Genomic DNA, 144179 nt, shown 5'->3' on the forward strand with positions numbered 1-144179 from the left:
TAACCTGATGGCTGAGGGGAAGTAGCTATTCCTGAACCTGGTTGTTGCAGTCTTCAGGCTCCTGTACCTTCTACCTGAAGGTAACAGGGAGATCAGTGTGTGGCCAGGATGGTGTGGGTCTTTGATGATACTGCCAGCCTTTTTGAGGCAGCGACTGCGATAAATCCCCTCGATGGAAGGAAGGTCAGAGCCGATGATGGACTGGGCAGTGTTTACTACTTTTTGTAATCTTTTCCTCTCCAGGGCGCTCAAATTTCCGAACCAAGCCACGATGCAACCGGTCAGTATGCTCTCGACTGTGCACCTGTAGAAGTTAAAGAGAGTCTTCCTTGACAATCCGACAATCCGAAAGAGAAATAATGTGAGAGTGAGAATGAGGGAAAGAAAGAATGAGAGGTAGAGAGAAAATGAGAGGGAGATGGAATGAGAGAGCGAGAGAAAGAGAGAATGGGAAAGGGAAAGAATGAGAGGGAGAATGAGAGAAAGAAAGAATGAGGGATAGAGAGAGAATGAGAGGGAGATAGAAGGAGATAGAGAACAAGAGAGAAAGAATGAGATATCAACGGATATTTTTAAGGCACAGATGGATAGATTCTTGATTAGTACGGTTGTCAGAGGTTATGGGGAGAAGGCAGGAGAATGGGGTTAGGAGGGGGAGATAGATCAGATTTGAATGGTGGTGTAGACGATGGGCCGAATGGCTAAATTCTGCTCTTATTCCTTATGAGAGCGAAAGAGTGAGATAAATAAATTCCTCCTCTTCTCTATTCTATAGGTATGGTATGTCCTTTTATTCTGAGACTGTGCCCTCTGGTCCTAGACTCTCCCATTACAGGAAATATCCTCTTTACATCCACTCTATTGAGGCATTTTATTATTCATAATAATCTACCCCCTCTCCAAAGTCTCCATATCCTTCCTGCAATGGGGTGGCCAGAATCGCACACAATACTCCAGATACGGCCGAACCAAAGTCTAACTAAGTCTCATAACTAAATCCAATAACAAAGTGTAATAACTAAAGTTTCACTCTGGAACAACCAAAGATATGAGTGATGTCTTTGTGGATTAATATTGTTCCACAACGCTGCAATTTAACATTTTATTGGTCTCCAAAAGTAAAACTGGGAAGAATTGGGAGAATTCAATGTTCATGCCACCAGGATGCAGACTCCTCAAGTGGAATATGAGGTGCTGTTCCACCAATTTCCGGTGGTGCTCGCTCTGGCCATGGAGGAGACCCAGGACAGGGAGGTCGGATACAGAATGGGAGGGGGAGTTGTGTTGGACCTGTTTTTAATTTAAAGAAGGGTCTCGACTCGAAACGTCACCCATTCCTTCTCACCAGAGATGCTGCCTGTCCCGCTGAGTTACTCCAGCTTTTTGTGTCTATCTGTTTTTAAATTAGATTGAACTCCTGTCTTAGTACGATTAAGAAAAGGCAAGTTTATTGACATCAGGAACTTGGTAGTTGTAAAATACATTTGAGTGAATAAAAGAAGGAAGTCAGCCTTACAAAATGTTTCCTCTAATTCTTCTTGAGACTTATCAAAGTTGTGTCGATCAGTGAATAGAATATTCTCATTTCGTATTCAGTCATGTTAGCTTCTGGCTGTGTCCACCAATCTACCGAGTCTTGAATCCCCAGTTAATTGGTTTACTGCTTTGTATTCATTCTAAAGGATGTGCTGGCTCTGGAGAGGGTCCAGAGGAGGTTTACAAGAATGATTCCAGGATTGAGTGGGTTAGCATATGATGAGCACTTGACATCACTGGGCCTCTACTCGCTGGAGTTTAGAAGGTTGAGGTGGGACCTCATTGAAACTTACAGAATAATGAAAGGCACAGATAGAGTGGATGTGGAAAGAATTATTTGTTTAAGAAAGAACTGCAGATGCTAGAAAATTCAAAGGTGGACAAAAATGCTGGAGAAACTCAGCGGGTGAGGCAGCATCTATGGAGCGAAGGAATGGGATGTGGACAGGATGTTTCCACTGGTGGGAAAGTCTAGGACCAAACGTTTCAAAGGTCTTTTATTGTCACATGTTCCAATTAAGTTACAGTGATATGCGAATTGCCATACAGCCGTACAAAATAAAATGCAACTAGACACACAAATACATAAAAGTTAACATAAACATCCACCACAGCGGATTCCCCATATTCCTCCCTGTGATGGAGGACAATAAAGTCCAAATTTTCTCCTCTTTATTTCTCCGGCGGTCGAACAATCCGTTGGGGCGATCAACGCTCCCGTAGTGGTAAATCAAAAACCCACGTTGGGGCAGTTGAAACTCCCATGTCGGGGCGGTCGAAACTCCCTTGGCTTGAAGTTCCCGATGTCAGTCTCTGATCAGAGACCGCGGGCTCCGTAATGTTAAGTCCGCAAGTTCCCGCGGTTGGAGCTCCGAGGTCAATCGCTGGCAAGGGATCGCGGGCTCCGCGATGCTGAAGTCCCGTAGACGCCCGCAATGGAGCTCTCAAAAGTCAGTCTCCAGCAAAGGCCGCCAACTCCTCGATGTTAGGCCGCAGTGCGGACGGAGATATGATACGGAAAAAAATTTGAGGTAAGAGATTAGTAAAAGTTTCTCCCAGTCCACCCCCCACATAAAACAAGCTAAATAACACTAAAAACATACGTTTAACGCATACTATTTCAACACAAAGAAGGAAAGGACAGACAGACTGTTGGCGAGGCAGCCATTGCTGGCGCCACCCAGAGGTCATAGCCTCAGAATTAAAGGGTGCTCTTTTAAAAAGGAGGTGAGGAGGAATTTCTTCTGTCACAGGGTAGTTAATCTGTGGAACTCATCGCCACATAAGGATGTAGAGGCCAAGTCAGAAGATATTTTAAAGACAGAGATAGCCAAATTCTTGAGAGTTATGTCAAGGGTTATGGGGAGAAGGCAGCAAAATGGGATTAGGAGGCAGAGATCAGCCATGACTGAATGGCGGAGTAGACTCGATGGGCCGAATGGCCTAATTCTACTCCTATAAATTGTGAACTTGTGAATCCTGTCCCCACAATCAACGACTGCTTTAAAAACTATCCCTGCTCAGACCCAACAATTAAATCATGTTAAGTAAAGAGGTGCATACAGTTTATGTCTGAAGTCTGAAGAAGGGTCTCGACCTGAAACGTCACCCACTCCTTCTCTCCAGAGGTGCTGCCTGTCCCGCTGAGTTACTCCAGCATTTTGTGTCTATTTTGAGATTAGTTTATATTGGCATCATCGTCGGCAGAGGCATCGTAGGGCCGAAGGGCCTTTTCCTGTGCTGTGTTCCTATCCTATGTTCCATCTCCCTTTCTTTCTTCCCTTTCCCTAACTCTCCCCTGCCTCCCTCCCCCTTTCTCGCCGGCCTAGTGGCGAGGGGTGTGTGAGGGGGGTTCACTATCCAGCCACAGTGTAGGGGATTCGACAGCAGGGAGACTCGCAGGCTTATTACCAAAAGCGCGACTTATCGACGGGAATGTACGGCGTCGTGAGTCGAGCATCACCACAGTTGTGTGGGAATCCGCCAGACTTTGGGGCTGAGATCAGAATCCCACATCCTGTGATTTAGAGTTGAAATTTGCTGCTGCTGCTGCTGCTGCTAGAATGGGGAGCTAATACTTTCTTCCTCCAAAGCAGACGGCAAGAGGCTGCAAGTTCTGCATTCAGTCAAAGCGATCAAGACCTTGACATTACTGAACACTTCAACTCCTGAGCTTCAGAACTGAACTCACGGTACGCAAACCGGCAAGAAAGTTTATTTAATTTATGTTCTACGTGCTTTGTTGTCCCTTTAAAGTGTTCCTATGCTGCTAAAGGTTTGCTGTGTCTGTAACCCGCGTTGTAACCCGCTCACTTGCTTATCTACAGCAAATTTTGTTAAGGAGGATGCATTCTTTGTGCCTGAGCTCAATGGTAACCTTGAATTAATCAATGCCAGGCAAATTTCAGTTGGTAGCATTTATCACCTCGATACACAAAGTTCAGGAGCCACCCACTCCAGAGAATTCAGCTGGAAACTGAGGTGGACACGGTGACATATAACTGTCCTACTTGGACGTGCTCTCTCGGTTGAAAGTAAAAGGTTCAATGGGACTGTTTTAAGCAAAGATTATAGAGCAGAATCTTTGATTTTAATTATTATCCCTCAATCAATATCAAAATGGCTGTATCACTGGACTGCATTTTTGTTACTAGCTCCTGTATTTGGGCAGGCTGGCTGGCAGGCATTTCTCGCGTTGCAAGGAGCTATGAGTTTTGTTAATTAAAAAAATACAAGAACATCTTGAGATGGTGAAAACTAGTATATAAATAAGAGACATTTTTTTAACAGTTGAGGCACAAGCAACTGCAGATGCTGGTTTACAAAAAAATGATCCAAAGTACTGGAGTAACTCAGTTAGTTAGGCAGCAGCTCTGGAGAACATGGATGGGTGACATTTCGAGTTGGGACCTTTCTTCAGACTGATTTTGGTGGAGGGGGAAGGGATGGGGATGGGGGGAGGAAGGGATGGGGATGGGGGGAGGAAGGGATGGGGGGGGGGGGAGGAAGGGATGGGGGGGGAGGAAGGGATGGGGGAGGGGAGGGGGAGGGGGCAGGACAAAGCCTGGCTCTCATAGTTTTTTTCCAATGGTTTCAGAACTGTTTTTAACTCTTTGTGATCCTTATCCTAACCGCCCCATTAAATTGGTTCATTTCCCAGCGTGTAATTTAAAAAAAATTGTAAACATGACGGGAGACCCCATAATGTCTAGCTGCTTCTTGTTATTTATTATATGTTGTCAGCTGAGGATTCTGTTCAGCTTCTATTAATTTGTTGCTGCCAACCTCTTATTCCTTGTCTTGATTTGATATACAACCATCCAGTGTCCTGGACCCATCAGACACAGGAACAGATTTAGGCCATTCTGCCCATCGTCTACTCCACCATTCAATCATGGCTGATCTATTTTTCCCTCTCAACCCTATTCTCCTGCCTTCTCCCTGTAACCTTTAATGCCATTTCTTAATCAAGAACCTATCAACCTGCCTTAAAAATACCTCTAACCTTGGCCTCCACAATTGTTTGTGGCAACGAATTCCACAGACTTCCCACCCTCTGCTAAATAAATTGCACCTCATCTCAATTTTGAAGGTACGTCAATAGACAATAGGTGCAGGAGTAGGCCATTTGGCCCTTCGAGCCAGCACTGTCATTCACTGTGATCATGGTTGATCATCCACAATCAGTACCCCGTTCCTGCCTTCTCCCCATATCCCTTGACTCTGCTATCTCTAAGAGCTCTATCTAACTCTCTCTTGAAAGCGTCCAGAGAATTGGCCTCCACTGCCTTCTGAGACACAATTCCACAGATTCACAACTCTCGGGGTGAAAAAGTTTTTCCTCATCACCGTTCTAAATGGCCTATCCCTTATTCTTAAACTGTGGCCCCTGGTTCTGGACTCCCCCATCATCGGGAACATGTGTCCTGCCTCTAGCATGTCCAATCCCTTAATAATCTTATGTGTTTCAATAAAATTCCCTCTCATCCTTCTAAATTCCAGTGTATACAAGCTCAAGTCGCTCCATTCTTTCAACATATGACAGTCCCGCCATCCCGGGAATTAACCTCGTGAACCTACGCTGCACTCCCTCAAAGCAAGAATGTCCTTCCTCAAATTTGGAGACCAAAACTGCACACAATACTCCATGTGTGGTCTCACTAGGGCCCTGTACAACTGCAGAAGGACCTCTTTGCTCCTATACTGAACTCCTCTTTTATGAAGGCCAACAAGCCATTCGCTTTATTCACTGCCTGCTCTACCTGCATGCTTACTTTCAGAGACTGATGAACAAGGACCCCCAGATCTCGTTATACTTTCCATTTTCCCAACTTGACACCATTCAGATAATAACCTGCCTTCCTGTTCTTGCCACCAAAGTGGATAACCTCACATTTATCCACATTAAACTTCATCTGCCATGCATCTGCCCACTCACCCAACCTGTCCAAGTCACCCTGCATTCTCATAGCATCCTCCTCACAGTTCACACTGCCACCCAGCGTTGTGTCATTGGAAATTTGCTAATGTTACTTTTAATCCCTTCAGCTAAATCATTAAAGATTTTAATTCTGAGATTGTGCCCTCTGGTTCTCGACTCTCCCATTACTGGAAACATAATTTCCATGTCCACACTATCTAGGCCTTTCATGATCCAGTAGCTTTCAATGAGATCACCGCTTATCCTTCTAAATTTTTAGCGAGTACAGGCCCAGATCTTTCAAACGCTCCTCATACATGAATCCAATCATCCCCGGGATCATTTTCGTTAACCTCCTCTGGATCCTCTCCAAAGCCAGCACATGCTTCCTCAGCTAATGGGTCCAAAACTGCTCACAATATTTCAAATATGGCTTCACCAATGCCTAATAAAGCCTCAGTATTACATCCTTACAGCAATTAGCCAAAAGAAGATACGAAAGAATGTTTTGTTGGTTTGCAGCCAGACGCGCTTGGTGCCATGGGGGTTTATGCCATTCTGCATTCAATGTGGTGCTGCTGCAGACGCTTTAGAAATCCCTGTTGAAGCAATAGCCCATTGGCAGCTCCACAATGGCTGACATAGAGCCGAGGGAGGTTACAGGGGAAAGAGAGGTGCTTCTACAGTTTGCGCAAGGTCATACCGTAGTCCAGGAGATGGTGTCTTGTGTTACAAAAGGGTGGGGAGTGGCTGGTTTGGTGTTGGCCCCACACTGGTCACGGGAAGAACGTAAAACTCCGAACAGGCAGCACCCATAGTCAGGATTGAACCCAGGTCCCTGACGCTGAAAGGCAACAACTCTACCGCTGCACCACAGTGCCGCCCTTGTGTGAATCCTCAAAATAGGAAGAGATGCTGCAAGGAATTTCACAACCGAACAGAATGACCGAAGCTAGTCCCTTTTCCCTGCGTTTCGCCCATATCCCTCAAAACCATTCCTATCCATGTATTTATCCAAATGTCTTTCAAACATTATAATCTCAGGACCATTTGAAAGGAAACTAGGATTGTCTAGATTAAGCTCTTTACAAACTTTGCAAAACTTCTCAGCGGTGATGGTAGCATTTGATTTCCTCCCAAATTAGAACATTTTTCCAACACGAACAATATATGCTACAATCACTTTGGAAAATAATTCTATTGGGATCGTAATTCATTCAGAAGAGCTTTCAAAATACATGATTTTCAAAAGTATTTGGAATTTTATTGGTAATATTTTGCCTTTCCTGTGATCTCATGTGTCATATAACTTTAATTTGCTTTTTGTTTTTTATCGAAAAATGTAAAATGTTAAACATGTTCTTTTTACTTTTACTTGTTATTGTTTTTATTGCGTATATATATCTATATTACTAAAAGTCTGATCTTGACCGCTTTTGGCTCGCTGTGCTGCGATTTCCGAGAGAACGCCGCCACCTACGGCCGTCATTTTTGGCCACCTCGTTCAGAGCCCCCCCCCCCCCTCCCCGTTCCGGGACCGGAGGATTTTCCCCATCGATGAAAAATCAGAGAGATATTAAAGTTTAAAAATAATTTGCCATTCTCTCTGCTGCCCCTGGAGGGGGAGGGACTATAAAACCAGGAAGTGGTGTGCCTCACTCAGTCTCTCTCTCTCTCTATATATATATATATATATATATGAACTTTTCTCGTTTGTTATATTATTTACAGTGTACTTTGTTTACATATTCTGTTTGCTGCTGCAAGTTAGAATTTAATTGTTCTATCTGGGACATATGACAATAAAACATTCTTGACGCCAGAGTATTTTAAACCTATCTCTGAAGTGTTTTGGGGAATAAAATGGCAGGAAGTCAAAGATTTTGACTTGAATCTGTTTCTGCTTTCAATTTTTCCTTTTCACAAATTCACAAATAATTAAGTACAATTAAATTAAAAAGACACGGGTGTCTATTGGGTTATTTTGCAAGTCCTTAAGTTCAGACGAGGTCTGTGCTTGGTTTGGCATTGCAACGTTCCAAATGCATTAAACGATGAATGAGATGTTGTTCAAGAAGTGGAAAGGAATCGTAGTAATTGGAAATGTATCTGTTAGGAAGTGAAAAGGTCATTAATGTGGGGAAAGTGTTACTGCCTTCATGTATGTCATTGAGAATTGGAGGCAGTGTGCAGAGGAGAGCATGCGGCAGTGACTGGGCTAAAATTAGAAAACAATGCTGTTTTGTATGTCGAGAGTGCTCACTCATGTAGAGAAATTCAACCTCCGCACAGTAAATATTGGCCGTTGAATAATCGCCCGTTTTTGTTAAGACTGCAGGTCGGGAATTAAATAAATGATAAAGCAAATAATTATTTAAAATAAAAACAAACATTGCTGGGCAGGCGTGGATAGAGTTAGATGCAGTTAAGGTTTCTGCAAATGATAGATCATTGACCAGAAATGAAACTCTTTATTCCCTCCACAGCTGCAGCCTGACCTCTGGAGAATTTCCAGCATTTTCTATTTTTAATTCAGAATCCAGATATTTGTAGGGTTTTTTCTGCTTTGTTAATAATTTGTGTTTGAGATTTGTGTGTGCAAAATCTACTTTGATATTTGTGTGAATTTCCACTTCCAACAACAGTGAAGGGTGTTGGTAAATTCAGCTCAGTTGCTTTGTAATGCCTGTAAATTGATGTTGCTCGGAGGATTTTTACTCTGTTTAGTTTAGACATATAGCATGGAAACAGGCCCTTCAGCCCATTGAGTCTGTGTCGACCATCGCTCACCTGTACTCAGTAGTTCCATGTTTTCCTACTTTTGCATCCACTCGCTACACATTTAGGGGCAATTTTGAGAAGGCCACTTGACCCAGAGCATCACACATCTTTGGGATTTGGGAGAAAACCAGAGCACCTGGAGACAACCCACATGGTCCCTGAGAGAACGTGCAAACTCCACACAGAGTTCAGGATCCAGCTGAGCACCTGGTTCAATGTTCATCTGAATTGTTACTTGGGGGAGGGAGGGTGGTGAGAAAAGAAACAGCGGATGGAAGTTAATACTCTTCTATGTTAATACATCATTAGTATGTTAGTACATTTCCTTTATCACCCCATATCCTCACCATGGTAACAGTTCCAAATAAAAATATGAGACAGGCAATCTTATTTGTGGCATGTTTGCAAACAAAGTCAAAGTCAAAGTAGCCTTTATTGTCATCTATCTATCTATCATCAATCTAGTATACAGTAAATTCTCTGTCGGATTTTTGAGTTTAATGTCTTGTCTATCCAAACTATTTTGTATATAAGTAAATATTTTCTATGATTTTCAACTATTTAGAGGACTATTACATAAACTGGTAGCATTAATGCAGAAATTACAGATATATTGTTATTATTAGTTACCTTGGATGCGATTTTTAAGTAATGGAAGAAGTGTATTAGTTTTGTTATTGTCACGTACTGTGATATAATGAAATCTTGCATGTTGTCCAGGCAGATCGTTCCATATATGGATGCAAAGGGTAGCACAAAAAGAGAAAAGAAACAGCATAAAATATAACATTACAGCTATAGAGAGTGTGCAGGGAAAAAGTTGCTAGGATTGCAACAAGATAGATTGGGAAGGCATCCTTAGCAAGGAAAAGGACCATTTGAGAGTCCGATAACAGTGGGAATGAAGTTGTCATTGAATCTGTACGTGCTTTCAAGCTTTTATATCTTTGGAGAGGGGAGAAGAATGCATGACGGGGATGTGAATGGACTTTGATTATGTTGGCTGCTTTACCTCAGGTAGCTTGAAGCATAGAAGGCTCTGAGTGAGTGGGGATCGGTGAGGCAGCTTTGTGTGATGGACTAAGCTGCATCCACAACCCTCTGCAATTTCTTGCAGTCTTGGGCAGAGCAGTTGCCATAGCAATCTGCGATGCATCGTGAGAGGATGCTATCTACCATGTTTCTGTAGAAACTGGGAAGAGTCATTGGAGACATGCCGGATATCCTTAGTTGTCTGAGGAAATAGAGGCGTTGGTGTACTTTCTGGGCTGTATTGTCGATTATGGTCCAATTGTTGGTATTCTTTACACCTAGAAACTTGAATGTCTTGACTATCTCCATTTCAGCATCATTGATGCAAACCAGTGCGTGTAATCCACCCTGAATTGCAAAGTCAGTGAGCACCTCCATTGGTTTGTTGACATTCAGAGAGAGACTATTATCACCTTCCTGTACTCCGTGTCCACGTTGCTTGCGGTCTGGCCCACTCCGGTGGTGTCATCAGCAAACTTGTAAATGGAGTTTAACTGCAGGGTCATGAAGTGTTTAGTTTAGAGGAGTGTGGGGAGTATAATAAGGGCAGAGGATGCAGCCTTGTGGGGCACCCATGTTGAGAATTATCATTGAGGATGTTACGTTACCTATCCTTACTGATTGTTGTCTATGGGTCAAGAAATCACGGATCCAGTTGCCAAGGGGGCGCTGAGTCCTAGGTTTGGAAATTTGGAGAAGCGTTTGGTTGGAATTATGCCGTTGAAAGCAGATCTGCTCTAATGATCAGCTGTACCCTAGTTCTATGTTACTCCTGTTTTGCATCCTACACACTAGAGGCAATTTACAGAAGCCAATTACCCTACTAACCTGTGCGTCTTTAGAATGTGAGAGGAAACCGGAGCTCCCAGAGAAATCCCTCGCGCTCACAGGAGAATGTATAAATGGTGTACAGACGGCAGCCATAGTCAGTATCGAAGTTAGGTGTCTGGCGCTGTAATCTTGATTTAGTTGAACCCTGCAGTGCTTTCTATGCAACTTTCATATGCCAGCACATTACATGTATGAATGGACTTGCAACAGTTCTTTAAAACCTGACAACAATAGCATTGGTTTTATGGTTAGTGTTTGTGGCATCACTTTTCCAACTCTACTGTACTAACCGTTCTCCTACCAAAGTCCACAATCAGTTCCTTTGTTTTACTGATGTTGAGAGCCAGGTTGTTGTGCTGGCACCATTTGGTCAATCGGTCGATCTCACTTCTATACTCTGACTCATCACCACCTGTGATTCGTCCGGCAACAGTGGTGTCGTCGGCAAACTTGATGATGGAGTTCGCACCATGTCCGGCTACGCAGTCATGGGTATAGAGTGAGTACAGCAGGGGGCTGAGCATACAGTCTTGGGGTACTCTTGTACTGATTGTTACTGGGACCTGTACAGGGACATAGACAAAATAACTAAAACTAAAGTATTAAGAGTTGTGAAATGCAGACTAGAAAGACATGTTGGGCAGGTTGGGAATGCCCAACATGTTCTCCACACCCAGAGGAAATAAAACATACAAGCTGAGTCACTGTCTTAGATGGGTGGCCCATACAGACCGAGGCGTCGAGTTAACCTTAGGTGTACAATTCATTGCTAAGTCATAATGCATGTGACAAGTGGTGTGCCACATGAATCAGTGCTGGTCTCATTGCTGTCTGTGGTTTATATCAATGATTTGGATGAGAACATGCAAGGATTAGTAAGTGTACAGATGACACTAAAAAGCAGGTGGTATCGTGCACAGGGTTGAGGGTTATCAAGAATTAGAGTAGGGTCTTGATCAGCTGGGCAAGTGGGCTGAAGAATGGCTAATTGAGTTCAATGCAGATAAGTGTGAGGTGTTGTACTTTGAGATGTCAAACCAGGGCTGGATTTTCATGGTGAATGGCAGAGTCCAGGGCAGTGTAATAGAGCAGAATAATCTAGGCGTACTTGTGCACAGTTCCCTGAAAGTTGTGTCACAGTTGGATAGGATGGCAAAGAAGGCTTTTGGTTCATTAGCCTTCACCAGTCAGAGTATTGAGTATAGAAGTTGAGACCGAAGATAGACACTAAAAGCTGGAGTAACTCAGCGGGACAGGCAGCATCTCTGGAGAGAAGGAATGGGTGACGTTTCGGGTCTCCCGAAACGTCACCCACTCCTTCGCTCCAGAGATGCTGCCTGTCCCGCTAAGATGCTCCAGCGTTTTAAGTCTATCTTTGGTTTAAACCAGCATCTGCAGTTCCTTCTTACACACAGAAGTTGCAACGTTCTGTTCCAGTTGTACAAGACGTTGGCGAGGCTTTTTGCAGTATTGTGTGCAGTTTTGGTTGCCCTGCTATTGGAAGGAAAGAGTACAGAGAAGATTTGCAAGGATATTGCCACGATTCGAAGGCCTGAGCTATAGCGAGAGATTGGGCAAGCTGGGACTTTATTCCTTGGGGTGCAGGAAGCCATGCGGTGATCTTAGAACTGTTTAAAGTCACACTGGGAAATGGCGAAAGACTGCTATTGATTAGTTTTACATTTGATTAGGAGATTCTCTGTTCCCCTGTGCCCATTTACCTGAATGTTTAAAGAGTCAAGAATGTTTTATTTGTCCTAGGTCCCGAAACAGAACAATGAAATTCTTGCTTGCAGCAGCACAAGATATGTAAACATAATACAGATTTTCTGTTAAAATAGTAATTGAAGATGTTGGAAACACTCAGCAGGTCAAGCAGCATCTGGAGAAGGAGAATTGGTTAACTTTTCGAGCTGAAGATCCTTTGGCAAAATAGGTTTTTTGCTTCTGGTGAATTTGATTGACTGGAAACAGTTTAGTTTAGAGATACAGTGTGAATACAGGCCCTTCGGCCCACCGAGTCCGTGCTGACCAACGATCACCCCATACATTAGTTCTATCCTACACACTGGGGACATTGTTTTTGGTTTGCAGAAGCTAATTAACCTACAAAGTTTGCATTGTGGGAAGAAACCGGAGCAACCGGGGGAAAACCCACTCAGTCACGGGAGAACATGCAAACTCTGTGCAGACAGTACCTGTAGTCAGGATTGAAAATGGGTCTCTGGTGCTGTTAGACAGCAAATCTATCACTGTGTCACTGTGCCACCATAAGTACATTTAGGATTATTCCTGTGGTCTGAGGGAAGTGGCCTAAACCTAGGCATCTAATTATCTCTTATTACAATAGACAATAGGTGCAGGAGTAGGCCATTCGGCCCTTTGAGCCAGCACTGCCGTTCACTGTGATCGTGGCTGATCATCCACGTTCAGTACCCCATTCCTGCCTTCTCCCCATATCCCCTGACTCCGCTAACTTTAAGAGCTCTATCTAATTCTCTCGTGAAAGCATCCAGAGAATTGGCCTCCACTGCCTTCTGAGGCAGAGAATTCCACAGATTCACATCTCTCTGGGTAAAAAGTTTTTCCTCATCTCCGTTCTAAAAAACCCTTATTTTAAACTGTGGCCCCTGCTTCTGGACTCCCCCAACATCGGGAACATGTTTCCTGCCTTTGGCGTGTCCAATCCCTTAATACTTTTACATGTTTGATGATAACCCAAGGTCTAAAAGTTGTTGCCATTGTAATAACTCACTCTTCTGTCTGCGTTGAGACTTCTAATGCCATGGGAACTGTAGACGCATTGTTTCTTATCTCACTAACACCAGATGGCCACGGTTCTGTTTTCAATTTGGGTCTTGTAGACCTTGGGTGTCATCAAAGCCAGGCAACTCCCTACCAAAGATAAGTGCCTTGGGAAAAGCTACTATGATTCTTTGTGTCATGAAGGTCTAGTTTCTGTCTGAATTTCACAGGTGCCTTTTTAAAAACAATTCCTCCTTTTGTGATTCTGTGATCAAATACTGGAGATCAGTTGTTATCAATGTCTAGAACATTTGTCAGGGAACCATTAATACCCCTTTGTGTGTAGCTTGTTCAGACGGAAATCGCAGGATGGTTTTCTGTTCTATGTTTGCTTTTAACCCTTGATAAGATTTTCCTTGTACTATTTTCTTCCTCTTTTCCCAGGCCACCAACCTGCCTCGACTACACCAGTCCCACCTGCCTGCATTTGGCCCATGACAATTTTATCTTGCATTCTTTTTAGATAACACGTGTAATGGGCAGGTTTTCACCAGAGCTTTATAGCCCCTAGATCTGCCTGCTCTTCTGAGTGTAAGTCTTGGTGTCCAGTGTTAGTGTGGGGTTAAAAGCCATGAACACATCTCTCACCCTGCCAAATGCGCTGTGGACTGTCTGTGTACCGCACCATTGAACCCTTAATGTTAAGAAATGAAGGAACTGCAAATGCAGACAAAGAAGTGCAGATGTTGGTTAATACATAAAAGGACACAAAGTGCTGGAGTAACTCAGCTTCTTCTTCTTTCGTGTGGCGTGCACAGCCTAAAGTTGTTGGACAACTTGTTCTATTTGATCTTCTGTTTGTGCACGTCGAGTTGATTGCATTAGTCGAAACAGGGCAGACCACGTGAAGGTTGCAATCTTCCACCCCGAGTAACTCAGCTGATCAGGCAGCATTTCTAGAGAACATTGGGAGGTGATGTTTCGGGTCAAGACCCTTCATCTGAGCGAGAACTTTGAGTACAGAGCTGGGCTGTTATGTTGCAGTTGTACAAGACTTTGTCATTTGGAGTATTGTGCTCAGTTTTGGTCGCACTGCTTTAGAAAAGATGACATAAAACTGGAAAGGTTTACAAGGATGTTGCTTGGACCTGGCCTGAGCTATGAGAGAGAGTGGGGAGGCTGAGGGGTGACATTATAGACGAGATAAATTGATGGTACTCCAGCGCTCTCTATTTATAGTTTCCTGGGTTCATTTGCAGTGATGAAGAAATTGCAATGTATCTCCAAGTTAGTATTTAAGAAGGAACTGCAGATGCTGGAAAATCGAAGGTACACATAAATGCTGGAGAAACTCAGCGGGTGCAGCAACATCTATGCAGCGAAGGAAATAGGCAACGTTTCGGCCCGAAACGTTGCCTATTTCCTTCGCTCCATAGATGCTGCTGCACCCGCTGAGTTTCTCCAGCATTTTTGTGTACCTATCTCCAAGTTAGCATGGCTTGAAGCTTGGAAGGGAACCAGCAGATGGCGCTATCTCCATGCAACTATAGCTCTTGCTTGTTTGTGTCTCCTTGACAATTCCCTTGCTGAAGTGTTGGAAATGGAATGATGTGGTCATTAAAAACCTGATATTGTGCATTAGGGCTATTGATGGAGCAGGTTGGGATGATATACCCCAAACAACAATGCAATAAGACAAATGAGATGATGTCTAAGTCTTAGTTGACCAACTGAACAAATATGAAACAAATATTAATGACCCAGAAATATGAATTCAAGATAAAACACAAAGTGTTGGAGTAATTCATTGGCCAGGCAGCATCTCCGGAGAACTTGAATAGGTGACGTTTCAGGTTGGAACCTTTCTCAAAGTTGGCAACGTCTTCTCAAATCTCGCCATGGCAACTGGGAATTTAAAAAATCCCCTCGTAAAAACTGGAAATCAGTTACCTCAGCTGAAAGGCATTTTTGGGAAAATGTGCCAAGCTCAAAAATCTTTACTGCTTCTTGATAAGGTTAAAAGTGAGGATATTGACGTTTTGGGCTGAGGCCCGACATCAGGGCAGAGGGGAGATGGCTGGTATCAAGTGGAGAGGGGCGAAGAGGTGAGCTGAGTCAGCAGGTTTTGGGTAGATGGAGGAGGGGTGAAGATTGATGGGCAGTTACAGCAAGGAGGGGAAGGGTGGAGATGAGAGAAGGTGGGTGGGTGATGGGTGGAAGCAGACAAGAAATAAAAGACAGATGGAGTCAAGTGGATGGAAGGAAGACCGGAGATGGGAAACAGCTGCCTTTCTCAATAGACAATAGGTGCAGGAGTAGGCCAATCAGCCCTTCAAGCCAGCACCGCCATTCACTGTGATCATGACTGATCATCCCCAATCAGTACCCCGTTCCTGCCTTCTCCCCATATCCCCTGATTCCGCTATCTTTAAGGGCTCTATCTAACTCTCTCTTGAAAACATCCAGAGAATTGGCCTCCTGAGGCAGAGAATTCCACAGATTCACATTTCTCTGGGTGAAATAGCTTTTCCTCATCCCCTAGTTCTGAATTCCCCCAACATCGGGAACATGTTTCCTTCCTCTAGCAAGTCCAATCCCTTAATAATCATATGTTTCAATAAGATCCTCTCTCATCTTTCTAAATTCCAATATATGCAAGCCCAGTTGCTCCATTCTTTCAACATATGACAGTCCCGCCATCCTGGGAATTAACCTGGTGAACCTATGCTGCACTCCCTCTATAACACTTGTCCTCACTCTCATATTTCCCTCTTCAGAGAGAGAAGGAAAGGAAGGAGAAAGAGAGAACGATGGTGCATCTTTGTCAACATGAAGGAGATGGACTGAAGGACGTTTTTCTTTTTTTTTTAAATAAATTTTTATTAGACGCATCTGCATATCATAATCCAAACCAGTACAGACTTTTTTTAATGGTTACATATTAAATATCCAGGATTCCAGGGACCCAGTTACTAAAGTAGCTGAGATCCTCATTTATCGGATACCTATTAACATTGCCTCTAATTATTTATTTATATTTATAGATAGGAAAAATAAATAAAGAAAGAAAGAAAGAGATTAGAAAAATAGGATAAACTGTCACTGATACAACTTGGGAGATGGGTCCGTAGGTCAGAGAACATAACTATGCATCTAGTCCTGGGTTCAGGCTTCAGTCCGGCCTCCATGCCGGTCCAATCTACCCTTTTCTGTGTAGGAATGAACTCCAGAAGCTGATTTACACCAAAAATAGACATACAAAGCTGGAGTAACTCAGCGGATCATGCAGCATCTCTGGAGAAAAGGAATGTATGTGATGTTTTGGGTCGAGTCCCTTCTTCAGACTGGGTAGACACAAAAAGCTGGAGTAATTCAGTGGGTCTATGCAGAAAAAGAATAGGTGATGTTTCAGGTCAAGACCCTTCTTCAGGCTGGAAGCCTTTTTTGTGTGATGTATTACTCTACAGCTTCTTGATTTCAACAGTAGCATAATGTTTAATGGCTGGGTGAACATCCAGTGCTGTAGTTTAGTTGAGAGATACAGCACGGAAACAGGCCCTTTGGCCCACCAAGTACGCACTGACTAGCCATCACAGCACACCAACACTATCCTACGCACACTCGGGACAATTTACACTTGTACCAAGCCAATTAACCTACAAGCCTGTGCGTCTTTGGAGTGTAGGAGGAAACCGAAGATCTCGGAGAAAACCCACACAGGTCAAGGGGTGAACGTACAAACTCCGTACAGACGGTACCCGTAGTCAGGATCGAACCCGGTTCTCCGGTGCTGCAAGTACCGTAAAGGGCCTGTCCCACTGTACGAGCTAATTCTCCCGAGTTTCCCCTGATTCGAACTTTGGAGAATTACGGTAATGGCCGCTTGTAGGTACTCGAGGCTCTCGTGGACATTTTTCAACATGTTGAAAAATTTTCACGAGTCTTCACAAGCTTACCGCGTTTCCCGAGTACCTGCCGTTAGCGTTACGAGCCGCTAAGGGACATCCCGCGCTCCGACGTACCCGTTACATACGTTCTACGTGCTTACCATGAGTTAGATTATTTTTTTAAACTCGGGATAGCTCTTGAATTACCTCGTACAGTGGGACAGGCCCTTAAGGCAGCAAATCTACCGCTTGGCCACCATGCCACCCTTGTGCTGTGTTAATGAGCAGAATGGTTGGTTCGGCTAGCTTAAGGTATCTGTGCTGTGGCCTGCCACGCTGCTTCCCAAACCATTCTGAGTAATGTTGTACAAACTCAGCTGCATCCGGCTCTTCAAACCCGTTATTTCTGGAACCGCTACTTCTGTTGCAAAAGCAAAAAAAATCCCTTTTGTTCAGGAACCTGACAATCTGCTTTATTTCCTGACTGAGCAGCCAACAATAACTGAAAGACCTTCCAACATAATGGGTGTCAAGAGTTCAGAAATGCAGAAACCGATGATATATGACTAGCAGCCAGCCATTTATAGTCACTGAAAACAGTGAAAAGAGTCCTGCAATTCATAAATGTCATAATAATCTCAGACGTTCACTTCTGCTTTAATGCTCAAAACTTGTAACATTCAAAATAAGGTCTTTGACGTTAGACATTTTACCACTAAAATCACTGTGTTTCTCTTTGTCAGTACATTTCGTTAGAGGAGCACCCTAGCATAACAGGGTGGCACAGTGGCATAGCTGGTAGAGCTGCTGCCTCAGAGCCAGGCACCCCTGTTCCATCCTGACCTTGGGTGCTGTCTGTGTCTTCACATATTTCTTCTGGGAGCTCCGGTTTTCTCCCACAGCCCAGAGACGTGTGGGTTTGTAGGTTAATAGGCCTCTGTAAATTGTCCCTATTGTGTGGGAAGTGGATGCCAAAATGGGACGACATAGAACTAGAGTGAATTGATGATCGATGGCCAATTATGGGTGTATGCTGTAACGTTAAAATAATCTTAAACTAAATTTCAAGTCCATGGTTGAAGATCAATGAATAGGCTCCCGGGGAACATGCAAAACAAAAATGAGAACAGTTGGCCAGACACTAAATATTTATGTAAATGATCTTAATGTATCAGAAAGCCTTTCAATAAAAGGAAGACAGCAACAAATTGTTTCCTTCCAAACGCCCTTTCAATTGTTTTTCAGATTACCTCTTTTGGCAGTCATGAGGGCATATCAAATTTTACGAGCAATTTTGGGCAATGGATAACAATACAAGTAACTACAAAATGTTGGCTTTGTCACTTGATTGAATAGCCGTTCTCTCTTTTTGAAAGACGTATCCAATTTTATTTTCATTTTGGGAAAATCTCAACTGTTTCTAAGTCTCGTAATCCATTGATCTTTTACTGTAAAGTTTTCACTTGAAAACCTTGATCTAAATTTCAAGCCATTTATTTTTGCTCTTTTAAAAAATATATAGTTTTATTAGAAGCGTAAACACATAATAGCAACACGGTTTGTTTATCAATTACATTCATACAAAGCTTCTGTTCTTTTTATAGAGTTTTTTAAAAGATAGAACTGAAAAGAAAGATCTATAAACTAATAGAAAGGAAGGGATAAAGAGGAAAGAAAAAGGAGAGAAAGAAAAAACAAAAAAAAACAAAGAAAATTACCAATAACGGTTTTGGAGATAGGTTCGTAGATTATAAGGCGCAGTTATTCATCCAATCCTGAGCTCGGGTTTCAGTCCAACTTTTTTAGATTAGATTAGATTCGTTTATTGTCATTCAGACCTTTCGGTCTGAACGAAATTTTGTTTCCCTGCAGTCATACATATAATAAAAAATGACAAAAACACACAATCAACACATTTAACATCCACCACGGTGAGTTCACCAAACACCTCCTCACTGTGGTGGAAGGCAAAATCTGTGTTGAACCAGTTTACCTCTTTAAAAAATCAATAAATGGAGACCTGCTCTTGTTTCTTCCTGAATATTTGAAGGCAGTTGCTACCACAAGTCATGAGCATGTGCATTTTCCAAAAAATCTCATGCAGACAAATGATTATTTTACTTTTTCCATGACTATTTCCCTAGCTGGTACAATGTCTAGTTCAGCCAGTTTAGAGATACAGTTACATGAACAGATGATGTTTTGGGTCTGGTCAGATCTGAAGAAAGGTCCTGACCCAAATCGTCACCTATCCATGCTTCCCTGCGATACTGTTTGTGCAGATTTTGTGGGGCAAGTAATGAAAAAGCAGCTTAGTTCACACACAAGCAGTTAGAATGGTTCACAAAATTGCTGGGGAAACTCAGCGGGTGCAGCAGAATCTATGGAGCGAAGGAAATAGGCGACGTTTCGGGCCGAAACGTCGCCTATTTCCTTCGCTCCATAGATGCTGCTGCACCCGCTGAGTTTCCCCAGCAATTTTGTGTACCTTCGATATTCCAGCATCTGCAGTTCCTTTTTGAACAGTTAGAATGGTTATTGTGCAATCTGCAGAGTAGTTTCACCCCCTGTGAAAGTTAGTGACAATTACAAATCACAGAACAGGAACATTCTACTTTTGGCTTTCATCATTAGATTAGATTCGTTTATTTTCCATAACATCATTATCATTTTCCATAACAGCCTTACATTCATTCATTTATATTTCAAGCTGACCTATACTTAATACGATTTCCCCACTAATATTGTGCAAAGCCTTAACATCTATTTTCCAAAGCATAGTTGCATCCATTGTTCTTTCAAATCCACACACAGTTTCAACTCCCTTGTCCTCCTCACATTTGTATGAGCACTCGTTCTTTCCAGAAAGTGCTAACATTACAGTCTTATTTGCATTGTTACATTAGCAGCTGGATGCAAAAAATGTGAGCAAAAGCAGGGATGAACTTGGCTCCAGATAAGATAGTGGCTATTAAGAGGCTTTTAGATAGGCACGTGCATGTGCAGTTGTAGGAGGGATATGGGCCATATGAGGGCAGAGGAGAATACCGGTGTACAGAGGAGAACATCGCAATGAAGACAAGCTTTGATAAATTTATGCAAAAATGTTCCTTATGTTGGAGGAGTCCAGAACCAGGGGTCACAGTTTAAGAATAAGGGGTAGGCCATTTAGGACTGAGATGAGGAAAGACATTTTCACCCAGAAAGTTGAAAATCTGTGGAATTCTCTGCCAAAGAAGACAGTGGAGGCCATTTCACTGGATGTTTTCAAGAGAGAGTTAGATTTAGCTCTTAGAGCTAAGGGAATCAAGCGATATTGGGAGCAAGCATGAAAGGGGAACTGGTTTAGGATGATCAGCCATGATCACATTGAATGGCGGTGCTGGCTCGAAGGGCTGAATGGCCTACCTCTGTACCTACTTTCTGTGTTTCTATCTGTGGTTCCTTGTTTCTCCACGAAATTTGTTCTCCTGTTCTCCACAGCCAGCTCCCGTACCCTGTCACTGCCGTTAGTAACGAAGGTTTGTGGTTTGCCTTGTTGTGGGAGTACTAACTGATCTAATTAGGTTATGATGCTTGGGGTTATTATATCCTTCATGGGTACAGCTGGTACAGCTGCTGACTCACAGTTCCAATGGCCCAGGTTCGATCCTGACCCCATTATTTCCTGTGTGCCGTTTGCAAATTGTCTCTGTGACATTGGTTTTCGTTCAGGTGCTCCAGTTTCCTCCTAAGCCCCAAGAATGTACAGGTTGACAGATGAACGGACCATTGCAAATGCTCTCAGTGTGAGTGAGTGACAGTATCTGGGGGAAGTCGATGGGAATGTGGGGAGAATAAATAGGGGACGAGGATAATAATGTTTAGTGTAGAGATACAGCACGGAAACGGGCCCTTCGCCCCACCGAATCCATGCCGACCAGCGATCCCGCACATTAACACTATCCTACACGCACTAGGGACAATAGACAATATACAATAGGTGCAGGAGTAGGCCATTCGGCCCTTCGAGCCAGCACCGCCATTCAATGTGATCATGGCTGATCAGCCCCAATCAGTACCCTGTTCCTGCCTTCTCCCCATATCCCCTGACTCCGTTATCTTTAAGAGCCCTATCTAGCTCTCTCTTGAAAGTTTCCAGAGAACCGGCCTCCATCGCCCTCTGAGGCAGAGAATTCCACAAACTCACAACTCTCTGGTGGAAAGGTATTTCCTCGTCTCCGTTCTAAATGGCTTACCCCTTATTCTTTAACTGTGGCCCCTGGTTCTGGACTCCCCCAACATCGGGGACATGTTTCCTGCCTCTAGCATGTCCAAACCCTTAATAATCTTATATGCTTCAATAAGATGCCCTCTCATCCTTCTAAACTCCAGAGTGTACAAGCCCAGCCGCTCCATTCTCTCAGAATATGTCAGTCCCGCCATCCCGGGAATTAACCTCGTAAACCTACGCTGCGCTCCCTCAATAGCATTTACAATTTTACCAATTGCAATTAGCCTGCAAACCTGTACGTCTTTGTAGTGTGGGATGAAACTGGAGCACCCGGAGAAAACCCAAGCAGGTCACGGAAAGATCATACAAACTCCGTGCCCATGTCGACAAAGATGCCCCATCCACACTATTCTCATCAGCCCAGGATTGGCCAATATCCCTCTAAACCTTTCCTATCCATGTACCTGTCCAAATGTATTTTAATGTTGTTATAGTACCTGCCTCAACTACCTCTTCTGGCAGCTGGTTCCATACACACTACCCTCGAAAGTGGCCCTTTGAGTTCATTTTAAATCTTTTCCCTCTCACATTAAACCTATCTGGGGGCTTTTTTAGGGAACAGACATCAAGATCTTTTCACACTGGAATCTGCAGGACCTGAGATTACGTGTACATTTACTTTCAATACTTGACTGAATGGTTGAAGTTTGTATCCACAAACCCAGATGTCCGAGAATTCACTAGGAAAAACTTAGACTTGTTAATGTTCATAGAGGGTAAAATCTGTGGATTTCCCATGTATGCAATTTTTTATAAGAGGGATGAGGCACACAGTGTGGGGAAATATTTGGTGGAAAGAATCTGTGTGTATTTTGGTGAAACAAGGTCAGGAGTCGGTAGAACCACCCAAATTAGAGCAAGTTGCTATTTGTGTTTGCTGTGAAGGGAACAAGGATGAAGTGATGAATCGGAATGTGTTGCAATCTAGTAATAAATTTAGTTTAGATTTGAGATACAGTGCAGAAACGGGCCCTTCGGCCCACTGGGCCCGTGCTGACCAGCGATCCCCGTATATTAACACCATCCTACACCCAACTAGGGCCAATTTTTACATTTACAGTGGCTTGCAAAAGTTTTCATACCCCTTGAACTTTTCCACATTTTGTCACGTTACAACCACAAATGTAAATGTATTTTATTGGGATTTTATGTGATAGACCAACACAAAGTGGTGCATAATTGTGAAGTGGAAGGAAAATGATACATGGTTTTCAAATTTTTTTACAAATAAAAAACTGAAAAGTGTGGCGTGCAAAAGTATTCAGCCCCCCTGAGTCAATACTTTGTAGAACCACCTTTCGCTGCAATTACAGCTGCAAGTCTTTTGGGGTATGTCTCTAGCAGCTTTGCACATCTAGAGACTGAAATTTTTGCCCATTCTTCTTTGCAAAATAGCTCAAGCTCAGTCAGATTGGATGGAGAGCGTCTGTGAACAGCAATTTTCAAGTCTTGCCAGAGATTCTCAATTGGATTTAGGTCTGGACTTTGACTGGGCCATTCTAACACATGTATATGCTTTGATCTAAACCATTCCATTGTAGCTCTGGCTGTATATTTAGGGTCGTTGTCCTGCTGGAAGGTGAACCTCCGCCCCAGTCTCAAGTCTTTTGCAGACTCTAACAGGTTTTCTTCCAAGATTGCCCTGTATTTGGCTCCATCCATCTTCCCATCAACTCTGACCAGCTTCCCTGTCCCTGCTGAAGAAAAGCATCCCCACAGCATGATGCTGCCACCACCATGTTTCACAGTGGGGATGGTGTGTTCAGGGTGAAGTGCAGTGTTAGTTTTCCGCCACACATAGCGTTTTGCATTTAGGCCAAAAACTTCAATTTTGATCTCATCTGACCAGAGCACCTTCCTCCACATGTTTGCTGTGTCCCCCACATGGTTTGTGGCAAACTGCAAACGGGAATTCTTATGGCTTTTTTTCAACAATGGCTTTCTTCTTGCCACTCTTCCATAAAGGCCCGATTTGTGGAGTGCACGACTAATAGTTGTCCTGTGGACAGATTCTCCCACCTGAGATGTGGATCTCTGCAGCTCCTCCAGAGTTACCATGGGCCTCTTGGCTGCTTCTCTGATCAATGCTCTCCTTGCCCGGCCTGTCAGTTTAGGTGGACGGCCATGTCTTAGTAGGTTTGCAGTTGTGCCATACTCTTTCCATTTTCGGATGATGGATTGAACAGTGCTCCGTGAGATGTTCAAAGCTTGGGATATTTTTTTATAACCTAACCCTGCTTTAAACTTCTCCACAACTTTATCCCTGACCTGTCTGGTGTGTCCCTTGGGCTTCATGATGCTGTTTGTTCACTAATGTTCTCTAACAAACCTCTGAGGCCTTCACAGAACAGCTGTATTTATACTGAGATTAGATTACACACAAGTGGACTCTATTTACTAATTAGGTGACTTCTGAAGGCAATTGGTTGCACTGGATTTTATTTAGGGGTATCAGAGTAAAGGGGGCTGAATACTTTTCCACGCCACACTTTTCAGTATATTATTTGTAAAAAAATATGAAAACCATGTATCATTTTCCTTCCACTTCACAATTATGCGCCACTTTGTGTTGGTCTATCACATAAAATCCCAATAAAATACATTTATGTTTGTGGTTGTAACGTGACGAAATGTGGAAAAGTTCAAGGGGTATGAAAACTTTTGCAAGCCACTGTACCAAGCCAATTAACCTACAAACCTGTACGTCTTTGGAAAAATGTGAATAAGGTTAACTGATAACTAAACAAACAGGGTCGCTTCTTAATAACCAGACAACTCACAATAAGGTTGGTCGACCAGTTCAAAACCTTACTAATTATCGGCCGATGGAAGTGGCAAGGAAAACCCCAGCTAAGTGAGCAACACGGACACTTGGCTGTCCTCGGTCAACTTCCCTGGATACAGAATGACATGGTATTATATACTGTTCTTTTGTCACCTTAGCACATTCCAAAAACATTAGTCATGGTCAGAGGTAAAGAGAATATCAAAGGGTCTCGACCCAAAACGTCACCTATTCCTTCGCTCCATAGATGCTGCCTCACCCACTGAGTTTCTCCAGCATTTTTGTCTATGTACGTCTTTAGAGTGTGGGAGGAAACCGAAGATCTCGGAGAAAACCCACGCAGGTCATGGCGAGAACGTACAAACTCCGTACAGACAGCACCCGTAGTCGGGATCGAACCCGGGTCTCCGGCGCTGCATTCGCTGTAAGGCAGCAACTCTACCGCTGCGCCACCGTGACCATGTTGCAATGGGAAGGATTTGGAATCATTAAAACCTGGAAGGGGGCATTCAGCACTCTGCAAAAGCACTTTTCCCACTGCAGAATCATAGAATTAGATCACCCCGTACACTAACCTACACACACTAAGGACATTGTTTTTACAACTTGCCGAAGCCAGTTAACCTAGATACCTGTACGTCTTTGGAATGTGGGAGGAAATCGGAGAAAACCCAAGCGATCACAGGAAGAACGTACAAGCTTCGTTCAGACATTAGTCAGGTTCGAACCTGGGTCTCTGGTCCTGTAAGGCAGCAACTCTAAAGCTGTCCCTATTCTAAAGCAAAATCGTGCCAAAAGAAGAAGGGACCGCCTTTCAACAAACCCCTTGCCTGACTTAGTGGGAATTGTATAAACGCTGAATCCTCTACTCCTCCCGTGTTACATAGGTCACCCAGGGGCAGGTGCAGGGCCTCCTAGATCCGTGGAGAGGACCTCATCAACCTGGAGGAACCAAGGATCCAGCTAATCCCATCGTACACCTTTTGGTTAATGAGGGCGGAGGCACAGTGCCAATGTCTACATGTTGGCCTTTGATGAATAGAAAAATGGAGATGTCTTGTTCCAGTTATACGGGCCCCAGTGAGACCAACGCTGGAATCTTATGGTAGACACAAAATGCTGGAGTAACTCAGTGGGGCTGGCAACATCTCTGGAGAGAAGGAACGGGTGATGTTTCAGGTCGAGACCCTTCTTCAGACTGGAATCCTATGCACAGTTCCAGTCTTCCTACCAAAGGAAGTTTGTAGATTTAACAGTGGAATGCTATGAAGGTTCAACACATTTCCTGCTGTTTGTTTACTGAGGAGAGGTTAAACGGATTGGGGCCTTGCTGCCTTAAATTTAGGGATCGGGCGTGACTTCCACTCAATTTGGTGGGCTCTGACCTGACTGATGAGGGCTTTGAGGGAACCACACATTTCTCCACAGGTTGATTGTAATTCATTAAATTACCCAGGTAAGTCAGTAGCTGACTCTGGGGTGGGGGAGTAATTTAATAGGTGGCGTGTTCCTTCCAGCATTTAGAATCATAGAGTCTTGCAGTGTGGAAACAGTCCCTTCAGCCCAACTTGCCCACACCGACCAACTTGCCCAAGAACACGAGTACCATCTGCCTACGTTTGGCCCATACCCCACTAAACGTGTCCTATCCAAGTACCTGTCTAAATGCTTCTTCAACTTTGCAATAGTCTCTGCCTCAACTACCTCCTCCGCCATCATTTACACATCATTATCATTACATTACGTTGTCATCAACGCGTGGCCTTGAGGTGCTCGATGATTCCCGGAATGCTCCTCCTGCCCTTCGTGTAGTCGTGGGCCAGGGGTTTATCGCCATCAGTGTGGATGTGGCATTTTTCAAGGCGGCTCAGAACACATCCATGAATCGATATCTTCCCTTTGCCTTAAGTCCTTCCAATTGCAGAGCTGTTGATTGAAGTTCCTGGTAGCAGCCACATGAACAATGTGGCTGCCCTGTGCAGCTGACTAAGTGTAACAAAGGCTTCAGCGCTGGGCATGTTTGCCTTGGAGATGACCCCATTGATTTGCTTGTCCTCCTCCCAGTGAATTTGGATGCTTTTGTGGAGATAACGGCGGTATTTTTCATGTCGTCCCTCTTTGTATTCTAGGTCTCAGAAGCATTTGGAAGTGCAAAGAACACTGGCAATTGTAATATTATAGCAAGTGATTGTACCTCACTGTGAGGTAGAACAAGCAAAATGATTTCTGTAAGATCTATCTTTCCAAGTGTCTTCTGATAGGTTAAAATGCCTATGTGGAAGACCTGTATATCTAGTTTGTGTCACATAGGGCAATTATTACATCACAGTTACACCATCATTCAAGAATATATAGGCAGTATGAATTAACTCCCTTAAAAGAGAGACTTTCAGGCCTTTTATGGAATCAAGTGATGGCTCAAAACGTGCGACGGTATGTACAGAAGATCTGCATTTGTAAATGGCTCAAGTCTGGTATTTAGAGGTAGGTTGACCTGGTTTATGTCATCGGGATTGGGGAATTTCTTGAATACGTCCATAGACATTACTGACAAACAGTTAAAGGGCATGTGTATAACAGGGCATATAGTGCATTTGTGTTTGGGAGTAAATACAAACACATGAGTGCTCTGGGTATCTTTAGTGGGATTTGAATGTTTTCTTACTAAATTAGCAAGGTGACTTAATGAACACGCAAAATGTATTAGAAATATTATTGTTGGAAATACTGTTTGCTTTGCAGATCAGGCTTGTATTCTGTCGACAGTTAGTTTTAGTATTCATTCTCCAAATGTGGATCTCATTGCTCAATAGTTAATGCAATTTCCTCATTGACTTTAAGAACCAGCGGTGTGTGCTGGTTTCTGAGGTTGTGTAGTGAAGATATGTGTACGGTTCATACAAGTGGTGGAATCCAAGACTTGGATCAGGCAACAAAGGAACAGGAAGTACTGACATTATTTGGACTGCGTGGAGCGGGCTGGGAGATATTGATATTCCCACTTGCCTGCTGCCCTTATCCTTCATGGAGGGAGAACTGGCTGGTTCGGAAGGTGCTTTTGAAGAATTCCTGGTGAGGTGCTGCAGCACTTATTGTAGACGGCACAGAAGCAGGACGTTGAATCCAGCAACAGGCTCTAGCAACATACATGGACCTATCAAGCCTGTTCCTATCTTGTCTAAATCTCTGAAGCCAACTTTCTACATGACAAGCTTGTCCAATCTCCATTTACATGTTGTCATATTATTTGCTTCAAATACTCTATACTACTGTAAGTTCCATATTCTCGTCACTCACTGGGAGAAGAAGTTTCTTCTGAGTTCTCTTACAGATCTTCAGGTGACCATCCTATTAGGATAATAATCTCTAATTATGCTCATCCCCACACATGGAAATATTCTCTCCATCAAAACCCTTAATTATTTTAAAGTTGTCCATTAGGTCAACACTAGGCCATCTACAGTCTGCTCACCTTATGCTGAGCGTATGCCGTTTTGCATTTCTGGTGCTGTTCATGTAAGTCTTAGTTTGGAGATACAGCATGGAACCAGGCCCTTCTGCCCACCAAGTCCATGCTGACCATCGGTTACCCATTCACACAGGCTCTATGTTACCCCACATTCTCATCCACTCCTGACACATTCGGAGCAATTTTACAGAGGCCAATGAACGGACGAGCCTGCACGTCTTTGGGATGTGGGAGGAGAACTCCCACATCCCAAAGGCAACTCAGGGGGTTACATGCATCTCCACACGGACAGGATCAAGCCCGATCTCTAGCGCTATGAGGCAGCAGCTCTACCAACTGCACCACCAGCTCCAGTGTCTTTTTTTTATCCTTTCTATCTTGCCTAGAAACAAAATCCCAAGGTGTACCTACTTTGAAGAAGTTCTCCTCCTCTCTCCGACGAGGACATTCTACAACATCTTCACTCGCTGCTCCCCCCTCTGTGATTCCTCCTGCTGGCCGGCTCTAAGGCCACGTTTTAATCTAGACTCTCATATCTTTCATTCATTTGTTCTGTATCTCTCTATATCATTGTCTATTTCTCTCACTTCCCTTTCCCCTGACTCTGCGTCTGAAGAAGGGTCTCGACCTGAAACGTCACCTTCTCCAGAGATGCTGCCTGATGCGCTGTTACTCCACCTTTTCGTGTCTATCTTCGGTTTAAACCATCATCTACATTCTACAGTTCCTTCTGACAGCCCCTGAAACAAGATTGAGCCCCTGTAGATATAAAGTGTTGTTTACAAAGTGATTGAGAACAGCTTAACAATGTTTTAATATCAGTCTGTTTGCTTCATGCACCAAGTAGCTATTATCTTGTCTGAGCAAATATATTGGGCCAGATTTTGCAGACAGCCCACAAAAAGTCCCCACTCTTATTTTGCAATTCCCACTGAGATTTGTGGCTGCCCAGGCTGGGCTTTGTGGTGAAGCCCCATGTGCAGTGACTGATGTTACAACGGGGGGGGGGGGGGGGGGGGAGAAAAAGCACTGGCCACAAACGCTGGAAGAAAATGGTAACAGCTTGCTAAGCCCTGCCTATGACTTGGCCTGCTGTCAAAATGTTAAAACACAGAAGATAGACACAAAATGCTGGAGTAACAGCAGGCCAGGCAACATCTCTGGAGAAAAGGAATGGATGACATTTCGGGCCGAGCCTTTCTTCAGACTGAGAGTCGGGGGAGAGGGAAACAAGTTATGGAAGGGGTACACAGAACATGTAAGGTGTGAAAAGAAAAGATCAAAGCGGACAATGATCAAGGAAATATATCATGGCTCTTTGCTGGATGAGGGGAAGTTGACATCGAGGCAAACAGTAACATTAACCAGGAGGGGCAGTGAAACTAGTGGGAGAACTAGGGTGGGGGAGGGAAAGCAAGGGTTAGTCAAAGTTAGAGAAATCAATATTCATACCGCTGGGTTGGAAGCTGCCCAAGCAAAATATGAAGTGCTGTTCCTCCAATTTGCGTTTGGCCTCACTCTGACAGTGGAGGAGTGGTTAAAACACAGACTATTTCTGACATTTCAGAAACATTTATTTACATTTTGAAACTTCAATGAAACACTTTTATACTTAATTCATTTATAACTGCCCTCCCTTGCATTTCTTTGTAAAAGAAATCACTCTTTATTGCATTTTAATCCATAAATGCTGCCTCACCCGCTGAGTTTCTCCAGCATTTTTGTCTGCCTTCGATTGTTCCAGCATCTGCAGTTCCTTCTTAAACAACTCTTTATTGCATAATTATAATTAGTTTGCTGCATTTTTGATGGAGCCTAACATTTGTAGTCTTTGTTTCAGGTTTTGATATTCTCTTATGCTTGCTGCCTTCTGAACAGATTCTGTTATTATTATTGACACATTCCTTCTCTCCAGAGATGCTGCCTGTCCCGCTGAGTTACTCCAGCGTTTCGTATCTAGCCTTTTTTTATTGAATCTCTGCAGTTTGCAGTTGCGTGCTGTTTGTGCAGATAGAGCAATGGTCCATTTGATGCTTTTGTTGGTAAATACAATGTTTGCTGCTTGTCCTTTTGCTCTGACTCTGCACTCGGCACGTGTGATTAAACGGTGTTCTATTGCCAAGGATTAAACAGTAACCTGTGAGTTTGTGGCAGTTTTGATTTGGTTTTATTTCTCCTTCTCCTTCTTTTGAAGCCTCTTTTTTTTTGTTCAATTCCCTTTAGTTTAATTTAGAGATACAGCGCGGAAACAGGCTCTTCGGCCCACCGGGTCCGCGCCGACCAGCGACCCCCGCATATTAACACTATCCTACACACACAATTTTTTTTACATTTACCAAGCCAATTTACCTACATACCTGTACGTCTTTGGAGTGCGGGAGGAAACCGGAGATCTCGGAGAAAACCCACGCAGTCACGGGAAGAACGTACAAACTCCGTACAGACAGCACCCGTAGTCGGGATTGAAACCGGGTCTCTGGCGTTGTAAGCGCTGTAAGGCAGCAACTCTACCACTGTGCCACAGTGCCGCAACTTAGCAAAAACAAAGAGACCAGTCTGGCATAGATGACTTACTGAAGCACCGAGAGATGCAGATGCTGGAATCTTGGGCAAAACACACAGTGCTGGGGAAACTCACCTGGGGGGAAAAAAGGACAGGCGATGTTCACTGGTTGGCGTGAACCCGGTGGGCCGAAGGGCCTGTTTCCGTGCTGTATCTATAAAGTCTAATACTCTGCAATATAAAAATATTGCAATGTACCTTTAAGTATTGGTGATGAGGGTTCTGTGTGAATGGTTGGGCATTGTCAGTGGGTGAGAATGTCTTTGGTCTGTAGATGCTGGTTTAAACCGAAGAGAGACACAAAAAGCTGGAGTAACTCAGCGGGTCAGACAGCATCTCTTGTGAAAAGGAGTAGGCAACGTTTTGGGTCGGGACCGAAGTATGCAGTTGGGTCACCTATTCCTTCTCTCCCGAGATGCTGCCTGACCCGCTGAGTTACACCAGCATTTTTTGTCTATTTTAGGATGTCTTTAGTGTTTATTTCCATAGAGAAGACCAACACAGACAAAATTAACCTAGCAAATCACGTTTAATGCATCGCATTTCCACCGGGTGACGCCACCGTGGTCTTCGCCCCCCCTCGCGGCCTACCAACTGGATTGGCGCGGCCTTTCTGGTCGTGGACTGGCCCAGACATTCAGCGACAGGCGCAGCGTGGAATTACCATCGCGGAGCCTGGGATCCTTGTTGAGGATCACCAGTGTCGGAGCTCCGTCCCCTGGGGCTCCGTCCCCTTTAACATCAGAAGCCGCGATCTTCGGTAAGAAGCGGCCGATTCGGGAACTCCAAGCCGCAGAGTGTGTTCCGATCCGTCCCGACGTCGGAGTTTCGATCATCCCGGCGAGAGGGTCTGTACATCGGGCCGTCCACAGCGGCGACTGCGGAGGGTTCAAGGCCCCGACCACGGTTGAAGAAAGAGGAAGATTGACTGAACTTTATTGCCTTCCATCACAGTGAGGATTGTTGATTCCACTGTGGTGGATGTTTACGATAAACTCTATTGTGTATCGTGTTTTTATTCGTATGGCTGTATGGTAACTCAAATATCACTGTACCAATTGGTGCATGTGACAATAAATGTGAACGAACTTGATTTCTGGATTTGTTATACCGCACTTTCAGAGAGGTTGCTGAGTGGATGGTTTCAGTTCCTCTCCAGAGTGTGAAGAAATCTGAGTAACAAATGACCCTGTGTATTTGGTTCCTGTCGATGCATGCAGACCAGGGTTACCAAAGATGGATGTTTCAAACAGGCCTTGGGTAAAGAGCCCAACAGATATATTCATAATTTGTTTTCAGAATCTGCGTATTGGCGGTAAGGCCAGCAATAATTGTGCGTCTCTAACTGCCTTCTCGTCACCACCTTGAACTCTTCTCAATATACATTGGAAAGGATCCTGGTGCTTCCATGATTTGGATCCAGTAACAATAAGGATCAGCCATTAATATCCACGCCAATCCAGTTGGTAGGCCGCGAGGGGGGGCGAAGACCACGGTGGCGTCACCCGGTGGAAATGCGATGCATTAAACGTGATTTGCTAGGTTAATTTTGTCTGTGTTGGTCTTCTCTATGGAAATAAACACTAAAGACATCCTAAAATAGACACAAAATGCAGGTTACGTCTATTACCATCAGTTTTGTGAGACAAGACACAAAATTTACCGGAGTAACTCAGCAGGTCAGGCAGCATCTCTAGAGACCGCGGATAGGTGACGTTTCAGGTGCCAATCTAAAATGTCACCTTCCCATGTTCTCCAGAGAGGCCAATTTACTGGATGTTTTCACGAGAGAGTTAGATGTAGCTCTTTGGCCCAATGGAATCAAGGGAATATGGGGGAGAAAGCAGGAACAGGGGACTGATTTTGGATGATCACCCATGATCATATTGAATGGCGGTGCTGGCTCGAAGGGCCAAATGGCCTACCCTATATTTCTATGTTTCTACGCTGCCTAACCAGCCGAGCTCCTCCAGCACTTGTGTTTTTACTCAGGATTTCAGCATCTGTAATCTTGTATCTCTGAGTTATCTTCACTGTTAACTCTGGAAGGGGAATTCAGCGATGGCTTGGTTATCGATGATGTCCATGTTGTAGGGAGAAGTCAATAAAAGTGAAGAAATTAAGCCTCCAAGAATCACATCATGGCTTACCATGACTCGGTCATTAACTGTAATTCCTAATTCGTTGCTCCTTCAAAAGCTGGAACTGTGAAGCTGAGACGTGTTTGGCCAGTTGCCGCATCTCAGTCAAAGGCAGTTCATGTGGCCACAGTGTTATTAGCAGCATCTGTAGATTTGAGTGCACCCATTTTCTTTGCATTAACCGGCTTACAATTGACAACACTGTTTACCTTGGACCATTCACCAGACTTTCTCTTGCCTGACCTGATTAGCAATGCAGAAAATCTGCTTTTTTTTCAATAAAACACAACTATATTTCAAAAATCTTCAGTAGTCCAGTATTGCTGGAATTAGCACTGATTGATCCATTTGCAGTATCTAAAGCTGATCTTTTCTTTTATAATATTATCTATGCGTCGAGTGTTTACTGGGCTGTTATGCTGCTGCTAGTAAGAATTTGATAGTTCCACTGTCGGTACATATTGCAATTAAACACTCTTGGCTGTATCATTGTCGGATTAAACACTATTGCATGTACGAGAATTGGATTTAGGGGTTACAACCTATTCGATATGCTGTAGAAATGGAAGCATTGTTTTGGACGAAAATTACCCAAGGAAATTGCTTAGCCAAAGGCTTAACTGTGTCTGATAACATGACCTCTGATCACTTTCTAGCTAGGGGCAGGCCCCCCGAGCTCCCAGATGGCAGAAATGATGTTGCAGTTAAAACATTCAGCTAAGCCTTCCTGTTTTGAATGAATCTGAACTCGATGAAAGGTCTTAAGTTGGCTGTGACCGATTTGTGAAACTGATTGGTCACCATCAGTGGTCAGACTTGCCATAAACAATAACTTACTTAAAAAATGTTGCAATGGCAATCTGCAGGCATACTATTTGTTTGGCATATGGTTTAGTCTGTCTAGTTTCCTGTGGAATTAAAGCACTATCGTGGCGTGTTGATGAATCGGGGTTAGATCCCAATGTTTTATTAAGCCAGAACTTTCAGAGTAATTTGATCTGTTTCAAACCCGTACATTCCATACATTTCTACTCATGGTTCACTTCTTCCTGTTTCCTTCAGTTAAAGTAGAATTTGTATGAGGCATTGTATTGTATGAGGAATTGTATTGGCTGCCAAATAAGGAAATGGGTCTATTTGTAAATCTCCTTAATAAGGGTTGAAAGATGAAACAGAAACTGAGGAACAATGGAAAATGAAGGTAAATTCTATTGAATGAACAGAATCCAAATTGATGGAAAAAAAAAGTATAAAGAGGAAAGCATTGGATTGCAAGAGGAAAAAAAGCTGGAAAAGTAATGGGCCTGTCCCACTTAGGCGACTTTTTAGGAGACTATGCAGTCGCCACATGTTCGCGGGTGGTTGTCGGGGAGTCGCCTTCATGGTCGTGAGGAGTTCCCGCATTCTGGGAACTAGTCGCGGCCTCATTATGGTCGCCGCATATTTTTTAACACGTTGAGAGTAGCGAGAATTCTCGTGCCGTAGGTGGGACGCCAGGAGGTCGAAGGTTCTCATAGGTTCTTGTAGATTGTAGCCGGTGCTGACCAGTGAATTTCGTAACCAAGGATAACCAATGTTCAATGTCCGCCGAACTTCACAGCCGTGTACCTCTGGCTTCTTAAAAGTTGTCTGGCTTCTTAAAAGTGGTCTCCACTGCTTCTCCCCCTTCACTCCCCCCCCCCCCCCTCCTCCGCCCCTCTTTTAAAGGACTTACCGTACACTGTGCTTTAGCCGTTTTAATTACAGCGCCAATCTTCCTGTTCATCGCGGTGTGTGTCTGTATCACCTTGGCTTGGCACCTTCTGAATTTCAGACAGCGCTCACCCTGCTTGCCCTGTTCCCGCCTGCGATGTGTTTTTGTGTGTGTGTGCGCATGTTCCAACTTGCCAGTCGCCGTGAATCGAGGTACCGTGAAAAGCTTTTAGTTTAGTTCAGAGATACAGCGTGGAAACAGGCCCTTCGGCCCACCGAGTCTGCACCGACCTGCGATAGCAGCACATTAACACAATCCTACAAACACGAGGGACAATTTACATTTATACCAAGCCAATTGACCTACAAACCTGCACGTCTTTGGAGTGTGGGAAGAAACAGAAGATCTCGGAGAAAACTCACGTGGTCACGGGGGGAGAACGTACAAACTCCGTACAGATAGCACCCGTAGTCGGGATCGAAACCAGGTCTCCGGCGCTGCAAATGCTGAAAGGCATCAACTCTACCGCTGCGCCACCGTGACGCCCTTTTGTTAGTAATGACTAGAGAATGGAACCATACACTCTCAGAAAAGCTGAAATGTGGGACTGGCCCCATGGGGATGGCTGTGTGAAAGAATGAGAACAAATCACCCTCTACGATAATCCTCCACGCTGGTGCACCGCAAGGATGTGTTCTCAGCCCCCTTCTTAGCTCCTAGTACACCCACGACTGTGTACCCGTGTACAAATCTAATTCAATTTTCAAATTCGCAGGCGACACCGCCATTGTGGGCCGGATGTCAAATAATGATGAGACAGAGTATAGGAAGGAGATTGAGAATCTTGTGTCCGGATGTCGTAGCAACAACCTTTCTCTCAGCGTCAGCAAGACAAAGGAGATAATGATCGACACATACCCCAGTTTGCCGAAGTGGAGATGGTTGAAAACTTCAAATTCCAAGGAGTCAATATCACCAACAACTTCTCCTGGACCACCCATATTGACGCAACGACCATGTGAACACACCAATGCCTCTACTTACTTAGAAGGCTTAGGAAGTTTGACATGTCCCCATACAGCTCTCACTAACTTCTACAGTTGCACCATAGAAAGCATTTTATCATATATGTTATATGTTATATGATGCATCACAGCTTGGTTTGGGAACAGCTCCACCCAAGACCGCAAGAAATTGCAGAGAATCGTGGACGCAGCCCAGACCATCACACACCATACCTCTTGCTGCCTCGGCAAGGCCAGCAGCATAAACAAGGACCAGTCGCACCCTGGCCACTCCCCCCTCCCCCCTCCCATCAGGCAAGAGGTATAGAAGTGTGAAAATGCACACCTCCAGATCGAGGGACAGTTTCTTCCCAGCTGTTATCAGGCAACTGAATTATCCTACCACAACCAGAGAGCAGTGCTGAACTACTATCTACCTCTTTGGTGACCCTCAGACCATCTTTGATTGGACTTTGCTGGCTTAACCTTGCACTAAACGTTATTCCCCTGTGTGTCTATACACTGTAAACAGCTCGATTGCAACCATGTATTGTCTTTCTGCCGACTGGATAGCATGCAACAAAGACATTACACTGTACCTCGGTACACGTGACAATAAACGTAACTGGAACTGTCGTCAGGATTGAACCCGAGTCTCGGGCGCTGTAAGACAGCAACTCTTCCAGCTGCACCACTCTGTGCTATATAAGGATAAGGTCTTGATGTTAATTTGAGATGCTCAGTTTAAGTATTTTAGCACATGGACCTTGCATTGCCTTGGGAATTGAATTTTTATTGTTGGACTGCAAATAGTTGGACACAGTTCCAAGGCTGATCTGTGATGGGAAATGTTTTCCTGGATACACACGCACGCACACAGTGCTCTTCGTGAGGATTTTGTACCCAGATCCAGTTTCGTACATTTTATTTTGTTTTTTTTAACAACGTTTTGCTTACTGTAAAATAAACTACATGTACACAGCAGACGAAATGTGTAGGATGGAACTGCAGATGCTGGTTTACACCGAAGATAGACACAAAATGCTGGAATAACTCAGCGGGACAGGCAGCACCTCTGGAGCAAAGGAATGGGTGACGTTTAGTGTCGAGACAGTCTCCTTCAGACTGAGAGACAGCGGGGAGTCCCGCACGATATGGAAGGCTGTAAGGTGAGAAAAGGGAAGATCAAAACGGAAGATGATCACGGAAATGTACAATGGTTCTTTGTTGGCTGAGGGGAAGGTGACAACGAGGCATACAAACAGTAAAATTAATCAGGAGGACGGTGAAACTAGTTGGAGAACCAGGGTGGGGGAGTGATGGAGAGAGAGGGAAAGCCCCCGACCCGCATCTCTATCAGTCTGAAGAAGGGTTCCGACTCGTAACCACCTATTCCTTTTCTTCAGAGATGCTGCCCGCTGAGTTACTCTATTTTGTGTCTACCTTCTTGCATGTACATTGCATTCCACTGGCCGAGCTTGGAAACAGCAGTATGATTTATTATTTCAATCTGTCGTTAGAAAGTCTGACCTGTAAGCTTACGATCCCGTCAGCAAACAATTGAGAAGCAGCCAGGAGCATTAGACGGTTTTTTTTGAACACCATCACAACTGGCTTTTCCAACGGGAAAAGATATCCTGCCTTTTCTCAGTACGAGTTTTGTCTGCATTTCAGATCAATGCGATATTGGAATGAATCTTATTAAATGTACTCCAAACTAGAAAGGTTGCCAAGAAAGTATGTAGTTGCTGCTCAGCTTGTCTCGGCTGGAAGTCGATATATATATATATTTGAGTCTCAGACCATTTGTTCTTCGGCCTTTTGTATTGCTGACAAGCTGCCACAAGTAATGAAAGTTTCATTTAACTTGTGTCTTACACCAGCTGACCTTGGCATAACATTGGCAGCAGCTGTGGGTAATGCGTTGTCTCGATGTGATAAAACGGAACTACAGATGCTGGTTTATACCAAAGATAGACACACAACGCTGAAGTAACTCAGCGGGCCAGGCAGCATCTCGCCGCCAAAAGCCTCTTGGGATACACTCTGTCCGTAGTCAACAATTGGCCTATCAGGGAACCTCCCTGCCTTGGGTCATCTGTTGTTGGGCCTAATTTGTCCTGGTCTTCTGAACCTTCTGAATTTTGTAGTCGGCAGGGCAATACTCCGCATATCGCCAACATGGACAATTTAACATTTATACCAAGCCAATTAACCTACAAACCTGTACGTCTTTGGAGTGTGGGAGGAAACCGAAGATCTCGGAGAAAGCTCACGCAGATCACGGGGAGAACGTACAAACTCCGTACAGACAGCACCCATAGCCGGGATCGAACCCGGGTCTCTGGCGCTGCATTTTTGCTGTAAGGCAGCAACTCTACCGCTGTGCCACCGTGACTGCCCAGTAGCCCCTCCACTCCTCCTTACAATCAGTTTGAAGAAGGGTCCCGACCCGAAATGTCACCTATCCATGTTCTCCAGAGATGCTGCCTGACCCAAGTAGTCTCAATGACTCTGTCTCTGCGTTTTCATTCAACTATAGAGCTGGAAAATATGGATCTTTCCCAGGTTAGGAATGCACAAATTATGTAATTAAATAGTGTAGGTAAGACTAGTGTAGATGGGCCATGTTGGTCGCTGTGGGCAAGTTCGGCCTGTTTCCACGCTGTATGACTCTGTGACTTCACAATAAGGGTCCCAACTCGAAACGTCACCTATCCATGTTCTCCAATGATTCTGCCTGGCCCGCTGAGATACTCAGCACTTTGTGTCATTCAGGGTAGATGTTTTCAATGATGGGAGAGACACAAACGGGGAATGTAGCTACAAAATATGCAGCCGGTCATTTAATAGTGAGGTGTGTAGAATTATTTTTCTAAGAGTAATGAATCTCTGGAATTATCTGCCACTGAGGAGATGGACTGTTAATCTGTGATATATTTATAGTGGAGAAAAATATTTTGAAAGAATGGGAAATTGAGGGATAAGGGAAATTGTCACGGAGGAGGAGTTGTAGTGCTCTTATGATAAAATATATGAAACCATACATTAAATCATGAGGGTGGATGCAAGGTCTTTTACCCAGATTAGGGGCATCGTGAGCCAGAGGGCATAGATTTAAGATGAAAAGCGATAGATTTAATCGGAAAAACAACATTTAAAAGACATTTGGACAAGTACACGGGGAGGAAAGGTTTCGAGGGATATGACGCAACCCCGGCCAGATGGGACTAAAGGGCCTGTCCCACTTACGCAACCTTTTCGGCAACATGTTGAAAATTCAGCGGCGACCAGAAAGACGCTACGACTCTTTGGGTGACTAGGGGACCTCTCATGACCATACAGGCGACCTCTCACGACCATACAGGCGACCCCTGGTGACATGCCCCCTGGTGATGCCCGCGACATGTTGCCAGGGTGTCGCCTGTATGGTCGTGAGAGGTCTCCTAGTCGCCCAAAGTGTCGTAGCGTCTTTCTGGTCGCCGCTGAATTTTCAACATTTTCGGCGACCTATGACGGATGCTGGCAGTCGCCGTAAAGGTGGCGTAAGTGGGTCAGGCCCTTAATGTTTAGTTTGGTTTAGAGATACAGTGTAGAAAGGGGCCCTTCTATTTGCTTGGGAAAAAAACGTAACCGTTAAAACCAAGACTTCATTCCTTTCACTTCGGCCCACCGAGTCCGCGTCAACCAGCAGTCCTCAGAGTCCTGCATACACTAGGGACAATTAATAATTATACCAAGCCAATTAACTTACAAACCCGTACGTCTTTGGAGTGTGGGAGGAAACCAAAGATCCTGGAGAAAACTCATGCAGATCACTGGGAGAACAGACAAACTATATAGTCTGTATTGACTATATAGAGACATGTTCTATATAGTCAAGATCGAACCCTTGTCTCGGGCGCTGTAAGGCAGCAACTCTACCGCTGCGCTACCGTGCTGCCCCTAGATGGTTGGCATCTCAATCAGTATGGGCAAGTTGGGCCGAAGGGCCTGTTTCTGTGCTGTGTGACTCTACGATTCTCTGACTCTAGTCAGCATGGATCAGCCAAGATCATAGTGAATGTTGGGGCCGGCTTGAGAGACCTACTCCTGCCCCGGGGGGGGGGGGGGGGGGGGGGGGGGGGATGAAGAGGAAGAAGCTGTCCTTCCTGCAAATAAAACTGTCAAGAAGGTGCACATTCTCTAAAAAAGGAGTTTTGTGTAATGCATTGCCAGATTTCTGTTCATGTATGTTGACTATAATTCTGATTCCATCTGATTTTAATCGTTTGTTGTGGGTTGTGTTATCCTTGTTTTAATATTAGGTACCGATGCCTACAAATGGGCCTCAAATGACGAACGTTGATGAATCATTAACAGAATTCAATTCTTCTACACGGACTGGTCGAAGGGATGCACTACCTGACATAACCGATTCAGGGGAAGCTTCAAGAACAGACGTGGCCAAAAGCAATGTAGACGTGTCGAATATTTCAATCAAACCCGAAGGTTTGCATTTATGCCCAGATTTTAACACGTATTAACAAACTAACCACTAGGATTGAGCACTGATGGAGATAATTTCTGCAGCTTGGGTTATTACAAATTTCTAACCTTTATGAATGATATATGCAAAGCTATTTCTTGTAAACATGCCAACCAAATCCAATAAATGCGTCTGATGTGAATACACACAGTTTGCTCAAAAACTAAGAGGTTAGTGAAAGATTAGATTTGTTTCAGGATTTCAACTCTGAAAGGAATGGCTGAGAGGAGGGAAGGAATCTTTCTCTTATTCTTGCCCACATTTCACGTACACACATACAAACCACCCATCCATCCCTCTAAGCGCAAAGGTCTGATACATCCGAGAGACATAAGATCATCAGAGTTCCCTCAACAAATTAGTTTAGTTTGGAGATACCTTTGGCCCACTGAGTCCGCGCCGAACAGCGATCCCCGCACTACAAGCACTGGGGCAATTTACAATTTTTGCCAAAACCAATTAACCTACAAACCTGTGCGTCTTTGGAATGTGGGAGGAAACCGGAGTTGCCGGAGAAAACCCACGCAGGTCACGGGGAGAAACTTACAAACTCCGTACAGACAGCATCCGTAGTCAGGATCGAACCCGGGTCTCTGTACCCAGTAGGGAGGCAGAAGAGAACTTTTCTAGCTGGCAATAAAACAAATATTTTAGATGAGGAAATGAGTTATTCTATCTTAATGCATTTTGACATCAGCTAGCCATGCGTGCTAAACATATATGACAGAATCTTAAATTTAGTTGATAAAATACATTATTTATTATTGAAGTACATTTTAAATGATTTATTTGTTTGCCCAACCTTTCTTTGTATTTCGGGCATTTCTGTATTTTATTTTGAGTCCTTTAAAGTTTAAAAAGAACAACAGTTTGCAGAATCTTCTAAGATAATTGTTAACTAATATAAACACACACAAGGTTTGATGGTCTGCACTTGGTCTAGTATATTTTAAAAACGTGTGTAGGGCACCCCCTTATAGTTTTCTTTTTCTTAGTCATGGATAGTCATAGAGTACAGCATGGAAATGGGCCCTTCGGCCCAACTTGCCCACACCAGCCCCCACAAATGACCAGCTACACTAGTCCCACCTGCCTGCGCTTAGTCCATATCCCTCCAAACCTGTCCTATCCCATGTGCCTGTCTAACTACTTCTTAAACGTTGGGATAGTCCCTGCCTCAACTACCTCCTCTGGCAGCTTGTTCCATACACCTACCACCCTTTGCGGAAAAAGTTATCCCTCAGATTCCAACTAAATCTTTTCCCCTTCACCTTAAGCCCATGTACCCCGGTCCTCGATTCACCTACTCTGGGCAGGAGACTCTGTGCATTAAACCGATCTATTCCTCTCGTTATTTTATACATGAATTATTTCGTCATTCTGTTCATTTTTGCCGTATGGACTAGTTGGTTTGTGTCAGCTGCCTGAAATTGGTGTGTGTGGCAAATATGTTGTTTTCTAACATTTGCCCTTTTGTCTGCAGATTGGAATCAAGCAACAAGCACTGTTAAAGGAGCACAGGCCCCCCCTGGCAAAACAGCAAGCCAAGAGAAGACCCCCTCTAAGTGAAAGGATGACTGAGAATGTGGGTGGTGGGCATGAATCTAGGTTTGACCATGCCCTATGTAATAATCTCTGAAGTGTCATCCTTTCCCCATACAAAAAGGATAATTCAAAGAACTATGTAATTCAAAGAAATTGATATATATACTGGATTTAATTTATCTACACCAATTAGCATTGTTGAGTTTTTTGTTCTAAGCTCTGATATATCAGCTACAGTACATGATAACTGATATTTAGAGAGTAAAAATAAAATATAAATATTTACATTCAGTTGAATACTATTTAATATCCAGTTTGTTTGCTGCCTTTTGGATTGCATGGAGCATTAATTACTGATCCTTATCAGTTTGTTACAAAAAGGTCATCAAGGAGGCTAAATAATATCAATTAAACGCCAGAACTCCACTAGGTGTCCCACAAGGTGATGGGATTCATCTTTTCTTGTTAGACAGAATTTTGTATATCATCAGCTATTATATTTGCCCATTTCTGGGTATTTGTGGTGGACTTATGAATAGGAAACCGTTTTGGAACGGCGACTTCTGTAGAGGGACCACAAGCTACCTGAACTTAGAAAGCAACTGAATTTATTGCTGGCCAAGCAGACTGAAGAAATGGTTCTGGTGCAGCCCAGAGTCTAAACCAGGCTAGGTATATAAGAGTGGTTTATTCATTGGTATCCTGCACGGAACATGAAGTAGAGGGAAAGAAAGATAGCATTGAGAGAGAGGTGAAGGTGAGAGCATGTGTTCAGCAACCACTTGCTCATGTTTTTAAAACTGCTGTCTGGATGGCAGTGTCACAAATGTTCTTTCTCTTCTGGAAGAGTAAGGCAGCTCAATTGGCTCCTTTCTAATTGCCACATGTGAGGTAACTGGACGCTCCAGTCTAATTTAAACTTTGATAGTCATGTGTTCTAATAGTTTCACTTATTTCTACAGCAAACCCCAGTCTACTAAGTCTCAACTGACTTGCAAACGTATAATATAAATTAGTTCCTGTATGTGCCTCACAGTGTTTGGTGATTTGTACTCTGGACACCTCAAAGTTGAATTGGCATAGTTGCATTGAAAATCAATAAATATCTGGATTCAAAAGTTTTAATCCACTTCTGATGATTCAAAGTTGCTATTACAAATGATTCTGCACGTCTTGCACATCTAGTTTAGAGATACAGCGTGGAAACGGGTCCTTTGGCCCACCGAGTCCACGTCGACCAGCGATCCCCGCACACTAACACTGTCCAATACTTGAGGGACAATTTCCCATTTTACCGAAGTCAATTAATCTACAAACCTGTACGTTTTTGGAGTGTGGGAGAAAACCGGAGCACCCAGAGAAAACTCACAGAGTGAACAAGCAAACTCCGTACCGACAGCACCCAAAGTCAGGATCAAACCTGGGTCTCTGGTGCTGTAAGGTAGCAACTCTACCACTGTGCCCCCTGTGCTTATCCAATTGGAGACTACTCGTGTTCAATGTGAGATGGATTATCCAACCTATTCCAAAATTAGTTGCTGATCACTTGGTTATCTTGCAAAATATTCTGTTTTCTCTCTCCGTCAAAGAAATAGTTTTTTTTTCTCCTGAGGCTTCTTCTTGAGAGTTCGTACATCAGGATGAGAATTTTAAAATCAAAGTGAGGCATAAATGGGAGAGCCAGCATAGGTCATCAAGTATAGGAGAAATGGGACTTGCTTTGAATGTGGATACATGTAACAGGGATTTGAAAGACTTGAAGAAGGAGGGAAGTAAGATGGGAATGCCAGGCTGGGGAGAAGTGGATTAGTTGAGTCTAAAGGTAACAAGATAGAATCATAGTCATACAGTGTGGAAACTGCCCCTTTAGCCTAGCTTGCCCACACTGGCCATCATGTCCCATCCACAATAGTCTCACCTGCCTACGTTTGGCCCGTATCCCTCTTATCCCTTTACCTATCTAGATGTTTCTTAAACGTTGCAATAGAACCTGCCTCAACTACCTCCTCCATACACCTGCTACCCTTTGTGTGGAAAAAGTTACCCCTCGGATTCCTATTAAATCTTTCCCCACTCACCTTAAACCCATGTCCTCTGTGTCCTTGGGTTCTCGGTTCCACAACTCTGGGCAAGAGACTCTGTTCATCTACCCGATCTATTCCTCTCATGGATGAGACAAACTATTTGACCCACAGGCAGTGACAGGTGATGCATTGGAGGCTGCAATGGGTGTTCCAAGTCATAACATGGGCATGATGTTCAAATCGGAGGATCAAATGCGATGATGGGTTTGTGGGCAATAGGTTTTGTTTTTTAGATGGATATCATGAAGAGATTGTACAGCTGAGGAAAGTGGCTTCTGGTGGGGATTGCAAGCTCTTCCATCTCTCTTTCTAATGCTACATCATAGTCACATGGTCAGAGTCCATGTGCATTTGGAAGAAATGTCCGTTTTTCAGACAATGCAAGGCAGCAGCTCCCAATTTAACAGGGGAGGGGACAACATCATTATTTATCAAAATATTAGTGGAAATCCTGTTCATGCTGCATTATTGAAGTTTCTATTGAAATTATAGTACAAGCTAGAGGAAAACAATCATGTTCGTGTGCTAAAAGCAGAAAAGGCCATTTGACCTGTTCCTTTCTGTCCTTTTCATATTATTTTTTCCCCCTCAGTCTTGAACCATATATAATTCCAATAGAAACTTCAATAATGCAACAGGATTTCCAATAATCTTTTGAGTCTATTCCGCCATTAAGAATAAGGAATAAGCCATTTAGAACGGAGACGAGGAAACACTTTTTCTCACAGAGAGTGGTGAATCTGTGGAATTCTCTGCTTCAGAGGGCAGTGGAGGCAGGTTCTCTGGATGCTTTCAAGAGAGAGCTAGATAGGGCTTTTAAGAATAGTGAGTCGGGTACTGATTGGGGATGATCAGCCATGATCACATTGAATGATGGTGCTGGCTCGAAGGGCCGAATGGCCTACTCCTGCACTTATTGTCTATTGTCATTCAATCATGGCTGATCTATCTTCCCCTCTCAACCCCATTTACGTTTTACATAGCAACTGGCAACATATTTCCATGCCCATTTGGGCTTTTTTTTCCCATTGGCACAGTGGGTGATATAATGAAATAATTTAAAATAAAGAAGTATGTTTCAGGTTTTTATCAGTTTACAGTGAAGAATTTTAGAATGGGTGGCCAGTGAGGCAAGGCTATCTGTGGCACACTTGGAGCAAAGAGAGAGGAGTCCTGATGCTCAAAGGCATGAGGCTTTAAGCTTAATTTCCAGCACAAATGGTATTGATTGTGGCCATGAATTTCTGGCTGCATTGAAGACGATTCTTAAGCATTGTAACAGAAGCTCAATTAGCATTTATTCAAGGTGAGTTCCCTCTATATTTCCACCAGTGTTAAGGGTGTTCTGATGAAATGTTAGACCTTTGTTAACATGTAGAATGAATGGATGAATAATGACAGAGTTATACAGCATGGAAACAGGCCCTTCAGCCCAACTTGCCCATACCGACCAACATGTCCCATCTACACTAGTCGCACCTGCCTGTGTTTGGCCCATATCCCTCTAAACCTGTCCTATCCATGTACCCGTCTAATTGTGTCTTAAATATTGCGTTAGTCCCTGCCTCAACTACCTCCTCCAGCATCATTTACACATCATTATCTTTGTGTACTCCCATTGCATGGCCTTGAGTGCTCAATGATTCTCCTGCACAGCTAACAATGTTGTATAGGAAGGAACTGCAGATGCTGGTTTACACCAAAGATAGACACAAAATTCTGCAGTAACTCAGCAGTAAGGAGGAAACTCTGGAGAAAAGGAATAGGTGCAATAACCTCTCTCTTTGTTCCCCCTCTGTGATTCCCCCACGTTGACCATTGTGGGCTCTTTGATCGTCAGTGTCGGCTCTGATCTGTTCTGTGCCTTTTCATACCTCTAGTTTCCCCTCTCCCCTGACTCTGAGTCTGAAGAAGGACCTCGACCCGAAATGGTCAGAGAGTAGGGATAAAGAGTTGGTTATCTAACAGGCAGCATCTCTGGAGAAAAGGAGTAGGATCTCGACCCAAAATGGGTCTCTGTCTCTTGGTGCTTGGCCAATGCTCGTGAAAACTCCTGCAATTAAAATGTAAGTTCTGTGTGGAACATAACGGAATCTGCTGCGATCATTCTTCCAAAGGAATTCTACACAAGAGCGGAATTATTATGCTTTTCAGCTTTTTGAGTTTACCCTAAGTATCTCAGCTGCGCTAAAGTTTCTATACAAGGTAAACAATGACCTAGTTGTATGTGCTTCACAATTCAGAGCTCATTGATATTAACTAGTGTTTTGCAGATGTACAGAGGATTACATTTATATGCACACTACATCACTGTTCCTTTGCTGCCATGATGATAATTAATTGTCTTCTTTTAATTCTGATTAAATTGAAGCATTGCCAACTTGTGTACATGCCAACCCTGTCAAGTATGTGTAGGTTATTTTGTTCGAACCTATGACAGAAACAGAGGTCCTATTTTTATCCACCATTCGAGAATCAGGATTATATATTTTGTATATTCAAGGTTCATATTCTCAATGTATCATATTTAAAAGCAGTTTAAGTAGGCTTTAGATTGGTAGTCTATGAATATGCAGTATTAGAGGCATTAAACTAATGACCAAGTCCACTAATTATATAATTAAGCTTTAATATAAAACTAGACTAAGTGGGACCCGTTGGGTCCCTGCATCACACGGGAGGGCTGGTCCCCCAACGCAATATTCCACCTCTCCACCCTCCTCCATCTTGCAGAGACGGAGCCACGTCCACACTTCTGGGTTTTATAGTGCCTCCCCCTCCCACCAGAAGGGGCGTGGCCTTCATGGCATGATTGACAGGAGCGAGAATCCCAACATTTTTTTTTAAACACTAATAACTCTTATTTTTCATCGATGGGAAAAATCCTCGGCACCTGATGAGCGGAGGGGGACTTCGAGTAAGATGGCCAAAAATCACAGCCGTACATGGTAGCGTTTATCCTAAAATCAATATACAACATAAACAGGAAGTGATCAAGATTAGAATTTTTATTATATAGACGGCAAGGCAACTTTAGCATTCTCAAACCAACTTTTCAATTAGGCAAGGCATTCTCAAACCAACTTTTCAATTAGGCAAGGCAACTTTAATTAGGCAAGGCAACTTTAATTAGGCAAGGCAACTTTAATTAGGCAAGGCAACTTTAATTCGGCAACACAGCTTTAGCATTTCCAAACCAAAGGCAACACAGCTTTAGCATTTCCAAACTATATTTTCAAACCACATTAAGGGCACTGACAGGTCAGTAAAACCACTCACAGTTTAGTAGACATGTGTTCAGTGTTATTCACAGCTCAGACTGAGAGACGTGATCCTCTTGCTCCCCCATCTTGCAGAGACTGACTGAGGCACTCAACACTTCCGGGTTTTATAGTCCCTCTGGAAGGGGCGTGGCCATCAGGAGAGAGAATCTCAACATTTTTTAAACACTAATGACTTTTTTATTTTTCATTGATGGGAAAAATTCTCTTATCCTGCACAGCGGAGGGGGACTCCGAGTAAGATGGCCAAACGTCACAGCCGTAAGTGGCAGCGTTTTTTCTAAAATCCATACACAGATCAACAGGAAGTGGTCAAGATCAGACTTTTAGTAATATAGATGGTCAACAATACCCAATGCATTAAAAACTTAAAAAAGCACATTAGGAGCTTTAGAATCCCATTATTGCTACCTGCATTATTTATTTTCCAACATTATGTAACGAGCATTGAAAAATTATTAAAGTATTGACAAATTAACATGTTTATTACATTTTTAATCTTGAGGGCGGCTAGATCTTTCTGCTGAAAGCAATTTGTGTAAATGCAATAAAGTTATAATGTAATAAAGTTATTTATGCAATTTATTTTGAAGTACAATTTATTGAACTGTTTGTAAGTTCAGGTTTTGGAAAGTGCTTAAAATAATTAAAGAAATATTAGGCCAGTAACATTTCCCACTTATTAAGCAACGTCTTGCTTGGTGCTGCACGAAAAAACAGTATTAAACTTGCACTGCGATGTGCAGCGGGTTCTTAAGAATGAAGCGTTGATCTAATGGGCTGTTAAATATTTTATACCTTTTCATAAAGTTGCAGCCACTCCTGCTGTTCATTAGTTTTCTTCTTGGGTTCCTTTTGCACTAGCATCGACCCAATATTCACAACTAACACATGTTAATCACCATGTAAAAATAATCATGGTTAGAGGGAAAAGAGGGGTTCGGGGCTGGAGTGGTTTAGACTCAGAATAAAGTTACTTTTTCCCCGACTCAGGATTTTAAAAAATAGATGTGGAGGAAGGAGTGCAGATGCTGGTTTATACTGAAGATAGACAAAGTGCTGGAATAACAGTGGGTAAGGCAGCATCTCTGGAGAAAAGGGATGGGTGAAGTTTCAGGTTGGAACTCTTATTCAGACCTTTTGTTTTAAGAAATAGGATGTCTTTTTAAAGCTATAAGCTTATTTTTGTTGCACAAGGCTAAAAATATGAAACCTATATTAAACTGTCTTATAGAGTATCGTTGCACAATTGTCAATTAAAGCAATCGCTTGTCAATTTCAACAGCCACCTATGCAGAACTAGCAGCATGTGTTCTTTCAAGACAGTGGTATCCGATTACTGCAGGGAGGTTAATGGAAAGTTGTTTTTTCCCCTAGAACATTTTCTCCCCCAAGACAGCTTTTTTCCCCGCTTGCTAATTTCCGAAGTAACTTACCTAGTTGTTCAGTTCCCGATCAAATTCATAATATAACCAATTTGATCCACAGAACACAGATAGAGTTCCCCAATACATCCATTGGGTTAGTCCAATACTAAACAGCATCACTAGCATAGTGTAGAATTGAAGATTTGAAAATGCATAACAATTCAAAAAAATACAATTGCAAACAGTTCTGGAAAAGCCCCTTTTATTTTATTTTTTTAATGCATACAGTTTACAAATCTGCCAAGTACATATTATCTCAAAGATTTACCTTTACACCTGAATACAAAGCTCTATGCTGGAGTGAATTAAAAGTTGTCAACAACTCGTACCAATATAGTTATAGAATATCAAAACTATCATTGTAAACTTTGGGCAAGATATTCAAGCAATTTGCTTAATCAAATGACAGCACCAATGTACAACTTTTGATGGCATGCTATATCAGTGATACAAATAATCAGTGGTACTGTGTGGATCAATAATAAACAAGTGTAAAAGGTTATTTCAGTATTTTTGGCAAGTATAATAATTGGTGTTAGTCAGAATGACCCTTATTACTAGAGTTTTAATGTTTACAGTTGAAAAAACTGCAATCAAAATATTACATGCAATAATTTTCAGAAATAGGGAATGTAAGTAGATACAATCTAGAGACGAGGAACTGCAGATGCTGGTTTACAAAAATATCATTTATACAAAAATGTATAACAGTACATAACCCAAGCTATATTTGAAGTGGCTTAGCTTGAACAAACAACTGCTCTGTTTAACCAGGGTATTCACAAAGTACTGGAGTAACTCAGCGGGATAAGCAGCATCTCCGGTGCTTACAGTATATGGTGATAGATGACATTTTGGGTCAGGACCCTTCTTCAGACTGGTGTGAACAGTTGCTAATAGTGTAGGCACTGGCTGAAATTCAGCACGATAGACTTGGAGTGATCTATTTGAGGTATACAGTAATATTCCAGGTGTGCAGGAAGGAACTACAGATGATGGTTTAAACCAAAGATAGTCAAAAAGCTGGAGTAACTCAGTTGTTCAGATGCTGTCTGACCCGCTGAGTTATTCCAGCTTTTTGTGTCTATCTACAATAATATTCTAAACAGTTTAGATTACTTGTATCATTAATTGGACACGTGGAATGGCAGATGCTGGTTTACAAAACAAAATGTGGATATCTTCCACAGATGCTGCCTGACCTACCGAGCTACTCCAGCAGTTAGTATATAATTAACTAGCTTTGTCATACGAACATTTTCCAAGAGTAAGAAAATACTTAATCTTTGTAGATTATCCATGAACAATATTTCAACGCAGTAGATTAAACATTATGAACATATTTGGAAAAGACTGAAACACTTGCGAATGTGATGAATCTGCTCAAATTAAAAGGTGGGAAGAACTGAATGGCTATTTTCAAAGAGTGACGCCACATGTTTTGGAGACATTGGACTGTGCATGAAGCCACAGGCCATTGGGACTGAGATGAGGAAAAATGTTTTCGGTCAGAGAGTTGTGAATCTGTGGAATTCTCTGCCACAGAAAGCAGTGGAGGCCAATTCAATGGATGTATTCCAGAGCGTTAGAGAAAAATTATTAGGGCTAACGGAATTAAGGGATATGGGGAAAAAGCAGGAACAGGGCGCTGATTCTGGATGATCAGCCATGATCATATTGAATGGCAGTGTTGGCTCGAAGGGCCGAATGGCCTACTCCTGCACCTACTTTATGTTTCTAAGCCATTCGCAGCAATTTTATTTCAAACGGTTTCAGCTTGGCTCTGAACTTAATCCAGCTCACTCCTTGAAAAAAGGAGTGGTCTCATTTTACTGAAGAAATATCCCATAAAAATCAGTTCTCCCTCTTCCCACCTCATTCGAACATGCATTAGGCAATCATTAACACAAGCTGGATTAGGCACTGATCGGTGTGAGTTCTGTGGTTCACCAAATTATCATTCCTTTTTGAGTACACAAGTTAATCAGTGTGCAGGAAGGAACTGCAGATGCTAGTTTATACCAAAGATAGACACAAAATGCTGGAGTAACTCAGCGGGTCAGGCAGCATCTCTGGAGAAAAGGAACAGGCGACACTTCTTCAGACTCTGAAGGACTTTTCTCTGAAGAAATTGGAATCTGAAGAAGGGTTCTGACCCGAAACTTCACCTGTTTCTTTTCTTCAGAGATGCTGCCTGACACGCTGAGTTACTCCAGCATTTTGTGTCTAGCTTAAGTTAATCAAGGATTGAACCAGCCACATTAAACATCCTTTATTCTCTATGATTTAGTGATCCTTTGGGACATTTGTGGAGAAGGTGTTACAGTTTGCAATGTTTTCATTTAAAACGCAATGATTGTGCATTAAGTGATTGTGTAAAGCCATTGCCTAAATAACATAGGGCCTTAAAAACACTATTTGAATCACCTTTGGAGTCAAGCGGAGTCAAGGGATATGGGGAGAAGGCAGGAACGGGGTACTGATTGTGGATGATCAGCCATGATCACAGTGAATGGCAGTGCCGGCTCGAAGGGCCGAATGGCCTACTCCTGCACCTATGGTCTATTCTTGTTTATACCATACTTAAAATCAAAAGGCAATTTAGGTCAGTTTGCATATATTTGAAAGGAAGGCAGTGTCATATATTTTACACAGTCAACAGACAATCATGGAAAATCTGAAAATAAAAAATATTCGATTCCATCAATTAGGTAGTTACTCGAGAGAAACGTTTTGTTCACATTGATGATGTTGTGCAGTGTCCGATTAAAACTCAGTGCTCTCCACCATTCCATACGCATCATACAATGTGCATAGAAGTTCTTCTTTTTCTTTAGCAGGGAGAAAGCTGGACTTGGCAGCATTAATATTCTGCAGATTAATATTTTAAATATTACAACCAATTGCTTGTATAGATATTTTCATAGTAAACATGGCACATTTTTGAAGTAACTCAGAGTCTGATATCTCCCTAACGTCTGGACAAAATACTAAAACGTAAAGCAGGAAGAATTGCAAACTTCCTCCATTTCGTGCTCCTTCACCATTGTAATGAAGTCTACAGATAGTCAACATGCTAGTTGGCAAAGAAGACAGTGGAGGATGCTTATCTGGATGCTTTCAAGAGTTAGATAGAGCTCTTAAAGATAGCAGAGTCAGGGGATTTGGGGAGGAGGCAGGAACGGGGTACTGATTGTGGATGATCAGCCACAATCAGGGGTGGGAGATTGCAACCTTCACGAGATTTTGGGGTGGGAGATTGCAACCTTCATGTGGTCTACCCTGTTTCGACGAATGCAATCAGCCTGGCGTGCACAAACAGAAGATCAAACAGAACAAGTTGACTTACAACTTTAGGCTGTGCACGCCATACACAAGAAGAAGAGAATCAGCCATGATCACATTGAATGGCGGTGCTGGCTCGAAGGGCCGAATGGCTTACTCCTGCACCTATTGTCTAGGGGCAAGAAAATATGACAAGCCCATCTTGTACAGCTTCACCAGCGATTGTCAAATTACTATTGAAGATTCTTTTGTTTGGCAAATAAAATAATGGTCTTCAATGGTCCAAGGGACAAACTTTTCTTTGATTTTGGTTTATTTAGGAACATGACAGGTAGGACAAACAATGAATATTGTCACAGAATAGGACTCATCAGTAAGCCTCTGGAAAAATAATTTATTTTAGAATCCTATTAACTTCTGACTGCCTAAGGCACTCAGGCCTGGTATGTTTATGGTACTATGTGGGACCCAGTGGTTTGTTTGCATTTTGGGATCTGGGCTTCACAGTTATGCCCAGCATTTATTGCCCTCCTATATAGGGAACAATCTTTTAGTGCCTTACTCGGCCATGTCAAGAGAGCATTTAAGAGTCAACTGCACCCATTGTCTATAATGTCTAATTGTTGGCAGAGAGCAACTGCTACAAATTGTGGAATAAGATCATAAGGCCATAAGTGATACGAGTAGAATGAGGCCATTAGGCCCATCAAGTCTACTTCGCCAATCATGGCTGATCTATCTCTCCCTCCTAACCCCATTCTCCTGCCTTCTCCCCATAACCTCTGACACCAGTACTAATCAAAAATCTATCTAGCTCTGCTTTAAAAATATCCACTGACTTTGCCCTCTACAGCCTTCTGTGGCAAAGAATTCCACAGATTCACCACCCTCTGACTAAAGAGATTTCATCCTCATCTCCTTCCTAAAAGAACGTCCTTTAATTCTGAGGCTATGATCTAGACTCTCCCACTAGTGGAAACATCCTCCCCACATTCACTCAATCCAAGCCTTTCACTATTCTGTATGTTTCAATGAGGCGCCCCCCCCCCCCTTCCCCTCATTCTTCTAAACTCCAGTAAGTACAGGCCCAGTACCATCAAACGCTCATCATAGGTTAACCTACTCATTCCTGGGATCATTCTTGTCAACCTCCTCTGGACCCTCTCCAGAGCCAAAGCACATCCTTCCTCAGATATGGTGCCCAAAATTGCTCACAATATTCCAAATGCGGCCTTACCAGTGCCTCAGCACTACATCCCTGTTTTTGTATATTAGCCATCTTGAAATAAATGCCAGCATTGAGTTTGCTTTCTTTACTACCAATTGGGACATTCATTGGTCATAAATTTTCTAGGCAATGTGCCAAATGTCATAACACAGAACTCCTTGGATATGACTGGACTACTAAAGGAATGCTCAGATGGAACCAGACTGTGCAAGAAGACATGGAAGGCAATTTAGACTAAGGGCGTTAGGGGGAAAAGGAGAAGATGTGGCTGGCAAAGTAAATGGAGCTGAAATTTGGAATTGTAGGAATACTGGCTGGACAAACGAGGATACAATGTAGACCAAGGTAGAATCAGATTGGTGAAAATAAATCAAAGTGCAACCGATAACTCCTGGGCAGCACCGTCGCACAGCTTGTAGAGCCACATCCTCACAAAAGCAGAGATCCGGGTTCAATCCTGATCTCGGATGCTGTCTGTGTGGAGTTTGCACGTTCTCCCTGTGACCGCAAGAGTCTCCTACCACATCCTAAAGACGTGCAGGTCGATGGGTTGATTGGCCTCCGTAAAATGACCCCCGTCATGTAGCTTTGCGGCAGAATCTGGGGCAAGTTGATAACAATATGGGGAATAAAGTTGGATTAGATTAGAGTAAAAGGGATTATTAGTGTAGGGGTATGGGGCGAGAGCAGGAACGTGGTACTGGTTTTGGATGATCACCCATGATCATATTGAATGGCGGTGCTGGCTCGAAGGGCCGAATAGTCTTCTCCTGCACCTATTTTTGTTTTCCTATTTTTGTTTTCCTATTTTTCTAAAAGGGTGGTTGATGGTCAGCATGGTCTCTGTGGGCCAAAGGGCATGTTTCCGTGCTACTTCCCTCCGTCCCTATCTTGTAATTAGGGCTCAGGTTACATAGACCATAAACAGGAGACTGAAGAAGGTCCATCCGTCTCCTCAGATTCTGGTGAACTTCTACCGCTGCACCATCGAGAGCATCCTTACCAACTGTATCACAGTATGGTATGGCAACTGCTCTGTCTCCGACCGGAAAGCACTGCAGAGGGTGGTGAAAATTGCCCAACGCATCACCGGTTCCTCGCTCCCCTCCATTGAGTCTGTCCAAAGCAAACCCTCAGCAACGCCAAGGACTGCTCTCACCCCAACCATGGACTGTTTACCCTCCTACCATCCGGGAGGCGCTACAGGTCTCTCCGTTGCCGGATCAGCAGGTCCAGGAACAGCTTCTTCCCTGCGGCTGTCACACTACTCAACAATGTACCTCGGTGACTGCCAATCACCCCTCCCCCCACCCCCGGACACTCCTCCCACAGGAAAAACACTATGACTCTATGCATGTAAATAGATTCATTTATTGAAATCATATTCTATGTCGCTCTTCCAGGGAGATGCTAACTGCGTTTCGTTGTCTCTGTACTGTACACTGACAATGACAATTAAAGTTGAATCTGAATCTGAATCTGAATCTGAAGTAGGTCAGTCAGGCCTTAGGCCTACACAGCCATTCAATTATTAGAGTTGATTATCCTATAGACATTATCCTCAACCAGAGGGTTATAAAGCTGCCTTCGACCAGGCACCTTTTTAACCCTCTGCTGAACGTGACCCATAGAGTGGATTCAACATTCTAAACCGAATTTAATATCCTGGTCAAAACAAGATACTGTGATTATGTAATTAAGGGCGGCAGAGTGGCGCAACAGGAGAGTTGCTGCCTTGAGGCCTGGGTTTAATCCTGACTACGGGTGCTGTCTGTACGGCGTTTGTACGTTCACCCCGTGACCAAGTGAGTGTTTACCGAGATCTTCGGTTTCCTCCCACACTCCAAGGATGTACAGTTTTGTAGATTAATTGGCTTGGTACAAATGTAAATTGTCCCCAGTGTGTTAGGATAGTGTTAATCTGCGGGGATCACTGGTCGGCGCGGAGCCGATGGGCCTGTTACCGCGCTGTAAACAAAACTAATTTTGCTCGCCTTTTTGTACACTGCATTTGCCAAGCTTTTGCTATATCCAATATCCCCTTTTGAAGTTTCATCGGCATTAAACAACAGCTACATAAAACCGCTGTAATATTTTGTCTATTTACAAATATAATTTTCCAGTAAACTGCAGCCCTGTTTAAATGACCAGATTCACTGAATATGAAACAACTTTATTTTGTCAAGTTTCTACAAATAACCAGAAAGGCTTGGATAGAGTGGATGTGTAGAGGATGTTTCCACTAGTGGGAGAGTCTAAGACTAGAGGTCATAGCCTCAGAATTAAAGGACGTTCTTTTAGGAAGGAGATGAGGTGGAATTTCTTTAGTCAGTGGGTGATGAATCTGTGGAATTCTTTGCCATAGAAGGCTGCGGAGGCCAAGTCTAAGAATATTAAGGCAAAGATGGATAGATTCTTGATTATTACAGTTGTCAGTGGTTATGGGGAGAAGGCAAGAGAATGGGGTTAGGAGGGAGAGATAGATCAGCCATGATTGAATGGCAAAGTAGACTTGATGGGCCGAATGGCCTAATTCGGCTCCACTACTGCTGCAGCGGTGACTGCAGAGGCCTCAATAGACCTGACCATGGGTGAACAGGGGATAGGACTGGACTTTGCTGCCTTCCCTCACAGTGGGAATATGTTTATTGTTAAATTCTTTAATGTCATATCTTATTTTTAATTGGTGTGCTGCAAATGGCAAGTCTCTGAATTTCCTTGAGGAGATTAATAAAGTATCTATCTATCTATCTATCTATCTATCTATCTATCTATCTATCTATCACCTTAAAGACACACAATTTGTTTAATATTTTTTCTAATGCTCAGATCAGCTCACCACTCTCTTGAATTCTTCTTCTGTGAAACCAAAGTATTTTGATGCAATGGCATAATCTGTATTGATCGTAGATTTGAATATCAAAGGATCATCGGTATTCAGGGAATAGTTTGCTCGATCTTTCATAAACCTTTGAATATAAAATGTTAGGAAGAATCAAGGTATTAACATACATGGGAATTCATAAGTGGCACTTTTATAGCACTGAAAGATAATTTAACTCTTTTAAGCCATATGTACCTTTTATCTTAAAAAACAAAGTGCTGGATAAACTCAGCAGGTCAAGTAGCATCTCTGGAGGGCATGGATAGGTGACGTTAAGGGTTAGAACCTTTCTTCAGACTGATTGTAGGAGGAGGTAGGAGCTGGGACAAAGTCTGATGAGTGATAGGTGGATATAGGAGGGAGATTTTGGATTGCAGATGAGTGGACAAAGACTAGAGATAAAAAGGAGACAAAGGGCATAAGATAAGGAGAGAAATATGAAGCCAGTGGAAGGGATACAAGTGGAAGGGGAAAGAGGCATCAAGATAGTGGGTGAAATAGATTTGCACCCCAGTGGGGAACAGAAAGGGAGGGGGAGAAAGAGGTGGGGGTGGGATGTTACAATCTTATTTCTAGTTTGCCCATCTACCACAGAAAGTCTCCAAAATAGTCACATTTATTTTAAATTGAATTGGCCAGTGCCTGTTAGTCCCTCTCACTCATCCCTCCCCCACTCAAGTCGCACCAGCTTCTCGTTTTCATCTAACAAACGGCTAACAATGGCCCGTTTCCTTTATCATCATTACCTTTTTGCATATCTTTCATTCATTGTTCTTTATCTCTCTACATCATCGCCTATATCTCTCGTCTTATAGAAACATATAATATTATCAGAGGATTGGACAGGGTAGATGCAGGAAAAATGGTCCCCTTGTTCGGGGGGGGAGGGGGGGGGGGGGGGTGGGGGAGTCCAGAACCAGGGGTCACAGTTTAAGAATAAGGTGTAACCATTTAGGACTGAGATGAGGAAAAGCTTTTTCAGCAAGAGTGTTGTGAATCTGTGGAATTCTCTGCCACAGAAGGCAGTGGAGGCCAATTCACTGGATGTTTTCAAGAGAGAGTTAGATTTAGCTCTTAAGGCTAAGAGGATCAAGTGATATGGGGAAAAAGCCAGAACGGGGTACTGATTTTGGATTACATGATCAGCCATGGTCATATTGAATGGTGGTGCTGGTTTCGAAGGGCCAAATGGCCTACTCCTGCACCAGTTTTCCATGTTTCTATGTTACTGGCTGCACATATTTGATAAAAGGGGAGAATACGTTGTTACAGTTTGGGTAATGTGTGCTGCACTGTATGGACTTTGTTCAGCCAACCTAAGGTCGCAAGCGTCTGAGTGGAATTAGGCCACTCGGCCCATCAAGTGTACTCTGCCATTCAATCATGGCTGATCAATCTCTCCCTCCTAACCTAATTCTCCTGCCTCCCCCCCCCCCCCCACCACCTTCTCTCTTGTATTCAAGAGAGTTAGATATAGCTGGTAGACGAAAGTGCTGGAGAAACTCAGTGGGTGCAGCAGCATCTATGGAGCGAAGGAAATAGGCAAAGTTTCGGGCCGAAACCCTTCTGCCCGAAACGTTGCCTATTTCCTTCGCTCCATAAATGCTGCTGCACCCACTGAGTTTCTCCAGCACTTTTGTCTACCTTCGATTTTCCAGCAACTGCAGTTCCTTCTTAAACAGTTAGATATAGCTCTTGGGGCTAACGGAATCAAGGGATATGGGGAGAAAGCAGGAACGGGATACTGATTTTGGATGATCAGCCATGATCAGCTGGCTCGAAGGGCTAGATGGCCTACTCCTGCACCTATTTTCTATGTTTCTATAACCCCTTGACACCCGACCTAATCAAAAATCTATCTATCTCTGTTCTGCAAAGCTAGTCACAGTGGTGGTTTGCTGAGCAAGTACTACTTGAAGCACTTTTTCTTGAAAGATATCACACTGGAGTTACCTGATAATTGGATGCTTTGTAAAATCTGGGTCACATGCTCCAGTAAGGTTGCTAGACCATGGACAGGTCTGTGGGAAGAGAAAAAAAACTCACTCGAAGCCTTTAACAATTAAAGAACCTTGTGGTCCATTGGGAAAAACAATCTTAGAGTAACAAAGCCTAAATAACCGATTCATTCTTTGTTAAAGCATCATTTGTTAGGCGCACCTTCAGGAATTGCTTACCTCAAAATGTATATTTTGCTTTAACAAATTGTTGTAGATAATGGGGTCATTAATCGTGTGGTACCCATGACCAATTCTCTCAGCCTTTAAATCATCCACGGCCTGTCAATGAATAAATGTCAACCAATTATCCGTTACGATCAATAAAGTTGGTGGAAACCAAAGTTATGATTTACAGTTAATTCCGTCAAAACTATAAGAAAAAAAATGTTATCCCAGCATTACATTCTGCTTTGGAAATAGAAACATAGAAAATAGGTGCAGGAGTAGGCCATTCGGCCCTTCGAGTCTGCACCGCAATTCAATATGATCATGGCTGATCATCCAAATCAATATCCCATACCTGCCTTCTCTCTATACCCCCCTGATCCCTTTAGCCACAAGGGCCACATCTAATTCCCTCTTAAATATAGCCAATGAACTGGCCTCAACTACCTCTGTTGTTGAGGCCAGTTCATTGGCTAGATTTAAGAGGGAGTTAGATGTTAAATGGAGTTAGAGAGTTAAATGGAGGGACACGTTTAAATTAGTTTATTATAGTCAGGTGTATCAAGGTTCAGCAAACAACTTTAATAAGGCTGTTGTTTTGCGTGACCCTCGGACTAAATTTGATCCGACTTTACTGGTTTTACTTTACCCTAAATGTTATTTCCTTATCATGTATCCATACACTATAAATGTGTCAATTGTAGTCACGTATTGTCTTTCCGCTGACTGGTTAGCACGCAACAAAAGCTTTTCACTGTACCTCGGTGAAACTACACTGAAACTGAATGGACACGTGCAGACAGAGAGATTAGTGTAGCTTGTCATCATGTTCGACCTGGGCATTGTGGCCCCAACGGTCTGTTCCTGCGTTGTACAGTTCTGTTGTAATTTTACATTCCTTTGAAGTTCACATTCTTCTTGTTTGTATTTTTAACACCACTCTAAAACCAAGTGGTTTCAGTTTATTTATTCATGTGTGTGTATATATTTATATTACGGTATATGGACACACTGATCTGTTTTGTAGTAAATGCCTACTATGTTCTGTGTGCTGAAGCAAAGCAAGAATGTCATTGTCCTATCAGGGACACATGACAATAAACTCACTTGAACTTGAACTCCATTCAGTCCATTCTCAACCGAGGTAGGTAATCAGCAGTCTCTTATCAGATTATTTAATCAGCGGGCTTTTATCAATCTCAATGTCACTTGCTGGGGATTTTACAATTATCCTGTGTTACTCACTTCACCACACCCAGAAGGTGATACATTTTCCACCAGGGTGTATGTACTGTCTTTATGACGGAGAGAACAGATAGAGAGGCCGATTTGGTTTGTCAGGAGGCACTGGGATTAGAGTTTGGCTCTGCTGTAAAACTTTAAACCCAATACAAAGAAGTCTGAAGAAGGTTTTCGGCCCGAAACGTTGCCTATTTCCTTTGCTCCATAGATGCTGCTGCACCCGCTGAGTTTCTCCAGCATTTTTGTGTACCTACAAAGAACCATAAATATGGCTTCACCTCTTTCACTAGTGACGCTGGTCCAACCTCGCCAACGTGTACGGTTCGATGGATGCCACAGTTAAAGGCTTCCTGACAAAAGAAACAAAGAAATGTTATTGACATATGCGAATAACCAGAACAGACCAGTAGATAGATGGCAGCTATTAATCAATAATATTGGTGCCCAAGAAGAGAAAGGTGACATGCTTCAATGACTACAGTGGCACTAAATGCAGTTCACCACAACTATCCAAAGATTGACAAAGTCCTCCAGTTGGGTGTGCCAGTTATGCCAGCCACTAAAATAGCCAAATATTATTCCCTTATCATGTATCTACACACTGTAAATGGATCGTTTGTAATCATATATTGTCTTTCTGCTGACTGGTTAGCACGCAACAAAAGCTTTTCACTGTACCTGACACGATTCAAGATTCAATTTAGTTGTCACATGCACCAATTAAGGCACAGTGAAATTTGAGTTACCAAGCAGCCATACTAAGTAAAAAGCAAAAATACATCACTGCACATAAAATTAAGTTTAACATAAACATCCACCACAGTGGAATCAACATTCCTCACTGTGATGGAAGGCAATACATTTCAGTCATCTTCCTCCTTTGTTCACCCGTGGTCGGGGCCTTTGAACGGGGGCCGCTGCTGACGGTCTGCTGTTCAAGCCCTCTCGTCGGGATGATCAAAACCCCGGCGTCGGGACGGATTAGAACACTCTGGAACTGCATGGAGCTCCCGAGTCGGCCGCTTCTTACCGGAAGCCGCTACTTCATGGTGTTAAAGTCCACAGGCCCCGTGGTTGGAGCTCCAACACTAGCGATCCTCGGCAAACGACCCCAGGCTCCGGGATGGTAAGATAACGGCTTGAAGCTCCGGGCCGGTCTCCAGGAAAGGCCGCACCACTCCACGTTGTAGGCCACAGGATGGGGGGGGGGGGGGGGGGGGGGGCGGAGAAAAATCGCATCGCCGTCGAAGTAAGTGAGTGAAAAAGGGTTTTCCCGATCCCCCCCCCACATAAAACATACAAAAAGACATTAAAACAAACATTCAAGACATACTTAAAATAATAAAAACAGAGAAGGGACAAGACAGACTTGTTGGTGAGGCAACCATTATGGGCCTAGTGGTGATTAACTAAACTAAACTTAAAATAAACTATACTAAACTTGCGAGCAGCAAGTTGGATGATTAGCTCAATAGCAGTGTCCCCTCCAGAGTAGTAAAAAGCTGCATCATGGCCTTGCATGATGTCAGAAACCAGTGTACTTTACAATGAAATGCTTTTAAATGTAGTCACTGGTATTCCAAGCAGAACATGAATAACCAGTTTTCTGTGGACAAAAGGAACTGCAGGTTTACAATGAAAAAAAGGCACAAAGTGTTGGAATGACGGGACGGTTCAGGCAGCATCTCTGCATCTCTGCATCTCTGGAGAACATGGATAGGTGGCGTTTCAGGTTGGGACCCCTGTTCAGATCAATTGTAGTAGGGAAAAGCTGGAAGGGAGGTGGTGGTGGGACAAAGCCTTGCAAGTGATAGGTGGATACAGGCATGGGGGAGTTGATGGACAGGTAGGTGGACAAAGGTCAGAGATGGGAAAAAGAGCAAATGTCATGAGATAACCTCGCCCGAACCTCCAGACTCAGGAACAGTTTTATCCCAAGAGCTATAGCGGCTCTGAACCGGCCCTAATGAGTGCCCCCCCACCCACCCCCTTTGGACAGTCTCCCTCAGATGGTCACGTCAATCAATTCAGCTTGTTTATTTATGTATTGTATTTATTTACCTTTCTTGTACATCAGTGGAGCTGCACACTAAATCTCGTTGCACTGACGTGCAATGACAATAAAATATATTATTATTATTATTATTATTATAAGGAGAGAAAATTGTAAAATATGAAGCCAGAAGAAGGGATATAGGCAAAAGAGGAAGGGGGAGGGGAGAAATTCATCAATTCAAGTACTATTTTGTCTTTTTGTTGTCTAATTTTCTGTGAAGCAACTTGGAAACCTATTTTGCATCGTCCGAAAAGAATAATGCAGATCTGTAAACATCTGGTTCATAATGTCATTCATGGAACAATTCATTCACTGGCAGAGTTGCTGCCTCTCAGCACCAGAGACCTCGGGTGCTGTCTGTGTGGACTTTATACGTTCTCCCTGTATCCTCATGGGTTTCCTCCGGGTGTTTGTGTAAGTAGGTTAATTGCTCCCAATGTGTAGGGAGTGGATACAAAAGTGGGGTAACATCGAACTAGATATGTTGTATGGGTGATTGATGGTCAGCATGGACTTGGTGGGCCGAAGGGCCTGTCTCCATGCTGTATCTTTCATTCAACTAATTTTTCTTATACCAATCATTTTATTTATGCCAGTTGTGATGCTCTGAGAAACTGTTTTATTTCTCCAAAACTAAAAAAAGTGATTAATCTTTGTCTGACCACTTTTTAGGAAGTGTCCCAAGCTGAATTGTTGCCTATCTTCCCCCAGAAAAATTGCACTACTACTACTACTACTGTATGTACGTATATATATTTATTGCTCATTATTCTATGTTTGCTCATCTGGGTGAGATGCTAACTGCATTTCGTTGTCTCTGTACTGTACAATGACAATAAAGATTGATTCTGAATCTGAATCTACCCATTCCCTCCATAGATGCTGCCTGAACTGCCGAGTTACTCCAGCACTTGGTGTTTTACTGGAGAACATAAGGATATTGTTTTCAATCAAAAGAGTTATAGTACATATATTTAGTTATAGAACAGGCCCTTCAGCCCACAATGCCTGTGCCAAACACAATACTCATGTAAACAGAAACATTTATAACTGGAAATTAAGAAGTTGTAGGGAAATTAATCAATTAGTATTTGTCCTCATGAAAGAAAAAGCACAAAACCAGTTGAATATATTACAATATCAAGGACCTGGTGAGAATAAAGAAGGCGACCCTGAAAGCCGATTAATCACAAGGACTTTAGGGCAGCACAGTGGTGCAGTGGTAGAGTTGCTGCCTTACAGCACCAGAGACCCTGGTTTGAACCTGACTGCGCATGCTGTCTGTACGGAGTTTGTACCTTCGCCCTGTGACTGCATGGCAGGGTAGATGTTGGAATCTATAATGAAGTATGTGATAACTGCACACCTTGAAAAGAATGTAGACACAAGGAACTGCAGATGCTGATTTACAAAAAAGACAAAGCACTGGAGTAACTCAGTGGGTCAAGCAGCTCTATGGAGAACATGGATAGGTGATATTTCGGGTCTGAAGTAGTCCCTATCCATTCCCGCCATCTGACACAATGTAAAGGTTTGTGCAGAGTTTAGATGGATTAAATGAAAAGAAAACTGCATTTGAGTACTTTGAAGATGCAATTCCGAAAGGAGATGGAGGAATTATTGGATGAACCTCCAGGGGTTTATGATGGGTCATTTGGAGATTCAAATATATATCTGCTGGTTTCACCTTGTCTATTAGTTGATTAGTAAGGATAGAGCACAGGGAATTGGGGTACTGTTCAGGCATTAGTAAAGAATTTGTTATTGGACAGAGAATAAAGATGGGGTATACTTTTCAATCTGGCAAGATATGGCCTTCATCAATCTTCATCAGAGTATTGAGTATCGAAGTTGGGAGGTCATGTTGCAGCTGTATATGACGTTGGTGAAACCGCATTTAGAATATTGTGTTCAATTCTGGGCACCATGTCACAGGAAAGATATTGTCAAGCTTGAAAGGGTTCAGAAAAGATTTACAAGGATGTTACCAGGACTAGAGGGTGTGAGCTACAGGGAGAGGTTGAGTAGGCTGGGTCTCTATTCCATGGAACGCAGAAGGATGAGGGTGGATTATATAGAGGTGTACTAAATCATGAGAGGAATAGATCAGGTAGATGCACAGAGTCTCTTGCCCATAGTAGGGGAATCGAGGACCAGAGGACATAGGTTCAAGGTGAAGGGGAAAAGATTCAATAGGAAACCGAGGGGTAACTTTTTCACACAAATGTATGAAACAAGCTGCCAGAGGAGGTAGTTGAGGCTAGGATTTTCCCATCGTTTAAGAGACAGTTAGACAGATACATGGATTGGACAGGTTTGGAGGGATATGGACCAAGAGCAGGCAAGTGGGCTGAAGGGCTTGTTTCCACACTGTATCACTCTATGACTCTATAAATTGCTCTGTTGGGAACTGGCATAGACCCAATAGGTCAAATGGTCTCGATGTGAAGTAAATAGTACATCGTAAGTAAGTCAGGCCTTGCACCGTCAGGAATATCCATCCATGACCCTTGTTCTATCTCGAGACACATTCATATTTGGAGTGGGATCACAAAGATTTCCATCAGGGAGTACTGCCAGAATGTATTTTAAATACTATGGTTTCCTTTTTGGCCAGTGCAAGGTCACAGCAAGTACACATAGACACTGATCCAGAAATAAACATTTGTGGCTTTCATTACCATGGGAGGTGGGATGGCTGAGGCAAGCCGATATCCATGGCTCCCGGCCTTCACACAGGCAAACGGTAGGAAGACAATTCAGACTTCATTGATCTGACCAAATGGGTATGCTTAAACACGGTGGATATTTTCTGCGCTACTGGGTGAGTCAACGTATAAAGGAGCAGTACGGAATGTGTTGTCAAGGTAATTAATAGCCGCACCAAGGCCACATCTACCAATGAGATAGAATTTGGATGGGCAGGAAAATAGCAAGACTTGCTTCCAATCTAACAATGACTACATGTATTGGGTTTAAAGGTCCAGTGGGTCATTTATAGTACAATCAAAGTTATAGTGCCAAGTAATATATGCCAGCGGCATAGCTAACCCCATAACACTATAATGATTCTGTAATTATTTATCCATAACTCATTATTGCAGCAAACTTTTGCCGAGTAGAACATAGCTAATCAACATTTGACTTTAATCAAACCTTCCCTGTACAACAGGTCAATGGATACACGATTACTCAACAAAGGAGTATCCCCACACAGTGATTAGTGTTGACTGAAAAGGGAGATTAGAAATGACATTATAGATCAACTATCAAAGGTTTATTCCAATACTAGCCAAATATCTCAGATCTTTCGTCATGGGATTTGTCACCGTTTTAATGACATGGCGTCAAGATGCAGTGATATTTTGCATGTTCTCTCTTTCTGGATTGTGAGTTGTTCTGGTCACCCCATCACAGGTAAGACGTTGAGACTTTGGAAGAGGGTGCATAAGAGGTTTACCAGAAGGCTGCTTGGATTAGAGGGCATTAGCTGTAAGGAGGTTGGGTACATTTGTATTGCTTTCTCTTGAGTGTTGGAGGCTGAGGGGAGATTCCATAGAAGTATAGAAAATTACATGTCGGTAGGGTAGGCAGTCCGATTTTTCTCATCCCTCGCCCCTCGTGTGTTCTTCAAGCCGCCTCTGCAGACAGGACACGTTGGTCACCGTGGGGCTCCCTGCCCTCTCCCCGTCATTTTGTCCGCTACTCCACTGCCGCCGCCTCTTCCTCCTCCCCCACAATCATAAGTGATAGGAGCAGAATTAGGCCATTCGGCCCATCAAGTCTACTCCGCCATTCAATCATGGCTGATCTATCTCTCCCTTCTAACCCCAATTCTCCTGCCTTCTCCCCATAGCCCCTGACACCAGTACTAATCGAGAATCTATCTCTGCCTTAAAAATATTCATTGACTTGGCCTCCACAGTCTTCTGTGGCAATGAATTCCACAGATTCACCAGCCTCTGACTAAAGAAATTCCTTCTCACCTCCTTCCTAAAGGTGGATGGAATGCTCCATCCTCCCAGGTGGAGCATGTTGGTGAGTCAATGGGAGGAGGAGAAGGTGGCGGAGAGGGGAAAAGAGGCCGAGTGGACAAAGTGATGGTAAAATGAGGTGGCGGGGGTGGGGGAGTGAAAGAGAGGGGAGGAAAAGGGGCCGAGTAATTAATTGATATGACAAAATAGCTGTGGAATTAACCAGATCTTGCCCATTTGACAAAATATAAATAGAGAGCGAGAGAGAGAGTGAGACTTTACCTTGCTCTAAACATTATTTATGTACCTGTACACTGTGGATGGCTCGATTGTAATCACGTACTGTATAGTCTTTCCGCTGACAGGTTAGCACGCAACAAATGCTTTTCGCTGTACCGCGGTACACATGACAATAAACTAAAACAAAGTGACTCATTCACTGAGTACAGGTGAATGAGGTGAGAGTGACCTGATTCGAGAAGTTCAAGAATTACATTTGTGTTACCATCCCCGACTTTTACAAAAGAATATTGAAATTTTAGCTCCAAACCAGTGCAGAGCTTCAAGATAACTCATCATGTGAACGGGAGCACCCACCATAAAAGCTTCACCGTGGCCCGAGTGGATATCGGCGCGGATTAACTCATCGCCTGCCAAATCCATGGCCACAACACCTTCATTGCAGTATTTCTTGCACAAGCGTACAATTTCAGCAGACCATCCTGAAAAGCAAACAAAAACACATGTTTGTCACTCTGAGGCGTACAGGTTTGTATGTTAATTGACTTATGTAAATTGTAAATTGATCCTAGTGTGCAGGATAGTGCTGGTGTACGGGCATCGCAGGTCGGCATGGATCAATGTCACGAGGGGCCTGTTTCCACACTCTCTCTCTCTCTAAAGGCTAATATATATAAAACAATGAAAACACCAGAACACAAAGTGTTTCAAATTCAGGGGGTCTTGGCAGCATCTATGGTGGGAATGGACATGCGATGCTTCGGGTCAGGATCCTTCTTCAAAGTTACTCCAGTACTTTGTAGGTAGACAAAACTGCTGGAGAAACTCAGCAGGTGAAACTCAGCATCTATGGAGTGAAGGAGTAGGTGACGTTTCAGGTCGAGACCTTTCTTCAGACAGTACTTTGGGTTTTGCTCACGATCCCAGCGTCTGCAGTCATTTTGGGGTCTCCAATATAAACACCAAAATAGATTTAAAGTGGCACAAAGTCCCAAAGGCCCTGCAACTGGATCTGGAAACAACAGTGGCGACACTGACAAGGGAAAGCAGTGGTAAAAACACAATGTGACAGATTTGGAGGGGACAAGACTGTGTCTTGAGGAAGAAAGATTCTAAGGAGAGTAAGAGGTGACCGTGGCTGACACAGGAAGTCAAGGACAGTATATAAAAATAAAAGAGAAGACATACTACATAGCAAAGATGAACAGGAAGCCAGAGGATTGGGTAACTCTTAAAGAACAATAGAGGGGAACTAAAAAGGCAATACAGGGAGAAAAGATGAATTACGAAGGTAAACTAGCCAAGCATATAAAGGAGGATAGTAAAAGCTTCTTTAGGTATGCGAGAAGGAAAAAAATAGTTAAGACAAATGTGGGTCCCTTGAAGACAGGAATAGGTGAATTTATTATGGGGAACAAGGAAATGGCAAACAAGTTTGAACTTGATGAGAGCGGCACGGTGGCGCAGCTGTAGAGTTGCTGCCTCACAGCGTCAGAGACCCGGGTTCGATCCTGACTACGGGTGCTGTCTGTATGGAGTTTGTACATTCTCCCCGTGACCGCGTGGGTTTTCTCCAAGATCTTCGGTTTCCTCCCACACTCCATAGATGTACAGGTTTGTAGGTTCATTGGCTTAGAATAAATGTAAAAAATTGTCCCTAGTGTATGTTGGACAGTGTTAGTGTGCGAGGATCGCTGGTCAGTGCGGACTCGTGGGCCGAAGGGCCTGTTTCTGCGCTGTATATCCAATCTAAGAAAATATAACGTAACTAAACCTGAAAACTACGTTGGCACGAGAAACGTGGCGATTCTGTGTGCACCACGTTTCTGGTGACACAGAAGAAAGCTACTCAATTGTTGCATTCATTTGATTGTACTTATGATTTTACTGGATTGTATGCAGAACAAAGCATTATAATGTATCTAGTTACATGTCGCATGTCGCAGCGGCCTCTGCAGTCCGTCTGTCGTTTTTTTATTTTTTGTCTCGTTTGTATGTAGTTTTTATTTATTTTTTAAACTGGGTATGTGTGTGGGGGGCGGGGGGGGGTGGGGTGTGGGGGTGGGGAAACATTTTAAAATCTTTCCCCTGCACGGAGAACCCGACCTTTTCTCTGTCGGGTCTCCGTTGTCGTTGGGGCCGAGCACCGTGGAGCGGCCTCCAACCGGAACGACCTGGGGCTCCAGTCGCGGAGCTGCGGACTTACCCACCATCGTGCAGCTGGCCGAGCAGGCGGGAGGAGCTGTGGTGGCGCGCTGCTGCGGCCCGACCCAGGAGATTCGGGGGCTCCAGCCGCCGGCCCGGTGGATGGTGACACCGGGAGCCCGCGGGTCCCTGCTGGGAGACCGCTTTTCGGGGCTTCCGCAACGGCGACTTCTCCCGCCCGAGTTGCGGGGTTGAGGATGGCCTGGAGCGGGGCCTTACATCGCCCGGCGCGGCTTTAAATGGCCGCGGGACTTGTTAGCGCACGCCGTGGGCTCCAACACCAAGACCCGGAGCGCGGCCTTGCATTACCCGGCGCGGCGCGGCTTTATAATTGCCGCAGGACTTATTTACCATCGCCCGCCGGGGCTTTGACTCTGACATCGGGAGGAGAACGAGGAGTGCAGGGGAGAGATAAGACTTTGCCTTCCATCACAGTGAGGAGGAGATACACTGTGATGGATGTTCGTGTAAATTGTGTTGTGTCTTGGTTCTTCTTCTTGTTTGTATGACTGCAGAAACCAAATTTCGTTTGAACCTCTGGGTTCAAATGACAACAAATAAATTGTATTGTATTGTATTGTATGTGACAATAAATTAATTACTACTTCCTCAAATACTTCAGTTATCAAAGGTACACAAAAATGCTGGAGAAACTCAGCGGGTGCAGCAGCATCTATGGAGCGAAGGAAATAGGCAACGGTTCGGGCCAAAACGTTGCCTATTTCCTTCGCTGCATAGATGCTGCTGCACCCGCTGAGTTTCTCCAGCATTTTTGTGTACCTTCGATTTTCCAGCATCTGCAGTTCCTTCTTAAACACTTCAGTTATCAATACTGACAAATTTCAGACATGTCCAAAGTAGGTAAAATGTATGTTTTTTTTAAATGTGGATAAAAGTACAAAACTCTATTTGTTTCAGTTATAACATATTACCTGGCATGTGACGCATGCAGCAAAGAATGGATCTCACTTTAACTTTAAAATCCTTTTCTCCTTCCTTGAAGCCCATATTGACAAGGTGGACCACTTCATCAGGACTTAAGTCTCCTCTACATACAGAAGGAAACACAAGTTTACTGGATGTGAAGGCCAGAGGCAGATTGATTGGACTTCAATGTTATATCTTGCATTGAATGCTGTACCCTTTATCGATGCACTGCGGACGGGTTGAATATATTCACGTGAAATCATATCTCTGACTGGATAGCATGCAAACACGCTCGATACACATGAATAAACTAAATGAATAAAAACGCAGATTCGATCCAGACCACGGGTGCTGTCTGTACAGAGTTTGTACGTTTTCCCTGTGACGGCGTGGGTTTTTTCCAGGTGCTCTGGTTTCCTCCCACAGTCCAAAGAAATGCAACTTTGTAGGTTAATCGGCTTTGGCAAGTTGTAAAATTGTCCCTAGTGTGTCGGATAGTGCTACTGTACGGGGTGATCGTTGGTCGGCATGGACTCAGTGGGCTGAAGGGCCTGTTTCCACGCTGTATCGCTAAAGTCTAACATACAAAACAAAACATAGAAACATAGAAAATAGATGCAGGAGTAGGCCATTCGGCCCTTCGAGCCTGCACCGCCATTCAATATGATCATGGCTGATCATCCAACTCAGTATCCCGTACCTGCCTTCTCTCCATACCCTCTGATCCCCTTAGCCACAAGGGCCACATCTAACTCCCTCTTAAATATAGCCAATGAACTGGCCTCGACTACCCTCTGTGGCAGGGAGTTGCAGAGATTCACCACTCTCTGTGTGAAAAAAGTTCTTCTCATCTCGGTTTTAAAGGATTTCCCCCTTATCCTTAAGCTGTGACCCCTTGTCCTGGACCTGCCTTCTCTCCATATCCCCTGATCCCTTTAGCCACAAGGGCCACATCTAAAAGAAAATGAAAGATCAAATCATTTCTTCCCAACTTTTTTTCCGACACCTGTTATTTCTATTTCTGCATCGAATTTGACATTTGATTCGCGCCCCGTTTCAACCTGGTGTGAAAAAGAGGGTAGTCAGTGGAAAGTTAAAAAAAAAAAAAAGCAGATGCTGCAAATCGGAAATAAAAATAGAAAATGCTAGAAATACACAGCAGGTTGGGAGGCATCAATGGAAACAGTTACATTAACAGTCCTTCCATTGGGACTGCATAGTGATAAATGATGATCAATTCTGGGCTAAAGGGCAGAGGAAAATTATCAATAGACATTTCAAAAGGGGGAGTATAGGTCAGAAGAGAAAAGAGTGTGATTCATAAGATCATAAGCGATAGGAGCAGAATTAGGCCATTTAACCCATCATGTCTACTCCGCCATTCAATCATGGCTGATCTGTCTCTCCCTACTAACCCCATTCTCCTGCCTTCTGCCCTCTCTCATACAGGATGCTTACATCAGAATTATGAATGAGCTACTCCGTGTACATGATCACCAGGGGAATAGAGAGGGTAGATGCACAGAGTCTTTTACCCAGAGTCGGGGAATCAAGGACCAGAGGACATAGGTTTAAGGTGAGAGGAGAAGATTTAATGGGAATCTGAGGGGCACATTTTAACACCGAGGGTGGTGGGTATATGGAATGAGCTGCTGGAGAAGGTAGTTGAGGCAGGAATGATAACAAGATTTTGAAGACATTTGGATAAGGTACATGAATATTAAAGGTTTAGTGGGATATGGGCCAAACATGGGCTGTTTGGACGAGTGTAGTTGAGGCATCTTGGTCGGCATAGAGAAAATGAACCAACTTCTATGCTGCAAGACTATGACTCCAACTGGTAATGAGAAATGAAGTCAGGCAAGAGGATACTGGAATAATACTGTCCGAAACTTATGCAATTGTTAATTTGTTTGTGTAACTTTTTTAAAAACTATTCCATGCTGCAACATTCTTTATATTATTCCTACATTAAATAAATCACACACGTGTAACTATCTTCAAATGCATTTCAAAATGTAAACACTTCAATATGCATTTCAATTCTGCTCTCATTCAATGTCCTTTCATCGCTGCTTTCTTTTTGGTTTCGCCTCCCCCGTAATGGGAATGATGTTGTTACTCTAGTCCCATCTTGATGCAGAGCCACATGGTTTGTGGGAGAAATAAGTTAAATCCCCAAAGGTACATATTTTATGCTTTTGACAGTGATTTATTGTTATACAAAATTCCTGTGCAATTTAGCCATCAGTGGGGAACCAGAGAAAGCATCGCTTAAAGATAATAACAGTAGTTACGTTTCCTGCCAACTATACAGTATTTCTGTAATAATTCTTACAAAAACAATAATCCCTTAAAAAAAAAAAAAAAATCTGCTTTTTCTCAAAGACTTTGCTCGGATTACTTACGGTTTTTGGTTCCAAGGAATAGGATCAACATTGCAGTTGGCCATGTAATGTGGACAGTATCTTGCTTCAAGATATATAATGCCTTCTTTTGCTTTCATTTCCACAAGCTCGTAAGCTATTCTTTTCACAGCTTCCCGGTCTCCACTGAACGCGGGGGGGGGGGAAAGTAACAGTTACTCTCAGTGTTAAAACAACCAGACTTTCCAAGCCGCTGAGGAATGTTTCACCCGACGCCGGAGTTCCATCTTCACGGCAATAGGGCCCTGAAAATTATCGGACTGGCTGCAAGGCCACAAATAGGCCCCGACCTCGGGTGTTTCACAGAGGAAGAGGACTTAACTTTCTGGTGCCTTTCCCCACAGTGGAAATTTTTGATTCTGCTGTGGGGGGACGTTTGTGTTGAATTCTATAATGTGTTGTGTCAATATTTTTATTTTTTTAACCTTTTTCTATGGTTTGTATGGATACTTATTATTTATCTTATGTAAAGCACTTTGGTGTCAATGCGAGTTGACTTAAAACGTGCTATATAAATAAAACTTACTTACTTACTTACTAGAGTCTTGCACACTTGAAGACTGACGTGTAAATCAAATAGTACTTACATAGTTGAGGTGCTGTTCAAGTAATTTTTGAAAATAATAATGGTCACTAGACAACAAATAGTAATGTCGTAGCAGGAAACTATGATAAAAAGTTGAACAAAAGCAGCACAGTGGCACAACTGCTGCCTCACAGCGCCAGAGACCCAGGTTCAATCCCGACCTCAGGTGCTGTCTGCGTCGAGTTTGCACATTTTCCCCATGACTGCATGGTTTTCCACGAGGTGCTCCGGTTTTCTCCCACTTCCCATAGACGCACGGGTTTGTCAGTTAATTGGCCTCGGTAAAAAATGTAAATCGTCCCTAGTGTGTAGGGTAGTGCTAGCGTGTAGGTGTGAAAGTGGGAATTAGTGTGATAGTGAGCCATGGTCGGTATGGTCTCGGTGGGCCGAAGGGCCTGTTTCCATGCTGTAATTCTAAACTGACAAAAGTATCTCCTGCACTCTCAGTATATGATGAGCAACTTAAAAAAAAAAAAAACTTTGAGGACAAATTGGATGAGAATATTATTGGCAAGGCTCGCTGTCATTGTTCATCCCTAATTTACTGGAAAAGATGGTTGTAATCTGTCTTTTGAAGTTGCTACAGTCCTTCCAGCGAAGGTACCATTGTAGTACAGTAGTTAGGAACTGAGAGCAGTCACTCCCAGGGGAGAGGATTCAGTTTTGGTTTATTGTTATTGCCATGTGGATCGAAGTACAGTGAAAAGATTTGTTTCGCATTCGATCCAGTGAGATCAGATAATACCAAACACAGTGATATTGGCAACAACAATCCTGGATTGTGCTGCATTAACAAGACATTAGATGTCGGAGATGGTTTACAGAAAATTTCAGGTGTTTAAATCAAATAACCCTGGAAGAGCTGGGGGGAGGTGAGGTGGGGGGGAGGTGAGGTGGGGGGGAGGGAGGGGAGGGGAGAGTGAGGGGGGGGGGGGGGGGGGGGGGGGAGGGGTGAGAATCCAAGAAGATGCCTAATCAAAGTGCCGAAAATTGTGATGGAACATTTCACCTTGAGACCTTAACTTGGTGCCATTACTCAGCAATAAAAATAGGTGACATTTTGCAACATGAGCAGCAACAGAAAATACTTGGCAGCAAAACTTGAAGATGATTCTTGCCCTCTAATGGCAAGCTATGGTTAGAATGAGAGTGGACGGAATCCAAAACCTTGGAGCCGTATGCAGGGCATGAGCATCTTATGTGTTATTATAGAAACATAGAAACATAGAAATTAGGTGCAGGAGTAGGCCATTCGGCCCTTCGAGCCTGCACCGCCATTCAATATGATCATGGCTGATCATCCAACTCAGTATCCCGTACCTGCCTTCTCTCCATACCCTCTGATCCCCTTAGCCACAAGGGCCATATCTAACTCCCTCTTAAATATAGCCAATGAACTGGCCTCGACAACCCTCTGTGGCAGAGAGTTCCAGAGATTCACCACTCTCTGTGTGAAAAAAGTTCTTCTCATCTCGGTTTTAAAGGATTTCCCCCTTATCCTTAAGCTGTGACCCCTTGTCCTGGACTTCCCCAACATCGGGAGCAATCTTCCTGCATCTAGCCTCCAACCCCTTAAGAATTTTGTAAGTTTCTATAAGATCCCCTCTCAATCTCCTAAATTCTAGAGAGTATCTTATGAATGATACAGTAATCATTCATATATCAAGTCATCAATACAGTAAACCCTTGTTGCAATGAACTATTGGGGGGGGGGGGGGGGGGGGGGGGGAGTCTGTTACTGCCGATTGTCCGCTATAACAGAGTAAGGGATTATCATTGTGTAAGTGTCAGAAACAAACAAACTGCAGTTGCTGGTCAATGCACAACGGGTCAGGCAGCATCTCTGGAGGACATGGATAAATGAGACCCTTCTTCGGACTCTCTGTCCAGAACTGCACCTGGAATTGGTGCAAGTTTAGTTTAGAGATGCAACGCGGAAACAGACCCTTCGGCCCACCGAGTCTGTGCCGACCAGTGATCCCCGCACATTAACACTATCCTACACACACTGGGGACAATTTTACACAGACCAAGTATACAAACCCAAGCGAATTAAGCTACAAATCTGTACGTCTTTGGAGTGTGGGAGGAAAGCGAAGATCTCGGAGGAAACCCACACGGTCACGGGAAGAAAATCCAAACTCCAAACAGATAGCACCCGTAGTTGGGGGGGGGGGGGGAAGATGCGCGGCTCGGCGGAGTCATGGACATGGGTTACGGAGTGTGACAGTACTGTTCTCCAGTGAAACTGGCAATGTTTCACAAGCAGTGCCCTTGCTTTTTGCCTCTCGCCCAGCTGTGCCTGAATGCCTGAATGTTACTGCTTGTCACAAGCGACAGGAAGTTCCCTTCCTGTAACTGGAAGACGAGCACTAAAAGAAATATCTCCAGTTTCCCCCTCCCTGACTCTCAGTCTGTAGAAGGGGGTCCATACAAAATGTCATTTGTTCCTTTTCTCCAGAGATGCTGCCTGGTGTAACACAGTGAACCAGGCAGCCTCTCTGGAGAAAATGAATAGGTGACGTTTTAGGTCTGAGGAAGTGTCTCAACCCGATACGTCACCTATTCCTTTTCCCCAGAGATGCTGCCTGACCCGCTGAAGTTACTCCAGCATTTTGTGTCTATCGTCGGTGTAAACCAGCATCTGCAGTTCCTTCCTCCACAGATATGTGCAGGGCGAGGACACGGGATCAGCATCTGTGGATTTGGACTAATAACGCAGCGTCAGCTATTTTCGTTTGTGCTCATCTTCCAGTTACTGGAAGGGAAACCCCTGTCGCTGGTGACAACAAGCTCTTGCCCAAGAAAGGAGTGGTTCCGACTGGAACATAAGTGTCTGCACTCTGGCAGAGCTGGGCGAGAGGCATAAACCATGGGCACTGCCTGTGAAACATCGCCTGGTACTCTTGAGAACAGTACTGTCACACTCCGCAAAGCCAGTGACATTAGAACATGGAACAGTACAGCACGAGAACAGGCCCTTCGGCCCACAATGTCTGTGCTGAACATGATTTATTGATGCAAGATAACCCATATCCCTCCATCCCCCCATGTAGGAAGGAACTGCAGATGCTGTTTTACACCAAAGATGGACACAAATGCTGGAGTAACTCAGCGGGTCAAGCAGCCGCTCTGTAGAAAAGGAATAGGTGACGTATCGGGTTGAGTGAGACACCTCTTCAGACCCAAAATGTCACCTTATCCTTTTCACCAGAGAGGCTGCTTGGCTCCATTGAGTTACTCCAACTTTGTGTCTCCCTCCCCTCCATATCCACGTGTCTATTTAAAAGTGTTTTAATTCTCACCAACGTATCTGCTTCAACCACCACCACCCCCCAGCTGTACATTCCAGGCACTCACCACCTGTGCATGAAACCTGCTCCGCACATTTCCGTTAAACTTTGGCCCCTCTCACCACATTCTCGTGACACTGGGCAGGACCAACCAGGCACTGTTGATCTGCAGCAACATTCCCACGGGTTCTGCCTCAGCAGACTTCACCCATGCCCGCTGGGACTATATCAACGAGAGATCTCTCCCTCGAGAGATGCAGCCTCGGAGACTTGTTTCACCTCTTGGCCAATTGCAGAGGCAAGGAGAAAAAAAAACTATCAGAGGTTCTTATGTAAACACGAAGGCGCTGGTACGCAATCGCAATAAATAAAAAATTAAGCTACATTTATCTACAAGGTTTTTCCAACAATATACCCTTTGAGGAAGGGATCTGACCCGAAACACCATCTATTCCTTTTCTCCAGAAATGCTGCCTGTCCCGCTGAGTTACTCCTGCACTTTGTGTCTATCTTCGATGTAAACCAACATCTGCAGTTCCTTCTTGCAGTCACAATATAACCTTCCTCCTGCTTTGATTTTGTGACGAATAGACTTCTAATTTAATAAACTAATAATTAAAAAGTATAAAATCAACACAAATGTACACAGATAGGAGAGGTTTGGATGGATACGAGCCAATTACAGGAAGGTGGGACAAGTGTAGATGGGACTTGTTAGACGGTGTAGGCAAGTTGGGCCAAAGGGCCCGTTTCCACACTGTAAGACTATGACAAAATTAAACATAAATCTGGTTTTTAAACTTTTTAAGAGATGTCGGTAAACCATCATAAAACAGCACTGGCTCTAATCCTTGGTCTTTTCCCTTCCTGGGGCCAAAATATTAGCTGAGGTTGTGGGGCATCAGACATAATGTCTTTGTCCTTACACTTTAAGCCTGATGGCTTTGTTGTTGAGCCTGTAACACCAGTCGTGGATACCTTTCCAAAGAATCACAAAAATAAGTGGTGGAATATTGTGTTGGGGGAACGGGCCCCCCATGTTGGGGAATGGGTGAGTGGTGGAATATTGCGTTGGGGAATGGGTTGCATTGGGGGACCAGGCCTCCCATGGGGGCTACGAGCGAGTGGTGGAATATTGCATTGGGGAACAGGTAGCGTCCGAGGACCAGGCCTCCCATGTGACAGGGACCCAACGGGTCCCGCTTGGTCCAGTAGCTAATAGAAACACACCCATATTAACGTTCACAAGTTATCAGAGTAGAATTGGGCCATTCGGCCCATCAAGTCCACTCCACCATTCAATCCTGACTAATCTGTCTCCTAATCCCATTTCCCTGCCTTCTCCCCATAACCCTTGACACCCGTTCTAATCCTGAATTTTGTCTGTCACTGCCTTCAAAATATCCACTGACTTGGCCTCCACAGCCCTCTGTGGCAACAAATTCTACAGATTAACTATCTTCTGACTAAACACACCATGATCACAAGCTAAAATGCACCAACAGGAATTGACATGAGTGAGCCGTGGAGCGAAGAATTAAAGTTGCGATAATGGGGCAGATGCATTTCAAGGCAAATACACTCCTCTATGCAGGATCCAGTTTACTCATTATGTGGGCATATGAATGAATTTTGTGTACTCAGTGATGATTGATTAGAAGTGGTGCCTCTGATTTCTAAAGTGGAGTCATGAGTCCAGATAACATGAAATAACCTGGTCAACATGGATATGGATTTCAACCGTAAACTTCACTTAACAGGTGGCTCAAATAGAGCAATTCAAACATCCGTAGTGCAAAGTCTAACATTTAAAAAATCACATACGTTCAGCACTGCAAGCTTCTTCTGACTGAGAGTCCGAGGGAGACTAGAGATATGTGAAAGGGTAAGGTGCGAAAATGACAGATCATAGCAGACGATGATCAAGGGGGAAGTGAGGGAGGGGGCACAGAGGGAGGGGGCACACAGGGATAGGGTGAGTGGTGGAAATGGGTTAAGTTGGGGGAACGGGTGAGTGGTGGAATATTGCATTGGGAGAACAAGGCCAAACGGGTCCCACTTGGTCTCGTATTATTTAAAGCTTCACTTACGCAATTGTTGGCATGTAATAATTGAATCTTGAAAGGAACTGAGTGAGATCAAGGGGTTCTTCATATCCAATGTAGTTCGAAAGTCCTTCCGCAGTGTCTGCTGGCAGTTTAATTCCACGTTTTCTAAAGAGACAATAGGGACAATTACCCCCAAATGGTTGCGAGAGTGCCATAATATTCTTTATTATACATTACATAAGTCCAATAATGATAATGCAAAACATGTTATAGAGAGTTAACAATGTTTGAAAAAAAATGTAACAACGCCAAAAAGACATTTGGACATAGATAGGAAAGGTTTAGAGGGTTATGGACCAAGAGCAGATAGGTGATTTTGAGTTTAGTTTATTGTCACACGTACAGAGGTACAGTGTAAAGCTTTTGTTGAAATGTGAAAAGTTTTCAGCCTGAAGAAGTCTAGGACCCGGAAGGTCACCTAACCCTTTTTCTCTCGAGATGCTGTCCGACCTGCTGAGTTACTTCATGTCTATCTCCACTCTGTAGACATACTGGTAATGGCTTGATGGGCAAAAGTGGACCCAAAGCAAGTGAGGTAAATGGGAACGATGGAATTAGTTGCGTTAGACTTGTACAGTCAAGTTTGTACAGATTGACAATGCAGCGTGGCCTAACAGACAAAATTCATCAAATTGTGGCCCGCCATTTCATTGTTTGCTGCCCCTCATATTTTGAATCAGAAGATGTACAGGAGCCATCTGTTCTGCAAACAAAAATTCCCAATCTCAGCACATGATCTGTGACCTGCTTATCAACGCATAAATATCACAGGCAGCAAAATGTGAAATATTCAACCACGCCCAACTGTGAAAATGATTCATGCCTTTTGCTGGTATCTTTGGGGTTGATATGTTGTATAGGTTATAGTACAGGTGTCAGGGGTTATGGGGAGATAGCAGGAGAATGGAGTTGAGGGGGAAAGATAGATCAGCCATGATTGAATGGCGGAATCGACTTGATGGGCTGAATGGCCTAATTCTGTCAATTCTTAACATTTTGAAAAATAGCCGGTGACCTAGCTGAAGCCTCGACTACACGGAGAGCACTCTCGACCATGAAGGAGAGTGACGAAGACCTCCTACGACCTCGTGACGACCTTGCCGCAACTATGGGTCACGGGCAAACTCGCCAGAGGTCGCCCAAGTGGGACAGGGGCTTAAAACATCAGAGTTATTTCTAACCACACCTGCAGTAACAATCGGTGCAGGTATTCTATTTTTAAACTGCATGTGTGCACAGCCATACTCTTTCAATGTCATTGAATATTCTTTAGATTATTTCCCCGCCGTGTTAGATTCAGTCATCGTCCCAGGAATTCAAAATTAATGCATTTTATATTTTATATAAAAACACATTTTAAATGATATTCAATTCAAATGAACAGATGGTTTGCAGCGGAGAAATAACACTTGAAGAACTCAATGGGTTGACCAATGTCTGTAGTGACCAGGGGAGGAATGGTGGGCATTTCAGGATGAGACCCTACATCAGAACGGTATTGTCTGATTTATCTCTACTTCATTGCAAACATTTGCATTTGTCTCTGGAACTGGTGCGCAACAATGCTGAGAACTATATATGCCACACTCTGTACCTTCCCCTCACTCCATCTATTGAAATTGAGTTTGACTTGATTGTATTTGTGCATAATATTATCTGACTTTTTTTTGTATTTGATTTGATTTAATTTGTAATGACTCGATTGTATTCGTGTATATTATTTGACTTGACTGTATTTGTGTATAATACTGTTTGGTTGAATAGCAAACAAAAAAGCTTTTCACTGTACCTCGTTGCACATGACCATAAACCAGAATAATTAGCGAGGTACAGCGAAAAGTTTTGTTTTGCATGCGATCCAAACAGATCAGATCTGCCATACGTAAATGCAATCAAGTCAAACTCAAGTACAATAGATGGAGCAAAGAGGAAGCTACAGAGAGCAGAATAGATTTCTCAATGTTGTAATGCATCAGTTCCATAACGTCCCATCCCACAATGGGGTAGAGGTGAATCGGACAAACAATAATAAACCCAATGTGGAGAGTGAAAGAAGGGTGGGACAAAGATAGAAGACTAGTGGGAGAACTGGGAAGGGGGGAGGGGATAGAGAGAGAGCAAGGGCTATCTGAAGTTAGATAAGTCAATGTTCATACCGCTGGGGTGTAAGTTACCCAAGCGAAACACGAGGTGCTGTTCCTCCAATTTGCGGTGGGCCTCGCTCTGACAATGGAGGAGGCCCAGGACAGAAAGGTCAGATTGGGAATGGGAGGGGGATTTGAAGTGTTGAGCCACTGGGAGATCAGGTAAGTTAAGACGGACTGAGCGGAGGTGTTCAGCGAAACGAGCACCGAGCCTGCGCTTGGTCTCGCCAAGGAACTACAGATGCTGGTTTACTCCAAAGATAGGCATAAAATGCTGGAGTAACTCAGTGCGTCAGGCAACATCTCTGGAGAAAAGGAATAGGTGATGTTTTGTGTAGAGACCTTTCTTCAGACTGATGAAGAGTCTCTACCCGAAACGTCATCTATTCCCTTTGCCCCATTGATGGCTGCCTGACCCCCCTGAGTTACTCCAGCATTTCGTGTCGAAAAGTGGAGAGGGAAGATAGCAGCATAAAGAGAGTAGGGGCAGATGAGGCAGAGACCAGTAGGTGGCCCAAGGAGGTGGGAGGGGGGGTGGGGAATGAGGGGGAAGAATGATGGGCAGATAAAGCAAGATGAGAGAGGGGGGGGGGGAGTGTGGGCTGACATTGGGCAACAGAGCCAGGATGATGAAGAGTAAGACACAAAGCTATTGATCTAGAGTGTAGGAAGTGTGTAAATATTTTTTGGAAGGAGTGGCCTTTCATAGGTTTTACGGATGCAAATCAAAATGATGATAAAGATATACTGTATACAAGTTGCCACAGGTTGCCTAACTGAGACAAATGCAAATGAATGATCAAATGTTGCCGAGTAATATTTGCCGTCATCAATGGAACATTACGAGACAAAAACTACATTTAAGCAAATGGCTGTAGGAAAGCAGAGGAAAGTAATTCTCGGTTTTATAGGGCGGGTTATTTTGAGCGTTGCAAGACTCAATTTTAAGCTGAAACCTAATCACCAAAATGGATTGGGTGCTGTTCCCAGGTATAGTGCCGTTCTACAAATTCGATTTGGTTGCTTTGAGGTCAGAGGACAGACACCAAGTGATGGAAATATACATTTTGATATGACTTATTAAAAAAAAAAAAAAAATCTTTGTTACTTCCGATGTTACTGATGCCAAAGTAGTCCTTAGGCCGAGAAATGATCCTGCGTCAGGGTCAATAATTGTTAACTAGAGGTACGAGACTGTGGAATCAGCAGTGTTCATCAACCTTTTCCGAAAATGAACTCAGAGATGATTGGGTTAACATATAATCAGCTTTTGACGACACTGGATCTGTACTCGCTGGAGTTTATAGAAGGATGAGAAGGGGCCTTATTGAAACTTACTGAATAGTGAAAGGCCTAGGTAGAGTGAATGTGGAGAGGATGTTTCCACTAGTGGGAGAGTCTAGGAGCAGAGGCCATCGCTTCAGAATAAAAGGACGTGCCTTTTGAAAGGAGATGAGGAGGAATATCTTTAGTCAGAGAGTGGTGAATCTGTGGAATTAATTGCCACAGTCGGCAGTGGAGGCCAAGACAAAGGATATTTTTAAGGCAATGATTGACAGATTCTTTATATGTACGGTGTCAGGGGTTATGGGGGGGAAACAGGAGAATGGTGTTGAGCGGGGAAAATGATTGAATGGCGTAGATATGATGGGCCAAATAGCCCAATTCTGCTTCCATAACTTATGAACTTACCGTTCAGAAAAATTCAGGGCACTTAAATGCTGACATGGAATGCAATTTGACTTGGTGATTCAACTATAGATTTTAAACTATGACAGAGTTGCTGCCTCACAGCGCTAGAGGCCCGGGTTCGATCCCGACAACGTGTGCTGTCTGTACAGAGTTCGTTAGTTCTCCATGTGACCATGTAGGATTTCTCCGAAAGTCCCAGTTTCCTCCCACACTCCAAAGCCATGCAGGTTTGTCAATAAAATAACTGTGCATCAATTGTAAATAAATGATTTGGTGGACAAATTTGCATGAGCTGATTGTTTCCGACAAAAGAAACAAAATAAACCAGAAAATCAACTTTATTTTGGATCTTGCCTGTTGGTCTTCCAGAAGATACTTGCCATAGCTTTGCACAAAAGATTATTGGGAAAATTGAGCACACAAAACTAGAAACTTTATTCCCTTCCATCACAGTGAGGAATGTGGGGGAGCCAAATGTGGTGGATTTTTATGTTAGTTGTGTGCCTTGTTGCTTTTTTTCTGGAATGATTGCATGATAAATTAAATTTCACTGCACCTTAAATGGTTCATGTGACAACAAAGAATTATTGATCTATTGACAATGATTGGTAACGGAGGTTGAGATGAGGAGGTTATATCCGGATTAGCAGCATATAACAAACTTAATTTCCTAACATCTGCAATTGTTCCACAGATTTTCATCACTGCCAAAATGCAATTGCATTGGGTGGTGGCTGCTAGAGCTGCTGACTCACTGCACCATAGATCGGTGTTCCATCCCAACTACGGGCACTGCCTTGTGGAGTTTGTACATTCTCCTTGTTCTCTGGTTTCCTCCCACACTCCAGAGACATACAGGTTTGTAGGTTAATTGGCTTGGTAAAATTGTAAATTGTCCCTAGTGTGTGTACGACAGTGCTAGTGTACAGGGATCGATGTTCCGTGCGGTCTCTGGGGGCCAAAGGGCGTGTTTCCGTGCTGTATTTCGAAACTAGACTGGAGTGATGAATGTCAAAAATTGTAAACTGCACAGCACTTGCTCCGTAACACTGTTGATGTGCAGTTGAGAGAAGGAAGCAAGAAAGATAAATGAACCGTGGATGGGTCTGAACACCAACAAAAAACAGATGTAAAGCCATTAACTCCAAACATTTACTTAATATTTACTAACCAGATGGTGTACATAAACAATGGGAATTAGAGGTAAAATACAATGGCAAATAACATATCAACTTACTTGGCAAAGTACAAAATGGTTTCAGGTTTTATAGCCCCGTCAAGGTGAAGATGGAGTTCTATCTGTAATGAAGAGACGAGAAAATTATTTGTTTGTTATGCAATTCCCGTACAATTCTATTAAGCATGAAACTGGGTAATGGTTGTGCATCCAAAAGTTATTGGCAGAAGGGGACCATTCAAGTTAGTGAGAGTGGAAAGTAAAGTGGTCGTTGGAGGGAGGATTAGAGTAAGACGGATGGCACAATGGGCTAAGTGTTCGGCTGGCAACCGGAAGGTAGCCGGTTCGAATCCCGCTTGGAGTGCATACTGTCGTTGTGTCCTTGGGCAAGACACTTCACCCACCTTTGCCTGTGTGTGAATGTGTGTGAATGTGTGTGAGTGACTGGTGGTGGTCGGAGGGGCCGTAGGCGCAGATTGGCAGCCACGCTTCCGTCAGTCTGCCCCAGGGCAGCTGTGGCTACAGAAGTAGCTTACCACCCCCGAGTGTGACTGAGGAGTGAATGAATAATGCGATGTAAAGCGCCTTGAGTATTAGAAAGGCGCTATATAAATCCCATCCATTATTATTATTATTATTAAGAGGAACGGGTACTGTTGTCCACAAATGCAAGTGTGGATGCTGAAAATTATGTACCAGGATTAAGGCATCTTCATGCGGGTGAAGGAACTTGGCCACTCCACAGCCTTGCAAGGAAGAAAGAGTTTGAGGCATTAATTTGAGTCCCTTACTCTCAGGCAAAGGAAATATCAAAATGTAATTCAAGTATTTAAGGGCAAACCACAGAAGATTTAGGAAATTGAAAGACATTAATATCAGTTCACTTGCAACAGTTATAACACAAATTCTGATCTAAAGCCAACTAAAGCAAACTTTGCTACTACCAGCAGCACGGTGGCGCAGCGGTAGATTTGCTGCCTTACAGCGCCAGAGACCCGAGTTCAATACAGACTATGGGTGCTGTCTATACGGAGTTTGTACGTTCTCCCCCTAATCTGCGTGGGTTTTCTCCGGGATCTCCAGTTTCCTCCCACACTCCAAAGATGTACAGGTTTGTAGGCTAATTGGCTTAGTAAAATTGTAAATTGTCCCCAGTGTGTGTAGAATAGCGTCTGCGTGCGTGGATCGTTGATTGGCACGGACTCAGTGGGCTGAAGGGCCTGTTTCGGCACTGTATCCCTAAACTAAAAACAAAATTATAGAGCCTCTGAAAGAAAGTTTGGCATTGTAACATTGATGAATGCATGACACAAGATATGCCCGCGTGTATGAAAATACATGTTAGAACATGTTGATGCTGCAGTATAGTTCAAATTGACATGAAGCTCATGCTCAGAAGGAAAGCCTGAAAGATCTTAATTTCAAGAAAGTATTTGGGTGTTTACAGTAAACCGTGGAACGCCTTCTTAAATTAACCTTGAATGAACTGATCTCCATTAGAAACACAGACATGTTCACGCAGCATGGGGAGTTTGTACTACTCTAAGGACTAAGCCTGGCAAAAGAAACAAGATCATTGTTAGACTTAAACAATGAGCTCTGGGTTAGTCAGGAAAACTTCATTTTTAACTAAACACCAACATAATCCATCACCTGGAGTATTGTGTGCAGTTTTGGTCTCCTAATTTGAGGAAGGACATTATTGCTATTGAGGGAGTGCAGCGTAGGTTCACCAGATTAATTCCCAGGATGGCGGGACTGACATATGATGAAAGAATGGATCGACTGGGCTTATATTCACTGAAATTTAGACAAATTAGAGGGGATCTTATAGAAACATATAACATTCTTAAAGGATTGGACAGGATAGATGCAGAAAAAATGTTCCCGATGTTGGGGGAGTTCAGAACCAGGGGGTCACAATTTAATAATAAGGGGTAGCCCCTTTAGGACTGAGATGAGAAAAAGTTTTCACCCAGAGAGTTGTGAATCTGTGGAATTCTCTGCCACAGAAGGCAGTGGTGGCCAATTCACTGGATGTTTTCAAGAGAGAGTTAGATTTATCTCTTCGGGCTAAAGGAATCTACGGACATGGGGGAAAAGCAGGAACGGGGGACTGATTTTGGATGATCAGCCATGAGCTTATTGAATGGCGGTGCTGGCTCGAAGGGCTGAATGGTCTACTCCTGCACCTATTTTTCTTTCTCTGTTTCTATGTATCTTTAAGGTGCATTAAAGAAGGCGTTGCAGTTTGCTGTTAATAGCCAAATACTTTCTTGGACTGAGATCTCACACACTTCCCTCTGGGCATGAGTTTCACTGCCAACTCGAGTCTTGCAAGGATATATTAGCGAAGATGGACATAGATTTAATTAGAGGCAGGTTTTTAATGAATATCTGATAAAAAGGATTGGACATTTTTAGGCAGGTTATTCCAGACCTTGAAGCCATTGATACACCTGGAGACTTTCAGCAGTTTAAGTCTAATCATTTATGAACATTTCCTAGAGTACTGGAGACATACTTGGGAAGTCCGGGTCAACTAAATAATTCTAACATGCCTTTGTGTGCCAAAAGTCAATCTGCACATCCAAACTCAAGACTTTCAGATTGTTAACTCACTAACTCCATTTAATCTACACTGTATGACATTGGGAGATTATGCATGCAATAGTAATTATAGAAATTATAGTAGAAATAGGAATGTGCATGAAATAGCAATGAAGAGGGTCTCGACCCGAAACGGCACCCATTCCTTCTCTCAAGAGATGCTGCCTGTTCCGCTGAGTTACTCCAGCATTTTGCGTCTATCTTCGGTTTAACCTAGCATCTGCAGTTCCTTCCTACGTTGTTCAACTGTAATTCTACTTCGGCCACAGAACTCTACTGGCCACCTATTGCAATACCAAGGGCTCCTTTTCTAAATGTGTTTTGCACAATCTTTTTCTTTCCTCTCGTGTGCAAGTCGAGCCTGCGATGCTGCGGCAAGCAAGATTATCATTGAACCTTCACCTCATTGTACTTGTGTAGATTCGAATAAACTCAACTTGACTCATCTGTGTCCTCATCCATGAAGAACGAACCAAAGTATTCAATTGCTATGCAGATTCTTTATTCTCCGGTGCAACATAACTTTGAAAATAAATGGTTTCAGGACCTGGTGAGGGGTGTGTAAAGATACAAGTAGGTATATCCCTTTTATCTTATTTTACTTTCTTATATCTTCTGTTCTTAGTTTTTCTCTTTCTTTTTCTTTGGCTTTCTTCTTAACTCTTTTTCGTGTTTTACGTTTCTACGGGTCTTTCTTGATCACTCTTACATGCACTTACTATCCTATCTAACTCTCTCTACTTTCCTTCTTTTTAAAGTTTAAAACAAGAAGTGGTACAGGAAATGTATTATGTTATTTTTGGCTTATATCACTGTAATGTACACTACTTCTAATAAATAAAATATTTTAAAAAATATATATATTTTTTCTCCATTATATATTATTTTTTTCACGACTGATTCTCCATTTATTCTCCATTCTGAATTTTTTTTTTGTTCCCTACTTTTTCTTTGTACACATTTGTGGAAGCCTTTATAGCACCTTTTGTGGTTTTCTTGCAAGCTTATTATCACACTGTTTCACACTATTAATCAATCTGCCTAGCAATGTTTGCCAAATTTTAAACCTAGTCCCAATCTTCAGCCTTAATATATTTTTTCTGAGCAACTTTAAGTGACACGATACAATCAAACTTGATTCATACCCGGAAGGAAATTGGTCCAATTCATGTAGAAACTATTCTTGACTATTTGTGTTAGTCACCATTGGGCCAAAGTGAAATGTTGCTGCATTTGTTCCTAATATGATAACCATTAGTTATCATTAAGACTCTCCAATTTATCATTGCCAACTCACGCCTCGTTTTTGATAATCCCATGTATATTGTGTAGAACACAAAATTTTGAGGGTTGAGTCAGAAATTAGGTCATGTAAGTGGAATTGGCTGATGTTCAGGAGATGAGCTTTTGACGGCTTTGGAGCAGTCGCTGGATGTTAGAAGGATGAGGACGCACCTCCATGAAACTTACCGAGTAGTGAAAGGCCTGGATACAGTGAATGTGGAGAGGATGTTTCCACAGGGTTTAGTGGGACAGTCCAGGAACTGAGGCCATCGCCTCCGAATAAAAGGATGGACTTTTAAAAAGGAGATGAGGGGGAATTTATTTAGTCAGAGTGTGGCAAATCAGTGGAATTCGTTGCCACACAAGGTTGTGGAGGTCAGATCAATGGATATTTTCATGGTGGAGATCAGGGTTTATGCGTAGATGGCAGGAGAATGTGAAACATAGATCAACCATGAGTGAATGCCAGAGTAGACGTGATGGGCCGAATGGCCTAATTCTGCTCCTATCATTTATGAATTTATGTTCCCGTCCCCTCAATTTCTCATCAAACTGCAGCCCCACCATCCCTCCAACCAATCTAGCAGATCTTCACCATACTTCATCTACAACAAGTGTGTTTTTTCCTCTGGAAGAAACACAAAACTGTACACAGTGCTCCTGGTGCAGACTCACCGAGACCCAAATACAACTGCATTAAGACTTATTTAATTTTGCAACAAAGGGTGGCTTGACAGTCTGTGGTTTCCTATCTCCCTCTCACCACAAACAGTCTCAAGGGTGCGAACCAGATGTGTCAACTATCCATGTTCTCCAGAGATGTTGCCTGCCTCTCTGACTTACTCCAGCACTTTGAGTTTGTTTTTTTAACTCCAGCTGAGTTACTCCAGCACTGTGCAATTTTAAAAAAAACATGAAAGCACAATTGGGATCTCAACACTACCCAATCTCCCAACATTTAACAAATATTCTGCCTTTTAAAAATGTGTAAAATGTAAAGACCTTACACTTTCCCCATGCGCCTTTTGTTGGCTCCCATCATTGAATAGCCCTTTGATTGATAATCTGTCTGTTTTAGTGAGTATAGGGGGCCATGAGATCGAGGGTCGTTCATCGGCATAAATGTGGAAACTGCAACTGAAATAGCGTCCCGACCCGAAATGTCACCCACCCTTTTTCTCCAGAGATGCTGCCTGGCCCGCTGAGTTACTCCATCACTTTGTGTCTATCCCGGATGCCCCTTCTTAGTTGCCCAATTCTGAACACAATTTTAATTTCTTATAGGATTTACAACAGAGGGGCACTGGTCCAGATTCTATGTTAATTGCAAATGGGTTCTCAAAAATCACAGGCACTATTTCAGCTGGTGTTATTCCAGCACTCTGAAACATGCACTTCATAATGACTATAATCCCTAGAATTGCAATTGTTTCTATTTTGAACATTAATCCACGTTAGGATTACAGCACTAATAATCTGCACTGTTTTTAATTTAACTAAACGGGCGGCCTCTCAAAACCATTATCTTTTGTTTCAAACGGACCCGAGCAATCGCAACATGTGGAATTGAGCTGAAATAGTTAGTGACAATAATAAACAAACAACGCGAGCACCTCGTCATGCAAAGCAACGAGCTCAATAACGCCTCTCGCTTTACCTTGGGCTTGTTGAAGATCTGTACGTTTTTTGTAGATCTCTGTTCCATTGCTGAGGCTAGCGCTTTTTCGCCAGTGAGTTTGACAGCTTCAGTGGCGCAAAGGTCCAGTTACGTCCTCGCACTTGTTGTGGAGCCAGGACTCGGGCACCTAGGGCCATTTTATAAGCGGTAGACCCGCCTTGGTCCCGCCTACCCACTCAACGCTGGAACTCAGCCCGACAGCTTCACTCACTCACTCACGCCGAGCGAGCGATGAATTGACAAATGAATTGGTTTACACGCCGCTCCCCAGCGACAAGGAGCCGAGAGTTAAAGCTCTTGGAGATTGAAGGACGATGCAGGAAATGTCGCCCTGGTTCCCACTGTTGCATCATCAGCGACTGAAAGGGCTGGTGTCAGTGTCAAACACCATCGCCGATTGTCCACAGGAAGCGCCGCTCTGAAACCCCAAGCCCCCCGGACACATAACATTCTTGGAGGATTCGACAGGGAGGTAGATGCAGGAAAAATGTCCCCGATGTTGGGGGAGTCCAGAACCAGGGGTCGCCGTTTGAAGATAAGGGGTGGGCCATTTAGGGCTGAGATGAAGAACAACTTTTTCACCCAGAAAGTTGTGTGAATGTGTGGGATTCTCTGCCACAGAAGGCAGTGGAGGCCAATTCACTGGATGTTTTCAAGAGAATGTTAGATTTAACTCTTAGGGCTAAAGGAATCAAGGGATATGGGGAGAAAGCAGGAACTGGGTACTGATTTTGGATGATCAGCCATTGAATGGCGGCGCTGGCTCGAAGGGCCGAATGGCCTACACCTGCACCTATTTTCTATGCTTCATACATGTCACCCCAATAAGTAGCCCCTGTATTCATTTGTTTCTCCGCCCCGTGGGAGCTGAAGCCGTTACTTGAGTGCGGTCCCCACTCCCACAGCGAGCGGAGTAGTGGCAGCAACAACTTTAAACCTGCTTGTCCAGTGGCAACCTAATGCTCACACGAAGACCCCCCTATTTGGCTTCGTTGCCCTTTTAATTTGCTCTTTGAAGCCCTGTGTGTGTAGAGCACCTGCGAGGAATTAACGACCTCCAAAGGTGTGCGTGAGTGTGAGAGACAGACATACTGTGAATGTGACTGAGTCTGACTGTGTGTGGCGTGCCTGTGCTAGATTGTGTGTGAGACTGTGTATGTGAGAGGGATTGTGGGTGTGTGGCACTGCGTTTGAGTGAGACTGTGAGTGATAGATTGTGTGTGACTGTGAGTGGGGACTGTGGTATTGCGTGTGTGTGTGTGAGTGACTGTGTTTGACAGAGGTCTGTAGTGTGTGAGTGAGTGCGTGTGGGTGAGTGTGAGACTGTGTGAGAGACTGTGTGTGAGTGAGACTGTGTGTGTGAGTGAGTGTGTGTGAGACTGTGTGTGTGAGACTGTGTGTGTGAGTGAGTGTGTGTGAGACTGTGTGTGTGAGTGAGTGTGTGTGAGTGTGTGTGAGACTGTGTGTGTGAGTGAGTGTGTGTGAGACTGTGTGTGTGTGTGAGTGTGTGTGAGACTGTGTGTGTGTGTGAGACTGTGTGTGTGAGACTGTGTGTGTGTGTGAGACTGTGTGTGAGACTGTGTGTGTGTGAGAGACTGTGTGTGTGAGTGACTGTGTGTGTGAGTGAGACTGTGTGTGTGAGTGAGACTGTGTGAAAGTGAGATTGTCAGTCTGTTTGAGAGAAGACTTGTATCAGGGTACCTTGCCTGTAAAGAAAATAAATAGATGACGTTTTCGGTCGGGACCCCTCTTCAAACGGGTCTATGCTTTTTCTCCAGAGATGCAGTCTGGCCAGCTGAGTTACTCCAGCATTTTGTTTCCATCTTCAGTATAAACCAGCATCTGCAGTTTCTTCCTATTAATTTGCCCTCTAATCCTTCTAACCGTTACTTTAAGTTATTCCCTCTGGATTTTGACATCATCTTCATATTTTTCTTCAACACAATCGCTTTTAATATTCTCAGTCCTATCCCTCACAAAAACCCCATCTTTACGCAGGATTTCAGCATCTGCGGTTCCTTGTGTATCTAGCTTATCCATTCTTTCCCTATAGGTTGATTGTTCCTGTCCAAATAACATCTTATAAGCACCCTTTCCATTACAATCACCTTTATCCAGACATGTGTAAGAAGGAACTGCAGATGTTGGTTTACACCGAAGATAGACACGAAATGCTGGAGTAACTCAGCGGGACAGGCGGCATCTCTGAAGAAAAGGAAAAGGTTATGTTTCAAGTCGAGACACTTCTTCAGACTGAGAGTCAGGGGAAAGGGAAACGAGAGATCAGACATCAGACTAGAGTCTGAACAAGGGTCTTGTCCCAAAACATCACCTATTCCTATTCTCCAGAGATGCTGCCTGACCCGTTGAGTTACTCCAGCATTTTGTGTCTGAGAAAAAGTCAAATTTGTTTGCAAAAAGTTTCCAAGGCATGTTTGAGTAACCTGGCCTTTTTTTCTGCATCAATCCCTTTTTTTCAACTTGTTTGGTCTTGGGTAAGTTTAATTAATTATTAAGTGCAATCAGGTTGCATGAATTTTCTTAAAAGCTTAGAATGTTTTCAGTCATTTCTGTTTTATGACCAAGATAAAAAAAGTGCTGAGTAACTCAGCGGGTCAAGCAATATCTCTGGAGAACATAGATAGCCTTTGTATTGGGTGGGGACCTTTCCACAGACCTATGACTCCCCTTTATGACTGTTTTATGACTTTCCTATTTTGTGGATTAATAAGTGTTTATACAGAGTTTTTCACTTCACTTACAAGTGAAGTAACGATGAAACTGAAACATGACATCAAGATAGGTTTTCTGGTAGATTACTGGTGATAGGCTACATGATCTCTCTAGACTCCATCTACACTTCACGCTGCCTCGACAAGGCCAGCAGCATAATCAAGGACAAGCCTCACCAGTCATTCCCTCTTCTCCCCTCTCCCATCAGATAAGAGATCCAGAAATGTGAAAAAGCACAACTCCAGATTCAGGGACAGTTTCTTCCCATCTGTTATTAGGCAACTGAACCATCCTATCACCAACTAGAGTGGTCCTGACCTACCACCAACCTCATTGGAGACCCTCGCACTATCTTTAATAGGACTTTACTGGACTTTACCTTGCACTAAACGTTAAATTATTTTATCCTGTATTTGTACACTGTGGACGGCTCGATTGTGATCATGTATAGTCTTTTCACTGACTGGGCAGCACGCAAAAAAAAAAAGGCTTTTGACTGTACCTCGTGATAATAATAATAAAATAAACAAAAATAACATATTTTGACACTGCCTCCATCATTGGCTTTGGAGTGGAGAGAACGTCAGTGACGTTGTTTCATCATTGTTTATGGGAAAATAGTGAAGACTGGCTCTGTATTTATCACACCGATGGCCTTTTAGATTCTTGATGGGAAACACAGGTTCAATCGTACACTTGACCGAGTATGTTTAGTTTCTCACCTAATCTCAGAAACAGTCGCTTTTCATTCACACGGTCTCCTGTTTACCTTGAAGCAATGAAAGAAGACAAAACCAAAACCAAAAACAAATACTGTCAGCAGGATAGTCAGAATCTGTGGAGAAAGAGGACCTTTTAACATTCTCAGTGGAGATAGAGCCTTGGTCAACATACTGTTTCCAGAGATTTCTATATTTGTTTATAATATACAGTGCCTGGAGTTTTTTTTTTGCTTTTCTTCGTTTAGGTTGGGGTCGTGTGAATGAAGGCTTAGCTATAGTCCTGTGTTGGTATAGATATTAATTTCTTTGATCCCTCCGAGAATCTCCCACCAGGTTCCGACCAACCGTGGATAAGCTGGCGCTGTGTCAACAGACTGCGGACAGGCATGGGAAGGAGCAAACCGAACATGCTGAAGTGGGGATATACTGAAGATGCGGCAGACTGCGAGTGCTGACGGGACCTCCAGACCACGGAACATCTCCTGAGCTGTGACATGCTGCATGACCCATGCACTGTAAAGGACCTTGCAGTGGCACTAAGATTTGCTCGCTATTGTCAAGCAGTTGTGTGATGACACAAAAGAATAATAATCTCCTGTATTTACTAGATAACGCCATAAGTCATAGGAGCAGAATTAGGCCATTTAGCCCATTGAGTTTACTCCATCATTCAATCATGGCTGAATTCTATCTTTCCCTCCCAACCCCATTCTTCTGCCTTCTCCCCCTAACCTTTAACACCATTATCAGTCAAGAACCTGTCAATCTCCGCTTTGAAAATACCCAAATGATTTGGCCTCCACAGCCGTTATGGCTGATATGTGTTATTCTACGTCTAGGTTAATTAGTGTCACACGTACTGAGGTACAGTTACCAGGCTTTGCTTTGCGTGCTAATTGAGCAGATCAGATCTACCATATATAAATGCAATCAGTATATTGCTTAAGTTAGCAAATGAAACATAGAACAGTACAGCACAGGAACTGGCTCTTCGGCCCACAATGTCTGTGCCGAACATGATGCCAAGTCCATACCCTTCTATTCTCTGTACTTCCTTGTGCCCATCTAAAAACCTCTTAAACACCACCATCATATCTGCCTTCATCACTAACCAGGCCTCCACTACTCTCCCTGTAGAAAAACCTGCCCTGTACATCTCCGTTATACGTTCTCCTTTGCTCCTCATAGCTATGGCCTCTAGTGTTGGACACTTGCCCCTTAGGGTAAAGGTTCTGATTGTTCGCCCTATCTATGCCTCATAATATACAATTCTAGATAGATATCATTATGCTGATTGCTAGGATATTCATTGGGCTTATATATTTCTATTATCAATATAGTTTGAGTCATACAGTCACTCAGCACGGAAAGAGACTCCTTGGCCCAAGTCGTCCATGCCGATCAAGATGCTCCATCTAAGCGAGTCCCATTTGGCTGCATTTGGTCCATATCCCTCTAAACATTTCCTATCCATGCAGCTATCTAAGACACCATGTTCTTGGAATCCAACACAGAGGTCCAAAGATTCCAATCATTTGCTAGATCGGTTCAATCCTGACCTCGGGTGCTGCCCTTGTGGAGTTTGCATGTTCTCCCTGTAACCACATGGGTTTCCTCCGAGTGCTCCAGTTTCCTCCCACGTCCCAAAGACGTGCAGGTTAATTGGTCTCTGTAAATTGCCCCCGAGTGTGCAGGGAGTGGATGAGAAAGTGGGATAACATAGAATGAATGTGAATGACTGATCGATGGTTGGCGTGGACTCAGTGGGTTGGAGGGCCTGTTTCCATGCTTTATATCAAAAAACTAAAACTTCTGAACGGAATACTGTGTTCAAATACTCTTGGTTCCTGGATTTCACTCCAACTGTTCCTCGTTGCCCTGTTGGTCCATTAGTGTTGCTTGTACACATTTACTCATTATAGTCTGAAGAAGGGTTTCAGCCCGAAACGTTGCCTATTTCCTTCGCTCCATAGATGCTGAGTTTCTCCAGCACTTTTGTCTACCTTCGATTTTCCAGCATCTGCAGTTCCTTCTTGAACACTTACTCATTATAGTCTCTCTTTGTCTCGCCCCCCCCCCCCCCCCCCCCCCCCCCCCCCCGGATAAGGTAGAACTAGTGTGAATGGATGATCGATGATCTGCGTGGACTTGGTGGGCTGAAGGGCTGTTTCCATGCTGTCTCTCTAAAAACTATAGGGCCTGTCCCACATGGGCGATTTTTCAGCGGACTGCCGGCGACTGTCAAGTTCGCGGCACTCGCTGAAAAACCGGGAACTGGAACGGCGAGTGTCAGAGTAGAACACACACACACAAACACATTGCAAAGGCGGGGGGCCAGGGAAAGCGGGGGAGCGCTGTCTGAAATTCACACGGTGCAAAGCCAAGGTGATACAGACACACACCGCGATGAACAAGATGGTTAAGACGGCTAGCACAGTGTATGGTAAGTCCTTTAAAAGATGGGGGGGTGAGGGGAGAAGGGGAGGGGAGAAGGGGGGGGGGGGAGAGAAGGAGTGGAGACACCATATCCTCATATGGGCCGGAGTTCCAGAGTCCCGGCCACAATGGGCAAATTCGATCCGCCGATTGGCTGCGGAAGTCCCGATGAGGTTGAGATCAGCCGCCTCTCCCGGCCTAGGAGCCACATTTTGGGGGGGACATCCAGTGGGGATTTCAAGTGCTCTCTTGTAATTTTGTCCAGGGTTAAAGGAGGTGCCAGACCACCAGTTGCGGGAAAAGCATCGGTGGACCCGTATATCTATTGAGTTAAGCATAATGGGGTCCCTTATGTCAGAGAGAGAGAGGGATTCAGCATGGAAACAGACTCTCACCCATCAAGTCCACACTGACCTACAGCCGGCCATTTATCAGTTCATTGTGGATTACCATAGATACCAATTGGATTTTTCAAATGCATTTGACCGTTGGATCTCTCTGTTGTAAGGTGATTGCACCTTGGCTATTGAATTCTGCTGCATGTGATGTTGTTATTGATTTCAAAAAACACCCTTATTCTAATGATTCACAACCTTGTGTTCTGCGATAATCTGCTAATGTGCCATTCTAAAGGTATTTATTGGTAATACAAGCTTATCAATCTTTTATTAAAACATATGAGTTTCTTTTCTTGTCGTTAAAGGTCCTTTCGTGCAATTTTCGGCATGGCATGGAGTTTGAACCCTGTCGTAATGTTGCCAAAGAACTATCAGTATATTGGTAGGAAGGAACTGCAGATGCTTGTATAGACCAAAGATAGACACAAAATGCTGGAGTAACTCAGCGGGACAGGCAGCATCTCTGGAGAGAAGGGATGTATGATGTTTCGGGTCGAGACCCTTCTTCAGATTGAGAGTGACGGGAATATTGGTACTATTTTTGCATATCTTTCATTCATTTGTTCTATATCTTTCTACATCATCGTCTATATCTCTCAGTTCCCTTTCCCCTGACATCAGTCTGAAGAAGGGTCCCGACCCAAAACGTCTATTATCAGTAAATTAGTTTTGTTTTGTTGACTTTTTGTGTTATAAACCTTCTCTGTAGTTCAGTGGATCATTTCTGTAATTCAGTGGATCAGATTTCTGGCTCATTTATTGTGCAAAGGTTTATTGATGGTCATGGTCACTTTGAAATGTATTTCCATTCAGGAAATGAACAAGAAGTCATTAAATATTCAGATACAGATCTGGTCATTAAGAGACTGAATGGACGGACAACTAGAACCTTATTCCCATTGTGTAAATGTCAAAGACTAGAGAGCAAGTGAGAGAGGCACAGCGTTGTACACAGTGGGTGGCGGGTGCCTGGAACGTGCTGCCAGGGGTGGTAGTCAGTGGCGGACTGGCCAGGGTGTCAGCTTGCCCGATGGCAAGTGGGCCCCTGATGAAGTGGGCCCCCTATATCAAGTGGGCACCTGATGAAGTGGGCCCCCTTTGTCTCCTGGCAACCAATAAGTTTAGACCCAGCCTGCCACTGGTGGTAGTGGAGGCAGACACGATAGTAGCATTTTAAAAGGATTTTCGATAGGATGTGCAGGGAATGGAGGGATATGGATATAAATATAACTTTCCCTGAAAATGACAAAATAGGGTCAGATTTCTTACGTCTGAAGAAGGGTTTCGACCTGAAACATACTGTAACCTATCCATGTTTTTCAGGGATGCTGCCTGACTCGCTGAGTTACTCCAGCAATTTGTGACCTTCATTCCTAATAATGATTTAACTTTCATTTATCAAGAGGCTTAAAGAGATCAACATTTTAAAACCACACTGGGATTATACATCGCTTGGCTTGACATGATTTTCAGAAGATTAATTTACAGTCAAAGCTAAGATTTCTTGCAGTGCAAATGGTATAATGACCTGTCACCACAAATTAAATAATTATATCAGAATGGTCTGCAATGTTAACTGCTTCGCTTTCCGCAGATGCTGCCTGACACACTAAGTGCTTCCAGCATTTTCTGTTCTTATTTCAGATTTCCTGCTTCTGCAGTTTATTTCACTTTTATTTCATTTACTATTTTCACCAGGCTCAGCTAAGATCTTAATGACAGACAGCTTGAGGGAATGTGCAACCTATTCCCGTTCCTAATTCATATGTTCCTCATCGATGCTCTGAGCTGTGACACTTGGACCTTCGAAATTTAGTCTCAGTTGAAATTAAGATGGAGAGTCAAGTTCTAGGAGCAGAATTAGGCAATTCGGACCGTCGGATCTACACTGGCATTGCATCATGGCCGATCTATCTATCCCTCTCAATCCCACTTTCCTGCCCTCTCTCCATAAGCCCGACACCCTTACTATCCAGGAACCCGTGAATCTCTGCTTTAAATATACCCAATGACTTGGCCTCCACTGACGTCTGTGAAAATGAATTCCACAGATTCACCACCCTATGACTAAAGAAATTTCTCCTCGTCTCCTTTCCAAATATACATCCTTTTATTCTGAGGCTGTGCCCTCTGGGCCTAGAAACAACCTCTCCAAATCTACTCTATCTGGGCTTTTCACTATTCTGTAAGTTTCAATGAGGTCCCCCCCCTCGTCCTTCTAAACTCCAGCGAGTACAGGCCCAGAGCCGTAGAACGCAAGTCATGCACGCAGGGTGAAAGAGTAACAAATGGGAGACTCATTAATTCATTGTTGTGCATTTCCTGCTATGTGCTTCACAGCTGGGCCGTTGGTGATTATGTAGTAAGATTCTTGAATGGTTTTGATATGTAACCTCAGCATGGGGTGAAAATCAAAATTATTTCTCCCTGGCTGGTAAAAACATATCATCAGTAAATGGCTTATTTTATTAAATGGGAACATAACGGGAAATCAATCTGAAGACGGGAGTCCGATGAAGGGTCCCGACCCAAAACGTCACCTAATGTCACCTAATAATAATAATATCTTTTATTGTCATTGCACATAGGTGCAACGAGATTTGGTATGCAGCTTCCATCCGATGTCATAACTTAAACAGCTAATAAAATTTAGATACCCAGAGAAACATGATTTATAAAAAAGAACAGTAATCCAGTCTTAAGTGCAAATAGATCTGTGCCAGGTCTATTGCTGGGACATTGTTGGCTGGTGTGGGCGAGTTGGGTCGAAGGGCCTGTTTCCACACTGTATTACTCTCTATTCCTTTTCTGCAAAAATGCTTCCTGTCCCGCTGAGTTACTCCAGGTTTTTGTGTCTATCTTCGGCTTAAACCAGCATCTGCAGTTCCTTCCTGCACAGTCCCTCTGATGTACCTGGATTCAGCCTCTGCTGGTTCAATATTGTCTCTTGTATGTCCTGTACGTTCTGATTAATTAGAGAAACTTACTATTAACATTACTTACCATCACTTTACCATTATGATTAGTACTACCATGCCTTACTGTTACACCGCCTCTCCACATCCATCCCACCTCTCAGACCTTCCCTGACTCATTCCAAACCCAACTCATTCCAAACCTTCCTTTCACCTGCCGTTACCTTTCAGAAAACTGCGATAGGCTCCAGTGCTTTGTGTCTATCTCCAAGAAACTAGATAGACACTAAAAGCTGGAGTAACTCAGCGGAACAGGCAGCATCTCTGGAGAGAAGGAATGGGTGTCGTTTCTGGTAGAGACCCTTCTTCAGACCCCCTCTTACAGAAATTAGAACTTGTTTTTTGATGAAAATGCAGCTCTAAATGACAACACGGTAATTTTATATACAAAGTTAATCATCCCTACACAACTTGTAACATACATAGTTAGAAGCATTGACAAATAGTTAAATGGATGATTATTACATAAAAACAATTCAGGGAAATGTGTACACAAATTTACATAAAATACATTTTTCAAGCAAAAGGCTTTAGAATGCACACTGGTATTATGCATAATATTACTTTTAATTAATGATATAACAAAATATTGTATTGCTCTGTTTGCTTCAAAATAAATTGTTGAATTCTTGACAAAGATGCAACTTATTTCCTCTTTAAAATGTCACATTCACTTTGGACCATTGCCGGTTTAAGAACAAGCTCTGTAAATGATGCATTATAATGTTGTCAGCAGAGGGCGCTCACGGTTTAATAAATATGTATTGAGATGGGTCCCAACCCGAAACGTCGCTTATTTATGTTCTCCAGAGATGCAGCCTGACCCGCTGTGTTACTCTAACACTTGGCACTTTAATCTATAAACCAGCATCTGCAGTTCCTCGTGTCTGCACTTTGGGATGGGTTCATTGTTTCCCCAAATGGCAAACCATGATGGTCCGTTAGCATCTACACTTTGCATAAAAAGCAACAAATTAAAAAAGTAGAAACGCCAAAATTTCGAATTCACTCCCCCTTCCTGACACCCTCATCTGCCAAGACCAACCAAACCCAACATTCATCACCATTGACGCGATTGCCAACTCACCTTTAACCCCTTAATAACCATAGGACCCATGACAAGTCGGCTCAACCTCACTGCTGAAGAGCCCACTTCACCAAGTCCCTTAACTCATTATTGGCCTTTGCACCCCTTCTAATTCTCAACTCTTCCCCACAGCCTACTTTACTCTTAAAGATAGCGGAGTCAGGGGATATGGGGAGAAGGCAGGAACGGGGTACTGATTCGGGATGATCAGCCATGATCAGTTTGAAATGCGGTGCTAGCTCGAAGGGCCGAATGGCCTACTCCTGCACCTATTGTTTATTGTCTATAGTCTAATGCCCTGAGCCTTGTTCTCTATTGGATTTCCCACCAGCAGACCTCAATGACATCTTTACCAATGAAAATAACCTTTAAGGCACCAAAGCTCTTCGAGTGTGACACAAGGAATTGCAGGTGCTGGTTTTCAGAAATAAGACACAAAGTTGTGGAGTAATTCAGCAGGCCTGGCAGTTTCTCTGCAGAACATAGATGGGTGAAGTTTCAGGTCAGACTTCCTAACCCAAAATGAGGACTCAAAATGTCCTCCAGAGATGCTGCCTGAACTGCTGAGTTACTCAAGTACATTGTGTTTCTTCTCAGTGGCCTTCTGTGCTTGTTTCTCACCACAGAACAACAGTGCAACCTATAACCTAAAATTCTCGTAACAGAGACTTTAGATACGAGGCGGTTATTTATTGATATGCAGTAACTTAAGGTGATCACCAATCTATTTTGTTATGGAGATGATGTGCTATTTAGCACTAGAAACAAGATTAAAATGACTGAAGATACTAGGCACAAAAATCTGGAGTCACTCAGCGGGTCAGGCAGCATCACCAGAGAAAAGGAACATGTGACGTTTCGGGTCGAGACATCAGAGTCTGAGGAAGGGTCTCGACCCAAAACGTCACCTATTCCTTTTCTCCAATACTGCTGCCTGACCCGCTGAGTTACTCCAGCTGTTGGTGTGTATCTTCGGGATAAACCGGCATCTACATTTCCTTCCTGCACATTAAAAATGGCTGAATCGTGCATTAAACCCAGAAGTTGTTCAAAGTAAGTTGCTGCAAGTAAGAATGTCATTGTTCTATCTGGGAAATATGACAATAAAACACTCTCGACTTGACTTAACTCTTGACAAAAAATATTCTATTTGAATTGTTTGGAAATGGGTCATATTTAAACGCTCAATAAACCAACTTTGTTTTTTACATGAAAAGTCTTGCATGGGAATAAACAGCTCCTGTTGCTGCCGTATGTTGAACGGATCCCATTATTTGTAAGCGTGTGAGCAGTTATAATGGCAGGCACAGGTGATGATGAACATCATTGGCTGGTGGACAACCCTGCCGTGCTTGCATACGAACTCGATGCTCTGTGTTCCGGTTTTGTATGGAGTACAGCAGCGATTGTCAGAGCAAGACCCACAGTAGGTGGGCCGGTAACTCTTCAAACTGACGCAGTTGTTGTATTCAAAGTGAGTTGGTTGAAGTGCTCTTGTAGTCGGCTTGCAAAACCTCCTCGCCTGTAAACGGGACGCAGGCAGAGTTCAGTTTAGTTTAGTTTAGTTTATTGACACGTGTACCGAGGTACAGTGAAAACCAGTCAGCGGAAATACGATTACAATCGAGCCCTTTACAGTGTACAGATACATGATAAGGGAATAACATTTAGTGCAAGACAAAGCCAGTAAAGTCCAATCAAGGATAGCCACAGGAAGAACACGGCAATTAAGTGCAATTAGTCAGCTTGAGAATAGACCATGTAGTTTTTAGTTCAATATAAATTCTAATAATTGCGTAATTTCCCAGCCGGTAGAGCTGCTGCCTCACGGCACCAGAGATCCAGGTTCAATCCTGACTGCGGGTGCTGTATGTGTGAAGTTTGTATGTTCTCCCCGTGACCGCAAGGTTTTCTCCAGATGCTCTGGTTTCCTCCCACATCCCCAAAACATACGCGTTTGCAGGTTAATTGGCCTCTGTAAAGTGTAAATTGTCCTTAGTGTGTAGGATTGTGTTAAGGTCCTGTCCCACTTTCACGACCTCTGCCAAGTTTGCCCTTGACTCATACTCGCAGCATGGTCATCACGAGGTCGTAGGAGGTCGTAGGTACTCGTGGCATCAGGTAGGTCGGGGCGTTTTTCTAGCCTGATGAAAAATGTCCCAGAGTAAAAAAGGTTGTGAATTAAATCGTGAAAGTGGGACAATCCCTTCTGTGCGCGGGGATCACTGGTCGGCGTGGTCTTCATGGGCCGAAGGGCCATCATTGTTATAAAATCTTATATTTTAACATTTATTACAAAACATTGCAACACCAACCTCACTGACGACCAGGTTACTGTAAACCCTCGCAATAACTGACCTCTAACTGGCGGATTTTGGTTACAGCGGACCGAGGCCCCCCATACACCGCCCCTCCACTTCCGCCAGGTTACCCATAGAGCTGGCACCACGTGGAGGGAGCCTCAGGTTGCAGGATCGGGGAGAGAAGGAGTAACATGGAGTTGGCGTGAGTACCGGGCCCGATCACTAATGATGTTCTGCCACTCCCCGCCCTGTGAATTCCCACTTGTTTAACCCCCCCCCCCATGTCCTGTTTCTTCCCTCCTGGACTTGGGTTAAACTCTACCCCCCTCACCCGGTTATAGCTGACCATCAGCAACAACGGACATCGCCCTCCCCCCACCGTGTGGTGGTCCATTAATGCAAAGGTTCACTGTGTATTGGCTGGTGATTACTCACCGTGTAGGCTGGCCTTGCATGATCCTGTTGGCATGGCTTCACTAGACAAAGTTGGCTTTGTGTCTCCAGAACGCAGCGGTGATTCTTATTGGAAACCCGTGTGGAGATCCCCATGCCACAGCTCCGGGAGCAGGCAGACCACCCACTGCTCTGTTCCAGGCAATTGTAAAGCACACTGGAGGGATATCGTCCGTTGAATACCTCCGATCTGAACGCTGGAGATGAAGTGGACAACAACCTCAGGTATTTCCGTGTCATTCATAAATGATCAAACCAACAATACATCCGTATATTCAACCTGTGAAATAACGATAGGGTGGCACATTGACGCAGTGGTAGAGCTGCTGCCTTACAACACCAGGGACCCAGGTTCAAGCCTGACTACGGATGCTGTCTGCATGGAGTTTGTACATTCTCCATGGGTTTTCTCCGGGTACTCCGGCTTCCCCCCACACTCCAAGGACGTACAGGTTTGTAGGTTGCATGGCTCTAATGGAAGCTTTTAGATATGACCAGAAGACCATCAGACATAGGAGCAGAATCAGGCCATTCGGCCCATTGTGCTTACTCCACCATTCGATCATGGCTGATCAATTTTTCCCTCTCAACCCCATTCTCCTGCCTTCTCCCTTTACTAATCAAGAACCCATCAATCTCTGTATTTAAAATACACAATAATTTAGGCTCCACGGTCATCTGTGGCAATGAATTGCAAATATTCACCACCCGCTGGCTAAAGAAATTCAACTTCATCTTCATTCTGAAGGTTCGGCCTTTTATCCTGAGACAGTGCCCTCTGGTCCGAGACTCTCCAATTACTGGAAACAGGCAGATGGATATGAAGGGAATGGAGGGATATGGATCATGTGCAGACAGAGGAGATTAGTCCTGCTTTTCCCCCATATCCCTTGATCAGTGGCAGACTGGGTCTAAAATTATTGGTTGCCAGGAGACAAAGGGAGCCCACTTCATCAGGGGCCCACTTGCCATCGGGCAAGCTGACACCCTGGCCAGTCCGCCACTGCCCTTGATTCCGTTAGCTCTAAGAGCTATATCTAACTCTCTCGTGAAAACATCCAGCGAATTGGCCTCCACTGCCTTCTGTGGCAGAGAACTCCACACATTCACAACTCTCTGGGTGAAAACGTTTTTCCTCATCTCAGGCCTGGAGATGTGCTGCCAAAATGACACTGATTACATACATTATTACCTTCACCAATCTCATCTGATTCCTGCAGCAGTTCAAACAATGGCTTTTCTTCCTGTCTGTACAAGAATGGCCTTGTTCCCTTCATCTTCCCCATCAATAAGCTGCGTCTTATCAATTACCTGCTAACATATCTATCTCCTCACTTCCACAGTCCAACCAGGAACTTTATTCTCTGTGCATTATCATCTCAGAGTATGTTTAGTTAAGTTTAGTTTAGTTTATTGTCACGTGTACCGAGGTACAGTGAAAAGCTTTTGTTGCCTGCTAACCAGTCAGTGGAAAGACAATACATGATTACAATTGGGCCACCCACAGCGTACAGATACATGATAAGGGAATAATGTGAATTATGCTTAGTGTACCTGCCAAGGCATTGCCAAAGATACCATTGTCTTGCTTCTCACATATCCATTGAGGACAGCATTCTCCAGGGATCTCCACACGTTTTGGATGAGGACAATCCGGTCCGGGTAGGCGGATGTCTTCACTGCAGCGTGGAATGCAACCAATTCCTCCGTCTGAACACCAACAGTGATGTTTACAGCTGGGCTGGAATACATCACCATCCTTATAGAGCACCCCATTGAATTCACAAGTTTCAGCTTCAAGCGCTAGACACAATTTAAAAATGTTCATCATTCATATCTCATTTAATCTGTTCTGCATTGTTGCACATCTCAATACGTTAAAACACACCATGACATCTATGTACATCCACTGGTATATATTACAACAGAATCCTGCATTTTGAGGCCTGCAACCACATTGCCCACACCGACCAACATGTCCCATCTACACTAGGTCCCCCCTACCTGCATTTGGCCCACATCCCTCTAAACCTGTCCTATCCCTACACCTGTCTAAATGGTTCTTAAACATTGTGATAGTCTCTGCCTCAATTACCTCCTCCAGCAACTCGTTCCATACACCCACCACCCTTTTTGTAAAAAAGTTAGCCCTCAGCTTCCAATTAAATATTTCCCCCCTTACCTTAAACACATGTTCTCTGGTTCTCGATTCCCCTACTCTGGGTAAAAAAAATATGCATTTACTCTATCTATTCCTCTCATGATTTTGTACGCCTCTATGAGATCACCCCTCATCCTCCTGCACTCCAAGGAATAAAGTCCTAGCCTGCTCAACCTCTCCCTGCGGCTCAGGCCCTCGAGTTATGTCAACATCCTGTTAAATCTTTTCTGCACCCTTTCCAGCTTGACAACATCTTTCCTATATCAGCCGATTAAAACTACAAACAATACTCAAGTGTGACTGCCTGACCCACTGAGCAACTCCGACAGTTTGTGTCTCTTTTCTCTCCAGAGATGCTGCCTGACCTGCTGAGTTACTCCAGTAATCTGTGTCTTTTGTTTCCCAGAGATGCTGCCTGACCTGCTGAGTTACTCAAGTACAGCATCTGCAGTTCATTGTTTATTGTTGGTTTAAAGTTTGTTTATTGCTTCACGGAGTGAAAGGACCTTCCTTGCACAAGCCTCCTCTCACCCCCATCTCTCTCCCACAAACACGCCCAGACTCAGTATCCTTCAACTTACAGGTACAGATCCCTGTGTTGCCAGCGTAGCTGTTGCTGTAGTCGCAGTAGAGCTCCCGTTCAGGGTCGCACACGTCCGATCTGGTGCAGTATTCTCCTAATTGTCTCGCACAAACCCGGCAGCAACCGCAGGGATCGGCAACCAGTGAAGATCCCGGAGGGCAGCGGGGTGGGATCCGGGGACAGCGGCAGGGGTAGAGGCAAGGCTGGGCACCAACCTGCGGGAGAGGGCGGCAGTCATTAAAGTGTCATGGAGCTGTGTGGCAAGCACACGTTGCAAGATACGAGCTAGACATTGAACGATAGAGCATGGAAACAGGCCCTTCGGCCCACCTCGTCCATACTAACCATCAATCATCCATTCACACTAGTTCTATGTTAAATTTAGTTTTAGATATACAGCATGGTGGAAACAGGTTCTTCGGCCCACCAAGTCCATACTGACCACCGATCACCCATTCACACTGGTTCTATGTTATCCCACGTTCACATCCATTCCCTACACTTATGCAAAAAAAGTAAATCGATACAAACTATCTCAATTAAACTGGAAAAAATGAAAAGTCATTATATTCCAAATTTCCAAAGTTTTTTTTGAAAAACCGGAAAACACAGCACCGGAGGTCAGGATCGAACCCGCTTCTCTGGCGCTGGCAGTGGAGCGGGGAGAACTTAGACAAATCCACCGCACGCGCCTGTACGTTTTTGGCTGCATTATAAGTGACATAAGCCACAGGGCACATATTAAATCATTTCAAAGAAAATAAAAAATAGCAAACCTTGTACCTTGTATCTATCTTGTGGTCAACGCTCCCGAAGAGTCCATCAGAGACTATACTGGAAGGCGACTCTACTAACAAGGCGAATCATTAATGTCTTCCCTGCTGGTGTAGTTATTACAAAACAAAACATTACATATGGATCTTATCCATGGTCTGAAGAAGGGTTTACCTATATATACATTTTCTCCAGAGTTGCTGCCTGACCCGCAGAGTTACTCCAGCTTTTGTTGTCTGTCTCCGGTTTAAACCAGCATCTGCAGTTCCTTCCTGCACAATACATATTACACAACTGCTACCACACTGAACATCTCTTGATAGTGGATGGACAAACTGGCACACAATCTAATTAAGCGGAAACATGTGTAGAGCAAAGGGCCGCAATCTCACCTTGCATGCATTGCAGAGGACAATATAAACGGCTAACGCGCTATTAACCCCGAGATTCCACATGCTGCTCCGTTCTGCCCTGTCGGTGCGAAGCAGTAAAGCGCGGAGTCTTTAGCAAAGCTGCTGTGTGTGTTTTTTTAAGTTCGCAGCTTCTAACGAGCCCGGGGAAGACGCTGTATTTATAGCGAGGAGTGTCGTTAATCACAGGCTGAATCGCAGACCCAGACAGCCCTGGAACTGAACCAGGTTTGTCCGCATTCCAGATATCCACTGACATTCTGACATTCGCTAACATGTGGTCCAGTTTGTTATTGAATAACAGTTAAAGACCCAAGCGGAAAGTTGCGCGGTTACCGGTGCACAAGGTGTCAGATCATAACACATCACTCTGCCTGGCAACGTCATTCACGAATAGCATCTGATTTCAAATCGATCCTTGCGTCTTTCATGCAGACATAAGTATTTAGAAACATAGAAGGTAGGTAGGTGCAGGAGTAGGCCATTCGGCCCTTCGAGCTAGCACCCCCATTCAATATGATCACGGCTGCTCATCCAAAAATCAGTGCCCCGTTCCTGCTTTCTCCCCATATCCCTTTAATCACTTAGCCCAAAGAGCTAAATCTAAGAACTCTCTCTTAAATCAAGCCCACAGACAACAAACCCGCAGCTTGTTGCCAAACTAAATAGATGTTTTAAATATTTAAATATTAACAAATAAATATGGATTTCTCTAACTTCAAGTAACCCTTGCATCCCCTCTCTCTCCGTCCTTCCCCAATCCTAGTCGTTGTAATAGTTTCACTGTAGTCCTGTTGAGTTTCACTGTCTGTATAACTGGTTATCACTTAGCCCACAGCCAACAATGGACCATTGTGGGCTTCACTTTCTTTCATCACCGTTGTTCTTTGCACATTTGCCATTCAATTGTCGTATGCACTTTCTATATCTCTCCTTTCCCTTTCCCCTGACTCTTGAGTCTGAAGAAGGATCTCGACCCAAAACGTCACAATTCCTTTTCTTCATAGATGCTGCCTGACCCGCTGAGTTACTCCAGCTTTTTGTGTCTATCTCCAGATTTAATGTATTCTCTGACTCAAGCTCCCTATCTCTCTTGGTAAAGAATTCCAAAAATAGACCCTCGTCAGAGAGAAGAGATTCTTCTTCTTATTGTCTTAACTGGGTAACTCCACTTTCTGAAGGTGTTTCCAGTTCATCTGGAGAGGAGATACATTGTCATCTACACTATCAAATCCTCACATGATCTTTATGTCTCAATGAGATTATCTCTCATTAATCCAAACTCCAATGAATATAAGACCAACTTCCTCAAAGGACAACCCCCAGTTAACCCTTTACACATTCACTGCACAAAGAATTCCTTCCTTCAAATAGTTAAAGGCCTGGATAGAGTATATGTGGAGAGGATGTTTCCACTCGTGGGAGAGTCTAGGACTAAAGGTCATAGCCTCAGAATTAAAGGGCATTCCTTTAGGTAAGAGATGAGGAGGAATTTCTTTAGTCAGAGGGTGGTGAATCTGTGGAATTCATTGCCACAGAAGGCTGTGGAAGCCAAGTCAATGGATATTTTTAAGGCAGAGATGGACATATTCTTGATTAGTACGGGTTTCAGGGGTTATGGGGATAAGGCAGAGGAATGGGGTTAGGAGGGAGAGATAGATCAGTCAGGATTGAATGGCGGAGTAGACTTGATGGGCCGAATGGCCTAATTCTGCTCCTATTACTTATGACCTTGTGACTTTAATATGCCTGCTATGAGACAGGGACTATCCCAACCTTTAAGAAACAGTTAGAAAGGCACGTGGATAGGGCAGGTTTGGATGGATATGGCCCAAACGCAGGCAGGTGGGACTAGTGTAGCTGGGATATGTTGGCCAGTGTGGGCAAGTTGAGCAGAAGGGCCAGTTTCGACACTCTATCACCCTATGACTCCCAAGATCACTTTGAAAAATAATTTATTAGTTATAAAATACTTCAAGACATCTTAAATCTTGAAAAGCATAATAAATTCACTTTTGAGGGGAGTTTGGAAGTATTTAACATGTTGTATTACATTACATTGTATGGTGATAAAAATATTTAATACATTCTTTGTACTTAACTTCGAACACATTTAGCAGTCAATTGTAAGTAATCCTGAGCCTGTGTAATTTCATACAAAATCAATTTTCATTCATGGTTTCTTAATCTCGCCTACATTTCTGTGCTATTTTAATGCCAAATCTGAAAGTCTTCATTTGTGATTAATTCCTATTTTCTCTAGAAGAAAAAGCCATAAGTTGTAAACACCGCCCAGTCCATCATCGGCTCTGACCTCCCCACCATCGAAGGGATCTATCGCAGTCGCTGCCTCAAAAAGGCTGGCAGCATCATCAAAGACCCACACCATCCTGGCCACACACTCATCTCTCCGTTGCCATCGGGAAGAAGCTACAGGAGCTTGAAATCTGGAACATCCAGGTTCAGGAACAGCTGCTTCCCCACAGCCATCAGGCTATTAAACTCTCCATCAAACAAACTCTGAACAATAACAGCCTATTGCACTTTATCTGTTTATTTATTGTGTATAATATGGTCTATGCTATATAGACACACTGAACTTTTATCCCCTGTTCTGTATTATGTTTACATATTCTGTTGTACTGCAGCAAGCAAGAATTTCATTGTCCTATCTGGGACACATGATAACAAACTCTCTTGACTTGACTTAAATTACCGAGATCAAAGCAAGAATTTAAACATAGGTTGCATTTTATTATTTTCCAATGATTATGACACCGATCTAAAACACTTAAAAATAAAGTTGTTCAGGGCTCAGAAGTCAATTTCCATTTAGAAAAGTCATACAAACATCAGAGAGGATGAATTATCTACTAATCTGATTAGGTGCCACAAAGACACCTCGCCAACAAAAACAGACACAAAGTTCTGAAGTAACTCAGCCTGAATAGGAAACCGGAGCACCCGGGGAAAACCTACATGGTCACAGGGAGAAGATCCAAACTCCATCCAGTCAGCACCCATTGTCAGGATCAAAGCTGGGTCTCTGCCATTATAAGGTATCAGGTGCTCCAGTTTCCCCCCACATTGCAAAGACGTAGGTTCAAGGTGAAGGGGGGGCAGGGGGGAAGATTTAATAGGAACCTGAGGGACAACTTTTTTACACAAACGGCGGCAGGTATATTAGACGAGGTGCTGGAGGAGGTAGTTGAGGCAGGTACTATCACTATATTTAACATTTGGACAGATGCATGGATAGGATAGGTTTAGAGGGATATGGGCCAAATGCATGCAGATGGGTCTAGTGTTGATGGGGCATGTTGGCCGTGTTGGCATTGGGCTGAAGGCCCTGTTTCCACACTCTATGACTATGATTCTATGGCTCTATGATGTGTAGGTTTGTAGGTTAATTGGCTAGATTATACCTAGTGTGTAGGATAAAACTACTGTACAAGTGATTGCTGTTCGGTGCACACTCAGTGGGCCGAAGGGCCTGTTTCCATGTTCACTAAATTATCCATCCCTCAACAATTTATTTCATGTCTCTCAAGATTATATGGTCACAGGGTCATATAGCATGGAAACAGGCCCTTCAGCTCAATTGTCAATGACAACCAAGATGCCCCATCTAAGCAGTCCCATTTTGCCAACATTTGGTCCATATCCCTCTAAACCTTTCCTATCATTGCACTTGTCCAAATGTCTTTTAAATGACGTTAATATATCTGCCTCATTTACTTCCTCTGACAGCTTATTCCATATACCCACCACCCTCTGTGTGAAGAAGTTGAGCCTTGACATTCATATTAAATCTTTCCCCTCTCCCCTTAAACCTACTACCTCCAGTTCTTGATTCCCCTACCCTAGCAAAAATAAAGACCGTTTGGGCAAAGTAGTAATGTTCTTAACTGCATCACTTAACAACTTCATCTGTCTGAAAACATTACCACCTACCCATTACTTTTCTTCACAACACAAATTAGTCACAGCACAGTTATTAGACCATAGCACAGTTACTGTGATCCTGCCGTTGCATGCAGATGTGTGGTGGTTATCATAAGATCATAAGTGACTTGGCCTCCACAGCCTTCTGTGGCAAAGAATGCCACAGATTCTCCACAATCTGACCAAAGAAATTCCTCCTCATCTCCTTCCTAAAATAATGTCCTTTAATTCTGAGACTATGATCTCTAGACCTAGACTCTCCCACTAGTGAAAACATCCTCTCCACATCCACTCTATCCAAGCCTTTTATTATTCTGTATGTTTCCATGAAACATCTTTCTCGACTCCAGCGAGTACGGGCCCAGCGCCGTCAAGCGCTCATCATATGTTAACCTACTGATTCCTGCGATCATTCGTGTAAATTTCCTCTGGGCCCTCTCCAGAGCCAGCACATCCTTCCTCAGATATGGTGCCCAAATTTGCTCACAATATTCCAAATACGGCCTGGCCAGCGCCTTATAGAGCCTCAGCATTACATTACATAGTATTGGATTAAACCCAACCTACAACCTGAATCAAAATTGCAACTTGACAATTTATTCAATTGAAGTCGATGTATTCTGAACGGTTTGGGCCAAAAACAATCAAGTAGTTCACAAAAGTTCTTTGGAGAATAGAACTTGCTAACCTCGGCAGTCCAGCATGTGAATTGAACTATTGTAGTTAGCTAAAGTGGTATAACTCCCATGACATTTAAATAACAATGAATCATCAAATTATGGTACCTATACCCTCCTCATACAGAACGTTGGAACGACTACAAAAAACAATTTAAAAACACAATGACAATTTAAAACAGTCACTATTATGATTATGATTTCATTATCTGGTTCTGTACCACAGCCAAAGAAAGTTTTCAACTGAAGTGTGAGCATAATCCTTTAATGGTGCTTGAGATTGAGAGAACACTAACAGTAATTTCAGATACAAGGAACTGCAGATGCTGGTTAACAGAAAAAGACACAAAGTGCTGAAATGTCCAGCAGCATCCCTGGAGAACATGGATAGGTGACATTTTGGGTCCTTTTTCTTCAGACTCAAGATCCTTCTCCAGACTGAAGACCTGAAACATCACCGATCCATGTTCTCTAGGGATACTGCCTGACCCGCTAGATTACTCCAGCACTGTGCGTCTTTATTCCTAAGAGTAATTGCAGATTTTCCCCAAATTTCAATATTTTTCCAAGGTTTTTGAGGCTGGCTGAAACTTGAAAGGATGCTGCAAGGTGAAATATCAAAATCAAGAAATTGAGAACTGACAGCTTTGATCAGTGGCCCAAGGATCATTTTGTTTGTGGTGTTAGAACCATAGTCATACAGCACGCAAACAGGCTCTTTGGCCCAACGTGTCCATGCCAACCAAGTTACCCCATCTAAGCTAATACCATTTGCCCACATTTGGTCCCTCAAAACCTTTTATATCCATGTACCTGCCCAAGAGTCTTTTGAGTACTGTTGTTATATCTGCTTCAACTATCTCCTCTGGCAACTCATTCCATATACATATCATACTCTGAGTGAAAAGGTTGTCCTTTAGGTTCTCATTAAATCCTTCCCCCCATCACCTTAAGACGTTATACATTCACCATACCCATTCCCCTCATGGTTTTATATACCTCTACAAGATCACCTTTCAGCCCACTGCGCTCCAAGGAATAATGTCCTAGCCTGTCCAACCTCTCCCTATAGCTCAAGTCATCAAATTGTTGCAACATCCTTGTATTATTTCGGGCTTAGTGATACCCCTCCTACAGCAGGGTGTGTGTGGGGTGGAAGATTGCAACCTTCACGTGGTCCACCCTGTTTCGACTAATGCAATCAACTCGACGTGCACAAACAGAAGATCAAATAGAACAAGTTGTCCTACAACTTTAGGCTGTGCACGCTACACAAAAGAAGAAGAAGCAGAGTGTGTAACACTGAACAATATGGCCTCACCAACGTCTTACACAACTGTAACATAAGATCCCAACTTCTATAGCCAATACTCTGACTGATGAAGATATTCACTTTTCACTTTTCACTTTTCACTTTTAGGTATTAGTGCACATATTCACTTTTAGGGATTAGTATCCTCTTTGATTGAAAGATACAGTTTGGAAACAGGCTCTTCAGCCCACTGAGACACCATCGACAATCGATCATCCGTTCACGCTGGTTCTGTGTTATCTCACTCTTGCAGCAGTCAATTAACCTACAAGCTCACATGAGGTGTGTTTGTGTTGTGGGAGGAAACCGGAGCACCTGGAGGAAACCCACGCGGTCACAGGGAGAATGTGCAAATCCCACACAGCAACTGCTGAGGTCAAACCATGGCACAGCTGGTAGAACTATTTGGGCATTCTATTGAACCTTAATGCAACAGTAATGTTATCAATTCTACAGTATTTTATATCTTCTGAATATATAATTTGATCTGCTTTTAAATTTTCCATTTAATTTAATTTTAAAAAAATCATTAATCGTTGGTACAATTCAAACTATTTAGTGTTTATTAAATAAACGTTTACTCGAGGTCAATTTAACCTTTAATATTGTTTTCATATGTGCTCTTTTATCTGTCAGTTTTAATTGACGTTTTAAAACTTACCCTGGCTCTTTCTTCAACATGTCTGTGATGTATAATCACTTACTAAAAAATCACCCGAATTGGTGAAAATAAATCCTAGTCATTCAGTTCAGCTTGCATGTATTACCGACTCGCAGTTTCCAAGTCTTCTCATGGCAGAACATCATGCCAGGAATTTAGAGGTCATATTTAACAACTTTTCTCAAGTACAACTTATTGAATGTACCAAGCAGAGCTCTGGAGCACAACACTGACACATTACCCTGGAGGGTAGTCATCAAATTGTATGTCAAAAATTCTTATGGGGTGATGGGAAATCCCTTTCAATGTGAACCAAGAAAAGCATTATTTTACAAAGCACACCGTTCACAACTCATCAAAACAAAAAGCATGAAAGGGCTATGGGAAAAGAGCAGGAATTTAAGATTCTGAGCTGGATGGTTGCCCATGGCTGTACTAAATAGCAGAGCTAGCCCGAAGGAATAAATGAACTGCTCCAGCTCCTATACTTCAATGCTCCATGTTTCTATGTGCTTGACATCATCAAGATATCATTTTTGAGAACTCTATAAAACCGCTCCAAAATAAACATGACCATGTATACGCATTAATTTTACCAATACCCGAACCTGCTTGTATGCATTGCAACCATTATTTGTTGACTGGAAAATACAGCTGGCAATTTTAATAGATAAACAGGAGAGGTTTAGAAGGAAGATGGAGTAACTCAGATGGGTCAGTTATCATCTCTGGAGAAAAGGAATAGGTGGCGTTTCTGGTCTGAAGAAGGGTCTCGACCTTAAACGCCAACTATTCCCTTTCTCCAGAAATCCTGTAAGACCCGTTGAGTTACTCCACCTTTTTGGTTTAAACCAGCATCTGCAGTTCCTTCCTACAAGTTTAGAAGGATATGGGCCAAAAGCAAGCAGGTGGGGTTAGCATGGATAGGGCAACTTGGTCAGTGTAGACAAGTGGGGCTAAAGGGCCTGTTTCCCAGCTGTATGCCTCTCTATAGTGATTTATTGTGGTTGTATAACATTGTATACTCTACTTTTTTAATGAAAGCACTACTATTATTTTAATGAAAGTCTTCGAAGCATTCATTGATTTATGATACAATTTTTTTTAATATGGTGAAATGGTTGTCCAACAATATTTTTCAGGTAATGAACAATTAAGAGTGCTGGAATAATAAGTAAATATAGAATGTGAGCTTTTTAGTTTACTTTAGACTTTAGAGATACAGAGCGGAAGCAGGCCCTTCGGCCCACCGGAGTCCGTGCCAACCAGCGATCACCCCATACATTCGCACTATCCTACACACGCTAGGAACGAGAGAGAAGAGGGGGAGAGAGGGGGGGGAGAGGGGGGGAGCGGGGGGTGGAGAGGAGGGGAGAGGAGGAGGGAAGCCGGGCGGGCGAGCGGGCTGCGAGAGGAGAGCTGATTCCCGAACGCTCCCGTTCGCGGCTGCAGGCTTCATTCAGCCTTCAGAGCCCGAGTACGGGGGGGCAAAAAGGGGGGGGGGGGGTAAGAGTAGGAGGAGGGGGAAGAGGAGGAAGGGGAGCGGGGTGTACATCAACCAAAGGACTTCAATCAAGAGCCGGGGGGGGGGTCGTCACAGAGGAGGGCTGATTCCTGAACACTCCTGTTGGAGGCTGCAGGCTACAGGGCCCGAGTACGGGGGGTGGGGGTAGTGGTCGGAGGGAAATGGGGGGGAAGATGAGGAGGAAAGGAGCGGGCAGCGGGGCACACGTCAACCAAAGGACTTCAGCGGCTTCAATCCAGAGCGTGGAGGGAGGGGGGTAGAGAGGTCAGAGGGTAACGTCACTCGCAGCGCGTGGAATATAGCACGAGCAGAGCCATTGTGAGGTGCCCATCTCGTTTATTTTCAAACATTTGTGAACATTTTCATAAATAACTCAAGAAATAAAGCTCGAATATTTTTGATAAGTGGATTTTTTGACTCCAGGGAGTAAATCTCTACCGGAATATGTAAAAATATTCCCGTTAGCGCGTCGTTTCTTCAAGTAGATGTGATCGCACACAAACAAATAAATACACACACACATCCAGATCCAAGATCAGAGTTTTATAGTAATCAGGATGTTTTGCCTTTTACACTGAGCTTGAGTGCAGGTGGCTTTATGAATAGCTGCCACCGGCTTGATCTTTTCAGTAGCCACGAGAAACACATCCAGGTGCGTTGGCAAAGTTGCTGCAAAAAAAACACCGGGGCAAGTGTTTGAAATTGCACGTCAGATTTTTAAAACTCTTTCTACTTTGCTGATCCTGACAGCAGCACACTTAATAAATCTGTTACTTAAGATTACAAGAGTATCTCAAATTTGAAAGCAATACGTTTTGAGTTACAGCACCAGTGGTGCACCAAATATTTAAAGAAGGCTCAGGATCAGCAGTTCGATGGTAGGTGGAGCCAAAGTGCGGGAGTGAATTAGTGAAAATTGGTTGAATGGCGGAAAGTTAGTGGCAATGGCTTCTGTTCAGTTTTCTGCCACGAGTTCCGGCTTCTTTGATTATGCACTGGAAACAGCGTGGCAATTTTACTTCGGAGTCACGTGAGTGACTTCGTGAAGAACCCCGCCTACGGCGCATGCGTGTCATATCGCATACACGCATTGAACGTGTCGGACCTGGGGAGAACGTCCCCTTGAACGGGAGAGTTAACAAGCCGGTCGACGGCAGGTAAGTGATTCTGCATTTTCACCGTTTTTTAGGAATGGATAGAGGACGCAGAAAGGCTGTGAAGAAGCTGCAGGAGGTCGGCGGTAAAGGTGCCGGGGACCCGCAGCAGCAGCCGACGGCACAGGCAGTTTGCGTTGAGCCAGCTGTGCCAGATTCAAACCCCGCGCCGGGAAAAACTAATTCTAGACCGGGCGGGAAGGCGAACCGCAAAACGAACCGCTGGGAAAGTGAGCCCGAAAAATCGCCGGTAAATACTTACTTGTATAGCAGTGATGATGACCAGCTGCAGGGCATAGAGCAGCCGGCAGCGATCGCATCTGCAGAGCTCGGAAAACAGTACGAGTGGCTGCAGCATGTGGGGCCGTCATCTATCTGTTTGGAGGAGTACCGGGACGGCGAAAAACGGCGTTTGCAGCGGCCGGGAGCAACCAGAGCCGGTAGGCATGGCGACGAGTTGCGATTTAAACCGCGTGCGACTAGTGCCCGAGGGCACGAAAGTCGGCAGGAGCGGTGGGCTAAAAAGAAACACCCGCGAGCGACTAGTGCGGGAGAGCACGAAAGTCGGCTGGAGCGGTTGTGGGAGGAACATCTCCATAGTGTCAGGCTCCAGAAATTGGATAAAAGCCGCACACATACAGGTGTAAGTCCCTCAGAGCATGGCCAGAAAAGGCTGCTGGACATATCATCCTCATCTGAAGAGGGTGTTCAAGGGCTGCCTGACTCGGACTCTGAACAAGAGTCAGAGCCACGTTCCCATATGGAGGATGAGGGAACACAGTTGCTGGACATGGTGCACACATATTTCCAGCAAGAAGAAACTGGAAAAGACCTAGAGGCCAGGATGGCGGCCAGCATTGATTATATGACGACCCATCACCTCAAAACTGATACCTTAGCTGAGGTATGGGCAAGACATTTACCTCCGCGAAATTGTGCGGCTCTGAATGTACCCAAGGTGAACCGAAGCATTTGGAGACACGTGGGGCAGGATATTCGGAGTCTGGATATAAAAATACAGAATGCTAGTAAAGGACTCTCGGCGGGTATAACAGCTTTGGCCCGTACGCTGGAAAATGTGGATATGTCCAATGACATGAAAGACGATTTAGCACTGTTTTGCAATGTTCAATTTGAACTGAACAACATCAGGAAAGGGGCTATTCAGCCAACGTTAGACCCAAAATTTGCAATCCTGTGCAAACAGAAAGCCATAAAACCTCAAAATTTGTTGTTTGGGGGTGACCTATCAAAACAGGTCAAAGATTTGGAGGAAGAGGCCAAAACGTTGGGCCTAATAAAAGCGACCAAAGGATATGTCGGAAAACGGTATCATCCTTATGGGACGACTAAAAGCAAGTACTAGTATGTATAGTACGAAAAATTGGAGAGAGGCCAGAGGAAACCAGCAACAGCGTCCTTTTTTAGGGGTTGGCCCGGGACGCCCACAATGGAAAATGCGGAAGCCTCCACTTCAACATTTACCCCACTTTCAACCTCAAGGCCCTCCGCAACCTCGGTTAAGACCAAGAAAGTAACACCACCGATAACCATGGAGGTAGGTGGGTCTGTGCCTCAAAAATTAATAAGGAGCACAGAACTTGGAAGGAGGTTGCAATTTCATTTGGAAGCATGGTGTAAGTTAACTGTGGATAGGTATATCCTTAGCAGTATTAAGGGATATCTTATAGAGTTTATACACATACAAGAACCTCCAGTACAACATACACCGGACAGAACTTATATGCTTACCAAATTAGACAGAGCTAAAGCAAAAATTGAAATACAAAGGTTGTTCACGAAAGGAGTAATTGAAAAAACCAAACATGAACAACAGGAATTTGTCTCAAATATATTCATTAGACATAAGAAAGATGGGGGTTGCCGGATAATTATTGATTTATCAACACTTAATAAGTTTGTACAATATGCTCATTTTAAAATGGATATCTTGATTGTGGGGAAAACTTATGAATTGGCTAGTAGAGCAGTGGTTGCCACAAGAAAATTGATGGAACAGCTGGGATTCATTATCCATCCAATTAAGTCAAGATTAACACCTGCAACTAATATTGATTACTTGGGGTTCACTATTAACACACTTGATATGTTAGTGACTTTACCTATAGGGAAAGCCACTGAGTTCCAAAAGGATTGCACAGAGCTTATTAATACCGTTAAACCATCCATTAGACGGGTAGCCAGGATTATTGGGAAAATTATAGCCACGTTTCCTGCCATTCAATTTGGACGATTGCATTACCAAAATTTACGGGGAGCTAACAATTAGAGCTATAAAAGAACTACAATGGTGGGAACAAAATGTTATATATAGCTCCAACCCAATAGTTATTCCAAACCCATCTGTGGTATTACAAACAGATGCCAGTGCACTGGGTTGGGGAGCAACGGATACCATCTCGAGCTCTGGAGGGAGATGGAATATACAGGAAACTAACCTACTTACCACAAAGGGTATAAATTACTTAGAAATGTTGAGTGCTTTTTATGGTTTAAAATCTTATTGCTCGGGAATGATTAACCAGCATGTTAGATTGCAGATAGACAATACCACGGTGGTGGCATATATAAATCATATGGGTGGAAATATATCAATATCCTGTGATGAATTGGCAAACCATATTTGGGAATGGTGTATCCAAAGGAATATTTGGTTATCGGCTACGTATCTACCAGGGATACTTAATTCAGTGGCAGACGCCAGGTCACGAAAATTTAATGAAAATACGGAATGGATGTTAGACAGAAAGATATTTGCTGATATCACAGCAAAGTACGGAAGGCCGGATATTGATCTTTTTTGCATCCAGGTTAAATCATCAGTTACCTAGGTATATATCATGGGAACCAGATCCTGAGGCAGAAGCTACAGATGCATTCTCTTTGCACTGGGGGGAAATGGTTCATTTATGCATTTCCTCCTTTCTGCCTCATCAATCGGGTACTACGGAAAATTCAGCTAGACTCGGCATCTGGGATTCTCATAGTACCTGATTGGCCTACCCAACCATGGTTCTCGGTGCTGCAGGATTTGGTGCTTACACCATATATTACTTTAAAACATAGTCCTCAGTTGCTGGTGCATCCGGTGACTGGGGACAGCCATCCTTGCCATAATTATCTAAATTTATTGGGTTGTAGACTCTGAAGGAACCATTTCGGCATATGGGTTTATCTGATAGAACTGTGGACATGATCACAGCAGCACAGAGAGTGCCTTGTCCAGTTATTTATGGGAAGGCACAGAAAGACAGGGTGTCGGCTCACATCCTCTAGTAATAAAACTGCTACGAGGCATCTTTAACACTAACCCACCAAGGGCTAGATATAGCCAAATCTGGGATGTAAGCGTAGTCCTAAAAAATGTTACGGAATTGGTCACCGGCTACGGCATTACCGCTAAACTATCTAACTATGAAAATGGTTATGCTTATGGCGCTGGTCACAGCGCAAAGGGTCCAGTCATTACAGAAGTTAAGATTGGATAACTTGACGGAGGCGACAGGAAGGCTGATTTTCATGATCCAGGGCCTTATTAAGCACAATAGACCAGGATCAGCGGGTCAGGTGATAGAGTTCATAGCCTATCCACAGGATGAACGTCTCTGTGTAGTAAAACACATCATGTTATATATGGACAGAACGAAGGCTATCAGAGGCAATGAAAAGGCTCTTTTAATTAGCCATAAGAAGCCATACCATAAAGTCTCGACTCAGACCATTTCACGGTGGCTAAGATATTGCTTAGTTCAGGCAGGAGTGGACACTAATGTATTCAAATCTCACTCCACCAGGGCTGCATCTACATCAGCAGCTAATCGCCTGGAGGTACCGATGGACAATATCCTCAGAACTGCAGGATGGTCATCAGAGAAAACGTTTCGCACATATTACAACAAACCAGTTAGGAAAGATGAAACGTTTTCGGGGAAAAATTTTGAGTTCTATTTAATTTACACCTGAAGCTTATAAGGTTTATAAATTGATTTAATCAATATTATTTACAATTTTTGCTTAAAAATGTTGGTATCATTGTGTTTTTTTTTAAATACCAGTAACAATTTCTCCCAAACTACCAAGGCAGTTGTGAAAATTGGACTCGTTCCACGGCATGAGGTCACAGAGCTTTGAAGTCTTCACGAAGTCACTCACGTGACTCCGAAGTAAAATAGTAAGATTAAACGAGAACTTACCAGTTTGAAGTTTGATCTTTATTTTATGAGGAGGAACGTTGAGGGACTACGTGCCCTCCGCTCCCACCCTTATATGGTCATATCTTAAACTGGTATCTCTTTAATAATCTTACTATCTTAGGTCATTATTTTCTATCTGTGACCTCACACCGCTGCTTTGAAGAATGACACGCATGCGCCGTAGGCGGGGTTCTTCACGTAGTCCCTCAACGTTCCTCCTCATAAAATAAAGATCAAACTTCAAACTGGTAAGTTCTCGTTTAATCTTACTATTCATCTCCTCTCTATTGCTTCCTCTGTTCCATGGTGTGGTTCTGGAAAACATGGCCCAAAATCTTTGGATATTGAAATGAATTTAAACCCAAGTTGTTGTTGGCAAGTTAGAGGCAAATTCAATTTAAACTTTGCATTTTGCATTTAGTTAGTCTTCGCACAATATTGTAGTTTCGGGAACAGATTTGGACAGATGGTAAGTGTGCACCAGTAGAAGGGGCGGCGCAGTAGTAGAGTTGCTGCCTCACAGTGCCAGAGACCCAGGTTCGATCCTGACTACGGGTGCTGTCTGTACGGAGTTTGTACATTCTCCCCGTGACATGCGATGCTTTTCTCCGGGTGCTCTGGTTAGCTCCCACACTCCAAAGACGTGCAGGTTTGAAACATAGAAAATAGGTGCAGGATAAGGCCATTCGGCCCTTCGAGCCAGCACCGCCATTCATTGTGATCATGGCTGATTGTCCTCTATCTATAACCCGTGCCTGCCTTCTCCCCATATCCCTTGACTCCACAAGCCCCTAGGTTAATTGGCTTTTGTAAAATTGTAAAATTGTCCCTATTGTGTAGGATGGAATTGGTGTACACCATCAGGTTGCTGATTGCTGGTCAGCGTGGACTCAATGGGCCAAAGAGCCTGTATCCGTGCTGTATCTATAAAGTCTAAGATTTCATGGATATAAGTAGATGGTGATAATTAAAAATGGATGTCAATTGTTTGTGAAAAATTGTGACGGTCTTTGAGAAATACAGAAGACATTCAATAACTAGCGTTTGACTGTGAAATAATGGGAAAGGCACAGTGGCAGTGGGACAGAGGACCTGAGCTAGGCGGGTCAAGAACTTATGCTATAGGGAAAGGCTGAGCAGACTAGGACTTTATTGCTTAGAATGCAGGAGGCTGATATATAAAATTATGAGGGGAATAGATAGGGTGAGTGCACAGAGCCTTTTACCCAGGATAGGGGAATCAAGAATCAGAGGACACGAGTTTAAGGTGAAAGAGGAAAGATTTAATAAAAACCTGAGGGGCGACTTTTTCACTCAGAGGATGGTGCGTATATTGAACGAGCTTCCTGAAGAGGTATTGAGACAAGTATTATAACAACATATACTGACCCTTGGACATACAGGTTTAGGAAAGGTTTAGAGGGATATGGGCCAAATGTTGGCAAATGGGACTAACTAAGATGGGGCATCATGACATGTGTAAGTTGGGCCGAAAGGCCTGTTTCTGTGCTATATTACTCTATGGTTCTCTGTTAGCCCATGACACTTTACCTACATTGAATGAATAAGAATAACCTACAATTCAATATTTTTAAATGAAACAATCTTTTTTTCATGGTCCATTGAAGTTTTCTTTGAGGCTTGGTCTGAAATTAGTCAAAATATATTGGTTCAGGCTAATGATTTGTTTAGATTCAATTTGGCCAGCTCACAGTTGATCATTCAGCCCTTGCTCCTGCTCTGTGTTCCAGCAGGATTTAGGCTTCTCTGCAATAAGCAGAACAGTAGATAATGTGGACCGCCTGTTCTTCTCTTTCGATCTGCTCCCTGCATTTGAAAATTTCACTCACTTGCTGAAAGGTAGAGCTGCTGCCTCACAGCGACAGAGACCCAGGTTCGATCCTGACCTCGGATGCTGCCTGTGTGGAGTTTGCACGTTCTCCCTGTGACCACTTGGATTTTCTCCATGTGCTCTGTTTTCCTCCAACATCCCAAATGTGTGCGGTTTTGTAGGTTAATTGGCCTCTGTAAATTGCCCCAAGTGTGTAGGGAGTGGGTGTAAAACATACAACTAGTGTGAATGGGTGACTGATGGCCGGCATGGACTTGGTGGGTTGAAGGGCCTGTTTCCATGCTGTATCTCTAAAACTAAACTAAAAACTAAATTTGAAATCTAATTACTTTTCACATTTTTCCAGTTTCATTGGGATCTTTTGTACCAATTGATCCTTTTGCACAATTGTACACCTAATTTATGAACTTCTGAAGCATATTTTAATATTTAGTAACTAATTCTAAAATATTAATTTATCTTATTCCACATCCCATAAACCTTTTATATTTTTTCAATTTGAAAGTGTTCTTTTGATGCGACACAGAGACTTGTTTCCCTGCACTATCTTTGAACTAAACGCCATTCGTGCAATCCTTAACATATCCAAATTGTAACATTGGCTATTGTAAAGATCTTTTAATCTTCACTTTGAATTTCAGTTTTTATTTTGTTTTGCCCAGCAAATGAGTGAATCAGAACAGCTGCAAACCAGATGTTTGGAATTGACATTGGCCTTCTGTCTTCTGGATAAATGCCAATAATCAGCCAAATGTTTTGAAGTAAAGGAAGGAAATGATACCTGGATTCCATACATTTTTATCAAAGCAACATATTCTTGCAAAATCCAAAAGGTGGTTTCGCAGCCAGAAGCAATGCATACAATTTATCCATGTTAGCAAAGCTGTAGAAATACACTGCAGTACAGTGCAGGTTACAAGTCAAGAACTCCCTGTCTATGGTTAGTGTCTAGTTTTAATTTAGTTTAGTTTAGTTATTTTAGTTTAGAGATACAGCGCAGAAACAGGACCTTTGTCCCACCGAGTCAGCGCCGACCAACAATCACCCTTACGAAAGCTCTTCAGTTTTTTGTATGCGTGACAATAAACAAAATTAAACAAGTTCTATGTTATCCCAGTTTCGCATCCTACACACTTCGGACAATTTACAGAAACCAATTAACCTACAAACCTGCACGTCTTTGGAGTGTGGGAGAAAACCGGAGCACCCGGAGAAAACCCACACGGTGACATGGAGAACATACATACTTCATGCAGACTGCACCATAGTCAGGATCGAACCCAGGTCTCTGTCGCTGTAAGGCAGCCACTCAAGCACTGCGCTGCCTTTAAATGTCATTTTCCTACATGAGATATTGGAATTGCTTGTGGAATTGCTCATAGAATGTACACAGAAAATCACTCTCGTCAAATTCTGCTGGGAAAAGGCATAAAGTAGAGCTGTTCCAATGTGCTCAAATCCGTGCTGAGGCAACTGAAGGCCAAAGTGCAGAATCACACGTGAACTAAGGTTGTTACAGCTCCATGCAGAAGTTCATCTTTGTTTTTCACATCCACGCTGGCAACATATTGAAGTTATGTAGACTGACACGACAGTGCTATTCCTGTTACTGTTGTTCAATCATCAGATAATTTGCTGCCATAAGACTTTTACATCCTATTTATCTTAGCAGTTAGTTCGACTGCTGACATTAGGCATTGAATTTCCTGACCAGTCTGTTTGCTGGAAAGCTTCAATCCACATGGATGAATCAGTTCTGGCCAAAGTGAGTTTTATGGCGTTATTTTAAATGTTTCAGTTGAAACACAATCTGGACAAAATGAAAGGTGGTGGTTTTGGCAGAATACCATAGTTGTACAGATAAATGGAAAAAACTGCCTTGTTCCAGTAAAGCAAGAAACATCAATCATACCTTCCAAAATCTGAAGAAGGGTTTCGACCTGAAATGTTGCCTATTTCCTTCACTCCATAGATGCTGCCTCACCCGCTGAGTTTTTCCAGCATTTTTGTATACCTTCCAAAATGCTCTGTTGTGAGTATAATGGATATATATTTGACCTCATTGTATCACGGTGGTTCAGAATTGATCATAGAACATAGAAGAGTGTAGTACAGGAACAGACCCTTCAGTCTACAAAGCCCTTGCCAAATATGATACCACCCTGAACTAATCTCATCCATACCCCTCCATTCCCTACATGTGCCTATCTAAAGGCTTCTGAAAAGCCACTATTACCTCTGTCTCCACCACCACTACTGGCAGTGCACTCCAAGCACTTACCCCGCACATCTCCGTTAAACATTGCCCCTTCTGTCTTAAAGCAATGCCTTCTAGTCTTTGACATTTCCACCCCAGCGGATGAAGGGGCTGTCCCACTGCGGCGACCTAATTGGCGAGTTTAGAAGAGTTTTCCCTCAACTCATACTCGCAGCATGGTCGACACGAGGTCCTAGGAGGTCTTTGTAACTCTCCTTCATGCTCGATAGTAGTCCCCGTGTACTCGAGGCCTCAGCTAGGTCGTGGCGTATTTTTCAACATGCTGAAAAATGCCCGCGAGTAAAAAAAGGTCGCCGTGGAAAAAAATCGATATTTTATTACTCGTAGGTTTAGTCGAAGTGGGTTGTGGTAGGTCGGCATGTTAGTCATAGGTAATCAAAGGTAGTCGAAGGTAATCGAAGGTAGTCGAAGGTAGTCATAGATAGTCTTCAACATAGTCGAAGGAGGTCTTCTACATGACACTTTTTCAAACTCCCCTAAACTCTTCTAAACTCACCAATTAGGTTGCCGCAGTGGGACAGCCCCTTAAGATTCCCTCTGTCTACCCAATTTATGCCTCTCATAATTTTATCTACTTATATCAGGTCCTCAAAGTTCCACAGAAAACTATCCAATTTTATTCAACCTCTCTTTATATCTGAAGAAGGGTCTCGACCCGAATCATCACCCATTTCTTCTCTCCAGAGATGCCACCTGTCCCGCTGAGTTGCTCCTGCTTTTTGTGTCTATCTTCTCTTTATACCTAATACCCTTATTTCCAGGGAGATAATCCTGGAATTATCAATGTTTCTCTGAGGACTCGGTGGGCCAAAGGGTCTGTTTCCGCGCTGTATCACTAGGGACAAATTTAAATTTTGCCTGAGCCAATTAACCTACAAACCTGTACATATTTGGAGTGTGGGAGGAAACCGGAGTGCCCAGAGAAAACCCACACGGTCACAGGGAGAACGTACAATCTCCACACAGACAGCGCCCGTAGTCAGGATCGAACCTGGTGCTATAAGGCAGCAACTCTGCCACCGTGCCACCTTGCCATCCTTCCCTTTTGTTCTCAGTAGTCCTTCTCCTTTTTAATTGTTGGAAGACCAATTGTTGGATGAGCTATGCGAACGCAACTAGAATCAATGGGAACAACTTCCATAGTGAGTTGCCATGTGCAAGAGGGGAGATGCTATGGAAGATGTTAGATGTTGATGAATAGTGTTCCAAGTACAAAGTAAGCATGGTGAAGATGTTTGAGATTTAACTTGTGAAAGACACTGCATGAATGATCTTGAAACAAGATTCACTTGAGATGTTTCATCTATCAGTGCCACCTTGGAAATTATTACTAAGCCACAGATTACAAAAAAAAAGATATTTCTCAAATGTTCATAAAAATGTAAGATATCTATCATTGTCTTCAGCAAGTGCATAGCTTATGATAAAAAATATGTTTTATGAGTTTTGATATTGTTAACCAGTTAGTTACTCCTTTAAATGAGGACATAAGAAATCACAAATCATTAATAGATTCATACTGCATACAGCACGGAAACAGGCCCTTCAGCCCCACCTTCCATGCCAGCCAAGATGCCCAATCTACACTAATCCCACCTGCCTACATTTGGCCCATCTCTCTCTAAACCTATCCTATCCATATGCCTATCAAATGTTTGTAATGCCTTTAGATGCTGGAATCTTGAACTTGAATTATGTTATTGAAGATGAGATTAGTTTAATACACCAGGAGAATTAACCTACAAACCTGTACGTCTTTGGAGCGTGGGAAGAAACCGGAAATCCCGGAGAAAATGCATGCATGTCACGGGGAGAACGTACAAGCTCCGTACAGACAAGCACCCATAGTCAGGATCGAACAAGGGCCTCTGGCGCTGGAAGGCAGTAACTCTACCGCTGCACCACCATGCTGTGTTGAACATCTATGCAATCCATATAGTTACAAATGGACTTGGAACTACATATTCATTGCCAAGGGGGAAGCCAGCAAATGTTGACAAGACTACAAAATGGATGGCATAAGAATAAAATGCATTCACAAATGTTTTATACCCAGATGTAGAATGCTTTGATTTCCTCGACAAATTATCATTTTGATGTTGCTAATAAATATTTTTAAAACATTGTTGTGTTCAGGATAAACTGAAATAAACGGTATTCTAGCAGGAAAATTAAAGCCTTACAGATGTTTGCAACCTCAAAAAAACTCACCATGGGTACAAAGTACCATGCCATAATCCGGATTCCTTCCTTGAATGAACAGCCAGTACTTTCCGACACAAAGGAATGAAAAATAAGGTTTGGTGCCAAAGATATTTTTTTCTGAGTAAAATCTGGACATGGTTTATTTTTGTAAGTGCCATAATTTTCTTTAAAGAGTACTCCAATCATTTCTGGGGGGAAAAAATCATTTCTGATCATGCCTGTGAAAGGGAAATGTGAACTTCTCTTTCAGCGACAGTCAATCAATTTGTACAGTCTCTGGTGATAACATTTAACGTAAAAAATAGATGCGAGGGGGTCAAGTGAGCAACCACAAGCCACCAAAAGGGTGAGATTCACTAACATTCTTGAAAGTTTTCAAGAGAGAGTTAGATATAGATCTTTGGGCTAACGGAATCGAGAGATTTGGGGAGAAAGCAGGATTTTGGATGATCAGCCATAATCATATTGAATGGCAGTGCTGGCTCGAAGGGCTGAATGGCCTACTCCAGCACCTATTTTCTATGTTTCCGTCTTTTAACAAGCATTTCATTCAACAGTAAATTCCTTCTTTCAAGTGATCAAACTTTACAAGTCTAAAAACATATTTTCAACAAACTGGAACAATCTACAGTCAATTCCTTCCATGTCTGGGAAAGAGCTGGCCATGATTTGAACTGGAAACATAGAAAATAGAAAATAGGTGGAGGAGGAGGCCATTTGGCCCTTCGTATTCCAAAAAAAAAATGGAAGCAAATGGTTTTATTTTCTACAAAATACCTACACTGATCCCATTATATTCCAAATGTACAAGATATATCATAAACACGTATTAATGTCAATGCAGATAAATTGTTCAACAAATGACAGAAATGCCATCAATGGCATTAGTGTTCAATAGCTGCAAAGAGCATTTTAAAGATAAATGTAAAATATTTGTGCAGAGAAGGCCAGCAAGTGCTTGACATACTTGTGTAATCTTCTCCTCAATTTGATGGATTTATCTGAAATCATTTCTCTTTCCTTTTTTTTTTTTTTTTTTTAATTTATTTATTAGAAGTAGACATATTATAAAATGTAGTTACATATTATAGTAAAAAAACTTTTCATATACATCAGTCATACATTATTAAAATTTTCCATTATCAATTACTTCTGCTTCTCGTGTTTTTATTTTTTATAGAAAGAGGGAAAAAGAGAGGGTAGAAAGTTACAAATAAAAAAGAAAAAAAAAAAAAAAACACAACAGAAAAACAAGGTGGTGGAATGGGTTACCTGTAATACGTCAATGGAGATAGGTTCGTAGGTTATAAAGTATAGCTTTTCATCTGTTCCTGAGTTCAAGTTTCAGTTGGGTCCTCGTGCTGTGCCAATCTATCCCTTCAGATAGTTAATGAATGGAGCCCAAATTTTATGGAAAAGATCTTGTTTGTCCATTAAGACAAGTCTAATTCTTTCTAAGTATAGGGTCTCCGACATTTCCGTAATCCACATTTTAATTGTGGGGGTTGTAGGGCCTTTCCAAAATTTTAATATTAATTTTTTTCCAGTTATTATACTGTAGTTGAGGAAATTTCTTTGGTTTGTTGTGAGTGTTAAGCTTTGTTCTGATATTCCAAGTATTATTAATTTTGTGTCTGGGTCCAGTTTTGTATTAATAACTTCTGAAGTTATTTCAAAAATATCAGTCCAGAAATGTTTAAGTTTTATACAGTTTGCAAACGTATGTGTTAAATTAGCCTCTAGATGTAGACATTTATCACAAATAGGAGAGATTTGTGGGAAGATTCTATTTAGTTTTATTTTAGAGTAGTGTAGTCTATGTAAGACCTTGAATTGTATTAAAGTATGTCTGGCATTTAATGAACATTGATGTATTTGTTGTAAACTTTCGTCCCACATATCTTTCGTGATAGGGTGACCTATTTCATTTTCCCATTTGTATCTATATGGTTCGGTCAGTGGTACCTCGTTATTTAGTAGGGTGTTATAAATATAAGCTATTAGTTTTTCAGTATTAGGATGCTTGTTCAGACATTCATCAAGAATTTCTGATTCCCTATTCCTGTAGACTTGTGTATTAGATTTAACATAATCTCTAATTTGTAGATATCTGAAGAAATTATTTGAGTGCAGTCCATAATTCTGTTGTAACTCTTGAAATGAAAGAAAAGTACCTTTCCCATAAAGATGTCCTATATTTATGATTCCATAATTTTTCCATTGTGTGAAACCTTTGTCCATAAAGGATGATTTGAATAAAGGATTATTTACAATGGGAAGGCAGAGTGGTATATTATTCAATTTTAAATCTTTTTTTATTTGTTTCCAAATTCGTATTCCACTATGTATTATGGGGTTTTCTTTATAGGTTTTTTTGTGCAGTTTTGTGGGGGCAAATATGATCGGTCCAATTTCAAAAGGTAGACAGTCTTCCTTTTCCATCATTAGCCAATCTGGTTGTTGATCCATTTCTTCCAGCCAGAAATTCATGTTTTTAATATGGACTGCCCAAAAATAAAATAAGAAATTTGGCAAAGCCAAACCTCCATTTATCTTTGATTTACATAAATGTTTTTTACTTATTCTATGATTCTTATAATCCCAGACAAAACTTGTAACAATGGAATCGACTTTTTTGAAAAAAGTTTTTGGGATATATATCGGAATTAATTGAAGTAGGTACAGCAGTTGCGGTAAAAAAATCATTTTTATAGCATTAATTCTCCCAAGCATAGAAATGGGGAGTGTTTTCCAGTATTGAATATTCTTATGTAGTTTATTCAGTAAGGGTGGGAAATTTAGTTTAAATAAAGAGGTATATGTCTTAGTTACATAGATTCCTAAGTATTTAAATTTATCTTTAACTATTTTAAAAGGGGATTGTTGTATTGTATGTAAATTGAATTTTGTTATTGGCATGATTTCGCTTTTATTCCAATTAATTCTATATCCCGAAAACTGACCAAATTGAGTTATTTGATTTAATAGGTTTGGAATACTAGTTTCTAATTTTGTAATATATATTAGTATATCATCTGCATATAAGGAGATTTTATTCCTTGTGTCTCTAGTATTGTATCCAAATATTCCTGGATGGTTTCTAACGCTTTCTGCTAGGGGTTCGATTGCAAGAGCAAATAATAGTGGGGATAGTGAGCATCCTTGTCTACAGCCTCTAGAGAGATTAAATTTAGTTGATAACATTTTGTTTGTTAATATTCTAGCTGTTGGATTAGAATATAACAATTTAACCCATGTACAGTACTTCTCTCCTAGTTGAAATTTTTCCATCACCGAAAATAAATATGGCCATTCTACCTGGTCAAATGCTTTTTCAGCATCTAACGAGATAATTGCTAGCTCTGCGTTAGGGATTCTATTGTAGTATATAATATTAAATAATCTTCTCAGATTATAAAATGAATACCGTTTGGGGATAAACCCTGTTTGGTCGGGATGTATTAATTTGCTGATCACTAAGCTCAATCTATTAGATAGAATCTTAGTTAATATTTTCTGATCAGTATTTAAGAGGGCTATAGCTCTGTATGAACCTGGGTCTTCAAGATCCTTGTCCGCTTTTGGTATAAGTATGATTGTAGATTCATTTAGAGTTTCATTTCTCTTTCCAACAGGAAGATATCATGCAACTCCACGAGACTTTGGTCAGGCCGCATTTGGAGTATTGCATGCATTTCTGGTCGCCCCGTTACAGGAAGGATATCGAGGCTTTGGAGAGGGTGCAGAGGAGGTTTACCAGAATGCTGCCTGGATTAGAGGGTTTCAGATACAAGGAGAGGTTGGATAAACTTGAACTGCTCATTTCTGGAACGTCAGAGGTCGAGAGGAGACGTGATAGAAGTATATAAAATGATGAGAGGAGGAGAATGGGTAGACAGTCAGAGCAATATTCCCTAGAGGGCTTAGCTGGAAGGTGAGAGGGGAAAGGTTTAATGGCGATGTGTGGGGCAAGTTTTTTTACACAGTGAGTGGTGGGGGCCTGGAATGTAATGCCAGGGGTGGTGGAGGCAGATATAATAGTGGTGTTTAACCTTTTAGATAAGCATATGGAAGTGCATGGAATAGAGGGATATGGATCATGTGCAGGCAGATAAACAAGGCATCATGCTCGCCACAAACATTGTACCTGTACTGTTCTATGATACTTATGAACTACTTTATACTTTCAATTGGCACATCATAGACTTTGGACATACTTGTCTCCAGGAAGGAAGACAAAAAAAATCACCTTTTGATTAGTGCCTCTGAAAATCATCTATGTTTTTAAGTCAGTCGAGGAAAATTTGATTTCATTTATTTTTCTTCGTCTTGTTGAATTAAATCATGGAAACCAAGTATTTGCAAAACACCAAGTTTGCCAAAGGAACATTATGTGTATTTTATCTGCTCTACTACGTGGCAATACCTTAACACTTTCAAATGTACTAAATTGTTCCCATAGTACACAAGGAAAAAGGAAACACTCAGCAGAACTTCACTATGATTCCGAAATCAGACACAAAATAGATTTGTGTCTATCTTCGGTTTAAACCGGCCTCTGCAGTTCCTTCCTACACATTCGATTTCGTCTTAAACACTTAAAATAAAATCATTGTAGAAATTACAGAGAGAAACCCAAAAGTTGCGTCCATTCATTGCCTCCGGGAATCGCCGACTGCCCCCCTCCCCCCTCCCCAACCCCCCCCCCCCCCCCACCCCCACATGGGAAGGATTGATTGGCTCCAGGGAGCGCCGACGGGTTGCGTTGGGGGAACAGGCCTCCCGTGGGAGCTATGGGTGAGTGGTGGAATATTGCGTTGGGGGAACGGGTGAGTGCTGGAAACGGGTTGCATTGGGGGAACGGGTGAGTGGTGGATTATTGCGTTGGGGAAACGGGTGAGTGGTGGATTATTGCGTTGGGGAACGAGTGAGTGGTGGATTATTGCGTTGGGGAACGGGTGAGTGGTGGATTATTGCGTTGGGGAATGGGTGAGTGGTGGATTATTGCGTTGGGGAACGGGTGAGTGGTGGATTATTGCGTTGGGGAACGGGTGAGTGGTGGATTATTGCGTTGGGGAATGGGTCCCAGTGTCTGGTTAGTAATAAAAAGGAACTGCAGCTGCTGGTTTACACCATGGACACAAAATGCTGGAGTAACTCAGCGGGTCACGCAGCATCTTTGGAAAAAAGGAACAGGTGATGTTTCGGGTTGAATCCTTCTTCAGGTTGAGAGTCAGGGGGGAGGTATGAAAAGCTTCGGAACAAAGCAGAGCCCGCACCGATGAGCAAAGAAAGGTGGAGCCCACAATGGTCCATTGTTGGTAGTGGAAGAGGTGATAACAAAGGGATACGAACAGTGAAAGTAGCATGACGACTAGGGTGGGGGGAGGTTTCGGGGAGAGAGGGACAGCAAGGGTTACTTAAAATAAGAGGGAAAAAAAATTATACTGCTTGGTTGTGAAATATAAGGTGCTGTTCCTCCAATTTGCGTGTGGCCTCACTCTGACAGTGGAGGTGGCCGAGGACAGAAAGGTCAGTGTGGGAATGGGACGGGGAGTTAAAATGTTTGGCAACCAGGAGATCGCGTAGACCAAGGCAGACTGAGCGTAGATGTTCATTGAAACATCTTAAACTGTCTTAGAGTGCATCTTTGGAGATGATACGCGAGGATATAGCTAACCGACCACCTGTGTTGTCACCTGAGGAAGGGTCCCGATCCGAAACGCCACCTACCCATGTCCTCCAGAGATGCTGCCTAACCTACTGAATTTCTCCAGCACTCCGTGTCCTCATGAGTACACCAACACCTGATTCCTCCTTATCCAGAGATGCCGCCTGTCCCGCTGAGTTACTCCAGCATTTTGTGTCAATCTGATTGTAAAATATAGCCAGCAGATGGCGAAGCATCCTCATTCATTTATAAAAGAGAGGCCTAGAAATTATTTTGTATAATGCATCATTTTTGCGCAAAGAAATGTATTCAAAAAACGGACTTCTGAACGAGACATGGTTCATTCTTGTGGAAGGCAATATTTGTTACGATTTGTCTTATGGTATGAGGAGGTGTCTGAGAGATGGCGCCTGGCAATGTGGAGGTCAGCCCGTCAGACCACCACGGCACCTCCCTTGTCAGTGGGTCTACTGAAGGTGTTGTGATTGTTCCTCCAGCGAGTGGAGGGCTGTGTGTGTGAGGAGGGGGAGAGATTGGAGTGGGTGAGGGGAATGGAGAAATTAGGACGGTTGATGTTCCAACAGTAGATGGGATAATAAAGGTCCAAAGAGGTTGGAATGTCGGCAGGGGGAGTCCAAGAGGAGAAGGAATGTTGAATACGGAAGAAGATGGGTCGTCACTGAGCAGCTATTCCCATTGAGATGACACATTCCAGGCATAACACACTACATACCACCTATAACATAAATGCCACACTTTGTAACAAATGCAAAGCATTCAATAAATTATGGAGAATGTGGAATTTGAAATTCACAAAATACCATTCACAGGCTTGTGTCAAACATTTGTGTTTATTGGAATGGAAACGGTGAATGGTCCTTTTCCCAGGGTAGGGGAGTCCAAAACAAGAGGTCATACATAGAAGGTGAGAGGGGAAAGATTTAAAAGGGGCCTAAGGGACAACACTTTCACACAGAGAGAGAGATGGGCGGAAGCTCTAGAGGCTGGTAGAACTATGTTTAAAAGACATTTAGATAGGAACATGGATAGAAAAGGTTCAGAGGGAAATGGGGCCATTATAGGTAAAGGTCCTCCTTGGATAGACATCTTGGTCAGCATGGACACCTTTGGCCGAAGGACCATTTCAATGCTGTTTGACTATCACTAAGAACATAAAAACTAGGAGCAGGAGTAAGCCATGGAACTCTTCCAGGTTGCTCTGCAATTCAATAAGATCAAGGCTGATCTGATTCTGATCTTAACTTCTGCTTCTGGTCTGCTCCTGCCTCTTCCCCACAATCTCTGACTAGCTGTAGACCAAAAACCTCTTGGATATATTCAATGATTCTGCCTCTGATACCCTCTGGGCTGAAAACATTCCAAAGATTCATAAGGGACCTGAGGGGCAGAAGCAGAAAATGTTCCTTATTGCAATGGATGACTTCTTACTCCAAAACCAATGTCCCTTAGCTTTAGATATTCGTGAAGAACATTGGTGCACAGATCATGGGCAGATAGCGTGGTCAAGAAGAGTTTTGGTACATCGCCTTTCATCAGTCAGGGTATTGATTGTAGAAGTTGGGACATTCTGTTACAGTTGCACAAGACATTGGTGAGGCCGCTTTTGGAGTATTGTGTTCAGTTTTGGTCACCCTGCTTTAGGAAGGTTGTTTTAAGCTGTAAAGAGTGCGGAGAAGATTGACAATGTGTTGCCAGGACTTGAGGGCCTGAGCTATAGGGAGAGATTGAGAAAGTCAGGACTTTATTCCTTGGAGCACTGGGGTGATCATATAGGAGATAAGATCTTAGTCATGGAGTCATACAGTGCGGAAACAGGCCCACCAGGTGAACTTGCCCACAACGACCAACATGTTCATCCCACCCATCTACACTAGTTCCAACTGCCTGCGTTTGGCCCCTATCCCTCCAAAAGAATGTTTCTTAAACATTGCGATATTACTTGCCTCGACTACCTCCTTGTTCCATACACCCAGCACTTTCTGTGTGAAAAAGTTACCCCTCAGGTTCCTATTAAATCTTATGGAGATGACAGAGCCATTGACTCTTACATTTTGACCAAGAAAAAGAAGGTAAGGACTTGTGTGCATGCAAAGAGATAATATGAGTGGATTGGGAAGTAGGGGAGAGGTCCAATTAAAGATTTGTGTACTCCGAATGTTTTCATTTTAGCCACCACGACGTCCAGTCGGAATTGGATTAAGAAGTGAAAATTTAAAGAAGCAATAAAAGTCAACAAGATACAAAGCAAATGTTTGTCCAAACACCAGGCAGATGTACAACAACAGAGATGACCACACCCACCATATGTACATCCTTATAGATCTTTAGATTGACCAACGGGCCAGATAGCAGATTGCTCCCGATGTTGGGGAAGTCCAGGACAAGGGGTCACAGCTTAAGGATAAGGGGGAAATCCTTTAAAACCGAGATGAGAAGAACTTTTTTCACACAGAGAGTGGTGAATCTCTGGAACTCTCTGCCACAGAGGGTAGTCGAGGACAGTTCATTGGCTATATTTAAGAGGGAGTTAGATGTGGCCCTTGTGGCTAAGGGGATCGGAGGGTATGGAGAGAAGGCAGGTACGGGATACTGAGTTGGATGATCAGCCATGATCATATTGAATGGCGGTGCAGGCTCGAAAGGCCGAATGGCCTACTCCTGCACCTAATTTCTATGTTTCTATGTTTCTATAGCAGTATGTTTATCAGTTCAGACAGAAAGGGACATAATTCGAGCTGTTCAGCTTTCACGGATGAGCACTGAAATATAACTAAGATACAACTCGATGTAATAACTAGGAACTGCAGATGCTGGCTTATGGCGTGGACTTGGTGGGCTGAAGGGCCTGCTTTCACGTTGTATCTCTAAAACTAAAATTAAAACTAAAACTAATCACGAGACTCAGGAACAGCTTCACCCCTCTGTTATCGGGCTTCTGAACGGTCCTCCCATAAGCTAGGGAACTGTTCAATTTGCCTCAACACCCATTGTGGGCATTGGCCTTTGTCCATGGAACTGATGTGTTACTTTGAACCTTGTTTCTGCAACTGATGCGCTACAATGCTGAGAACTATATTCTGCTCTGTGTATCTTTCCCTTCGTTCTACCTATTTGTTATAGAAACATCGTGTCTTACAGCATGGAAACGGCTCTTCGGCCCAACTTGCCCACACCACCCAACATGTCCCATCTACATTAGTCCCACCTGCCTGCATTTGGCCCATATCCCTCTAAACCTGTCCTATCCATGAACCTGTCTAAATGTTTCTTGAATGTTTGATAGTCCCTGCCTCAACTACCTCCACCGGCTGCTCGTTCCATACACCTGCCAGCCTTTGCATGAAAAAGTTACCCCTCAGGTTCCTATTAAATATTTCTGCCCTCATCTTAAACCTATGTCCTCTGGTTCTCAATTCCCCTACTGTGGTCAAGAGACTCTGTGCATTTATTCCTCTCACTATGTGCGCGCTTTCTCCCCTTTAAGAGCCTGTCCCACTTTCCTGAGTTATTCACGAATTCTCCTGAGTTTTCAAACTCGCAGAATGTTCATAACGAGTCCGTAGGAGGCTGTAGGCGTCTGTGGATATATCGTAGCGGCTCATGATGCCAGACGTAGGTACTCGGGGCATCAGGTAAGTCGGGACATTTTTTCAGCATGTTGAAAAATGTCCACAAGTAAAAAAATAGCCCCGAGTACCTACGGCTAAATACTTCCTTAATCTAATTACAGCCTCTTCTAATATGTCCTTTAAATTAACTTCATTTGGTTGGTCTAATTTCACATCATCTTTTTCCAGTATGAAGGGCTCTTGGGTTAAATTTACTACAAATTTCTAATATTTTCTCATAATTTCCAGAAATCCCTACATCAACAGCAATACACATTTATTTATTAAAAGATGATTAACCTTTTGGCAAATTAACATCTGTAAATATTCTGCCATCTTTGCACACATGTCTTTACATGTGGAAATTTCTTTATGTAAGGTTTTAAGTTACTTCTTTATTCTGGATATTAATTTAGTTAACCTCACACACCAGAATGAACTTGCCACAGACTGTTTTGGGAATTCTTTGCTTAATTCTGCACAAAGACCAGAACCCTTATACATATCAGGAAATCAAATCTCGCTGAGGTCAGCCATTTCAAATGTTGACTGCATTTTCCTGCATCCTTCATCTCTAGTACAATTTTAATTTGTTTTCTTTCTGGGCAAAACCAGTACACTCCTCCAGATTGAGGGACAGTTTCTTCCTAGCTGTTATCAGGCAACTGAATCATCCCACCACTACCAGAGGACAGTCCTGAACTACTATCTACCTCATTGGTGAACCTCGGACTAGCCTTGATGGGACTTTGCTGGCTTTACCTTGCACTAAACATTATTCCCTAATCATGTATCTATACTTGTTTGTAATCATGTTTTGTCTTTCTGGTGTATGCTTAGCCCGCAACAAAAGTGTTTCACTGTACCTTGGTACATGTGACAATAAACTAAACTGAATAACAGTTATCACCATTAAAGTAATATTTATAGTGTTTACAGAAGCATTTAATGTGCAATTGTGGCATTTTCATGAAGCTTAGGGCAAAAGGACTTTGCAGAGTGGACTTAATGTGCAATGCTGGCTGATTTATACATGAATATGATAGCAATATTCGCTGTATTATCATTGCTGTATTTAACATAAAAGGCACATGATCTAAAACTAACTTTCTTTATCTGAGAAATGTCATGTAGATTTGTGGGTTGGAAGTCCAGAAGTGAAATCAATAATAGTTAAAATGTAATAAACCATTCAGCATAGCACGTTGTCTTTGTCAATGTTATTGACTCCAGGAAAGTACATCCTGATACAGGCTGTAACCTGAAGAATTCAAGCCTTCAGCATGAGAACCCGTTTCACTTGAACAATAATATTGTGTAAATCATTTTCTTACATTACCACTTCTTCAGACATTTAATTGAGCGTGTCAAGATTTGTGTTTAGTAATCCCTATTCAAACACTGCACGAAGCATAACTGATGGTCCATCTGTTATAGATACCAAATGCTGGAGTAACTCAGCGGGACAGGCAGCATCTCTGGAGAGAAGGCATAGGTGACATTTCGGGTCGAGACCCTTCTCCTATCCATGTTTTTTTACACATCACTGAGAACCTGTTGCAAAAGAAGATGGTGCGCAGCTTTGAACTCAGTTGTTTGAACCCAAACATCAGCAATTCCTGTTTGGAAGCAATTCCTCACATACCTCAGTTTAGAGACACAGCGTGGAAACAGGCTGTTCGGCCCACCTAGTTCTCGCCGACAATCAATCACCCGTTCACACGAGTTCCATCTTATCCCATTTCCACATCCTGCATCCAGGGGCAATTTTACAGAATCCAATTAACCTACAAACCTGCATGTCTTTGGAGTGTGGGAGGAAATGGGAGCACCCAGAGAAAACCCATGGTGTCACGCAAAGAACTCAGGTCCTGTGTCATTGGAATGTGAGGCAGTAGCTCTACCCCTGTGCCACTGTGCAAGTCAGGTGCTGGAACCTTGAGCTAAACACAAATGCTGGAGGAACTCAATGGGTCAGGCAGCATCTGGGGAGGGAATAATCAGGTGACGTTTCTAGTTGGGATCCTTCCTCAAATGTCACACTCAGATGCTAAGTTTTATGTGAATTATATTCCAATGAAGTATGCAATGTTTGTCTATTGTAACCTTATTCCTGAAGCTCAGATGGTGAAATGCCTGTTTGGGCATCCAACTATTTAGGTCCTGATATGCAGCGTTTTCAGAAAGTATACTTCATTCGCTCATATGTCAGATAACGTATAGTTCGCTGTTGGCTTCTGTCATCATCCAACATGTTGACAGAATTGGCCGCCCGAAGCGTCACAGAGTGCATCGTGTCGCCGTTTCCGGTGATCACCACCAGGAGGCTTCTGTCACGATCCCCAGAAAGTATACTAAGAGTCATAGAGCCATACAGTATGGAAACTGGCCCTTCGGCCCATCTTGCCCAAACCGACCAACATGGCGGCGCATCTACACTAGTCCCACCTTCCTGCATTTGGCCCATATCCCTATAAACCTGTCCTATCCATGTACAGTACCTGTCCAAATATTGTCTGAAGAAGGGTTTCAGCCCGAAACGTTGCCTATTTCCTTCGCTCCATAGACGCTGCCTCACCCGCTGAGTTTCCCCAGCATTTATGTCTACCTTCGATTTTCCAGCATCTGCAGTTCCTTCTTGAATATTGTTTCCAATGTTGTGATAGTACCTGCCTCAACTACCTCCACCGGCAGCTCGTCCCATACACCCACCAACCTCTGTATGAAAAAGTTGCCCTCAGGTTCCTATTAAATCTTTCCCTCTTCACCTTAAACCTAACCCATCTCCTCTGCTTCTCAATCCCCCTATTGTAAATGAAAGAATCTGTGCATTTACCCAATCTATTTCTCGTGACTTAAATGGAAAAAAGATGGAAAACTGAATGAAGAATGGCTTCATGAATAGCTTCTGGATATGGTTTTATACAATGTACAATCACACAATGGGCTACAAAAAGAAAGCTGGTAACAGGTTAGACAGCATCAAAAGCAGAGTTTTACACAAAATGCTGGAGTAACTCAGCGGGACAGTTTCGGGTCGAGACCCTTCTTCAAACCGATGTCAGGGGAGAGGGCGGAAATGTGGTCGGAGACAGTAAGACAAGGTTCTCCCACCAGTCTTACTGTCTCTGACTGCATTCTATCTCTGTCCCGCCCACTCCCCTGACACCAATCTGAAGAAGGGTCTTGACCCAAAACATCGCCCATTCCAATCAAAAGCAGAGTTAATGTTTCATCAGAACAGAAGTGAAATTAAGTTTGTTTTATGTTACAGAGAGGGTGGAGGAGGGACCTAGGACAAAGGAAAGGGGAAGGCTATATTTACTTGAGAGGAACGGTTGCAAAACTATTTGGTTAACAAACGAACAAGGGCAGTTGAAGAGAAGGAAAACAAAGGCGCATGTATATATATGGCCATTATAGGCTCATCACTTCCTTCCATCTTGACTCTGTTGCAACAGAAAGGCTGGTAATATTGTCAATGTCATTGAGCAGTGATTGTCAAGGAGACCACCTTAGCCATTCCCTTTTATCTCTTCTACCTTCTGCAAGAGGACACAGGAGCTTGAAAACTCCAGACTTAACGAGGGATGTTACCTTTTGTGCTCTCAAGTTCGGCTTGTTTTGGTTGAAGCGGCTGTAGAGGGTCGGCCGTGGAGAGGGGCGACCAGAATGGAGGCGATGGCTGCAACGGGCCATTGTGGCTGTAAAATGGCACTAAAATGGTGCCACTTGCATATAGGTTCAGTGGACTGTCTGTTGTGATGTATGGCTATAAAATTGCTCAGCTGTATGCAAAAAATGTATTTCACTCTACCTGGTACACGCAATAATGGAGTAACTATTGAGGATAGTTTTTCTCCACTGCTATCAGACTTCTGAACCAATCCACTCTTTCACACCCTCTTTCTGGAGGTGCGGCCACATACACTTACCTTTAACTTATATTGTTCAGATATTCTATTATTGTAAATTAATATTTTTTGCACTATTTCAGATTGCATTACAATTTTTGTTGGAAGGAACTGGTTTACAAAGGTTCGACCCGAAACATCATTCATTCCTTCTCTCCAGAGATGCTGCTTGTCCCACTGAGTTATGTGAGCATTTTGTGTCTATCTTCGGTGCAAACTACCAGCTGTTTTGCATGTATTGTTGTATTTATCATTACTGTACCTTTAGTGTTTGCTCGCTGAGCATCATGTGACTAGAGGATTTATTTGCACGTGCCATCGAGGACAATAAACTGATCAGAAATGATTGCATGGAAGAAATGCAAAACACAGGTAAGGAGGTCAAGCAGCATCTGTGGAGGACATTTTAGGTGGGGGGGGGGGGGGTTAGATCTCAAATTCAGCACCAGGATCAAACATTCAAATGGTTTCAATGGGAAGATGAGGGAATTGAATAGAAGCAAAAGTGGGGGTGGAATAATATGTTCTCATAATAACATCAGTAAAATGGCTAATTGTTTATGTTTACATGCAGTTCCATGATTTAACTGATTCAAAGATTCAGCCTGAAAACTGGTCCTTCGGCCCATCGAGTCCACACCGATCACTTCTTGTTGGTAGAAACTAGCCTGAATGATTGATGTGATTGAAAGATGCAGCATGGCAACAGGCCCTTCGGCCCACCGAGTCTACAATGACCATCGATCACCCGCACACACTAGTTCTATGTTATCCCACTTCCCCCATCCACTCCATACACACTAGGGAGAATTCACATAGACCCACGAACCTACAAATCCCGTACCTCTTTGAGTGTGGGAGGAAACCGGAGCACCCGGAGGCAACCCACGCGGTCACAGGGAGAACGGGCAAACTCCACACAGAACACAGCACCCGGGGTCTGAATCGAACCAGGGTCTCTCGTGTTGTGAGGCAGCAGCTCTACCAGTCGTGTCACTGTCCCCCCCCCCCCCCCCCCTTTAAAGACACATCTTAAGCATTTTGTGCATTTTATTTTAAATACCCTTGACATTTTTAAGTTTGTAAATGTATCTGAATGCCAAAGCTGGGGACGGGGGGGGGGGGGGGGGGGGGGGGTTATCAATTGATAAAGTTTCCCAGTCACTTCTACCTCGCTACGCTGTTAATATTTGGGTTTCAGGGTGGTTCCTCCACTCCGGCCGTGAGGAGACCGCGGGTCGCAAATCAATTTTCTCTGTAGCGCCCTCTCCCCAGACATCAGCCTGAAGAAGCGACTCGATCCGAAACGTCACCCGTTCATTCTCTCCAGAGATGCTGCCTGTCCCGTTGAGTTACTCCAGCTTTTTTGTGTCTATCTTCGGTTTAAACCAGCATCTATCTGCAGTTCCTTCCTGCAAAATTAGATTCTGTGTCTTGGGCATGTTGCATGTGCGTGTCTTTGGTACAGGACCTTGCATGTTCTTAGAGGACGGGGTGTGGCTGTGATCCTTTAATTGCCGAGCCGCTCACCCACGCCTAGATTGAATTGGCATGCTGACACAATGAATGGCGTTCAGCTCCTGTGGTTCAGTGGTTGAGTGGAGTTTTATTTTCTAAAGAAGTTGTCCCGACCCAAAGATGCTGCTGCCTGACCCGCCGAGTTACTCCAAAGTTTCATATTTTTCTGGTTCAGATTTATAGCGTGGCTGTTGGTTGACGGGGTACCAGGATTACAAGGTTTGAATGCGGCCCTTCCTATCCACCCTGACCCTGCCGTGCTGCCCGTGGGCCATTTGGAATGACGGATGTAACCTCTTTGATCGCGGTTTCGCCCACTCCTGGTTACAAAGTGTTGAACCAAACCGCCGAGTGCCTGGTCGACAAGATCTTTCAGGACAGGTTAATCTCCATCACCTACGTGTTTGTGTTCGTGGTGGGTTTCTGCACGAACGCCTCGGTGCTGGCTTGCCTGTGTTTGAGGCGGAGGAAATGGCTGAACGGGGATTTCTTCGTGTTTCACCTGGCACTCGCGGACCTGTCCTATGTGCTCACCCTGCCTTTCTTCGTGGCCTATTACGCCGCCCGCGCCCGCTGGGTTTTTGGCAAAGGCTTCTGCCGAATTAGCAGGCTGGTTTTCCATCTGAATTTGTACGGGAGCATCGGATTCCTCACCTGCATCAGCGTGCAGCGTTACATGGGCATCGTGCATCCAATGAGGATGTTGGGACGATGGAAGAGCCGCCACTCGGCTCAGATCAGTGCCCTGGTCTGGACCTTGGTTCTGCTCCAAACCTTAATGGATTTCTATTTCACCAAGACTAACGCCGATGGCACAAAGTGCTACGACACTGTGCCAAACGAAGAGGTGACCTCTTACATGTTGTACGTCAAGGTGGTTTCAGTGACTGGATTCCTGATTCCCTTCCTAATCATCATAGCATGTTACTGTCAAATCGCAGTGGTGCTCAGCAAAAACCGTAGCATGGACAGAGGTCCCAAGAAACGGTCCCGGAACCTTGCCATCATTATTATGCTGTTGTTTTCCGTTTGCTTTGCGCCTTACCATCTGTTGCGATATCTCAATTTAACTTCCAGGCAGTATCAGTTGGAAGGTTTCTGTGCGCGAAACAACAGGTCGGTTTACGTGTACTACCAGGTCTCCAGAGGGCTGACCAGTTTAAACAGCTGCATCGACCCGTTCATCTACTTTGTAGCCAGGGACGGAGTGGTGGCGAGAATGAAAACGTTCAATGTAAAAATGCGCGGCTTATTCAACCACGCCAGAGAAAACCACCCTTCACTTCCACAAGACGTTTTATTACCGAAAAACCACCCTTCAGTTCCGCAAGACGTTTTATTACCAACTTGGTACGAAACAGTCGTGTGAATCCATTTAAATGCTTTAGATATCCATCGCGTGTGTGAGGAAAGAACTGCAGATGCTGGTTTACACCGAAGATAGACACAAAATGCTGGAGTAACTCGGCGGGCCAGACAGAGAAGGAATGGGTGATGTTTCTGTTCGAGATCCTTCTTCAGACAATTGCAGAATCCAAGGATAATGTTTGATATTGAATAATTCAAAATAATCTTGGATTGATATAAGAGATAAATGATGAAATGCAAATTTTTTAAATAATTAGAATGTATTAAAGCTTAACTCTTGCAAGCATCTAATTTCAGTCGTTGTAACTATCACAGTTAATAAATGATATTGACACGGATGGACATATCTTGGTCTTTCCTGGGGTGTGTATGAAAAGAAACAATACATTGAATTCCCAAAAAAAACGTTCTTGAATGCTGTGTTTTTCGGTGAAATTCGGTTCTGGTAGTTTCAGTCTTTATGAACGACGCTCACAGTGAGACACTGGATAACTGGGAATCTCTGCATGCTGTGCCATCTTCATCAAGTGTGCTTTCTGGTATTTCGCCAAAGGATGTAGCACCGTCTCTTGCACCGTGAAGATTATAAAGCAACAACGATTACGCAGGAAATGCGCCAAATGGTGTGATGAGTGAAGCTGCCGTCAACCAAGTTTACAGCCATGAGAGATTATTATTCCATCAGGATGCTTGGATGAATATTAGTCAGAAGACCCAACTGAAATATTGCATTATTTGTACTCGGTGCTATTTATATTCTGTAAAATACACAGCATACATATCTGATTGATTTCATACTAGGTGGAACAGTTTGAGCAATGTTTTTAATGTTTGAAAAATGGACATTAGTGATGGGGACAGACGTGGCGAAACAGGCTCAAGTGCATGCCGACCAAGGTGCCCGTCGAAGCTTGTCCAATTTGCCCTCGGAAAGATGCTGGTTAACTCAGGAGGGAACTGCTGATGCTGGTTTAAACCGAAGATAGACACCAAATGCTGGAATAACTCAGCGGGACAGGCGGCATCTCTGGAGAGAAGGAATGGGTGACGTTTCGGGTCGAGACCCTTCTTCAGACTTTACCAGACCGTTAGCAGGTCGCTTGCAGAGTTGCTGTTTCAAATCCAGCTATTTGTGTCCTCAAATGATCCTGTTCATTCGCCGCTGGATGTAAAACATTCTCAGCAATAAATGTGGCATTAGACCTGGAGAAATGCCCATTGACAGGGAAAATACTGTACTATAATGGAAGCACATTTTCCACTTTGTATCTACCACTCGGTTTTTATCGTGTGTCAACTATTGTGTCACCGTGAGTTCACATTACAATGTGTGACACATGTATTACTCGTTATGCCTTATTCCATGAATGCTGAACATCCAAATAAAAATTCTACAGCCAACTTTTTGCACCACTGGAACCATTTCATCGGAGGATATAGTTCATGTTTCTTTGGATGGTAAACCATTGTTTAACACTTCTGAGTTATACATAACTTTCGTCGATACTCGGTTATTTTGTTATCTGGAGCTGCGCTTTATATTTCTGTTGTGGGTTATACTGAATAAAAACAATTAATGATGGAAATCTGAAATAAAATTCAGAAAACTGTGGGATACCGAGTAAAGGCAGATACGGGTTATGGATTGGGGATGATCAGCCATGATCACAATGAATGGCGGTCCTGGCTCGAAGGGCCGAATGGCCTCCCCCTGCACCTATTTTCTATGTTTTTGTGTTTCTATGAATGAGGCCGTGTCTGTGGAGAGTATAAGTTAATGTTTCCCATGAATGAATCTTCAGAAGAACCTGATGCATGTTTAAAATGGAGAGGTGAATCTAGTAGCGAGAACAAAGGACATGTTTGTATAGTAAGGTCGTCAGATGATACAACTAATGTCGGTGCTATCGGTGGGACGTTAATGCTAGTTACTTAAGAAGTGTGTAGGAAGAAACTGCAAATACTGGTTTACACCAAAGATAGACACAGAATGCTGGAGGAACTCAGTGGGTCTAGCAGCATCTCTGGAGAAAATAGGTGATGTTTCGGGTCGAGACGCATCTTCAGACCGAGAGTCAGGGGAGGGGAAATAGTGGTATGGAAAGGTACAAAGAACAAATGAACGAAACGTATGAATAGAAATGCTGCCTTCCCGCTGAGTTACTCCAGCATTTTGTGTCTAGTTACCTAAGAGTTGGTCTGTCTGGAGGAGTGTAAGAAGGCGGGAGGGAATGAGAGAGATTAGCAATTGAGGGGCAATTACATGCGCAGATGTCTGAACATTTGCCCTTTCGCGAGGCCTTTGACAAGGTACCGCACATTACACTGGGCTGGTATGTTTGATCAAATAGGATCCAGGGTGAGGTAACGTCCTTCCCCCACCCTAGTGGTCCTACCAGTTTCACTCTCTGTATAACTCGATATCACCACAGCCAACAACGGACCATTGTGGGCTCCACCTTTCCTTGATCATCGTTGCTTTTTTGCAAACCTTTCATTCATTTATTCTAGTCTATGCACCTTCTATATCTCTTAGTTCCCTTTACACCAGACTCTTAGTCTGAAGATGGGTCTCAACCCGAAACGTCACCAATTCCTTTTCTCCAGAGATGCTGCCTGACCAGCTAAGTTACTCCAGCGATTTGTGTCTATGTGTCCTGCATCTGCAGTTCCTACCTTCGAAGTATATCCTTGTGATCGGTGCTGGGGTTACTGTTGTTCGCTAAATTAATAATCTGGCTGTGAGTGTAGGTGGCATGGTTAGACTTGCAAGCGGCATTAAAATTAATGGTACACTGGACAGTGAAGGTCATCTGTTATTACAATGGGATCTTGATCATCTAGGCCGATGGGCCAAGGGATGGCAGATGGAGTTTAATTCGGATGTCGCATCTGGATAGGAGAACCCAGGGTGGGATTTTCACAGTGAATGGAAGGCTGCTGAGAACTGCTGTATAAAGGAGATGTCCCACTGTGGCGACCTAATCCGCGAGTTCTGGCGAGTTTGCTCTCTACTCATACTCGCAGCATGATCGACACGAGGTCCTAGGCCTTTGTAACTCTCCTTCATGCTGGAGAGTGGTCCCCGTGTACTCGAGGCCTCAGCTAGGTTGCGGCGTATTTTTCAACATGTTGAAAAATGCCCACGAGTTAAAAAAAGGTCGCCATGGAAAAAAAATTATATATTTTTACTCGTAGGTTTAATCGGTGGGTTGTAGTAGGTCTGCATGTTATTCGTAGGTAATCAGAGGTAGTCAAAGGTAATTAAAGGTAGGTCGAAGGGAGGTCGTCTTCACTCTCCACTATTCGGTATCCAATTTTCCCGAAGCTAGTCGAAGCAAGTCTTCAACATAGTCGAAGGAGGTCTTCCACATTACATTTTTTTCATACTCTCCTAAACTCTTCTACGCTCGCCAATTAGGTCACCGCAGTGGGACAGCCCCTTAAGAAAGAGACCGAGGGGTGAAGGTACATAACTCCATGAAGGTGCTGGTACATGTGATTGGGGTGTGAAGAAGAAATACGGTACACTTGCATTTCCTCTGTCAGGATATTGAGTACAGGAGTTAAGACGCCATGTTACAAATGTACAAGACATTGGTAAGCCTACATTTTGAGTACTATGTACAGCGATCACTCTGTTATTGGAAGGATAGGGTGAAATTAAGGTTTTTTCTTTTCTTTCCAGGGTTTGAGTTGTAAGGAGAGACTGGGTCTTTTTTTCCTGAAGCATAGGAGGCTGAGGGGAGACCTCGTTTAGAGGTTATAAAATCATGAGGGGCGTAGATGAGGCGAAAATCCACCCCTGGGTATGGGAATCTACAACTAATGGGCAGAGGTTTAAGGTGAGAGATTAATAGTCCTGAGGGGCAACTTTTCACACAGGTATGGAGTTTGTACGTTCTCCCCGTTTCTTCCCACATTCCAAAGAGGTGCAGGTTGGTCGGCTAATTGGTTTCTGTAAATTGCCCACAAATGCGTTAGTGTACGAG

At 43.3% G+C, this 144179-nt stretch overlaps 3 protein-coding genes across 4 annotated transcripts; 1 reads left to right on the forward strand and 2 right to left on the reverse strand.

Annotated features, from left to right (window-relative positions):
- Window positions 1-50300: 50300 nt before the first annotated feature.
- On the reverse strand, window positions 50301-87386 carry ada (adenosine deaminase). The gene is made up of 11 exons (XM_033041483.1): window positions 87209-87386; window positions 81718-81779; window positions 76627-76749; window positions 70640-70783; window positions 68237-68352; window positions 65457-65581; window positions 59108-59179; window positions 57600-57701; window positions 57376-57443; window positions 55378-55507; window positions 50301-50896 (listed from the first exon to the last, which is right to left on the reverse strand). The coding sequence occupies exons 1-11, from the start codon at window positions 87254-87256 to the stop codon at window positions 50792-50794; spliced, it is 1095 nt and encodes a 364-aa protein (XP_032897374.1). The 5' UTR covers window positions 87257-87386; the 3' UTR covers window positions 50301-50791.
- A 9952-nt stretch (window positions 87387-97338) lies between these two features.
- On the reverse strand, window positions 97339-104404 carry ccn5 (cellular communication network factor 5). 2 transcript variants are annotated; one of them, XM_033041485.1, is made up of 5 exons: window positions 104247-104404; window positions 103079-103295; window positions 101891-102139; window positions 100319-100533; window positions 97339-97441 (listed from the first exon to the last, which is right to left on the reverse strand). In XM_033041485.1, exons 1-5 carry the CDS (start codon window positions 104307-104309, stop codon window positions 97346-97348), a joined length of 840 nt encoding a protein of 279 aa, XP_032897376.1. In that variant the 5' UTR covers window positions 104310-104404; the 3' UTR covers window positions 97339-97345. The 2 variants fall into 2 exon arrangements, with proteins under 2 accessions (XP_032897376.1, XP_032897375.1); XM_033041484.1 differs by lacking the exon at window positions 97339-97441 and adding an exon at window positions 98490-99102.
- A 34328-nt stretch (window positions 104405-138732) lies between these two features.
- LOC116986200 (P2Y purinoceptor 1-like) lies at window positions 138733-140309 on the forward strand. Its single transcript, XM_033041486.1, has one exon. It carries the CDS (start codon window positions 139100-139102, stop codon window positions 140186-140188), a length of 1089 nt encoding a protein of 362 aa, XP_032897377.1. The 5' UTR covers window positions 138733-139099; the 3' UTR covers window positions 140189-140309.
- The last annotated feature ends 3870 nt before the right edge of the window (window positions 140310-144179 follow it).

Source organism: Amblyraja radiata, chromosome 23 (genome assembly GCF_010909765.2).
Source record: "Amblyraja radiata isolate CabotCenter1 chromosome 23, sAmbRad1.1.pri, whole genome shotgun sequence".
Classification (NCBI taxonomy): Eukaryota; Metazoa; Chordata; class Chondrichthyes; order Rajiformes; family Rajidae; genus Amblyraja; species Amblyraja radiata.

Coding starts and splice junctions, on each gene's coding strand:
- ada (XM_033041483.1), bottom strand. CDS start 87,256: ATGGAACAGAGATCTACAAAAAACGTACAGATCTTCAACAAGCCCAAG. Junction 81,780..87,208: donor AGATCTTCAACAAGCCCAAG/GTAAAGCGAGAG, acceptor TCTTCATTACAG/ATAGAACTCCATCTTCACCT. Junction 68,353..70,639: donor ATTCCTTGGAACCAAAAACC/GTAAGTAATCCG, acceptor TTCTGTATGTAG/AGGAGACTTAAGTCCTGATG.
- LOC116986200 (XM_033041486.1), top strand. CDS start 139,100: ATGACGGATGTAACCTCTTTGATCGCGGTTTCGCCCACTCCTGGTTAC.
- ccn5 (XM_033041484.1), bottom strand. CDS start 104,309: ATGTGGAATCTCGGGGTTAATAGCGCGTTAGCCGTTTATATTGTCCTC. Junction 102,140..103,078: donor CAACACAGGGATCTGTACCT/GTAAGTTGAAGG, acceptor AATTGTGTCTAG/CGCTTGAAGCTGAAACTTGT. Junction 99,103..100,318: donor ATGCAAGGCCAGCCTACACG/GTGAGTAATCAC, acceptor TCCCGTTTACAG/GCGAGGAGGTTTTGCAAGCC.